General features: G+C 40.2%; 1 protein-coding gene and 1 pseudogene across 3 annotated transcripts; one reads left to right on the top strand and one right to left on the bottom strand.

The window, feature by feature from the left end:
- Positions 1-47143: 47143 nt before the first annotated feature.
- On the top strand, positions 47144-110669 carry SLAIN1 (SLAIN motif family member 1). 3 transcript variants are annotated; one of them, XM_068395158.1, is made up of 8 exons: positions 47144-47631; positions 50802-50941; positions 78873-79022; positions 80935-81084; positions 83311-83649; positions 102593-102757; positions 106180-106474; positions 110594-110669. In XM_068395158.1, the coding sequence occupies exons 1-8, from the start codon at positions 47144-47146 to the stop codon at positions 110667-110669; spliced, it is 1803 nt and encodes a 600-aa protein (XP_068251259.1). The 3 variants fall into 3 exon arrangements, with proteins under 3 accessions (XP_068251259.1, XP_068251260.1, XP_068251261.1); XM_068395159.1 differs by lacking the exon at positions 78873-79022; XM_068395160.1 differs by lacking the exons at positions 47144-47631; positions 50802-50941; positions 78873-79022; positions 83311-83649 and having other exon boundaries at positions 81024-81084.
- LOC137675131 (uncharacterized) lies at positions 93064-97082 on the bottom strand (annotated as a pseudogene).
- Positions 110670-144179: the final 33510 nt, after the last annotated feature.

Below are 144179 nucleotides of genomic sequence, written 5' to 3'. Positions count from 1 at the left end.
GACACAGCACAATAGATGCCAACTCTTTGCTCAGCCCTTAACTCAGCTAGCGTATGCCTTTTCAGAGTCTAAATTTAAAGCATTGTCGCTCACTGTAATTGCGACCAGCTGAAATCTCTGATGTCAAACTTGACCCTGTGCTGTTGCAGTACATATGAACCACACTAAGGTCTTCTGCATGATAAGCAGCTATCTTTAAAAATTTGATTTTAGAGAGTATTATCTAGACAATAAAAATAGGATGTAGAACAAAGAACTACATTTTTAATCTAAAATGTACTGTTGGCGATAGCAATATTTTTATGCATAGTTCCCAGCTGCAAATTCTGCCCATTTGTGATTTTCTCTACCATATTTCATGTATTAAAATTGTGATCATTAGAATTATGAAAGTTGAAACTAAAATATCGTCATTTTCATATTAACAGCCCTGCTTGTTCAGTGGAAGTTTATGGTGTTTTCAGCCCAGTAGTTCTCTTCAGAGTCTTTGAAGATGTGAAAGGCCATCACTGAATTGCACTGTTTATGGTGCAATTGCTTTTTCCTCACGAACAATTGCTGGATTGACAGTTATGAGGGGGGAAAAAAAAAACAAAACTGAAAGTGCTTGTGATGTTTATGTGACCTCTAATACCAGCCTGAATGTGTTTCTTGGGTTCATACTTGACACCCTTTCCTTTGTGCATTCTATCTGGTTGTCCTTCCCATGAATGATCCATTTATTTGTACCGTTCAGGTTGCAGAAAAGACCACCTAGAGTCAGAGAATAAATTTTTCACAACAATAATTAAAATCACTATATTATTTCCAATTCCATTAAATTGTCTGGGAAAAAAATGGTTTTAAAAGTATCTGTATACAGTATTTCAACATACTAACAATTTAAGAAAACTTCCAGGTGTTTCTACATCACTTCTGACATTCTAACATTCGTAGTATGCTGTTCAGCCCCATAGCACTAAACTAATACTCAAAAATTTCTTTGTTAACAACACTGACAGGCAATCTTGGATGCCTCCTTCAGTTTCAAGTAGTAAGACCACGACACAAACAGTGGAAACCAAATGGTAAGTACTGATGATCACTAGTTATTTCCTAATTCTTGGCTAGAGCTGATTTTGGGAGTGAGCCAACAGGGCAGTTCTTTGAGGGACTGAGTTTGACGAGTAAGATGGCATGGGAAGAGAAAGCATCCCATGCCTAAATACATGTTTGGGCTTTTAGCAGCTTGATGCCCAGCATTGACTGAGGACTGAGTATATGAAGTGCCAGTGACTTGAGGTTACATAAGCACTCCCAAATTTTTTCTACAATGTTTGTATGCTTTCTTTGTGGTTTTGCTTTGGACTATTCCAGTTAGCTCTCCACAAGACAAATCTGCTACCGAGTGACTAGCCATAAGGGCAGTAATCTATTGCCAACATTTGATCTGACAGCCACGGGCTAACCCTGGGGCCCTTTTGGTTAACAGTGTGGACAAAACCTCAAGATCTGCTTAGTCAGCTCTCAGTAAGGTGTCCAAGAAATAGTTCAGAAGAAAAGCTCAGGCTAAAGTTACTTCCAGATGAATGTTTAATGTTTATTTCTAAAGTTGTGGTTGCTTTCTGTCAGATCAGAAAGAGAACAGAGAACATTTCTTGTGCTCTCATCTAAAAGCAGAATATGGATGGTTTAAAATATTCATGAATGAACTTTCATGATATTCTTTGCTTAGGTCCCCTATGGGCTGCAGCATGGCCTTGTGCTTCCCTAGTTTTAATCTGGGAAACTTCCAACATGTCTCATGCATATCATTGATGAAAAATAAATGAAACAGAAATGCACGGATACATTGTCATGTTAGGTATAATTCTTTGGTAGACCATTGCCTAGGGAGTTCATGGAATCTCTGTCACTGGAAGACTTTAAGATGAACTCTTAAAACCAAGTTTAGCAGCTATTTTTAATCTTATTCTGTGTTTACTACTGTCGATCTGTTTGGCCAAGATTCAAAGTCACTCACCACCTAGCAGAAAGATAGCTCCTAAAGTTTATTTTCTTCTAAGTCAGTGCTTAGTAGATATTTTTCGTATGTCAACTGTGATGAATTTATCATCTGGCTTCATTTCGATATCTCACTATGATCATGGTAATTTTGAAAGCATAGGATAGGATGCATCCTCTGTATGGCATCTGTCCAGCTTCCAACAAAAAGCTGGGATTCCTGTGTCCTTCTCAATACTAATTATCCAGTTACTCCTCTACTCCCGTAGCTCTGAGAAGACCAAAATACAGGCATATTCTTTCTGAAAGTTTCATGACCCATCCTGGATCGTCTAACAACAATGTCACCAAGGGTGGTGACATTGATGGGCATTAAATTATCAATTTATTTATCTTTTAAAAGTGCTTTGAAGATGTGAAAGCTATTTCAAATTGTGAATATTACTATAACTAATAATAGTCACCAAAGAAAAGCCTTTTACTCACCTGTGAGTTTCAGGAAATAAAGTGCTATGCATAGATGCTAATAACCACGGTTTTAAAAGGTCACTATCAGTCTCAAAGACAGGTGGAGCAAAGAGCTGTGTCTTTTCTTCAAATATGAGAATGGCTGATTGTTCTGCTGTCCTCAGGAAGAGAGTTCAGCAATCATGGTTTATGGTTTTTTTTGGTCAGGGTTTATTATTTACTCACCTTTTCTGATTCTGAGACCAGATTCTAGCCTTCTGTAATCAAGCATGACATCTAAACTTCTAGAGTGCTTTGCCTCATTTCCAAGCTGATTAATCACACTACAGAACACTTAAAAGAAATTGAAGCTAAGAATATAAGTAGCTCACTGTAATTGAGTTTTTTGGTTGTGAATTGTGTGCCGAAAACAAAACACTATTGATCAGAGTGATTGACTGGAGAATGTTGACCGAAGAATGATTCTTAGTAACATATAAAGAACATGATTAGAATTTAGTATTATGCTACTTGAGTTAAACATGTTGTGTTCCACATTAAGAAACAAAGAAAAATACCGTCTTAGAAGGAAGGAAAAGTAAAATTAATTGCTGTTATTTGATCTAAAATCTTGCAAAGTGCTTCGATACTAGCATTTTGCTACTTGGTTTCTGAAATGTTTGCTCTTTTCTTTCTCTAGGACCACTTCAGAAAATTCAGAAGCTCCAATGACGTATGTCTTGCTTACTTTGCTTCTTAGTAGATTTAGAAATGCAATGAACTCCTGTGCACAAACCTTGATTATTATTTTATATTTATTTATAATACAAATACTGTGTAATTTACCTGGGAGGGTTCCTCCATAGTCAATGTCACAGAAGTGCATGAAGACTTCCTTCCCTGCAGAAATGTAATTATTTTCACATAGCTTGGAACATTTCATTGGATATTTATTCAAATTGAAAAACCAACTGTAACTGCATAAATAATTAAAAACTGCTTCACAATTTTAGTTCCATGGTTATAGACGTTGCTAATGCAAATACCCCTTTATATTAAACTGATGCTCTAAAGAGAGAGTGAAAAAGAGAGTGTGATAAAGTGAAGGAAAAAAGTGGTAAATTATAAAGCTTTGCACATGCAAAGGCTTGTAATAGAAGGCATTAACATAAAATGAATTGACATAAAGTACTCTAAACATTTGAATATCTGCAAAGGTTGCTCTAATTTTAGAAAATAAATTTATTAAATTAATTCATTAATTAAATGTACATTTCACATTGTCTAAATTAGGAAAACATTACTTAACCAACATGTAATTTCATGGCTTATAATTAAGACAGCTACACAACTTGTCATGGTTTAGTTGCCATCCTAATAGAAAAATTCTCTAAAGCACCACATAACTCTTATTTCCAACTGTATTGGCCACCTTTAGTATCCCTGTAGTGACCAATCTGACTTCACACAAATAAGTAAAAACAGGAAAGTGTAATTGTTTACTTATTTAGTTTTTAAAAAATCAGTACTTTGCTAAATAAGTAAAATGTTCGTCTTTACTAAATAAGTAAAATGTATTTAGTAGATAGTAGAAAAGTATTTAAAAGTTCCTTTATTAATAAAATAATTTTGAAACAGTAAAGAAACACCGCTTTATTACTATACCCATACTAGCAAAACAGCTAGTCTTGGAATATTAATTTTTCAAAAGTCTCAATGGATGCAGTAATCTAGTGAACTAAAGCACTACATAGCTCTTTATATATATATTCTTTACATATATATTTTATATATATAATTATTTATATATAATTATATATATTTAGATATTTTATATATACTTAAAGAAAAAAAAAACAGAAAAAAGTTTCTCAAAGAAAATCCAAACTCACTGTGGTTACACTTGTAAGAAATATAATATCTACAATGATAGCACATTTAAATGATATAATGTGTTTCCAAATATCTTCTTGTGCATTAAGTATCTTTTCATCATTCCTTTTGCAGGGCTGCCTTTTCATCAGAAGAGGTGACCCCTCAGAAATCAAAGACTGATGTGGATGTTCAAGCTACAGCAAGGTAACATAAGCAGATACACTCAAAACAATGTTTTGATAAACATTAATAAATGTGATAAATGTGATTTTAAGTACTCAGTTTATTTGGTTTCCATATTTGATAGCTCATTTGGACATGGTGTGTGATAAATGCAGCATTTATGTAGTCCTGACAATTGGCTTAGAAGTACAAACTTTGAGTTCCATCTCATTGACTTGCCAAGTTATCTCAGATGTTTCATTTTTTATTCTTTCAGTCTGTTTAGCCTGCATCTTAAAGAGCAGCATATAGACAGTTGCTGCAAATGTTTGGAAACAGATGAATTGCAGTAGCGTGGATTATATAATATATATTCTTTGGTCTTCAATAAATTGTGGGAGAGGTAATATCTATACACTACTATGTATATATAAAAAAAACAAACTTGTGTATTGTAGTGTTAACATTTTAGATAGTAAAAATCCAACATACACCATTAGTATGTTTAAACAGATGGACTTGTTCTTGTGGTATGAGTTAGATGGCATATGTACTAATGTGTCTTGGAATGTGCACAGAATACCATGAAAACTATTGGTGGAAAAGACATAGAATTTTTTTTTAACTGAAATTCCAGCAAATTGTAAGGTTCTCTGCTGATGGCAATGTTACATTTTTCAAAACAATCAGCAATAACCATGCAAAAACTTTGACTCTGTGACCTTGACCAGAATAAAATGCCTGAATATGCAATTAAAAAGTGAGTGAATAAGAAACAGGTTTCTAGATATGCACTGAGAATTACAGTAGCTCGTTTTGCATATTTTACCTGGAAATATTAAATGGTGCAGACACTAAAATTAGTTTAAATTAGCTAATTTTATTTAGGTTCATAAAGTAGTTTTCTGAGGTCTGAAGCCAGTACATTTTTCTGAGGTCTGAAGCTGCAGTCTGTATTATTTTGAATTTTGTCCCCCTTCCCCCAAGACCCCAGTGTGTAAAACCAGTACAAAATAATTACAAAAAACATCCAAAAGGTGTCTGACGATGTAATCCCTAGGAAAAAACCAATGTTTTAGTAAAACATTTTCCTGTCAGCAATGTGGGAGATCTTAGAGAATTCAATATGCCACTGTATTAACTAGGGAAGTCACAGCCATTCTTCACTCCTAAAGGCTTATTAAGGTCTTACTTAATCCCCACCCTCAATCAGTTCACATTCATCATCCCCTGGTGGCTCTCATTACCATATCAAGCTTTGTATTCCCGTCCCTCCATTGGTGGAGAGCTGGAGGAATATTTTACTGGTCTACAAGTTTCTATGGTAACATCGCACTGCTACAGCTATTTGTGTCAGTATATAAAACTATAAGTAGCCTGTAATCTTAGTGGGCAAAATTCAGCCCCCTCTACTCCTGCTATAATTCCTTTACATTTGGCTGGTGCTTCAGATATCAGCCATCTGCTGCTGATGTGTTAGCTTCACAAAACTACAGATTTTTGTTAAATTTATGCTAACCAAAAATGCATTAAGCAGCTGTCAGCAGAAGTGCCTTTTTTTTCTATTAAAGATATCATAGAAATACTACGCTTCTGGCAAAAATGCTTGTGCCACACAGGGGAAGTAAACGGTTACACGAAAAGTATTTCTAGTAACACTGACATTTATTATAATAATATTTTATCTTACATCCTTTAATTTCCTATCTTTTTACTTAGAATGGCAAGATTTTCAGGTCACGATTTTTAAAGTCGTACTTAATCGATTCTTTGTCTTTTGATCAGGATTCTAATAGGAATTTTAAAGGAATAATGAATTAATTTCAGTATAAAATAAGTGGGAAATGGCAATTGGTTTTCTATAAAACCTGATTAGTGATACAAAGAAAATGTTTTGGAAGGGATTTACCCAAAAAGAATGTCAGATACTATCTCTTTTTGGCTAAAAGTGTAAGCTTCATTGTATATTGTTCCATGCAAGGCCTAACACGGATTCTGCCAATGTAAAAAGCAATTTTTGCACTGTTTTCAAGTACAACTGTTAGATGTGGTATCCATCTTAAAACATAGCATATAAAATAATATATATAGTATACCTAGAGGCATGTACATATGGACCTCCACCTCTTGGGTATGATTAACAGAATGGAATAGGCATCTCATGATTAGTTAGGGCATCTATAGGTACCTTAGACAACATAAGTAGGCTAGGATCCAGAAAAAGTAAAGATAACCACTGTCTAATAATTCTGTATTTTTCAGAGCATAATAGGTTGTGCTCAAATCAGGTCTCTTGGTGTCTTACAAATGCAGCAGCACTGGATACATATAGAGACATTTTTCTGATTTACTCAATGGGTCTTTTATTCGTTGCTTATCAAGTTCTTTTTGTGTTTTATTTCCATTTCAGTGGAGATCCAAGATTCTCACTGGGCATTTTGCCATTACAGAATTGTAGCAACCATTAAACACAGGTGTTTAAACCCTGCATTTTTTAAAGAACGACATTCTGTGGGCAATCTTGTTAAACCACTTCAAATATCCCGAGGGTGTTTAACACAGCTTTAGTCAATCTTTCATTAATGATTATAGCTAGGAAGCAAAAATGTGTATTTCTATAAAATGCTTTTGTATGGGGTTCATTTGTATTCAACTACATGGCTTCCTTGCATACGATCTATACAGAAAGTAACAGTATTTGGCACAGTGGGCCACAATTGCCAGTGCAGTGGCGAAGGTATTACCATCAAAAGATGCAGAATAATCAAAAAGCCATATTTCCAAGAGTTCATAAATCGCAGAAGTAATGAATTTATCTTTTATTTTGCATAGATATATCAGAATTCGTGTTGGACATACTTGAGGAGAAGCTTTCGAGGTGATAATAACAGGGGCTATATAAGAACTTAGAGCTATCTCACTCAGCTCTTAAAGCATCCATACTGAGATTGCCTACTACCAGTGAATGACTATCAGTCTGTAGGGGCACAGGGCATATTGTAGAAACTTTTATATAAGCATGTCTTTTTGGTATGCCATCAAGAGCAGAGTTAGGTTGAAGAAAATGTTTCAGCTGTATGTTTATATGTATGTGGGTGAGAGAGGCAATTTCTAGGGAACAGAAACAAGGAACTAAAATATTTTTCTGATATAATTAAGCAGATACTATATTCTTGGCTCTTTAGCATTTTATTTTCTATAAAGTACAGTACACAGAATATTAGTTCTGTACAGAGTTTTCCTATGCTGTACAGGGTAATTCACTATAATTACTCCTGTCAGATAGTAGCAAATCTAGACAATGCTGTAAATATGTTTGTACTATGCTCCTTTTAAATGATATTCCTATTTGACCCGAGATGTGTTGCCAGTTTTCATTATAAAAGATCGTGAAAGAACAACACATTAATTACCCGTGCTTAAATTATCTCTTGTAACAAGGGCACATTTTTCTGTGTCTGTCAACATTTGGCAAATTTGAAGAGTGGAAAACATAAGATACAGATTTTTTTCAAATTATTTAAAAAATATGAGTAAATTGGTATCAACTTGGAATTTTCCAAACCAATGGAATTAAAATCATCATGTCAGGTCTCCTAAATGAACATTTATCGATAATACTTTCATTGTTCTAGAGCTGCAAACAGCACAAAACTGAGAAGACATGTAGGTATATTTTGAGGCATTGGACAATTATGTGCTCCAATTACATGAAAGAGAGAAATCTGGTCCATGGAGAGAGACAGGCAATTCCAAACAGCCACTAGAAACATCCTAGAGAATTATCTTAGGTTGGACTAAAATTTAGACGACAACAATTAGAAAGCATGACTCCCACACCAGGTATTCCTGCGTGACTTTTCCATAGTGATGTCTTTTTTTTTTTGCTTTCACTTTTTAGTGAGACCTTCAGGAGACTTCTAAAATCTTCTGGAGGACACTTGTGTCACTCAAAAAATGTTGGAAGCAAGGATACGAAAACAGAACTCATGTAGGCATTCCCATAATTCAGTAGTCGTAACTGCAGCCAGATCTTGCTTTGGCTACAATGACAATTTTTTTGTTATGGTAAAGTGAAATGGCTTTGCACTTTCTAAACTATTTTTGATAGCACAAATTAATACAGTCATTTTTGATGACACATTTTTGCATTTCAGCAGAAGGCACTTCCTAGTGACAGGGACCTTCTGCCTCCCAGTTATGACAGATTTGGCATTCAGTGGAATGCTGGTTTACAGCTTTTCTGCATGTTGATATAAATGATTTGCTGTTGCAGGGCTTATGTGAAGAGATCCAAGCCCATTATTCCTAACTGAGAAGTTAATACAGTGTTTACAGGGTCATACATATCCTCCAAGCCAAACTGAGTAACTTGTCCTTTTTCCAGTGATCTTTCCCAGTCCACCTCCTATAAAACTTTCTGATCAACAACTTCTTCCTCTATATTTAACTCCAAAATCCTCTGGGCTAAGCATTACACTGGTTTTGGCACAGTATAAATTGGTTTTCACAGCTGACTGCAGACCTCTTCTCTTCCCTCATCCTCGGCTGTTATTGACAAAAGGTCTGAAAGAGGGCTCCTGTCACTGATTAGTGAGCATAGCAGTGTGGAAGGAAATGCACCCTGTTTCAGAATAAATGCCATTCTTCTCTCAAAGGACTTCTTTATTCATTCTCAGTTATACAAGACAAGATCTGATATAGGGACAGTAAAGCAGCCATGGATGGCAGATCAAAATTCAGCTGGGCCCATGATGTTAAGCTTTATCCAGTGAGATGTCTGACATATTTAATATCCTCTAGATCAACTCTTTTAGTTCAGATTTGGAAGGTCCAGTTGGCAAGCAGTTGTTTTTGTCTTCTGTGCTGACATGACTAGGTCAGAAATGCCCTTAAGGTTTTAGACAGACTTGGTTAGTGTGGTCTTTGCATATTCCACCATGTCAGAAGAAGCAACTGTTGATCAGAACACTTTGTAGGAGGTCACCTGGGAGAGATCACTGAAGAAAGGACAACAGATGCAACTTGTTTGGGATCACATTTAGAAATATATATACATATCTTATAATACCATCATCTATTAGAAAAAGGGAGTCACCTCAGTAGTTTTTATAATCCTGCTCAGGGCTTTTAATCAGAAAACAGATGGAGATCTATTAAAAATACTGTGTATGACTCCTTTAATAGATCTGCCTCTGGATTTCTGATGATGATGGTGATGATGACAGACTGAGTAGATCTGAAACCTCACTGAGTATCCTGGCATTTGACATGAAGTGCCCCACTGATTAAAGACACTACAGCAGGTCGTCTGAAACTTGTGTTTCCTTCATTTTTCTGGTCCATAAAACAACACCTACAATATTGGTGCCTGGGTATTACGTGACCTGTTTGTGTATCAGCAAAGAGGAATGATGAAATTCTAGGTTACAAGGCAAGAATGCCTTCAGGAATCAGGGAACATCTGGAACTAGAAATGGACTCAGCGAGACTTTTACAGGTTAAGTAAGCATTCACTGAATGACTAGGGAGTTGTGGTCACATACTCTCCTGCCTGATACTTGAGGTTCAAGGGCAGGGCTGCAGTCTGTTTAAAATTCTGTTTCTCACTCTCTTTCCCACACATGTCCAGGATCAACTTTAATTTGGCCTCAGCATAAGAACAGTCAGAAAAATGTGATCAAACTTTTAAAAATCTTGCTGATTGCTTTCTTCATTGCCTTCAGAATTTGCAAATACAAACATTAGAAAGATGTTCATTGCTTTCATCAAACAACTAATGACATCACTAAAGCTCTTTTGTAGGCATGGTTCATGTTTCCTATTTCTATGCCATTTGAAACTTTTTCTGAATGTTTTCAAGATAAAAAAACACCCAAAGCAAACCAAAAACTATTAGGTGTGCTTGAATGTCTGGATGGGATTCATCCGTGTTTTCCTTTTTGATGGTGATCTGACTTGTCACCAGTTAAACCAGAATTACAGAACTACTATCCACCAAAGTAAGTTGGATTCACAAACACATCTCACAGAGCAGGACTGAGAAGTATTAGATCTTTTTCTCAAGTGAACTGAGTTAGAAATCAAATGCAGACTGAAAGTCAAAGCAAAATGTAGTCAACTCAGTTTCTCTAAGTTTTTAATACAGAGCATAAAAGGGAAAAAATCATACCTTGTGATTGCATCATACATTCATTTTTATACCTTCAACAATTACTTACCGAACATGTCCATAGGTCTTTTGTACATTAAATCAAGGAAGACATTAGACATCTAACATTTAATAAAATGTGATAACACAAAAAAGAATTGTTCTGTAAATGAAAGAACATTTGCTGATATTGATTCAGGGTCAGAGAAATTAAGCTTTTGAAATTTAGCTAATTTCTGGAGAGCTTGTCACACAAGCCCTAAATAATTTCCCTTTTTGTTTGTGTGTGAGAGGCATAGGGGTCCAAGATATGGCAAAATAGGAGTGTCTGGTTAAACTAAGCCATGAATTTTGCATGCAGCTGGCCTTGACAGCTTTTTTTAAACCTACTTTAGTTATCTTCGATAGCCTTTTATTCTACTGCACTCTCTTCATTAGTTGTCAAATTTCTAATCCTATTTTACACAAGCAGCTAGAGGCAAAATAGCAGAAGGCAGCAGCAAAATTCATGGTTAACAAGTTTATAGCATGAGGCCCAGAGTGGCCCAGTTGCGTATAGTTTTTTCTGCCCTTCAGAATGGGGCTTTTTTGTAGATTCATAGTGCTATTTTAAACATTTTTATGAAAGGGGATGCTAAAAGCAGGATAGACTTTTTTCTGGAGGTGGTCACTTACAAAGAGAAAAGTAAATGAGTTGATATAATTGTCTTCCATACTTCAAGGATGATAACAAGCACACCTATATCTTAATCTAGGTCTTAATCTAAGTCTTAATGTTTTTATTTTATAATAAATTCATTAATTTTGTCAATACTTGATCCTTTTGTACAAAATGTGATACAAATTCCTCTGTACTGCTGTTCCAAGTATTTTTATACAGAATACAAAAATACATAATTGTTATCCTGAGTTAGGTGCTCCTAAAAAATTCCAGTCATGTCCTGAGGCATATTAAAATATTTCATCTTCTTGAATTTACAAGTAAACAATATATTCTCATCCTGGCAGGCTGTCTGACCTACCTCATTCTCATCCATTGCGAAAAATACTCACCCTAGGCAGAATGTTCACAGTGATGTAATGGCTGTCTCTGAAAATACTATGCTTGGAGATGGCATCTGTTGGAATGCCCTATGAAAAATGTCAGCGTCCATTACAAGCCACCTACCATATTTGAAAGCTATTTCCCCAAGTTTGTCTAAACTGCTTTGTGTAGGAGTTTTATGCTGCTGTTTTCTATCATCATATATATTTTAAAAAATTGTTGATAAATTCAAGAAGTATGAATTAAATTCAGCAAGCCGTAGACACTGAAACATTTTATTTTTTCAAATGACAGTTATACCTGCAACTGGAAAGACTTCTCCACAACAGCCTTTCACTGCATGTGATATTCTGATATTCAAGGACCTTCTTTAATGTATGAATATATGGGTTAGTCTCTTCCCCACTTTAATACTTGACATCTCTTTTAGAAGTATTGGGAAAAGTATAAATTGTATTGCTGATTTTTAGCATGCTAACAACTCTCAAACAAAACCCAAACTGAAATTTTGTTTAGGCTCTGTGTTGCCCATCCACTTTGATTTTTAACGTGAGACTGGGTTATGTGGTGATATCAACACTGGTGCCCACTGTGTGCTATTGCTAAAGTAAATGTAGTTTTGCTAACAGTAAGAGATTAAAAAAAAAGTCAGTAAAAATATGCCCTGAACCTAATCAGATAAATTACGACTTATCCGCTATGTCCTGCAGCTTGCCCTACATTACATCCTTTTATAAATGACAGCTCTCAAACTTTAATATTAGTTGTTTATAACCTGAACTCTGCTTGAACCAGTAGTTTGAAGTTGCATATCCTATGATGTTCCCTTTGCACTAACCAGCACCTCAAGGCAAAGAATTTGCAGGACGTCAGCCCTGATTACTTGCTGCAGTCATGTCATGCAGATGTTTCATGAGGGTGAAAGTTTGAGAAGCATTCCCAGTGCAATAAATGAATATCTTCTAAGGGTTGTGTTTTACAGGAGTTTTGTTCCATAGGAACCATAAAGCATAGCTGAACAGGTCAGTCAGCATGTATTTTTGTGCTGTGATCTGCAGATACAACTGTTTGCATTCACTTATTTATTCATTAATGACTTGGATGAGGGATTAGAGTGCACTGTCAGCAAGTTCGCTGATGACACAAAACTGGGAGGAGTGGCTGACACAACGGAAGGCTGCGCAGCCATTCAGAGAGACCTGGACAGGCTGGAGAGTTGGGCGGGGAGAAATTTAATGAAATATAACAAGGGCAAGTGTAGAGTCCTGCATCTGGGCAAGAACAACCCCATGTACCAGTACAAGTTGGGGGCAGAGCTGTTGGAGACCAGCGTAGGGGAAAGGGACCTGGGGGTCCTAGTGGACAGCAGGATGACCATGAGCCAGCAGTGTGCCCTTGTGGCCAAGAAGGCCAATGGCATCCTGGGGTGTATTAGAAGGGGTGTGGTTAGTAGGTCAAGAGAGGTTCTCCTCCCCCTCTACTCTGCCCTGGTGAGGCCGCACCTGGAATATTGTGTCCAGTTCTGGGCCCCTCAGTTCAAGAAGGACAGGGAACTGCTAGAGAGAGTCCAGCGCAGAGCCACGAAGATGATTAAGGGAGTGGAACATCTCCCTTATGAGGAGAGGCTGAGGGAGCTGGGTCTCTTTAGCTTAGAGAAGAGGAGACTGAGGGGTGACCTCCTTAATGTTTACAAATATGTAAAGGGCAAGTGTCATGAGGATGGAGCCAGGCTCTTCTCAGTGACATCCCTTGACAGGACAAGGGGCAATGGGTGCAAGCTGGAACACAGGAGGTTCCGCATAAATATGAGGAAAAACTTCTTTACGGTGAGGGTGACCGAACACTGGAACAGGCTGCCCAGAGAGGTTGTGGAGTCTCCTTCTCTGGAGACATTCAAAACCCGCCTGGACGCGTTCCTGTGTGATATGGTCTAGGTAATCCTGCTCCGGCAGGGGGATTGGACTAGATGATCTTTCAAGGTCCCTTCCAGTCCCTAACATTCTGTGTGATTCTGTGTGTGTGTGTGTGATTAGGACTCTTCAGAGATGGCATTCTATAAATCAGGCTGCTAGTTGACAAGGAGTGCACATGCAGCCTAGACTTTTATTACTTTTGTTGCTATCCCTTTGGACAGCAAGTAAAATCTTCCTCGCAAGCCAGTCAGTGCATTGGGATGCTCAAAGCACTGAAAATATTGTATGAGGAAGTAAAAAAATGCTGTTGGCAGCAAAGTCATGACGATTTAAAGTCTACAGAAGGAAACTAACTCATCTATCCCTTGACTTGCACTAAGGATTAATATGGGCCAGGAAACACATTTCTGACAGAAATATTCTGAAATTATTGGAAGTTTGTACGTATTTTTTTCATCATTTCCAAATAAGCAGTAGGTCAAGGTTGGACTATTTTAGATAACTCCTCTTATTTTTTGTTTGAAAACTCTGTGCAAAGTGAATGGAGCAATTTAAGGTAAAGCAAATCTGAAGTTACCTGGGAAGAGTGTTAAAATACATGTGAAAACTTAAAAAGACTGTGTTTTAAAGCCAGAATCTTTCCTGCTGATCTTGAGGGAATTTCTTCCTTCCCTGTTGACAGAAAAATGTTACCTTTAACAAGTATATAAGTGATATAACTTCCCAGTGTTCTACAATCAATTTCTACAGCATTATTAATTCAATTATGTAGCATTTGATACAAAAACACTAAGATATTTTAACACTCCTTACAAAGATTAACACAGAAATTTCTAGTATTTTGGCCTTGTGGTGGGAGCATATTTTGTCTACATTGTGTTTGATTATTTTTATAGAAAGTAGTCTTCAATTAATTTATCTGATTCTGAAAGAAGAACCCCCAGGAATTATTAAAAAACATGAAATTTAAAATTGTAAAAGAGTGAATATAAGATTTTGTATCTATACTGTGAGTAAAAATTTCAAACATATCTATTTTACTGAGCTAAGTCTCATAAAAAGCATATTGGAATTTGGTTCTCCAAATGCTTTTAGTCCTTTGAAAATCAGACATAGGAGCACACTGGCCTGCAGGGCACAGCTTTGCTACTGTCACAGCCTTTCTGTTGCTCCACACTGTGAAAGTCAGCAGAAGTAAGCAGAAAGGCTCCTCATAACCCTGCTGAGTAAACTGCGTATAACCCCATGATTGCAGCCAGAATGATCTGGAGTCCCAAATCTCCTCCTTTCGGTATTTTGGGTGAATATGCAACACTGAGGCCGATATATACGTTAGAGCTGCATAGCACATAAAGATCATAATTGAGGTAGCTGTAATTGCAAAGCTTCAGTAGGCTTTATAGAAGATTTGAGATGCATATTTTAAATATCTCTAAGAACATAAAGGAATGGAGGATGCATAAGAAAAGAATAATAATGTATATTTTACTCAAGCCAGACACGTGCACAGCTGGAGGTTTTTTCTTAATAAAAATTGCAAAAATATAAGTTAACAAAGTAACTACCTGAGGTCTTGTTAGACTTACTATCATTTTAGTGTTGCTACCTCCAAGTACTGAGGAAGCAATTTGCCATCTAGTTTGTAAAGGAAAGGATATTTTTGGATAACCAGAAGACTCCAGCTTCTGGAGGAAAACTCTGAAAAGTGTGAAATCTGTGATAATATAAAGACAATTATAAAGAAATTTATTAATGACTGGTATGGACTTCTAGCTAAGTGTCAGTAGATTCTCCTTGCTTTGAACAGGTTTTGTTTCATTCCTGAACAAACGGAGATCTTGATAATCTCATCAAAGGGAGCCCCAAATCTGACAAACATGACCAAGAAGAAATCTGAAGAGGCTGTCTTTATCTTTCACTGAGATGTTGTTTTCTGACAGAACTGTTCAGAATGAAATATCAGTAATGAGACGTATGGAGCGCTGTTGACTACCAAGTTATAGAACAGGTCCTATAGCGGGGACACTGTCATACCATCATGGGAATCACTCTTTTCCGATTGCTTTCTTTTGATGAGTCAATTTTTCAAGTTTTTGCAGTGAGTTAAGGTTACTAGATGGTCACTTTTTCGGTAAAGTTGCTGAGAGTTTTTCAGTAGAGGAGTTCACAGTTGGAAAACGCATTTTCATGGAAATAAGGTGTTTTATAGAAATGTTAACACCAGAGCAATCCTTTGAAGGGAAACAAAGGCAGTCAAAGCAACACCCCATGTTTTGACTTGATACTACTAAATGTTCCATCCAAAGAGTATAAAAGACACTAATTTACATTTCTATTTTTAATAGTTATGTTACACTAATATATATGATATGTTTAATGTTAGTATATTGAAAAAAAGAAAATTAATTAACCAACAAGATCTAATTCAAGGAAGATTTTTTTGTCCTTACATCAGATAATAATAGTAAATCACATCCTATCTCTTGTACTGGAGTTCCAGAATCAGTGGATGTAACTAGTTTTCAGCATCCCTCAGTTTAAACATGAAATTTCTTGTGAAAAGGGAAACTTTAATCGGGAAGGAGGTGGTCTAGGTAGCCTATCAAATAGACTAATGGACTTTTTGACTGATTTAGCCAGAAAGACTTAGTCCATAATTACTTTTTAGGTAAGAAATGGTTCATGCACATATCAGGAATACTTGGCTGATTGTATTATCTAGTAAAGATTTTTGCTGTATCATAGCATGTTAGAGGTCAGGCACTCTTTGAAGTTGTCCATGATGCATGTTCAGCAGGAACTATCCTTTTTGACATAAGTATTAGGTGTAACTTGTTTTGAAAACATAATTTGGTCCTCTTATTCCAGGAAGAGTGTGTGCTTATGTGCATATGGGGGGCATATGCCTGTCTATGAATATCTTTGAATTACGAAAATGATGTACGCTTTGAACTTTTAATCAGTTTAATTTTGTCTTGCATAAAGAATGTGTCAATTATAATTTATTTTTAAGTGAGTATTTAATTTGGCTAATAGACAGCTGGCTATACTAATTCTGATATGATCTGGCTTTTGTTCTGTCTCTAAAGGAATCAAGATCTCGATAACCTTATCAAAGTGAATCCAAGTTCTTTCACAAGTGACAAAGAGTAAGTCTTCAAAGCTTCTCAGGCCCTGCTTTCCTAAGGCAGTGAGTAGTTTGTAACTGTGAGAAGGTCAGGAAAGGTAATGTTGCAAATCTGTAAAATGTTTCTAGATTAATAAGTAGCTTTCCTTATACAGAATGATGAATATAAAAATACAGATTAATTAACTGGCATGTGCACTATCAGCCGAACATGTAATATCTATGGCAGGCTTCCATACATGCCTTATGTGCTTCCTCAATAAAACTATTAAAGAAATATTTTAATATAGTTAGAGAAGGGGTATTAAACAAAATATTGTAGAACTCATGGATGGTTAAGTGTTGCCCCAACAGGGTGTAACAAAGCATTTCAGTCATCAACGGCAGTGATCCACAAAGAACAGCTTGAAATTACATTTTTGAACAGCACATCAGTTCAGTGTGTTTCAGGCCAAATTTCTTCTGGTCTGCAAGCAGCTCCTCAGCATACAAAAAGGGAGGAACTGCCAGGGTACTGTGCGAGCAAGAGCTATGTAATATTTGTCACACCTAACACCAAAATTCTACAGATAACTTCAAGAATGATGTTCTAAACAGTATCAGCACATAAATGTTGCCAACATGTAATCTATTTTACAGTAGACAATCTCACATATATGCATACATGCATACATATATTTATGTACACTTAGCACTAACCTGTAAGTTGAGTATGATTTTTTTGCAAATTTTAATTCACAGACAATTTATTAGGACAGAGTCCAAGACTTTGAGACACCGGCGAATTTTAGGAGGCATCCAAAGTTTTAAGATTAATAAGCCTATTATGGATTGAAGTGACCAAGTCATCAGTTTCACAGAGCTAACTTAGCCTTTTGCTTTTGCTCCCTACTGCTACCTAAAGGGAATTAGGGATTTTTACATTAGTTGGAGTACTTTTCATAGGTCATTCCATTCTCTAATTCACTGAACTATTTTAAAATTATTTAAAAAAACATCCAGAGGAAAAACTAGCCACTAGTTTAATTGTATTTATGAAATTAAAAAAATGTTTCCTTATATGTAAACTTTGTGAGTCTTTGGATGCTTACATTTTCAGTATAAATACAGACATAATCAATGTTTTAACTGTTAACTATGTTGACACACAGAGGTAATTTCTTGTCATTCCAGAAGCAAAAATATATGGACATTTGGATATATTTTTAGGTGTTGTCTTAAGAAGTAGAAGATTCTTAGTTTAAATAAAACCATGTTTTTTGCAAATTAATAGTGCAAACAAGGATTAAGCTGCTTGGATTAATTAATTAATGCTAAGTTCTTTGAAAGTTCATGTTTCTCCTTCACTATGTTCACTAGCAAAGAACAATCTTAAACTACGGCATTGATATGATTAATCAAAGCCTTTTATATTCTTGGCTGTACTAGATAATATTTTTTATGTAATTGTACAGAACTTTACCTTGCTAGTGGAAAAATAGTAAACATATTTTCTTATTATGGTCAATAACATAAGTGTTTGCAAATTTTGAACATAAACTTAACTAACAATTTACTTTTTTTCCTTTTAAATGTATGCATAAATATATTTCTTTCTTTTATTACACTTTACCTCTTCCCAGATAGGGGAAATATTTTAACAGTTGTATTTGTTTTGTTGTTTCAGAGGAAAAGACCTTGAGGATTTTATTGAATTAAATACTGCTGATCAGAAAAATAAGAGGCAAGGCTGTCATAATCTTTCCCTTATATACTGATAAAATGTTTGTGGTTGGTTGGATATTAGTATTAATAGGTTCTGTTCTGTAAAAATCATTAGAGGAGTCAAAATTAATGTTTTTATTTGATTTAAAGCATAGAATTTTAACTTTTTTAAATTCCTCATTAAATACAGGCTAGTAAATATAAATAATTCAGTGTGGAAGAAACACACGTAGTACTTGACTTTATCTTAATGGAACTCTAAGTAGTCAGTGCATGACCATCAAAGTTCTTTAAATTAATGTGAAATGCTCTGTCAAACTAAAAATTGTCCTTTAAATACAAAAGAAGAGTATCATAAATAATTTTAAAATCCTCTTTTTTCTTAGTATCATTATTAATTTTCAAATGAGAACCAGTGTGGCCTTTTTTAGATCTTAAATAATTCTTCAATGGATAACATTATTATTTATAATAACAGACCATTTAATATAAAATATTAATGTAAAATTATATTAATATATTATATAGATGACATATGTTAGTATATGAAATTTATTATACTAAATCAGCTTTTACACAGCCAGTGATTTATGAGTTACTAGTACAAATGTGGTCATATGGTCCCAGAGATTGTAAACAACCCTAGATAACAGCAGTTGTAAGATGAATCTGAGCTGGATATAACGACAAAGCAAGTAACACACTTTGGCAGCCATTTCCATAGCTCATGGTGCTGGTGCCTGTACTGAATGAAATTATGTTATTAAGTTAAAATGATAGAGCCATAGTCAGTTCACAAGATGCAGGCAGGCCCTTCACCTGTAGCATGACAACACAATGCAACACAGTGGTGATAAATTGAAACAAGAGAGATTCAGACTGGATATAAGGAGGACTGTCCAGCAGTGGAGCAGGCTGCCTGAAGAAGTTGTGCCATCTCTGTCCTTGGAGGTTTTCAAGACGCAACTTGAAAAAGTCCTGAGCAACCTGGTCTGACCTCAGAGCTGCCCCTGCTTTGAGCAGGAGGTTGGACTAGAGATCTCCCGATGTCCCTGAATTCCAACCTGAATTATCCTACAATACTAAATGAACTTAGCATTTTTGAGTAGTTATTCTTTTGTAGTGTCACACTGGAGAGAAACTGTAAAATAATGAATTTTGAACTGATAACTCTTCATAACAAACTAAACACATGATGTGAAACAACTGTGATGGTACATACTCGGTGCAGTCAGGAGTCTTCCTTGTGAAATGCATGTCATTTTTTGCTTCTTCAACATAAATGATTCAATCCATTTAATATGTTTAGGTTGAATCAACTAATTTGTTTAATTCTGAGGACTTTCTCACTTTCACAGAGATGAGGACCTTGGTGATCACACTGAAGTCAAGTCGTCTGATGACCAAAGTAAAAAGCGGTGAGACTCAATTCATAGTTCTCTCTAAAATTTAAGGAGCCAGTATCAAGAGTTGTAGCTGTTTAGTGTGGTACCAGAAAATGTGAATTCCTAATACAAGCAAGCAGAATTTGCCTAACTTAAGTCTGTATGATTTCTAAAATGTGCCTGATTAACCAAATAAAGCAATATAGCTACATGTATTCTGATAATAAACAATGACTCAAACCTATAATGTCTTGGAGTGAATGAAAATGCCTGGTGACAAGATCCTCATAAGTATTTTTGTGCTTATCTAGGTGTTTTGTGAACTCAGCTGTCAGTATCTCAAAAGAATACATGTAAATACGTTCAAAGCTTAAAAGTTTCATTACTACTAGGTTTCATTATTTGCAAAAACTAAGATCCATTTTGGTCAATTAAAGTGAAGTTAGTATGTTTTTAGGTACCATTTTGATGGTATCTTTTTGAGTCCTCCATTTAGTTGTATATCTAAATGAAGAGGAAGAACTTAGCTATCTGTATACATAAGCAGTTTTGCTATTTTTTAATATAAAATATTTTTATCCCAGCAGTCCCCCTGGATAGTCTGACCAGAGAAGCATATACTGAATATCTGTGGTGAATGAGTTTCTCTTTTAGTTCTGAAAGGGCGCCTGCCAGACTAGGAGTCAAGCACAATAGAGGGTGCTGCTTCATGCAGCATGCTATGCATATAAAACAGTGACCAGCACTGAGCAAGGTTCGTTCAGCAAAGCTTCAGACCTTGGCAAGCTCACTGAAAAAAATCAAGCTCCAGCCCAAACATCCAGAGTTAAGGCTTATAATCATCAGGTTGGCAGAACCAAACAAGAGCAGCCTTTGTCCGAGCTGCTTTGTAAAATCATCAAAAACATTATTAGCACTTATTCCTTAAATCCTATAATTTGTCTGACAAGCTTTATTTTTATGTTTCGTTGCATGTCGTGTTTGCGGTAGGGAAAACTGCAGGAGACAAGGTTTCTTTTGCTTGAATCGTAATCCTGCTTTTTGAAATAAGAGCCTATGTATCTGTTTAGCTGGTCATTTCTAATAAAAACCTAACTGTAGAATATAAAAAAAAAAGAAAAATTGGAACTAAAATACAGTAAAAACAAAAATAAAACATTATAGAATACTGCCAAGGAAATGCAGAATGCTATCAACCACTGAGACAGTTGAAAACCTCAGTGGGCACTTTGAGGAAACTAAAGATTAATTAAGGTTAGATGAAGTTTCTGATATGAATATATCTACCTGCATAAACTAGAGGACATAAAATTATGGATCAGTAATTCTGTTATTTTTCACAAGCAACAACTTAACAACAGTAAGAAAAAGATAAATTTATTTTACCTACTGTTTCTAGCCCAAGCTTCTACATTTATGGCTGTAAGTGCAACTGAAAGCTGTGTAGCTGAAAATGATTTCTAAAAAGTGTTTGTTTTCTTGTGTGGTTTCTTTTTTTAAGGATAACTGAGCAAGCATATGAAAATCCTCCAAGGGCTCCAAATAATCTCCCAGAAACGAACTACTCCAGTGACAGTGAAAGAAAGACCAGGTACTGTGAACAATGAATTGAGAACCATAACATCTAGAGTTCCATTTCTTGCAAAAAAATTAAGAGAAACAGAAATTTCAGGGATGTTTAGAAACCTCACACTGATTTCTGGAATCATGCCAGCCCCCTTCCAAATTCTGCTTCCAGGATCCCACGCACAGAAACCCACAAAGCATAGCTCTAGTGCACAGCGTGGGGAACACAAAACATACCCTGTGTAGCTCGAGAGATGTAGCTGAGGCATGAAATTCAGGGGAGCAGTTAAGCCAGAATTCTTATATAATCAATAGAGGAAAGGCATTTCCTGCACGCTAGATACACCGTGCTCTCACGGAGTTTATTTCTTTCCAAGGCTGTAAGGAAAACATTACGTTCTTCACTCAAGTGCCTTGTTAAGTTCCTAAAACTATATGGGATGAATCTGAACACGTATCGTCTCTTATCCTAATCACTGAAACTGTAATATGGGTTTCTGACTTTTTGTCCAGGTACAAACTATTTTAAAACCCATTTCTCTTGCAATACTCTTGCTCTAGCAGGATTCTGTCTCTATATGCACAAGTATTGCAAACCTGAGTGAAAAATGTGATGTAGGGATATTTAATAGAACTAACTAAACACCATGTCTGTTGGTAACAGGAAATCATTGAAATAAAGGAAACCATATATTTTTCTTCAGAGTCAAATAGTATTTTCAAGAAATATGACAACAAAAAAAATACATAATTCTTGAATGAAAGTCCTTTTTGGATTAGGAAAACCCCTCTTCAGTACCATCCCATCCATCTATGTGGATTAATTATTAATGTAGACAGGATTGTTTCAAGACATAGTCCTATATGTAAGGTGTTGTATTGCTGTGTAGTGGTCATGAACTGCCTGAGTCAAGGCTGATGATTTGGAAGGGAGAGGAGAAATCTTCTATTGAGCCTTACTAATATGGAAAATAGCAGTCACAGTCTGGTACTTCATGGGAACTATGGCCAATGTCTCAATCCTTAAGTTTATGCACACCTGAGCCTTGGTGTGGGTATGACTGGGCACAGGGTCTTTGATGTCTCATTTTCTTACATTTGCTGTAGGAGGTTGAAGTGTGGTTCAAATTTGTGTATTCTGAAACTTCCGCATGGCCTTGAAGGCCAAGTCCATAAATTGGCTAAGAATAAAAGAAAATCCAAACAGCATACAATTTTAAGACTCAAAAGAATATTCAACACAAAAATTAATTAGCATTTTGCAGACATACAGCTTCTGAGGTGTAATATTCTGATTACCTTTGAAAATTAAAATAGAGAATAATACAAGAATGGCATGACAAAGAATGTGCTTCAGTATGCAGTGTTACCTTACACTTGACAAAATGCATAGCCCCTACCTGAAGCTCTAATTCCAATTTAATTCATGAAAGCTTACTAAATGAATGGTCTTTGCAGGTTATTCTTTCAGGGTTTATGCAATAGGTTCTACAGAGTATTTATTGTTGAGTAGTTTGCTGTATAAAGAAGTCACACCATAGCAAGTAAAGGAGTGGGTGATATGAACTGAAAGGAGGGACTTGATCAGACACGCAGTTCTCAGGCTGCATTGTGGCTCAGTTTTAACTTAGTGTCTTGTCAAGCTGTCACACTATGCATTTATTTGAAAACATTCTGAGTTTTCTCACACTTCCAGTTGGCAAGACTAGAAACTGATGCTTTGGACATATTTTGCTGTAGCTTCATAGTTTTTTGTTGCATACAGTACAATTATTTTTTTTTTAAGATATGATTATGTATATTTTTTTTATTTCAACCATAATACTCTAGCCAGTATGAAAATCCAAGGGACACTGTTCTCTGCACTAGGACACGTGAGGAAAGTATTTTTCTCTATGCAACTTTCTACAAGATAAAGTGTTATTTTCAGGCATGCTGCATCTGAATACCCATACTATGTTGAGTGTGCAACGCACAGTACTCACTTTGCCCTGATCTCAAATGATTTGAAATGTCAGCCTCACTCAGCACTAGATTCTGCAGCTAAATGTAATGAGTTAAATGGAAGATTTGGGGAAAATAAGCTTAACAACAAAAAGAAGCACAGACAGGCCCATACTTTATAGGAATAGTGAGGTGATATTCCTATGCCACTTTTCACTATAGCAAGAAACTTTAGGCACTTGCACCATCAATATACTCCACCCTGTGACATGTGTTGTGCACATGACTAGCTTGATCTGGGCAAAAATAGCCAGAAAATCTCTTTCAAAAGGCGATCACTTAGCTTCAGTTTGCTTTCCTGCTTAGTGAGCTTACTTTGATCTTGCCTGAAATGTAAATGGAACACTGGGCACACATTTGAGGATACAGATACTTTCCCTGTGGTGAGCAAACCCAGGTTTGCTACATTACTATTAAATAACAAGCTTATTGTTATATTCTATAAAACATAAATAAAACATTTATCATTTAACCTCTCAGTAACTGTGCAATTTTAATACATTTCTGGTGTTGCATAGAAATCAAATAAGACATATACACATGACAAAAGACAGGTATGTAGAAAAGTGTATCTGGGCTGTGTAACGCCTTACACATGCATGTTATCAGTCTGTTATACTTTCCCTGAAAAAAAGACATGTTCTGCAAATACACATGACTATAAAAAAATGTTCCTAACATTGCTAAACATTACTCAAGAGTGATATGAAACATGTACTAAGTACCATATTCCTTATGAATTTCTGGATGAATAGGATAATTAAATCAATTCAGAAATATTCAAAATATGTATGGCAAGATGACTTCTTCAGCTGTCACATACATGCTCATCCCTTCCATGCAAACGAAACTGATAGTTAAGTAACTATAACTGGGACTGTTTAAAAAGGAAGATTTAAGTTTCCTAATAGTTAAATTCAGTATACTCCTTCCTACTCTGATACAAGGAACGATACAGTTACTGTAGTGAACACAAATCACATATTGAGCAGCCTGTATTATAAAGACCCTCATTCTACTTCTAGGGACATGCTGTAATTTTACTTGGCTGTTTGACAGCTCTTTGAGGACTACAGAAAGAAGGGTGGAAAAAGGAAAAATTGCAGTGTGTCACCATTTCCTAATATGTATCATTTAGGCTGGGATATCAGCACAGGCAAACCCAATTCCATCATGGAGATTTTGCTCAATAGGCTTGTGGATTTCATTTTGAAATGTTGAAGAATCATTCAACAGAACACAGTCTAAGGACACTGTATTTCTGATTTATGCTTTTTTATTTGATATATTTTTCCTGACGGTTGTGAAAATATAGAAAAAGAACTCATCAGCAAGTATGATTTTTTTTACAAGCATGTTACATTAGTTTAATTTGCGTATTATCATCAGTGTAGTGAAACCTTTAAAAATAAAAAGTACTGTTTAGTGATTGCTATGCACTCACTGCTTCACAGCAAATCAGCATATGGTGCCTATGAAGAAAATATAACTGGAAATACTATCAAAACTGTTTATTCTACTTCTGATCGGTAAGTACACATTAATAACATTGTAGAGTATCAAAGGACGCAGACATTTTGCATAAGCGTTCAAGTGTTCAGACAAAAGAGAGCAGCGGAAGTCACCATTTTTCATACAGAGCTCCCTTTCAGTGGGGTCTTGCCATCAAATCATTACCACGGTTCGGTAGCTGAATATTATGTTAGGCTTGTCACAGCTGACATTTTAAAATATCTATAGAAACAATAGCCAATGCCTTAAGTAATAGAGTTGGCTTTGTAATTCTACCTTGGGCAGCTGCTTATTCTGCAAAATTTCCTTCTTTTGTGAGAATGGTGTCTGTAATGACCAACTTTATTTAGAGATGTGGAGGAATAGGTTCACAAGACAATGCTGTTAAAAACTCTATGTTTTCACATCACTCAGGATACTCTCAAATATAAGAAGGATATTTGCTCAATCAGTAATATCTTACTCCTGGGGAAAAAAAAATTAAATGTGCTCACTATTTTCAGTTCAGATAATTTGGACAGTCCCATTACCCGGAAATACTGAATCAGAAACTTGTATCCTTTCCAATGTAAGTATAAGGAACTCTGGGAATGATTAAATATTAGTACAATGGTTTATCATTGAGTGGAAAGGAGCAAGATCAGTTGATTTTATAGCGTAAAAAGACCAGCAGTTTTATCTAGAGAAAGTACAGATTGATGTCACATAAGAATGCAGAAAGAACAGAGAAAATTTTTTAAATTTTATTGTTATGAATACCAGGTAGGCTGTTCTATACATGTGTTCACTATAACTGCCATGAAGGTAGGATTTTTGTCTGCACTGCAGAAAATTAAAAATGTTTTCAGGCACTTCCACAAAACACACAGGAGAATTATATCACTGATCAAATGATGGCAGTTTAAATTCAACTACCAATTTACTTTTGTGTTTAAAACATTAAAATCATTACCCTCCACTTCATGCTTCCAGACATTCACCAGCTTAATACAGTCTCATTACTGTTTAAAATCACTCAGTTCACCAAAGAAGACCATTCTTTCTACCAAGGTAGTTTTGCTACTTGACAATTATGCTCAGTGATTTCCCCATCACAGGAGCATGTATATTACACCTGTCAACTAGAATGGTGGGAATATACACATGACATTTTCCCATTTATGGCGATTGTATAGTATACAAATGTCTTTCTCCCATAGTGCACTAAGCTTATCAATTTTCTCCTTGAGATTTCAATGGTAGCTCTTTTTCTGACAGCTGATGTTGTATTATGTACACAGGAGTATAATTGGAAAAGATATATGTACATACTGCAGGAAGCCCTTGGGCATAGATGCCAAAATGATCTTAGATGCCTTGCAAATTTGCTGTCATTCAACTTGCTTCAAGGTAAGAAGATTTCACATGCTGCTAAGAAATATATTTTGAATGTAATATCTACATTATATTACACATATAATAAAGGAATATTTATGCCTTAGGCCTTCTCCACCAAGGAGAAGAAGAAGGCTTGCACACTGGAGGAGAAGTTTAATGTAGGAAATACTAGTCTCTCTCTCTTCCTCCTACCCAATCCCTTCCTCTTTCTTTCCATCTCTCCCTCTTCCTCTACTCTCCCTCTCCCTGCCTCTCCTCTCTTGCAACCACAAGGAGGATAATGGAACATATCCTAAATGTCCTACACATTTGTAAGCCTTTAGTTATACATACTTCCAGTCTGATATAGTGAATTATATCCTACTTACACTTTCTTACTGTAGAATTTTATTCTATTACTTTTTTTATGAAGTTTTGTAGATATTCTTGATTAAGTGACATCTAAACCCACAGCTTGTGCAGAAGCCACACTCAAAGGCACTAGTAAGAGGTATTTAAGCCATAGAGGTGAAATAATTTTACCCACTGGCATCAAAGATTTGATTCAAATTTGGGTCTTACAGATAGCTTCTGCTGTAGGATAAAATAGTGTTGAAATTGGACATGTCTTTGCCTCAGTCTTATTTATTAAAAATTATGTATTTTTTTTCCTGTTTCCAACAAGAATGAAAGCACAGAAGAAACTTTTTTGCTTGTCATTCCAAAGCCTAAGCCTCAGCATAAAATTCACTCTTAAACTTTTCTCAGGGTACACCTACCAGTGCTCAGGCCCCTAGTCTGTTTTCTTTCTGCCTCATTTGTCTTAATTCTGCTTGCATCTCCACACAGAGTTTGTTGTTCTAACAAACAATACTCGGCAAAATCACCACACTAGCATAGCTCATTGTTCTGCCCAGTCTTGCATAGCTTTTACTTCTGCTTCTGACAGAAGTTCTTTTACCTAGTTATTGCATGAAAAGTAACCCAAAGCAGAATACAGCAGTAAAGTTGTACTTAACATGTATGAAGTTACATATGCTTTTTGTCTCATATGGACTTTCTGAGCTCTGTGAGCACTAGAAATACAATTTCTTCCATGGAAATCACTGTGTAATACCTCCTCAATACTATTATTGCAAGTAAATACAAGCTCTGGTTTGCTTCATCTTTTTTTAGATAGATCAACCCACATATAGAGGAATGGGCTTTTTATGCAGTTAGGAGTGTTAACATGTTGGTATTGGCTGAATTACATGTTAAATATCTAAGCTTATTTTTAAAATTATATTCTTTTTGCTATCTATTCCCAAGTGCAGACCTGTTTGGCCAGCAAAATTCAGCTTAAGTTTTGTGTAACTACATATTTATGAAAGCATTGGCAAAAAATTAAACAACTAATGTAGGACTCTGGTTCATGCTTGTAGTTATGTATTTAGCTAAAGTGCTGCAATTTCTTATCATTAATATTCATTTAGCTCCTTACAAATACCCTGTATCCATTAGAGATTTGCATGTAGCTGACAGCAGGATAAGGTCTTTGTTTCCTTGTAAAGGTATATACCAAAAGTTCAGTGAGTAAATAATCCAAATTGTAGGGTTTTTTCTCTGTATAAAAATGCTAGCTAATCTTGGTGATCAGAGCTTTGAAAACATGCCCATCCTTTTGCTGATCTATACCAGGGAAACATAAAATGAGTGAAGAGAGCAGACTGTTTTAAAAGTACCTTAATACTAACAGCTTATGTAGAAAAGATATAGAAAAAACATAAGTATGTAAAACTGGGGGGAAAAAGTTCTCTAGTACTCTAACATGTTATACTGATCAATACTGAGTTCTCATTTGCAATTTCATACTAGCCCTAGTGAGCATGTGTAACATAAAGCAATTGTATATTGTCTGGATCCTGGATCTAATCATTGACACTGCCTTTAAGTCCATGGTGTTGACATCACACAACATCTTTATTCATTTAGCTGCAAAGGGATGTTCTGGGTAAGACCACTAATTTTTAATTTTAATAAAGATTTTCAGTCCAAATTTATCTGAATAGACAGCCATCATTAAACTTATGGAAAGGCTTACAGCCTTTCTGGGATGGCTGGCAATTCAGTTACTGAATTGCACTGTAAAAGTAATGCTGATTTTCACTTATCAGAGGATAAAATATCCAAAGAAACCAGAATCCACTATTCTTTTATTAGATTGCAAAAAAAAAAGGTGATCTGGGTGTCAAGACTCTGGTTTATAGATCGAATTACTTTGTTCCTTGATCCACTGTAGGCTTTCCTTATGATCTTGGGAAGTCAGCCTCTGTATACCTGTGTATTTTCATATGTGAAATATGAGCAATGCTTCTCTATCTCAAAAATTAGCTTTTTGAGACATTTGGGAAATCAGTGTCCAGATTCTGCGATAATGGGAGACATAGTTAATGGTTAAGATAACATATCATAAAATATTTTGAAATAAGCAGGTTTAGATTCTTTAAGATCTATTCTGAGTTGGATGATTAAGTCTGATCATGCTTCCTTTACTCAATGAAAAAATGAAAGGATCTCAAAAGGGTGAATAATCTGATTTTAGAATAAATTTCTAAGCTAAGACAGAGAAAGTACCCTTTTGAAATGTCTGGGGGAAGGAAGGGGTGGGCGAGTATAATGAGAACCTAGGGAACCAGTTAAGACTTAGGTATCTGATTTTTAGATGTCTAAAGATGAGATACTCAGTTGTCTAATTTACTGTTCATTAAAACTACTCTTTCAGAGTTCAGATTTGATGATATTGCAGTACTCATAACCCCTATTCTGGTCTGGGGTTGCTTACTTCCTAAAAGACAGCAAGCTGGGAATGAATATTAGAGGAGGGTTTCATTTTAATTTTTCTTCTTACTTTTACTTTTGTGTTGAAGTGTGAAGTATGTAAAAAACCACTGGAAGATTTGAAAGCAGGAGACAGCATTTGGATTTACAGACAAACTGTGCATTGTGAGCCTTGTTATTCCAAAGTTAAAGGTAAGATGCAAGATGTATTATACTGAACAGAAGAAAAACAATGGAGAGAACTTCATTCAGATAACTTCAATATATTACAACACAGCTATTGCTTTTGCTCATTTCTGTTTACTCAAACCTTTTCATTCAGTATTTCATTCAGTAAGACTGGGTTGCTTTGGATGATATCCAACCCCAAGTTCTAGACATAATAATTATTCTGTACCTATGAGGGAGATCTCTTAAGTCTCATTGTAATCTGTAGAGTCCTACCTGTGCAGTCAATTGAGACACCTATAGTGAGTCAACAGTGACAAGAAAAGTGACAAGAATAAATTGCAAGGTCATCTGAGAATCAGGTTGTTCTATTGAAATGAATAAGCCAGGGTTCAGAGGTATTTTCACCTAATGTAGTCATTGTGACCAATAAAGAGAAGACACAAAATCTATTAAATCATAATGAAAATGTTATACTGTGAGTACCATTCTTACCTTTGTGAGCAGCATAGTGAGTAAACAAATGTGCAAGGCAGTGAAGAATGAAGCTTTTGTTTTATTAATTTTTCTAGAAGTTGCTAGATTTTAAGTCTTCTCTGTTCATGGCAATTATTAATTCATAATACTATAAATCAGTACCTCTGTACCAAATAAAGACAAATGGAAACGCAGATGAAATGTTCTGATAAGCTGGTGTTCACCTATGTACTTCTGTGATACGACCTTGTTAACTAAAATTATATTAATTGATTTGTTTTGTTGAAATACTTTGTGTTATTATGCCATTGCAAAATTTGATGGGAAGAGTGAATTTTACAGTTAATCAGATTATAAAATTAATAAGGCATTGTGACAGTTATAAAACTGTAGAAAGACATACCAAGGGTCTGTATATTAAGCATTATAAATCGATATATCCCATTTCAGCAAATGACAAGATGGGACAGTGAGACTTCAGCTGATTTTCTAAAAAAATAAATTGATCTAAAGTTTCCTTGTGTGACATTTAGAGAATACTGATTTGCTTTGCATTTCTGATCAATCTTTTCTCTCTTGCAGAAAAATGGATCTATTAATTTTGACATACAGAAAGCATGACGAAGAAGTTCCACTACTGTTTAGTTAAGTGTATTGGCCTGTTAATTCAAACCAGTATGGAAAATGTTTAATTTTTATTGCTAGGATCACATACTCTAAATGCAGTCTTACTGCATGGTTCCCAAAGGAATTAATTTCATGAGAACTTAAATGCCGTTTCATACACACATTCCAGGAAGAAAAACAAGATATTGTTCTGTATATTCATCAGATCTGTGAAACTGCTAAACTGTATGTAAAACTAATGATAACTTATTGACATTTTCTGAACAGCAGGACATACCTACACATATGTTTTGAAGAGGCTGTATTCTCTTTACTGAAATGACATCTCAGATATAAAGATCTGATATCTTTATATAGCATGAATGGGATTAATCTCATCAAATATTAGCAATTTAAAAGTCAGTTATTCAGTTTAAACTACTGTTTTCACACAGAGTGAGGTGGGTTCACTCTGTACCTTTGAGGAGAGACATCACTCTCCAGAAGAACATTCTTCCCCAGTAACTTAAACGATAATGCTAAGATGGAACAAATCATTGGAAAATGCATCCTATTACTCCAGCAGGATTCTAAACAGATATTGTTAGAGGGTTTAACTTAGAAGTATCTCACTCCATGTTTGTAATTCTGGTAACTATTGTATTAGCATTTTTTTTAAGAAGTGCACTCTTAATAGTTGCCATGAAATCATGAAATACATACTTTGCATGACATTATGTTGTTGTATTTATCTTTCCTACTTTATTAAGCTGACTATCTAAACACCTTAGATGGATTCATCTCACCCAAATTTAAACATCTACAGTGTAGACATCTACTTTTAAGTTACTTATCTATTCTGTCTTTATAGTCATATAGAGCAGTAGATATTTTTAGGAAGTGATTCAATTGCTCAGATTGCAAACATCTATTTTACCATGAGGTTAACCATGCTCTGAATGTACGTCTTACTTTCCACGGTTTGCAAAGGAACCTGGAGTGAATGGTCCAGATTTCTAGACATCTACATTAGGCCAGATAAAATCCTTCCTCTGAGCCTACAGTGAAAATATTTTTTTTCCTTTTGGACAGTGTATGTGTATTAAAGTACAGAAACTGAAAGAAGAGTCCATGCTTTGTTATAATATGTTTCCACAACACTCAATAGTTACCTGCCTTATTTGCCTAAAATAATACAGTTCAGTGCTTTACTGGACAAACAAAGGTGTTGACTACTAGTCTCTGCCATGAGATGCTTTAGATCATGGTTATTCAGAACTGATTTTTCTCCCTGACCTCTCAGCTGCAAAGAAATTCTTGGATATGATCGTGTCAGAGTTAGAGTGCTCAGAGGCTGCTGGACCTAAGCAAGAGCTTAGAAGGGTGAAAAGTGCCAAAGCCATAGACTAATATTAGACTGTTGAATGGCTGTCCCAGCCAAACTTTCTCTTCTCGTCTGCACATTCAGTAGTGAAGACAGGACAGACGGATGCCTGTGAAATTTAAACCATTGGGCCTGCAGCTGAATAATGATGTAAGCTGTCTTGCCTGGCTTAAAGGACATTCAGGCTGATATGCAAAGGAGCCATGAAACAGTAAATAGTTTGTTTTGTTATGTTTATGAAAATTTCTTATGAATTAGTGGCAGTAGCTTTAATAAACCTGTTATTATAAATATTTTTCTGGTGTGTATCTATTGCTACTGATGACATATTCTAGTTAAACTATACTTGTTATTACCCTGTGCTGCACCAGGAAACAATGAGACTTGCACAACAGCTGGAGAAAATTAGTAGTGAAGTTTTAATGTTGGGGTCACAAATTTGGTCCTGTTCAGAGGCCAACATTACTGCTAAGGCTCAGTTACAATGAAAAATGTTAGATATTCATTTTAGCCAGCACATTATAATCCAGGACTTCCTAGTGCTTGAGGGGATGATAGATTTTAGTTCACTCCATGAGAGACCAGGAGCAAACTCTGGATCCAAGTATCTGCTATTTAAATGCTCACTGACAGAGAGGTAGCAATAAGAAACAACAAATAATAATTCTGTGCTCATTAATTCATCCTTGTTGAACAGCCCTGGTAATTTTGCCATGTGTTTTTTTTGTTATTTTTTATTATATGTTGTAAGTTTGCTGAAAAGAAACACCGGTTTTGTGACGTTTGATATTTACCATATAAAAGCCTGGATGGCAGTACTCATTAAAAAAAAAAATCATATTAACATCTCAATACCAATGTATCAAAACTTAATTGTTTTTTGTCCTTTTTGCATATCATTAGCATGTGGTGTTTTATTTCTCTTTGACTAGTGCTTCCATGAAACAATCCAAACGAACAGTTTGCTGGCAGCTGTTTTAATGAACGCGTTATCTTCAATAATGCATTAAATTAGACTGAAAAGCCACATTGAGAGATGATGTACTAAATTATGTGGGGTTTTGTGATTCATGAGGCCCATTTTCTGAGTGTGTAATGGATACTTTATTTTACAAAGCTGGGGCATAGCTCTACAGGAGGGAGCATCAAGCAATAAGAGGAAAGGAGTGAAATAATGCATATAATACATATTGACGCATTTAAATATGTAGATGGCTTCAAAGCTACTGATATTTACAAGAACAAGGAATGTCACAAGAACTGTTTTGCCATATTAATATATTCTGTTGTATCCTGTGTAGGTTCTTTCTTACAGAATGCTCAGCCTGAGCATCCCCTCCCTAGCAGTGCTTAACGCAAAGTGACAAACGTGTAACATTGTCCTCTCATCCTCTTCCTCTTGAAATAAACATCTCTCTGAGTTTGACAAGACATGCTCTCCGTTACTTCGCAGAGCCTCCTTAGCTAGGCTTGTAAAGAACTGGTCAACATCAAAGGGGCCTTGCTTTTATTCAGTAGGTCAGCGCTATTCCTTGCTCCTTGGTATAGAGATGCATGTCATGTTGGGATAGTTTTATGTGTTCAGTCTATTTACTCAGAATATATATAGGTCAGAACTCTGCTACTCCACTTGCCTTCCTTGATATTTTAACATAATTCTGTTTTTTAGATGAAAAGTATCCACTTTCCTGGTTGGTTTTGCTTTCTGATCATACTTGCATGTCACGCACAGTAGCTACTCTATTATACCAAGAGGTGGTTTTAGCTTCCAGTCAAGTTGGTATCAGACTATGAGGGAGAAATGTAGCCTCCTGTTCTCCCTTCTGCTGCACCAAAGCACCTCATTTTTCTTCACAGCAGCATAACAGCAGAGACATCCTTCATTCCATAAAGACAAAGGATAAGGACACTTAATACTTAGGTAGGTTTGATGTGCCAAAGTTTGAAACTGTTGACCAAAATAGCTCTGTTTAGCAGCTTAACAGATGCAGAAGCACTGAGGTCTTAAACTCATATTTCCTTTTTTGATTTCAAAGGCCTACTGTCATGTTTTGTGCTTCGCCTGGTCTGAGCAACTCAGCTTTAATCTCCTGCATCAGTAAAACTGGGACTTAGAAATATTCCTTGCATTTCAGGGAGAAGAATCTGCAGATATTCTCAAAACATGTTTTGCACACATTGCTAAGATCAGACCTCCTCAAAAATATCCTGATAACTACTGCCTTTTAAAATCATGGAGATGGTGTTCTCCTCTTTGAACAGATCACTGGCCCAGAATGTGGGAAGGCCAAGTTCAATTTCTCCCGCAGTGTACCTATGTTTTAACCAAGATGTGTAACACAGTGGAACAGGCAGGTGTATAGAATATACTAGATGTTCATATTCAAGTTTTTGCCATACTCCCTGACCTGTGCAGGGTGGATCCTTATGGCCCATGGCCCACAGGATAGCTGCACTGCCTGCAGGAATGACCCCTCAGGAATGACTGCTGAATAGCAAATACAGAGACAGTCCTGGGAGCAAAGACCAGATCCTGGAATTACTCCATCTCATCTGAGTGGTCTAATTCATAATTAAAAGCAGTCTGAATGATTCTCATTTTGTCTCTGTTAATCACAGAATCACAGATTGTTAGGGATTGGAAGGGACCTCGAAAGATCATCTAGTCCAATCCCCCTGCCGCAGCAGGATTGCCTAGACCATATCACACAGGAACGCGTCCAGGCGGGTTTTGAATGTCTCCAGAGAAGGAGACTCCACAACCTCTCTGGGCAGCCTGTTCCAGTGTTCGGTCACCCTCACCGTAAAGAAGTTTTTCCTCATATTTATGCGGAACCTCCTGTGTTCCAGCTTGCACCCATTGCCCCTTGTCCTGTCAAGGGATGTCACTGAGAAGAGCCTGGCTCCATCCTCATGACACTTGCCCTTTACATATTTATAAACATTAAGGAGGTCACCCCTCAGTCTCCCCTTCTCCAAGCTAAAGAGACCCAGCTCCCTCAGCCTCTCCTCATAAGGGAGATGTTCCACTCCCTTAATCATCTTCGTGGCTCTGCGCTGGACTCTCTCTAGCAGTTCCCTGTCCTTCTTGAACTGAGGGGCCCAGAACTGGACACAATATTCCAGATGCGGCCTCACCAGGGCAGAGTAGAGGGGGAGGAGAACCTCTCTCGACCTGCTAACCACACCCCTTCTAATACACCCCAGGATGCCATTGGCCTTCTTGGCCACAAGGGCACACTGCTGGCTCATGGTCATCCTGTTGTCCACTAGGACCCCCAGGTCCCTTTCCCCTACGCTGGTCTCCAACAGGTCTGTCCCCAACTTGTGCTGGTACATGGCGTTGTTCTTGCCCAGATGCAGGACTCTACACTTGCCCTTGTTATATTTCATTAAATTTCTCCCCGCCCAACTCTCCAGCCTAAGTCATTAATGAATATATTGAATAGTACTAGTCCCAGTACCGACCCTTGAGGGACTCCGCTAGACACAGGCCTCCAACTGGACTCAGTCCCATTGACCACCACTCTCTGGCTTCTTTACTTCAGCCAGTTCACAATCCACCTCACTACCCGATCATCCAGGCCACACTTCCCCAGTTTAGCTACGAGGATGCTGTGGGAGACCGTGTCAAATGCTTTACTGAAATCGAGATAGACCACATCCACAGCTTTACCACCATCTATCCACCGGGTTATGTCCTCATAAAAGGCTATCAAGTTGGTTAAGCATGACTTCCCCTTGGTGAAGCCATGCTGAGTGCCCCTAATGATCCCCCTATCCTTGATGTGCCTAGAGACAGCACCAAGGACAAGTTGTTCCATCACCTTTCCGGGGATGGAGGTGAGGCTGACCGGTCTATAGTTTCCCGGGTCCTCCTTCTTGCCCTTTTTGAAGACTGGAGTGACATTCGTTTTTCTCCAGTCCTCAGGCACCTCTCCCGTTGCCCACGACTTAGCAAAGATGATGGAGAGTGGCCTAGCAATGACTTCCGCCAGCTCCCTCAGCACCCGCGGGTGCATCCCATCAGGGCCCATGGATTTATGGACGTCCAGATTGTTTAATTGGTCCCTGACCCAGCCCTCATCTACCAAGACAGATTCCTCCTCTATCCTGACTTCTTCTGGGGCCACAGGGGTCCGGGGCTCCTCAGGACAGCCTCCAGCAGTATAGACAGAGGCAAAGAAGGCATTCAGTAACTCCGCCATCTTTTTATCCTCTGTCTCCAGGGCACCCACCTCATTCATCAGTGGGCCTACATTGCCTCTAGTGTTGGCTTTACCTGCAATGTATTTGAAGAAGCCCTTTCTATTGTCCTTGACCTCTCTTGCAAGGTTTAATTCCAAGGAGGCCTTAGCTTTCCTAGTTGCCTCCCTACATCCTCTGACAACAGACTTCTATTCCTCCCAAGTGGCCAGCCCCTCCTTCCACGATCTGTACACCCTCTTCTTCCACTTGAGTTTGCCCAGCAGTTCCCTGTTCAACCATGCAGGTCTCCTGGTACCCTTCCTTGACTTCCTACCTGCTGGGATGCTCTGATCTTGAGCTCGGAAGAAGCAGTCCTTGAATGCTAACCAACTATCTTGGGCCCCCTTACCTTCTAGTACCCTGTCCCATGGGATTTCCCCTAGCAATTGCTTGAAAAGGCCAAAGTTGGCCCTCCTGAAGTCCAGGGTTGTGATTCTGCTAGCTATTCTGGTCCTGCCACATGAGATCCTGAACTCTACCATCTCATGGTCGCTACAACCAAGGCTGCCCTCAACCTTCACCGCTTCAACCAGACCCTCCTTGTTAGTAAGGATAAGATCCAGCAGCGCTCCTCTCCTCGTTGGCTCATCCACCATTTGCATCAGCAAGTTATCATCAATGCACTGGAGGAACCTCCTGGACTGAGGATGGCTGGCTGAGTAGGCCTCCCAGCAAATATCAGGGTAGTTGAAATCCCCCACAACAACCAGGCCCTGTAATTGCGAGACTGCTCTCAGCTGCCTGTAGAAGGCCTCATCACCCTCCTCATCCTGATCCGGTGGCCTGTAATAGACACCCACAACAGTATCACCCCTGCCAGCCTGCCCCTTAATTCGCACCCACAAACTCTCAACTCGCTCCTGATCCGCCCCTGGACAGAACTCAATACATTCTAGCTGCTCACTCACATAAAGAGCAACTCCACCACCTCTCCTTACTGGCCTGTCTTTCCTGAACAGGACGTAGCCATCCATGACCACATTCCAGTCATGCGAGGCATCCCACCAAGTCTCTGTGATTGCCACTAAATCATAGCCCCCTGACTGAACACGGATTTCCAACTCCTCCTGTTTATTCCCCATGCTGCGCGCATTGGTGGACAGGCATTTCAGGGAGCGAGCTGAGCACACCGATTTCACTCCAGGGGGATGGGAGGCCTCCTGGTCTACCTCAACACTAGAGCGTTGCCCCAGTGGTGCAAGCCCAGCTACTACCCCATCCCCCTTCGAATCTAGTTTAAAGCTCTCTGAATGAGCCCTGCTAATTCCTGTCCCAGAACCCTTTTGCCCCTACGACATAAACCTTTCCCATGTATTACCGTCACGCCTGGTGTCTTATAAAACCAGCCATTATCAAAGAACCCAAAGCCCTGCCTGTAGCACCAGTCTCGTAGCCAGGCATTTATAGAGAGAATCCTACTATTCCATCCCACGTCATCACCTGAAAATGGAAGGAGGGAGGAGAAAACAACTTGTGCCCCAGACTCTTTCACCAACCATCCTAGGGCCTTGTAGTCTTTCTTCATCCCCCTCAGACTACAGGATGCAGCTTCTTCCCCACCTGTCTGGAAGATCAGCAGGGGGTAGTAAGTAGTCTGTGGCCTTCACCAGGTTGGGGAGTTTCCTGGTGATATCCCTGATTCGGGCTCCAGGCAGGCTGCAGACCTCCCTGTGATGGGGGTCAGCTCTGCATATTGTGCCCTCGGATCCCTTTAGGAAGGAGTCTCCAACCACTAAAACTCTTCTCTTCTTCCTTGTGGAGGAGGCAGCTATACGCCTGTCAGGTTTTTCTGACTGTGGTGGGACCTCTGATATAGGTTGCTTCTCCACCACATCCCCATTGGACCGGCTGTATTCCACTAGGGCTTCATATCTATTTCTCAGAGGCACCTGTGGAGGCAAAGTAGGCAAGGAGAGCACTCGCCTTTTGCCACAGCCATAGACTTGCCTCCACTCACTCCTCTCCTCTAGGTTATTGTTTTCCACCTGAGAGGGGCAGAGTACAGGGGTCCCTCGATCCTGGGAGCTCTCCGGCAGGTGCTCCCATTTTTGTTGCAGGGAGGGCAAAGCCTGGCTCCACCAGTCTATCTCCATTTCAGCCTCCCGAATGCTCCTAAGCCTTTCTACTTCAGCTTGAAGCCTTTCAACCTGGCTTTGCAGCTGTGCCGCTTGGCCAAGCAGATCATCTACCTGCTCACAGCGCACACAGCCCCCTGACACCACAGAGACGCTGTAGCATTCCCTGTAGCCGGCAACCTGCACCATTGCCTCCTTCCGTGGGAGCTCTGTCTGGGTTCCCACATCCATTTTGGTCTTCTTCTGCCAGGTAGATACCATTGTTCTTTCACTGAGCTGGGAAATACCTGTTGATGACACTCCTGGATCACAGCTCCTTGGCACCTTCCTCACCTTGTGCACTGGGAGGGAGTCAGTGCCCTCCCCAACGAGCTGCAAACTGCTGCGGCCTCTCCCACCCTGGGACACACCCAGTCACTGCTGACTCACCCAGTCACTGCTGACTCTCCCTCTACTCCCTGGCCAGGGACTAGTCCCTGCCCTCCAGGAGGCTTTTTATCACCCAATCAATCACCACCCCCAATCAACAGGGGGTGGTGTGTTTAAATTGCCCGCGGTGCCTCCGGCTACGTCCTCTCCTCTCCTGATTCGTTGCTGGGAACCTCCGGGTCCGGGGTGGGGGGGAAGCAGCTCAGGGCTGCTGCTCCAGGGGGGCCCAGAGTACGAAAACCGCCCGGTTACAGCCCGATGCCGCCCTCGCCCCCGCACTAACCTCAAGTCGCTGTCGCTGCTGCCGCCGCTGTCAGCATTGTGAAGGCAGTTGTCTGCACTAAGATTTATCTGGAGCAGGATGGTGAGGGAGTGAAACTTGGTGTTTTTCTTCTGTGAGTACTAGAAATGTCTTCATATCATGATCTCTTCCAAGCCTTTGTATCTTCTTTGCCCTTCTAGTCTCTGCGCTCTTTTGGACAGACTAATTCCCTCTGTGCAGTAACCAGCATAGCAGTAGCCTCTGGGTGGTACTGCTGCACCTGTGTAAGTTGGTGTTGTTCTGTTAAGAGTCAATATCTGGCTATAATCATGACAAAAGCACTTGTCTGAGTCTTGGCATTGCTGTGCAGTCATTAGACATCTGTTCAGGAAGCTCAGACAGCTATTGTGGTCAAAACAACGGGCAGCCAACATTTTAAAACTACCTACTCAGGAAAAAAGAAACAGAATCATTTCTGGAAAGAAAATGCAACGTTTTTCTGGCATTCAAGCCATTTTTCCTAATAGGGAAAAAAAATAGTGTTCACATGTCAAAATACCCAAAAGAAACAGAAAAAAAAGGAGAAAAGATTAAGAAAAAGATGAAAGCATTATGCAAAGCAGCCAATTAGGGACATGTAGAATCTGTGATTTTTTAAACTGGGGATAGGATTTTAAAAAGTAATAGTGTTGCCATAAATAATGGTGCCATTGAAATCAATAGTCAAACTTGACTGTAAGATGGATATTGCATAAAACATTGGTCCATCTTCCTATCTTCTGGTTCCTCTAGGCAGCTTCAACCCATTGAACTTTGAATTATGTTATCCTTTGTGTAGTTCCAATCTTGGCATTAAGAATGGGAATCCAGCTAACCACACTTGTAGCATTATAATCTCAAACCATCAAATATTTAAAATACTAATATTGGGAAAATCTACAGAAGTATACAATTGATATGTTTGAATATTGCTGTTATCCACTTACCTAAGTAACAGGTAAGTAACAGTAAAGCCTTTGATAGTAAAATACCAATTTTCTCACAACAAAATTCTCCATGGGAGCAAGCATACCAGTTTTGACATGAATGCCATCTGTGGAAAGCTGAAGGAGGAAAGCAGGGAAGGAGTAGTATTATTTCTGCCTCTTCCACTGTAGCGTGAGACATACCAGACACTCAGTCAGAGGAGAGCACATGCTTTGAAAACTCCAGTTTCTGTTTTTTAACTTGGAGATCACCAGGACTGTTTAAAAACTCACCTGCCTTCTAGTACACGATCAGGATCTCCCCAGCAGGAACATAAATTAAATAGGGGAACAGAGGTAGGAGGGACTTTGCTTCTCAGTAAGAAATTGGAACAATACAAGGAAAAGATCTAGCTAAGAAGAATATGCTCTTTTTATAACACCACAATTCATACACCCTTCATCAATCCAGTGAGCGTACTCAAGAAATGCATTTGCTGCACCACATTTCTTCTATTTCCAGATTGTCCCAGAAAGGGCTGATTATAGAGCAGCTCTCCTACAGCCTTGGAGGCATCTCTGACACTGACCTGCAGAATGGACAAAAGGGCCCTAGAGCCAGAAAGACTGATCAGTCCATCACTACCCAGACCCAGGAGACCCGGCATGGCAGGAGGAATGGCAAAGGTTTTCATGCTGGTCTAATGATCTGTTGCAGGAAAGATCTCAAGTACTCTGCATGTCATACAGTATATGGAAGAGAGGGTCTGGAAAGCAAGTTTGGATTTAGGTTTTCTAACTGTACCTAAATTCCCCTCCAGGTATCTTTGCCATTTATTGGATCTTTTGTGATTGAGTGGGTTATAGATAGTGCAAGGACAGGTTTTTGCATGCTGGACTTTTTTTTTAGATCCCATCTGACAGGACAAAGGAAATCACAAAAATAAATCACACGGACATTTCTGGATATTCAGCAAAGATTTTTGCTTGATCAAAACGAACTTGGGTGGAAGTTCAGGTACTTATTTTTTGAAACCATTCCCCATGTGAAAATTTAACACACTCACTTTGACACAAGAAAAACCTTCCAAGCAACTGCAAACTTTCCATGCTCTTTTGACATTCATTCAATCATGGTATCAGTGCCACTCAGATGTACCTTGTCAAAAAACATATTTACTGCTTGACTGAGGGGTTTTTTGCAATATTTAATTTTTCCTAAATATGTCACATAACCAATGCTAAGCATATTGCTGTCTAGTTTTTTAACACGGTAACTTCTAAACCATTTACAGTATCATAAAGCATTAAGCCTGTTGACTTACTAAAATTTTGCAAACTGTAAAAATAACTTAGTTATCCATATGTTGGAGTTGCTAACATGAATAGTAATTTTTTTCCACTTAAATTTCTTGAATCTGCTTCTCCAACTATAGACAGATAGACAAAATTAAAGATGACAGAAGATGGAAAAAAAAAAAGAAAAAAATGACCAGAAATAGTTGAACCCTCCAGTATGCTAATGTCATCATGAAATAAGACATTTTCCTGTGTCAACGGCCTGTTTCCTGAAGACAAATCAAACTGAAATCGAGATTCTTGGCAAAATGTGTGTCATGGATTTTTAGCCTCCTGGAGAGAAGCTGTACTTTGTCATTATGATCTTCAGCATTTTATACTCAAATAGCCTATCTGCTATTTCAAAACCTTTACTCTAACATTATCAGCTCAGTTACTAACAACCTTGAACTCCACATCTCCCTCTCTACTTTCTCCTTCTTATTGATCAGCAGTAAGGTTCTGTGAACCAAATTACATACTCCAATGTACATGCAGACTGGAGACAATGCAAATGTTCAAGCTGCTTTGGAAGCATAATTAGTCTTCGTTCTCAATGAAGACTCATTAGAAAGAAACAACCCATCCTGATTTGTAAGGTTCAGGCCTGATGTTTTCTGTCTATAAGGAAGGGAAGGGATGGGATTAATGCATTTGAAAGCCAGGGTGATTTGCTATGGACCTCATGAGTCAAAATAAAATAACAATCCATTAAATTAGAACTGTCATGTATAGTTCAGTCTGTATGGATCTACAGACTAGGAGCCCCTAAGCTTAATGAACAGGCAATGTCTTTGGATACCATAAACACTGATTTTCTGGAGCTCAGAGAAAATGATAACATTTTGGATTTGATCCTATAGAAAATCCATTCTAACAGTGATTACAATGTACTTCAACTTAATGTTAATTCAATAAGGAAAAAGCCAGAAGGATTCATAGTATTTTAAAAAGGGAAATTGTATAAAAGGAGAAAGCCAATTAGCAGGAAATTAGCAACAGCTAGGAAGTAAAAATGTTTGCAAGAGACATTGAGCATGAAGAATCTATCCTGTAACTCTAGGAAAATGTTTAAATACTCAAATATTTTAGAACAAATTTATAAATCTAACAATAACAAATTGCTAGGACCAGGTAGTATCTATGGAAAAACTCTGCAGCAGCTGAAGTGTGACATAGTTGAACTTCTCACAGCCGTTTACCCCATCATTCAAAGCAGGCTTGGTGCCAAACGAATTGGAAGCATCAGCTGGGACATTAGTCTTGAAAAAATACGAAAGCTGCTCTGGGGAGTTACATTTCAGTTAATCTGATTTTCTATCAAGCCAATTTTTACAAATTATAATAAATAACAGAATATAAAGGCATCTGGTTATGTATGATATATTGGAGGAGAGTCCATACAGCTTTTTTAAAGCAAGGTATGCTCATGAATATATGAGTGTTTCTGAAGGAGCTAATATGCTTTTTGTTAAGCTTATTTCATTAACTGAATATATTTGGATTTACAAGAATTTTTTTGTAACAGTCCTTCCCTAAGCTATCACAACATAAGAAAACATGGAGTATTAAAAAAAAGGAAACAATGGGTTAGAAAATTCAGTTTTCATTATGGAGGGAAACAGGAAACAATGGGAGGTTCAGACTGACTTCTGTGGGGGCAAGGCTATATAAATTAGGGCTTGTCAGCTTGGAAGAGAAGTAACTGAGTTTTATAAAGTCATGAATGACAAAGAGAAGCTGAATAGAGAATGATTAATCATTCTGTCTTTCTCAGAAAACTAAGGGACACCCAATTAAATTACTAGGCAGCAGATTTAAAGCAGATAATAGGAAGTACTTTTTCTTACAATACATAATTAAATTGCAGTGCTAATTGCCACAGGGTGTTGTAGAGTCCTAATGGTTGAACGGTTTAAAAATGGGGCTCAGCAAATGTAATATTATTACACATTGGTGGCTATCAAAAATAAACAGTCCAGATGTCCCAGTCAAGTGACTTCTGAAAGCTGGAGAAAATCCTTCAATGTTTTTCTTGTTTCTGAGATATTTTCCTTAGGAAGCTACTATCAGCCTTTGTTAAAGACAGAATACTGGATTAGATGGACTTCTGCTGGCATGGTAGCGGCTCTATTTTTATAAAACTACTTTCACAGTCATTTTTCGGACTGGAACTGCACTTTAAAATAATCTCACCAGACTTGGAGCTTACTGTCTGTGCTGCGACCTTATTGTAACACATCTTTTGTATAGCTCAGACTGGATTAGTGCAATTAATTCTTTACTGGCTTGCCTGAAAGGCAGGTCCAGCCTGCAGCTATTGCAGCATAAAGCAACAAGCTTATTAACAGAAAAGAGCAGATGGGATTTGTAGACTTCCTGCTTCTTTGTTCTCTGCATTGGGAGCCTATTAGTAACTATACTGATTCAGAAATTTCTGCTATAGGATACCACGTAAGTAGCATCCTATAGTAGATCTCTACTGATTTAGGGCATGTAATTTCTCAGGTCCAGGAATAACAGGTTTCATGGGCACGTTAGGATGTTCGGGGTTGGTGTTAAACACATTTTATCTATGTTGGTTTTGGCTGGGATAGAGCTAATTTTCTTCATGGTGGCTGGTACGGGGCTGTGTTTAGGATTTGTGCTGAGGACAGTGTTGATAATGCAGAGATGTTTTCATTACTGCTGAGCAGTGCTTACACAGTGTCAAGGCCTTTTCTGCTCCTCACACCACTCCACCAGCGAGTAGACTAGGGTTGCACAAGAAGTTGGGAGGGGACACAGCTGGGACAGCTGCCCCCAACTGACAAAAGGGATATCCCATACCATAGGATGTCATGCTCAGCATAGAAAGCTGGGGGAAGAGGAAGGAAAGGGGAAACATTCAGAGTGATGGCATTTGTCTTCCCAAGTAACCGTTACGCGTGACAGAGCCCTGCTTTCCTGGAGATGGCTGAACACCTGCCTGCCCATGGGAAGCAGTGAATGAATTCCTTGTTTTGCTTTGCTTGCATACACAGCTTTTGCTTTACCTATTGAACTGTCTTTATCTCAACCCACGAGTTTTCTCACTTTTACTCTTCTGATTCTCTCCCCCATCCCACTGGATGAGCGAGTGGCTGTGTGGTGCTTAGCTGCCAGCTGGGGTCAAACCACAACATGCCTTAAAAAAAGGTATGGAACCATCAAGTCTTCATAGTGGTTTATAAAGAGCTCATAAATTTCTGGGTTGAGCAAACTTATCAGCTAGTGTTGAGATACTGAATGGAGCGCATTCATTAACAATTTATTAGCAATGTCAATATTGGGAGGAGAATAATTTGTGTTTAAAAAAACAAACAATTAGGTCAAATATTTTAATGACTAAGATGTTCAAACCATCTTTGCAGAAGACTAGAAGGCCAGCATGAAGACCATGAGACAGTGTGTTCACGAACATACATTTTATCTGCCAGCACCTCTACGTGAAGCTACGTTGTTAGTGAAATTACATGTTAGTGAAATTACACACACATTTAAAATAGAGCAACAAATGCAACACAGCAAAATGCATTTTTACCCTTTACCAAATCCACCTGTCCAGGAAATGCCTGGAAAAAAGACAAGGTCTTTCACACTGACTGAGCATGGTAGTTGAAGCATGCACAAGTTTAAGCTGTTTTCTACCATACTGCTGGATGAAAATTAGGCTCAAAGCAGTCCTACTCAAGGAAAAGCCAATCTTCTGGACCATTTTTTGGGGGGCATGAGATGCAATGAGCCTGATCCTGCCTATGACCAATTGATCTGAACTGCCTGGAAAAGCTTTTGTACCCATACCAAGGCACTATGCTTTGTCCTCAGGAACTCAGCCCAAGCAAGTGTCTGCATGCAACATTTGCGTAGGCAGCACAAACAGTAGAAAGCAGTTGAAATTTTGCAACTACTTTTACTCATAACTGAGGACAAGCATTTCCATGGTGACTCTTAAGATCCTGTGCCGTGATGCTACATGCTGTAGTGTGTCTCCAAATGTGTCTCCTGATATATCTCCAAACAGGTGTCTGCATTAGATTTTTTTATGGATGAAACATCCTGACCATGCTGTCATGTTTCTGTTCTGGCAATTGAAAAAATCAGATACCTCTTTCCTGTATTTTTGTTGGTCCAGTAAATAACTTTGCTTGCCTGGTTCGAAGAGAAGTAACTCCTCCATTTTGAATCTCTTTCAAGTATTTCCTCTGCCTTGTTGCATCATCCAGCACTGACATTATTATAGACTTCTTGACTTTTTTTCATTCTATATTACTGATGTCTAATAAACTCTATATTACTTATGCTGCTAATCATCTTTTTTATCACTTTACAATCTTACTGGATTAGCATACGCATTTCTAAGAATTAAGGCTAGTACCATTATTAGTGATAACAACCTGAGATACACGCCTTTTGCCTGGGGCTAAACATGTAGAAACTCAATTCTTCTTTTACTTATGGGAATAAAGATTACAGCTACCTGTAGCAGTGAAAACTGGATTATGTTACTCACTCTGACGACGCATGGCAGAATTGGGGCCAGACAGTTTTTACACACTCAACATTTTTCCACTTCTTTCTTCCAAAGAGACAGAGGAGACCAAACGAAGTTCTGGATTAATCGCTATCTGGTTGCAATTTAGTACACTGGGGGCTACATTTATTCTCTTCAGCGATAAAAGTTAACGTTATCTAGAAATCAGCGCTTTGTGCCCAGCTCTATCTTCCTTCCCAGCCGCTCTTGTAGTGCCAGTTGTTATTATTTGTGCTGTATGAGCGCTTAAAAGACTGACAAACAACAGTGCCATTGTCCTATGCATGTGCAGAAGAAAGTTTCCAGATTATAAACAAAATAAACTGTGACAAGCTGGATGATTTCAAAGTTGACTTATGCCCTAAGTAGAGAATTAGTGTCTGTGCCTCGTCGCGTAAGAGACCTGAGACAGTGACGAAGCACCGTGAAGGCTGTTACTGCTACTACTCTGCCTAAAGCTGATGCTCAGGAATTGGGTAGCAACCGACTGATAGCTATTATTAGTGGCTGGCCGAGCAGCTTACACGCTTCCTGGAGATTTGTTCCCTATTTCACACCAGAGTTTTAGGAGACTTCAGGATGGTAACATAGGAGGTTGTCCCCTGCAACTGTAGTTAAGGGAAATGAATCCAAGGAGGACTGTGTGATGGCAGAGCTGCCTTGGGCAACACTGAATCTCTGCTCACCTGCTAGGTGGGGAGGAAGGGATGCAAGCAATGGTTTCCTTCAATACTGGGCAATGAAGGACAATATAAAACCACTACCATTAGTGAACATTATTCATCCCTCTCTCAAGCAAAGACTCGAATGTTACAAACCCATCTAAGTATCTGGACTGTGTTAAAGGAAATAATTTCAGTACAAGGGCATCTTTCATCTCAGGGGTTCTCCTATACATAAACAATTATGTAGTTACGTGATTTTCTACTACGCTTGGTTCAGTCTCCTTGCGTCACCAGCAACGCACCTTCAAAAAGACGTTGCCTTCCTCGCTATGAATCAAAACTCCTAGAGTCAGCGCGTTTCAAACCCCCAAACGCCTGCTTTTGGCTGAATTCGTTCCGTTCGAGCCCAACAAAGCCTCTATTCGTGATTCCCATTCCGATCACACTTTCAATCTGCATAATTATAACCCTGACACCACCAGGCTCTAATTACACGGCTCACGAGAGGAGCGGCGTCCTGGGCCGCGTCCAACCCGCGGCTGGGCGGGGTGGGAGGGAAGGCACCTTTGTTTAAACACCCGCGCTGAGGGGGCCCTACCACCCCCGGGGCTACCCACGGGGGTCCCCGCCGCCCTTCCCCGGGGCGGATGGCGGGGGAGCCGGGCGGCTCTTTGTTCCCGCCGTCTGCGTGTGCGCGGCGCTCCGGCTGCCGGAGTGGGAGGGGATCCCACCCGCCGCCTCGTCGCCGCTGACGGGAGGCGCAAGAGGTGCTGCGGAGCGCGGGCGGGCAGCGCAGGGCTGGGCCCCCAGCGCGGCGAGCGGCGCTCCCCGGCGCTCCCGCCTCCCCGCCGCCCGCGGGGGCCGGGCGCTGCCCTCCGGCGGCGCGGCGGAGCAGGTGCCGGCGGCGGCGGGCCGACAGACAGGATGGAGGCTGCTTTGCTGAAGCCGGCGATGATGGCGGAGGTGAAAGGGAGCGGCGCCGGCGCCGCCGTCAGCGCCGAGCTGGAGGTGAAGAAGCTGCAGGAGCTGGTGCGGAAGCTGGAGAAGCAAAACGAGCAGCTCCGGAGCCGCGCCGCCGCCGCGGTGGCCGCCGGCCCGCCCAGCCCGCACCTGCTGCTGGCTCCGCCGCCGGCCCCCGGCGGGCTGCGCCCCGCCAGCCCCCCCTCCGCGGCGGGCGGTGGGGTCGCGCCGTGCATGCCCAGCCTGGTGCCCACCCTGCTGTGCGCCGCCGCGCTGGGCCCGCCGGAGCCCCTCGCCTATTTCAAGCCCTCGCCCGGCCTGCCGGCGGCCGGCGGCGGGGGGCAGGAAGCCGGTGGAGGCGGTCCGGGGACGGCAGCGGCGGCCACGGTGCTGGACGAGGTGTCGGTGCTGGAGCTGGAGGACGGCTGCTGCGGACACGACGAGGATACATGGTACATGCGGCTCGGCCCTGCCCCGCCCCGGCTGTGCCCCCCGGAGCCGGGGGTCCGTCGCCCCCCGCTCCCCGGCCGGGCTGGCGGCGCCCGCCGCCTCCCGCAGCGCTCGCCCCGCCGGTGCTCTTCGGGCTCTGATTAGCATTGGCACCCAAATCCACTTGATCTCGCCTGCTTCAATTTAAATCTGCCTTTTTTTTTGTTTTTCCGCTAAAACATGTGATCAGTGCGGTAAACCCTGCGGACGGAGGGGGCCCGTGCCAGGGATGGGGTTCAGGTGGGGGCTGTACCCCCCCCCCATCTCGCCCAGGAGATCGCGCCCTCGGCGGGGGATTTGTGCTCCTTTTGCCCTTAGAGGAAGATCATCTCTCTTTAATTGCAGGTCTCAGGCTAGTTTCAGCCTCCTGTTTACATAAGGAATTAAAAATAGCGGAATTGTTCCGGGGAAAGCCTTCATCTGAGCTGCGCTGCCTCCCCATCGTAAAATCTCTGCCCAATTGTCTCCCATCTTCAGGGATTTGGGAGGGCTTTTGTCTTTTAGACATTGATCTAAATGGCTGGTTGTGTATCTTAAGCGCCCATGTAGCTCCAAAAGGCACGGCTGGGTGCTAGTAAATTGAATAAAGCAGAAAATGAGATCGACCTAGAGGAATGATTACGCTCGCTTGAAAACAGAAGGAGAAATCGTTGACTAAAGATATAAATAAATAAGTGAGCCTGGTGCCTCCAAACTTGTCTCGGCAACGTGGACGAACATCGTAGGGATTATTCAAACACTGCTGGAATAGTGTGTAAATCATTGGCTGCATAACCGTGTTAAACGTAATTGATGCTCAATTGTTTTAAAGTGCCAGTAATAAAATATATACTATCTATGTTTAAATAACCTATTTAAGTATCTGTCAAAGCTTCGATGTAGTTTTTTTATGTGGTTAGTTTTTAAATCGAGCTGAAGTTTACGTCAGCTGAGAATAAAATATAGTATAATGCAGCTGAGGTGCATTTTAACATCCTTATTTTTGGTAGCAGAGAAAGGATTTAAAAATTAATCTAAACATCATAAATACTTCTTGAATGCTGGTTGTGTGTACTTCATGGTACAAATAATACCATGCTGCAGTTTTGGAAGATTGCTTTTGAGAATCATCAACAAATTGTATGGAAATTTTTGTCAGTGTTGTTTCATTGTGGGTACCCTTAGTCTGCGCAGGGCTGTTCTGGGGTTGTCGATCCGGACTTGAATTGGATTTTACATTGGTCTTAACCCCCCTGACTTTCCTTCACATTAAGGAATATCGAATTTGTTTGATCCCGTCCTGTTAAACAAAATGTTTTCCCTGTTTACATTTCAGAGTGGTAGGAAGTCATGGTTATTTTACGTGCCTTAGTAAAATTTCCGATTTGATTTATCCCCTGGAAGCAATCCTAAATGCTTTTTTTCCGGGACGAAGCTTACCTTGATGTCACACACGTATGTGTCCACAGGAAGAATTTGGTAACAGGCATTTGTTAACTAATGTATTCCACTGAAGAGTGAGTTGTTTTAGGTGTTGAATGTTCAAGGCTAAATCTCCCTCCTTGTTTGTGAAAGGTCAGCTGTGTGATGCCAGCTGCTTAGGGTAATGTCAGTCTTTAAAGCAAACTGCTATTTGGAAGGCAAAGGCCAATGCATATTGTAGTTGTTGATTAGTAATTTTAGGCCTTAAATACCTTTCTTTCCTTTTTTTTTTCTTAACTGTGGTTACAAAAAAACAGTAGAATTAACATCCTTGCAGACAAGTCAAACCTCTTCTTTGCTGTTCAGGTTTTTGCCTGATCACTGAGAATACATCAGTTTAGCTTTTGAAGCACTTCTGCAGATTAACAGGAATGCTGAAAGCTTTTTTTTTTTCTTTTTGTTTTTCTGAGGATCATTTCTTAAATGTGTGGTGAGGCACTGCAGGAAGTCAGGGGAAATGAGTCCTCTCCTCAGAGAAATTCAGTAGTTGATTTCTGCTGGGATTGCCAAGAGAGCAATCGCAGCAAGGTTGTCTAGTCCTTGTGAGCTGGGTAGAGTGCTGATTGACTTCACAGGGAAAAAAAAAAAACATTGAGCAGGCATTGGGGAACAGTTGCTCTTGGGGGACTTGGGTAGCTGTTAGTGGTCCCCTGAGGACCAAAATTCTTTTTTTTTTTTTTCTTTTTTTTGGCTTGCCTTTTGCACCCCCTGTGTGCACTCCAGGTTCCTTTGCAGCCTGTGGAGTGTTTTGGTGGTGCCTGAGAATCTGCCTCTGACTGCAGCCCCGTGGATCAGAAGTGGTCAGTCCAGGGAGCTGTGAGCCACCTCCGGCGGCCAAGAATAGTTCCCTTCCCAGGAGATCTGGGCTCTCCCAGGCGGACCGGCATCTGCTTATGTCCGCTAATCTGCCAGAGTGACAGCAGCAACGCAGATCCTGGCTTCAAGAATTTCCCCATGAAATCTGCTTTGATACCTGGCTTCTTAATGTGCTTGACCATCTCGTTTGTTGCCTACTCTTGCCTGAGTATCCAACTTCGATACTCAATTCCAGCAGAAAAAAAAAATATGCAGGGAAAGCTAGTGTGTATGTGAAACTGGATTTTCATTGTTTCTCAGCACATGTTTTCTAATCTTTAAAAATCTAACTTGTACAACATTTGGTTCATCTGGGAGAAGATACTGTGTGTGAAAATTAATTGTAATCAGCATTCTGACAAGTTGTTTAAATTATTATAGGTAAAAGAGTGAAATAGGTAACAGTGAAATTGTGATTGAAATGTAAAATCAAATACTGAAATTATTTAATCTCCAGTAAAGATAAATACAAAAGGGAAAACTGATAGCACCTTTGGCGTGTGTAGGGCACCTAATGTGGTTGAACTTTGGGCAGTGCTGAAATTCAGACAGTGGTGATGATGATAAGATGGAAGATTTTTAAACTTGGTTTTGACATGCCAGACCTGTAGAGTTCATATTTTGCCACCTACTTTTCTGAGGAGGGAAGAAGAAAACTAATGTAAGCTCTTCTACTTCGGAATATCTTTTGTTATTAGATATCATATTGCAGGGCTTTGCACTGTTATAAATTATTAGTGGGGAGGAAAGTGAGAATACAAAAGTAAACTTTTAACTATTGCATATCTTGCTGATATTTATGTGTGTTTTGGTTAAGGTTGTACGTCTTGCCTACCAAGACTCGCGCTCCTCAAGAGAAATCACTGAGTCCTCTGCAGTGGTGCCGGCGTGTTCTGGATCATCCAAGTCCTGAGATAGAGGCTGCAAAACGTTCTCTATGCTTTAGATTGGAACAAGGTAATCTTATTCTTTAAATTTCTTTACTAGCAAGTTGGCATTTTTGGTCTGGCATTTCACTCGTGCTTGGTGCTTTTCACGATTTAGCAAGCTTTACAAATGGCAGTTTTTTCCTGTTGTACGTGTCTTCCTCCACTACATAAATGCTAGCAATTGTTTGAATTTTTTTCTGATAATGCATTTTTTTAAAGTGTTCTCCTCCTTTGTTATCCTTTTCTTCCCCTGCATAACTCGTGCCTTTTAAACTTGGCAGTTTTCATCCATTGCTTAAAATAGTGGACCTGTTGGCAAGAAGCTTTGGTGCTAACTTTGCTGTTGCTATCTCTATTGAGATTTGAAAAACAGTGCTTTTGGTTTTTTGTAAAGTCAAAATTATCATTGTGCTATAAATTTTTAAAGGCATACTTGTGCACATATAATGTAGTAACAGGACTTTGCTAAGAATAAGACAGCCCAAGAAAAGCTGTAACTTGACTGCTAGCAATGCTTTTTTGAGCTCTCGGTAGTCTCAAGTACTGGGATCGACCTGATGGCTGCTCAGTGCCAGTGAACTTCTAGAGTTATATGCTGAATTTTGTTATAAATAAATATCAGCCAGCATTGTTTTTACTACTTTACCATCTAGGGTCCCATTAAGATTGTAGTAAGTGTTGTTGAAGCAAGTGATTAAGGTAGGATATTATCTTAAGGTTTATAACTCACTGGGAAAGTAAGATGACAGGAGAAGGAAATAAAGCTAATGACAATATGAGCATATGGTTGTATAAACTAGCTACAGCTGTCATTAAGAGAGATTGAGCATGTTCCTGTATGCTTTGGAGGATATGGGTAGCTGTGGATTAGTCTTATCCAAAATCAGGCATTTAACTGAATCAGTCTCTGAAGGCATCTGTCCATTTGCATTGACTATAAAAGATGCTATAATGATTATTGTCCTAGCAGTATTTAGTAGAGCTCATTTGCCTAAAGTTAAGTGGGCCAAACTGTGGTTCCTATGTCGGTAATCATCCCACCTAGCTTCAGGGTAGAATTTGGCTTGTGATTTGGACACCTGAGTTTAGGAATCTGTAGTGTGAGCTGGGTGTCCATGCTTTGCAGTCAATGGGAGTTTTGTCTGTAGAGTCAGAGGAATCGGGAAGGCTGCTCAGGTGATGAGGTGTAGGTGTTGGTCTTAGAATGAAGTCAGTAGCTCTCAATTCCACTGACAGTAATGGGTGCTTGGCACTCAGCTGCCATCTGGTCACCTGAAGGTACGTCTGTGTAGTGCAGGGCATCCCAGTCTGGAGCTGAATCTAGTGTAGAAGCTCCATTTAGATTGCCCCACATAGGCATCTAGTGCCATTTGAGATGGCCTCAGTTACCCTGGTTTCCAGACAGGACAGATGGAGACCTAAGGTCCTGTGCCTTATCTGCCATTCCTTTGATGATATCTTGGCCTCCCAAGGGCCTCTCAGATGGGCAAGTGCATCTAGGTATGGGCAACTGAATCAAGCCCATAATGTGAATGTAGAAACAAGCCAGAGGAGTGTGTGAGTTATTTTTCCTTTACAAGGTATTATTTAAATTTAATAGACAATAAAGGTAAATTTATTGTTTCAAATTTAAATCACTCTGTGGTTATCAGTTCAATCACTCTGTGCAGAAGTCACAGCGAGTGACATATGTCACGGAGTTATGTTGACAATGAGTTGTTTTGATACATATGTTGTGCTCGTGGTGATCGATTCATGAATTTCCTGCGCTCTCTTTCTTGTTTCTGGGAAATTATATGTCATGTATAAAACTCATTATGTGAGCAGTATGTTCAAGAAGGGAGTGGACTTGTGTTTCTACTGTAGCAATTCTATGCTAACATTGTTTTAATTAATAATTCAGACTTAACTCTTGTATTTCTAAAGATTTTCTTTTTATCACCTACACCTTTACAAGTAATGCATAGTAAGCAAATGTCATATTTCTTACCCTAACTTTGTAGAAGTTGGTTTCACAATATTTAATTCTTCCTCAGTTTTGAAACCAAATGTGAGGTTTTTTTAAGAATCTAATAATTCTGTTTTAAAGGCACAACAAACTTTCTGTAATCTGACTTCCCTGGGTTTTGTTTTGTAGTGCACTCTATCAGTAAGTATATGTGTATAAATATGTGCACATACTTTGATCCTGATTTTAAAAGTGACTCAGTAAGAAGGGCATTCTTCTTCTCTGGTACTAAAGTTTCAAACTTTGTACTTTTAAGTTGAACAGTGTTTTCCCCTTTTAGCTATATGCCTTGCAAGGGCATGTTAGAGGGATTTTGGAGTCTAGTTGTGCCTCCTCTGTTTGGCACTGAGTTAATAGTAACACTGAAGTACTTGAGAATTATTACATGTACAGTCAGAAAACATTTATAAAGTACCGATGTGTGATTTCTGAAATCGCTTATAGGGAGAATTCACTTAGTAATTTTGTCCATGTTGTATTAGCCAAAAATTAATCCAGTTTAGATTGTCATAGCTTTTTAGGCACTATATTGCACATAGAAGTAAAAAGCAGTAAAAATTGATTTTTATTTGCAAAGTCAGCGTATCTGAGTAAGTGCACACAGAGAGAAGAAATAAAATTTTGCCAGGCTATTTTTCTGAGTTTTAACTAATTCCCATTCTCTCCTTAAGGTTTTTAAATCTGTGCTCACTTATTCCTGCTCATGTGAGTTTTCCATATTACATTATATCCCGATTTTCATAAAAGTATTCATTTGTTGTCTGAAATATCCCAGCATTAGGATAGCTCATAATAAGGCTAAAAGGCTTGTGAGAGACTTCTGCCAAAGCAGTCCTAGGTGATGAAATAATACAATGACTACTTGGTCTTTCAGGCTGGAGAATCACTTGAATGATGCTATTTTGCTTTTCCCCTTCTTGTGCTCACCAGCCTGTTTCTTTTCTAGTGAAAATAACTGTTTTAAGTATTTCCTGGTGGAAGTAAGGTTTCATCTTGGCATAAATCTTTGAGGGTGTAAGCACAGTGGTGGTCTCCAGAAGGTGGTTCTTCTGTGAACCACTGTGAGAACTTGGACAAGCTTCTCAACGTTCCTCTGGTCTACCACTAAGTAGGTAAAGCTTTTATCGTGTTTATAATGAACTAGGCTTATTACAAGCCCTGTTTCTGTGGATTAAGCATGCTAGCTTTAAGGAGGATGAAAGTTAAATGTAACCTCCTATGATAAGATCTTTGCTTGGAATTGTTCCTGTTTTCCATGAGCAATTATAGTGTTGAGGTAGTATTTGTTTGTGGCCTGACCTGGATCACTTCTTCCTTTTTGTTCTTCTTCAGTCATCTTTTGTTTGAAACCTTTTTGGTTTGTTCTGTTTACAGCAGTTCTCTATCTATTGTAGGGCCAGTTCCCTCTCCCTTTGATTTTTAATCTTGCTGTCTATTTTATTTCTTTAGCTTCATTCAAATCAACAGGGCCACATAACAGTCTTAATGGTGTGGTGGAGCTTCTGTATTTTCTTGGTAGTACTTGGAGATGTTGGGATATATCAGTATTAAGCCCAGTGACCAGAGAGATGCAATATGTAAACTTCCTAGCTGGTGCAGATGGGTATAACTCCTCTGAAATTGATTAAGTGGTGTTGACTGACACCCTGCCTGAAGATATCCTGTATGGCTTCACTGCTGTAAAATGCTCTGAAGCAGGCAGGTGGATAAACTGAGGAGTTAAGAGGCTTAGCAAGGAGTCAGTCTGTAGGAGCTCAGCTTTTATGCAGGGCTTCAAAGCATATGTCATTCGATTCAGCCTTCCAGACAGAAAACTCCTCTTTCTTGCAGAATATGAAATATTGACTAGATTCAGAGTTTGGCTTAGATGAGTTCTTATTCAGAAATGCTGCTTCAGATGTTTAAACAAGTCTGTGGGGTTTGCAGTTGGCTGCAGTAATTTATAGTTTCAAGGTTAAACTCTGATTTGTTTCTTAAAATGAATAATGTACTTCAGGCTGAATGCTGTTATGTCATCTAGGGATGGTAAAGTATGTTGTAAAACAGATCCATTGTAGTTCCTCTCCAATTGCTTATGATTTCACAAAACCCGAGAACCTCATCAGTGAAATTTTAGCCTTTATTGTGCTGGATCCCAGTCAGTTAAGTTTCATGTCCAGACATACCCAGAAGAAAAACTAGGAAGGGGAGGAAAAAAGATGCAATTCGATAGTACTGTATTCTCTTTACCTGTAAAAAAAAAAATAAATCTCACAGGTGGTAGGGCCCCAGGCAGAAGGTTTTACCTGTATATGAAACTTGCTGCTTACGCAAAGAGGCCAGGTTCTGTCCCATTCTCCTAATCTCTTCCCCATCCCAAGGGTTCATAATGAAGTAATTTAATTTGAAGTCTTTAAGATATAAAGTACACTTCGTCAACTGTTAAGAACTGATGTCACAGGGAACTTTTACACTATAGTCTGTTAACAGCAGAAACAAACAGAAAATCCTGTAAATGGATGAAAGCTTTTATTTTGTATGCTTGGGCTGGATCCAGGTCTGCACCCAGTGTAGGGTGGGATTTTTTTTTTTATGATTCTAAAATAGGTTTAAGTTTATTTGCTGTCCATTGATGCACTAGAGATGTATGTTATAGCACTGAGGACTAGATTAATAAGATTTAATACATCTTTCTCATCCTTATTTTTTGTATGTAATGGAGGTTAAAGTTTTATGTAAAATGCTTTTGGGGTAGCAAATGATAACATGCTGAAGCATGCAGATGATTGGATTGTTGTTGCCATCATAAGTAATAAAATCTCTAAAGCTCTAGAAGGAATGAAAGAAGTGGCACGAATTATGTGGTTCTTTTCTGTATATGCTTCTGATAATAAAAGGTGATGAGCAACTGTAACTGCTGTCAGCATCTGAGCACCTTTCAGGGAATGTGACATCTCAGAGGCCAGGATGCATTGCAGTCTTCTGCTGCAGTACAAGCTTAGTGTTTGGAGCGCACATATACACGCACAGGAGTTATTTCCTGTTAGATTTCTTTTTTTTGAAGTAACCTGTTGTAAGAGCTGTATAATTCCAAGCAGTTATTAGAAAATCCAGTGATATCAGCATTTGCAAAGCCTCTAACACAGCTGCTGAGGACGATTTGTGTATTTCAGTTGGGAAAAACTTGGGTTTGATATTCTACTTAGAAGCGTGTGCTTGCATTTCAAGCAGAATATTTCTCTCTAGCACTGGAACATTAATGCTCCGCAAGTATGCTTCAAGGTGGAAGTGTTTGGTTGAAAACCCTTATGGCAACAAATGCACAGAAGATCAGATGCTTCACTTTTTATTCATTTCACAGATATCTCGTGTCTTTTTAATATAGCTCTTAGGTATGACTTTTACTTTTTATTAAATTATAATATGCAAACTGTTAAAGAATTTAATTTCGTATTTGGGGATTGATTGTTGTACAGCTCATAATTAAATATTTTCTTAGAATTGATTTCTGGTTGTCATGATACTTACAAGAAGATGCTGAATTCTGAAGTCTATGTAAAGGTTGGCAGAGAGATGGTGTTGGATCTTACCTCACTTGAGAAGATACCCATCCTGTTTTAGAAATAAGTGTTCTATTAGTCCATGATAGCTACTGAGCTGAGATTATCAACTCATCGTGACTGGTTAAACAGCTAGAAACACTGTCAAATTTTACGTGAGGTTTTCAGTAGGCTTATTTAAAATAAGAATAATTTATGCGTGCAATATAGGCTCAAAGTCTGTAAGGCAGCATACGTCTAAAGGCAAAAGTAGTAGCATAGACCCTGACAGTTACACTAAAAATCCAGGTGCAATTAGTGTTACCCAGCAGAGTACTAATCACTGGTTTTGTTTGCAAAGTATGCAACCACTTTCCTGGATAGAAATTAAAAAGAAACCTAGGTTTTATTAATGGCCCTGGGGGCACTTGATAGCTCGTCCTGTGAAGATAATTTCTCTATGGAAAAGAGGATCTTCTCAAAGCTGGGCTGTTCTGGAAGCTCTTGTTTCGGTTTGCTCTTGATAGTCTCTGTGTCTTGCTCATTGTTTGCTAGTCCACAAATTATTGTTATAGCTTTTGTCTTTACATTCTGACTTTCTTTCACTGCCTATATTTGATGTCTGCAGAAGAGAACTGGGAATAACATTTCAGAATGTAGACGAGCCTCCTCCATGTGGTATATAGAGGTAGCACACTGCTTCTTTACTAAAATGTTGTTTAATTCTGTATTTTCACTTTGAGGGAGCACTTTGGTTCTTGTCTTCATAGCGTTTCATCTTTTGGGAAGCTTTTGTTCAGACTGTTTTATGCCATGACCCCTAAGTATCTTGTTGTTGGTTACTTCTGGGATATAGTCCACAGTCCTGTAAATATGCCATACAATCTTTCTCCTTGGCAGCTGACCTCGCAGTTTAATGTATTAGAAGCAGGTCGATTATCTGCACTTGCTTTACCAAGTGTTCCACATCCAGCATCTCTCTGTTCATATTTCCTGGAAATACAACATTTACACCAGCAATTTGCTTTTACCTAGGGTTCATGCAAAAGTGCTTGTAAGAAAGTAAAACTTTTTTGACTCGTAACTGATAATGAAATGTAGTCAGTAAGCTGAAATCTGAACACTTGTGAGGCACGGACATGCATAGATTTGCTTGATCTTTTTTTTCTGTTGCAAGACAGAGGATAATTTAGTACAAATGATAAGAGACATAGGAGTTTACAAAAATCAAATTCCCAAGTCTTTTATATAATCTTCTTTCATTAGCCTCCCCTAAAATATTATTTTCTTAATTTTACTTATAGAACGGGATATATTTGTAAAATTTATAATTACAGAAAATGTTTTATTGTGGTATATTAGCTTTTGGGGAGGTCACTAAGCTATTCTTAAAGTCTTTGAATGTGGCTTGATCAAACACTGTAACGGAATACTTCATTTAAAGTTTCACACTTCTGAGAAGACTGAGGGAGAAGAGTAGTATAAATCTGCCTACGGGACAAAAAATTGCTTTTGTCAGAAAAAAATCCCCTGAAACCTAGGTAATTCTTGTTTTGAAAACCATTTGCAGCAATTTAAAGATTACATTTTTACTAATTTTAGAGATTCATAAGAAAATAGGCCACAAAATATACTTCAACATGTTTTTGAATATTTTACTTTATGATTGAAGTATTTGGCTATGAGATGTTACAGAAAACTAACACAGGGTAATGATTGATTTTGAAGTGACATTGACTTGATAGCATAGACATTATTTATTTATTTTGTTGTTTTATTTATTTTATTATGTTACCACAATAAAAAAGTCACGTAAACTAAGGCACAAGAGATACTGGATCGCATTCACTGGTGAATTTGGACCACCATTACCACTTCTACAATGTAACGTACTTGAAAACTGATTCTGCCCATCTAGCTGAGTTGAGATTGTACCCACCTTGTAAAACCAGAGAAATCTGTAAGGTAATGCCGTTTTGGGATAGCTTTTTCTCAGAAGCAGAAGCTTGGAAATACACCTGTTGGCTGAATATACTCCACCCTGTGTGCCCCCCTGCTGCATAGGGGCCTTGCATTCTGATTCAGAACAAATATGTTTTCCCACCTTTGGAAAGAAAGCCGGCTTCTCTTGTATTCACTTGTTTTCATTATGTAGTACCAGTGTTGATCTTGCTACCTGTGCTACGTTAATTCAGGGTGAGACAACTTGTACCTTGAAGTGCGCATTTCTAAAATGGTTACAAAGGTGGCAGACTTTGGTGAAGATGTCCTTGTGTAGTCAGATAAATTCTCATGTAAGAGTTGATGAGTTGTATACTCTGCTGCACAGGAGAGAAGATCAGTTAGTTTCTCTTCTCAGTTTTATCTACAGCTGCTGGAGGACAGATTGTTCCTGACTAAGTATCGTAAGCATTAGTAACTAGACAGCTCTTGTTTGTACTAAAAATTATGATTAACTTAATCTAACATTAGTAATTAAAGTTCGATACCTAGAAGAAACCTAGTTGTCTATTCACTGTGAAGAATCCAAAGGGCAATTCATCCAGCCTGTCTTACTCTATTCTTAAGCAGTTGTCTGAACTGAGTCTGGAGATATTTTCTTTCCACTAATTAGAAAGAAACTTAGGTAGTACCTCACATTGGAAGGATTAGATGGTAATATTCCATTATACTTTTAACAAGCCTTGAATACCCTCTGCATTTTGCAAGAATAGCTCTGATGCTTCTGTTTTTTCTTTATTCAGGGATGGTTTCTCATTGTCTCCTATTTCTTCAGTCATGGCACTTCAGACCGATCTTCCTTATAAGCATTTACTTAAATGCTTAAATTCATTCTCCAGAATGGGGACATACAAGACACTTGGGTGGGGTTTTTTTGGTGTTTTCACATACTAGTAGCTGTTCTGAATCTTTCTGTGGTAGCTACGCACAACAATTTTGTGCCAGAGTCCATACACTGGTGAAATAGTTGGTGTAAATACTGTAGTATGTGTCCACTAATCTTAAATGAGATACATGGGCTATTGCTTTGTGTTGCATCTTAATCACAGAGGAAAATCTGGATGATTGAATCTCCCCTGGAAAGATTTTTTTTTTTGTGTGTGTCAGTTACCAGAGCCAGATGTGGAGCTTTTTCCTGTTGTGCGTGGCTGTAAGTACCTTGTCATTGGGTCTCAGGCATTATTATTTGAATTCGTATGGCCCAGATTTATTGCACCTAATTTTGGGCATGTGTCTGGTATACCCAATTTAACAGTGCAATCACTTTGGCTGTGATTAATTTATCTTAACAAGGGTGCTAAGTGTAATTTGATATGCTCTTGGGTCCTTGTGATATTCAGATGCAGCAGATGGATATGATACAGGAGCTGCACAACAGCCTCACTCATCTGGAGCAGCTGGAGCACCTCAGATGTCATTACATTTTGTTTTTAGACAACTCATTCATGCCCCTGCTGTATTGAGCTGAAGGATGGGCTCTGCTCCAGACTGTAGGTATTTAAATGAAGTTGTCTGAACATACGGGGTAGGTTTAGGGTAGCCAAATCCAGTGGAGTTCAAGATGCAAGGGAGTGCACCAGTCTGTTTCTCCACAGCTGAAGTTGTTGGAGTCTCAGACCCAGGAGATTCCTCATCTCCGGTCCACTAGATGTGGGTCTGGTGAAGCTCCCTACTCCCAGGTCCAGCCAGTTATAAGGCTGAGCCTTGCTAGTAGATCTCACACCCACACTCGTACATGCACACTCCATGTAGATCTCTTTGGTACCTACCCAGGCCTACTGTCCCTCCAGTGTTGGGTCCCAGGCCCCCACTATCTGACAGCTGACTCCTCGATCCATTGTCCCTGTGATATCCAGCCCTCAAAGCTGGATATCAAAACAGTCCTATTCACTGACTAATCTGACTTGACGTTTGTTGGCATCTCTCACATGCATACTCATATGGACCTCTGTTAGCTGGCCTAGACCCAAAGTCCCTTCAGTGTCAAGCCTGTAGACCTGTAGTTGCTTGATAGTGGGTTCCCAGACCTCGTGTCCTGCTCACTGGCTGGTGTGGTTTGAAGTTTGCTAGAATTTCTCACACATGTGTGTGCATTTGCACACTCCCTGCGGCACAGAAAACTCCCTTTGTGCAGACAAACAGTTAGAAGAAGAGTTAAGTAAGAAGTAGAAAGAGACTGATCAGGTGCAGGGCTGGCTTACACCAGTGGCCTGACCAGTGTCGTGTTTGCACATGGCCAGCCTCTCTCATCCCCCTCTTCTCGTTTCCCATGCATGTTCGTTACCCATTCATTGTGATCCTTCACTTTCTTTGCCCTTGTCTCCTCCTGACTAAGCAACCTATCCCTAATTCCTTTTCCCCATTGGTCCCAGTTTTGCTACATCTGTACCCAGATTTGGTATTTCTGGTACCGTTACTTAGGTCAGCTTTACCTCACATGGCGTCACAGATGGGGTTACCAAAACACTGCTGAGCAGGTGCTGCTCCCCAAAAGGTCCCTGATGCCCCCCTTCAGCTGCCTGTGACATTCAGCTGTTTCTTATGTGACCCCCTGGGAGATCTGCCCGTCCTTCGCAGCACAGTTGGTCACTTTTGGCAGCTTCACAGCCTGTTCCTTGTTACGTTGAACAACGTCTTGTGGCTGGCCCTGTAATTCCTCATGTTGTGTACAGTTACCTTTACTTCTGGCCAAGGAGGACAAGCCATCTCCTGGCATATCTTCACACAAGCAGTATTTAAATTTCCATTGTAGCCAACAGAAAGACAGGGCTAGGTTTGGTTGTCCATGTACACAGCACTGATGATGCCTTTGAAATGTCCTGAGCAGAAGTCTAAATGGCACGAGATGCCTAAGCATTGGCAGCTGAACTGAGCTGTAGATCTCCATTGACTATAATCAGAGCTTAGGTGCAAAACTTGCTTGTGGACATCGTAGACACTCAGAGGAAAGTTCTGTGGTATAGTGATGAATGCCTGAAACAATCCTATGAGAAAAGGTTGATTCCTTTTTCTTATTAGGGATATATGTGTTCATGTCTTACATTTTTTAATAAACATTGTTCTTATTGGTAATGAAATTGCATTAATCTCTTCAGTGATGCAGGTATTATTAGGCAGATGACTTTAATATGTAACCTGTTAATTTAAAGGAATTATTTTGAGTTTGGGAAGGAAAATTTGTAATTCTTTTCTAATTAATTCTGGATGTAGCCTCAGGCTATAGCTTTTAAATTATTAGCATGTTGGCATATGGTTCTCGAGGTTTTTCATGTGTCATACAGCAGTATGTATTATTTTTTCTGTTTAGAATTGCTTTTTACATATGAAGAAATTCAGTGTGTGCTTTATATTGATGCTGTCATGGCATTGGAAAGTTATCAGCACACAAGAAAATTGAGTAGTGCAAGATAACTTGCACTTGCATATTTTTATCATGTGAAGCATTAACTGCTTGCCACTTCTTTTAAAGTCACTTGAAAGCCATGTAAAGACGTGTGTCAGAAATGAAAGTAAGCTGTTAGGGCTGGGGGCTGTCATTTGGTTTATCCTTCAGGAATGGCTCATATAATGTAATTCCAATTTCATTGGGCTCAAGGTACTACCACAGTATAGCCTTAGTAAAAGTGTAGGATTGAGTATTAAGTCTTTAGATTTTGTATCTTGACTGGCAGCATATCTTTTTTTTTTTTAACTTTAGAGTTATTTGGCACTTGTGATTTTTGGCTTCAGGCAATTTTTTTTCCAGAACTTGTCTTAAGTCTGTTATGGGTGCAGGGAAGGATTTTGTGGCCTCTAGTGTGTGGGTGATAGCAACTTAGTCATCCTTTGTGTTACTGCCTGCAAATATGGAGGACTGGGCTCAGCATTCTAACACCTTAAGGTCCATTCTTCCTAGAAGTCCACCATGTCCCTCAAGTAGCTCTGTGAAACACTAGCAAACCTTCTCAATGTTCTTTGTTCCTCCTTCCCAACCCATAGGAAAGGTGGGGGAGAGACCGATTTGTAGGCCAGCATGAAATAGGACAAGATGGAGTGATGGAGGGAATCATTGCTTCAGACTGTTCCTCTGTGATGTCACCAGTTTTCTTTTTTGTCATTTCTGCTTCATGTGTCGCAGTCATATAGCCAACATTAAGAGCACCTCGTAGTTATTTCTTAACGTCTTCTGAAGCACTGAGTGTGAAATACTTCACTGTAATCACAAATGGATCTTTATTTATAAATAACAAAATACATTTCAGTTTGTAACTAGGCACATATGTCCTTGTTGTGTTGAACTTAGTGCAAAAAAGGTTTTGTTATTTTTAGCCTCTGTGGGTGCTGATAAATCTGAGATAAATACTTGGAAGAAACAAATGGTTTTTAAGGAATAGCTTGAGGAAACATCTCAATCGTTGTTGTCCAAGCCCAATTCTGCTTACTGTGTACATGACTGGTTCTGGTGGTGGAAACACTTAAAAGATACTGTAGAATGCCTTTTATCCTGAAAAGTAAGACATGGGCAGAAGGATGTTGCAGCAGCATTAGTAATTGCATTGATGGTCCTTTTGCACTTGTGTGCTTTTACACGTCTTTTGTGCCATTCTCATGCTTTCCCTATTGTACTGTACTCTTGGTTGATCATGCTATACTCCTCCCTTATCTCTCAGCTTGCACCTATGTTACTTGTTTGCAAGGAGCGAGGATTGCCTCTCTGTTAAATGCTTGTGCAGTTCTTGCTGTAGAGTAGGTACCTCTGGGAGGTACTCGCAAGGCAAAGTTTACTTAGGGAGACTCTCTCGAGATGTCTGAAATCACCCCAGAGGAGCTTAAATTTAGGAATGTGCTCTGAGTTAGTGCCAGGAGAAATCAGTCTTTCCCTAGGGAGTCTGAAGAGACTAGTCTCTCTAGGCTAAAAATTGTCATTGCAGAAGCCCTGACCCTCGTGACAGTAATGATAATGGTAATGGTATCTGTATCAACCGTCTATATGTAATTTTCCCCATTTTTCTAAAAATAACTGTCTGATTAGTGCTTCTTAATGTGACTAGGTTGGTGTTGAACCTTAATTCTACATGAGGATATGTATTCTGAATACTTTACTATACTTGCAGTCACTTAAACCTTTATCAGAACTTTTCTTAACCCTAAACTTTCATAATTTTTTCCCCAGTTTGGTGTTTCAGAAGTATGAAAAACTTATTTTACAGTATGTTTTATTTTCGAAGGGTTTTGTATCTTTTCTTCACTTTCAGTAATAGTATTAACACTTTCTCCCAATAAGTAACTGTGACACCTGCTATATTTATCCAAAAAGCCATAGGGGTCCTGGAGGGTAGTGCTGCTTTTGACTTCAATTTCAGCCTAACTTTTAGCTTTTCCAGTCTGATTCAATATAGGCAGCAGGTATGCTTGTGCGAAGAAAAAGGATTGTGGCATCTTGGAACAGGGTGTAAGAGCCAAAAACTGTAGATAGAGAAGCTCCCTTGCAAAACCCTCTTGCCAGACATTTAACCTGTGAATGAAGATGGCAGGTAGATACAGTTGTAGAGGAAGCTATAATGTGGTTAAGGGTGTTTCTTAGATGTAGCGGAAATTCAGGACTAACTGGTAAGGTTAGAAAAAATGCAGTTTAGGGTTAACGTTCGAATTACTTATCTTTTTCACATTATGATAAATGATCAAGAAAGTTATATCCCAGCAGACACATATATGTGGATTCCACCTGGTATGTAATTATTATCCTATACTATTAAGAGAAGGATGGGAAATTGTCCTTCTAGGAGTCCGTTATTTACAGAACAGGTTCCTTACCTGTTATGCCTACCTCTGTTGCGGATGGTAATGTACAAAAGAAAAAAGTTATGTATACTACCAGAAATTTTAAATTTAGGAAATGTAATTAGTTGTATTTTTCCTGCAGCCACCTGTTCTCCTGAGCAAAAAAATTACATCTTTGATTTGAATTGTTGCTAGCGTATCTGTTTAGTACTTCTCCGCTTAGGAGAGCTGTTGTACATCCTGCATGCCATGTGGAAATTAAGTTCTCTCTTAACTGGAGCAAAACCCTAGCTATCTTATCTGAAGTAGTGCACTAACCACTAGATAACAGTCTTTTTGTTTTTCCTCTAGTCCAATGAAGAGATTAAAGGAATAGGACATATTCAGCAGAAGAGCATGAAAGCACCTTGTGTAGTAGCTGAGCTCTGATCTGCAAGGGGAGTTGAACTAATACCTGTTCTGTAAATCTAGCAGAGAAGGGATAAGTAACTTTGATCCTCATCCTAGAAGAATCCCCTAACTGTGGACTTACAGTGAAGGCAGTGCTTCATCTTCTTCTGTTTTGTGAATGGCAGCTGAGTCCTTGAAATCTATATAAAAAAATCTGGTTTATTCCCTAAAATAATCCTTTCAACATGCTTTTCTTTTTTAAAAAAATTGTTTACACTGTGATTGAATGTTTGCCCTAATTATTATAAATTCACAGAGAGTTTTAGTTGATGTGATTTTTTTTTTTTTTTTTTTTTTTTCTGGAATGGCACTTCTGCTACTGTCTCTTCCAGCCTTTTATTCAACTCCTGAGACCAAAGCTGCAGAAAGGGAGCCTGTCCAGCAGAGTTCTGTGAGACTGCTGTGATTGCAATGACTCAGCTCCTGTACTAAATGCACAGGAAGATAAATACAATGGCACTGACTATCTTAGACCTACCAGTACAAAGACTCAAGAGATTGCAAAGCAGCTATTGTTCTCTAAGGGATGAAAACAGCATTTCCAAAAGAGTGGATGCACTGCTGTCATTGGGGTTGTAAAACTGCTTTTAGCTGAAGAAACTGGAGCCATCTAATGTACAGTTGCAAGAGGTTAGGGAGATTTTTTTCTGCACAAAAAAAGCCTTATTAGGTTAACTCGTTTTGAAAACAGGCCTCCTTCTCAGACTGAAGTTAAGAAACTACGTGAGACCTGTACTTTTTTAATATGTAGAAAGCAGCTTGCTGACAAGATAAAAGCTTTTCATGTTCTTAGTAGCCTTGAAGGGTAAGCTTGTATATGGAGCATATACAGGCACGCAGAGGACTTCACCACTTCTTGTTGTTATCAAAACATAAGTAGACCCTAAGAGTTGATCCTGTCAATGCATACAACCTGTCTACACTGTGCAGAGGCATGTCAAACTACCTAGGTCCAATACATCCACACACTGCAGTGCAATGCCACATGGATGATATACATCAGTATAGCTGTCACTTGGTTCCAACTTGAATGAATATCATGATGCTCATATTTGAACTTTCAGATCACATCTTCTCTAGCTACCATATGTGTCCCTGTTTCTGTGTGTTAAACATGCTATAAGTGTTTTCAAGATAAGGTTCATATTGCTTTATTTAAGCCATCTTAAACTTCAAGCTTGAAATTGGGGACTAGTTGAAAAACACAGACATCTCCAGAGCATGAGATCTACCTTCTTCCAGTGACAGGGAGAGACAGAGAGGAGCATAGTTGATTAGGTAGGACTGGAGGTCAAATTTGAGCCTTGAAAATTAGTTGAGGTGAATACAGACCACAGAGTTTATTAAAGACGGAGGAAGTGCTGCATTTTGCAAAACGTTCTTCCTGCACCTTTCCCCTCCTGTGTGGCTAAAATTCAGATTGGCTTCCATACTGCAGCTTTTGTACGTACTTTTAATAAACCAACAAAGTGAATTTGCAGCCTTTATTTATGCTGTGGTAAACTGGAAATAATTCTATTGAAAATAGGCCTTCCACCACTGTAAAATTAACCTGAGACAAGAATCAAGTGAAGTGTCTCCAGTGTTATGGTAGGAGGGGAGGTAACTAAATAAATAGTACAAAAAAAATTGGTGTTATGATAATCTTTTGTAATTACATCTCATGTACTAGATAGAAGTAGTGGAAAACTTATAGTAGTAGAAACATAGTAGGAAGACTGTTGAAATCACTGGAAGTCTTTAACTGACTTTCTTGTGGTTTGTGCATTGTCCGTATAGTTCCTTAAGGTATTTCGCCTACTAATGGTATGCTTTTTGGGATGAATGTCAGGTAATTTTATAAAGGCTTCAGGTAATTTCTAAAGTCTTCTGCTTTATATTAGAGATTAAAAATATGATAAGATGGGATTCAGTATTTATTGGTTCCCACATGACTGAAAATACAGTAAGTTCATGCTCTTGTGATCAGTACAAACTGTTTAAAACTCTGGAGCTTGATTCCCCATAATCAGAGATTTTGCTTGACGAAGACTTTGAAAAGCTTGCTTTGACACCACAGAGTTCTTCTGACACACATTACTGAGCTACACGTGGTATTCTTGCCGTCGTACAAGTGTCAGGAAGGTCAGATCTGCGCTGGAGACCTGAATGTAGCATTCTTGTTCATCAAGAATGTGAAAAGATGTGAATCCATGTCCTGCTTTGGCAGAAGTCCCTGGTACATACATACGTTGTTCTGGAAAATTTTCCTTATATTGATACAATTTCTTTAGTTCATGGCAATGCTTGTAGAGTGTTGACATAAAGAACAACTTTCCTCAGTGGTGTGAGAGTCATTACAGGTCCTACTATACCATATTGCCAAAATACCCCTGCACGAACAGGCTTACTTGGTCTTTAAGTAATTCAAAGAATTGAGTGGATGTGTAGAGTAGACTGCTTTGGGGAAACAGGAGCTGCAAGAGAGATGCCCAAGAAAATTATCCAAAGCAGTAGTTCAAGAAGTAATCTGACGCAGTACTGTCCAAAAATCAATTTGTTTACCAGCTTTTTCTGCAACTGAAAAAGATTGTCACTGCACCTACATGACTTGTATAAGGGTGGGTGCATCCCCCTTGTAAACAGGGGACATGAAACTGCTTCTCCTTCCCCTTGGATGCTGAGGCAAGTTCCACACATAAGGGTTGCCCCCAGGGACAGAGCTGTGTGACTAGGGAAGAGGATGACCTGTAACAAATCATGTAACAGTATGTGTACCAGATGGATCAGTAGCTTGAAAGCCTGCTCCTGAATAATAGATAACCATGTCCAAAGAAGCGGCAGGCCAGATTTCTCTAAGTCAACTTTACCACCAGATACTTTTTAGAATGATGAAGTGCTTACTTAAGTGCACAGATTTATGATTATGGGCCCATATTATAAGCAAAGCCCCTACCCCAACATGTATTATTAAGCTTATATATGATACTAGGTTTCTCTCCTCGTTGATCCAGAATCTTGGCTAGCGAGGGTGGTGAGTTAGAGGACTCAGCATGCCCCAAGGGACATGGCCAGGAAGGTTTGTAGAGCTGCAGCTCCCCAGCTCCTTTCTGTAAAGTGGATTGCAGAGTCTCTCAGAATAGGAGCTCTGGTAATTACTCTTTGTCTCAAAGTGGAATAACCAATCCTTGTGATTTGGTACTGGGACAGCAAGTGCTGCTTCTGGGGCACAAGGAATTTCTGCCTACTCTGGTGGTTAAGGCAGTTTAATTAGCATTTTTGTTAAATATCTTGATTAGATTATGGGCCTGGCTTTAGACTTTAAACTTTGTTTCTTTACAGGAGACCTGAAAATTAGTGACATAACGACACATTTTATAGAGAAGTAGGAAAAATTAACTGTGTATATTCTGGTCAGCACTCTATAGCTGTATACAAGCTTTGCACAGGGACAACTGTAAAATACAAACCCTATAAACAACCTCATTTCAGGTGGGGTTGCTAAGACTGCACCTCCTTCTCCCTCCATCAGCATGTGTTGTTGATCCCTTTACAGTTAAAGGCACCTCTCTGAGAGATGATGACAGTATGGCAGATTTGAGTGAGAGAAAACACATTTAGGTCCTCCTATTTTTGATAATGCTGTGTTCCACAGAACTGTGGTGTTAATAATCTAGCACAGTTAGCTATCAAACTGCTGGTCACCAATGCTTTACTGTGCGAGAGCTGCATCCTGGGCAAGCATCTCTGATGAGGATGCTGCAAGTGTTTAATTATGGAGGCTGTGGAGGTGACTCTTGCAGCTGCATACTCGTCACTACTGCTTATCTGCTGCAGACATTCCCTTGACTCCTTCAGACTCAGAGAGAATATGTCATACTGGTCTGCAGAGCAAATGTCACCTGGATTGAAAAGGTATGAGATATATGGCAGAGAAAATTTGCCAGGGCTCTGCAAGCAGTAGGCAGTGAAGAGATGTCCTGAGACCAAGGCACACTATTTCTCAGACCTGGGAGATGCTTCAGACCTGAGAGCCAGCATTTAAAGAAAAAGACAAAAGATGTTTTTCTGTTCAAAATTTAGTTAGTTTTAATATTTGTGGAGTATTGTGGCAAATGGAGCATTTAAACAAGTGCTGAGTGATTGCAAAATATGCTTCCCATAGTACTCTGTGGGATTGTGCTGTATCACACTGTCACTGAAATACAGACAAAGCAGTTACAAAAGGTAATGAATTCAAGAAGGAAAATAAGGTTGGGAGGAGTTTCACAATGCTCATGCAATGAGCATGAGAGTTCAGATTTTGCTTATGATGATGTTAGAAAATGTGAATGTCTCTTTCACAACAGTAATGTTAGAGTGTGTAATCAATGATGGACCTGTGTTTTGTAAAGGAAAACGTAAACTGTTTCACAAATAGTGCCAACCCAAATGTTTTCCCTTTGGATTAACAGGCAGTGAGTAAAATGTGATTCACACTGATCAGGATGCTCAAACGACATTGAAGTGGTCTATGTATCATGTCTTCTGACACAGCTCTCTTTAAATCTGACACTTTGCCATGCCGTAGATGGCAATAGCAATGTCTCTGTAAAGACACCTGTTTCATGTTAGAGGACGGAAGCCACCACTCTTAAATCAGTATGGTGTGGAGCTTTCTGCAAGGTTATTGGAACTATTTGAGACCAGATTAGTTACACCTGCCAGGTTGGGTGCAGCTAGCTGCTAGTGAAGCTATGCTGATTGTGGAAGAGATGTTGGTTCCTTGCCACAGTCCTGCCTTTTTCTAGGTAGATACACCAGCCTCCTTAGAGCTTCCTCAGGGCTCTTGAACATTCTGCTCTCCTGTATGGTAGAAACGAACCTAGAAGTCTCTTGTGGATCCACTACATTTGATACAGATGATCTTAGATTGCTGTGGTTGAGTCTTCCTCTCATCCCTTTACACGGGAATGTAACACGCTTTCTCTTTGGCAGGGGTATGTGTCCTGTTCTAACTTCATTTGTGCCTGCAGGAATTGCTCCCCTTTTAGATCTACTAGCTGAGATGATTAGATGATGGCTTTCTTGCCCATTTCAGTCAGTACATACTGGGTAAGCCTAACCAGAGACCTGATTAATTTACAGCCAGAACGGGCGGGCAGGTCTATCCAGCTGGCACAGCAGGAGTTGGAGGAAGATGCTTCTGTGGCCTTATGTGCATTGTCTTCACATCGTGGTGATAGATTTTTACCCTTTGAGTGACATTGTAAGGTTGCTACCATTTTGTTCCCTTTTTAGTTGCTAATTGTTAAAAGATGATGAAAGTGCTGTTGTTTTGCTCTGCGCTGTATATCTGAGTAAACAATCAGTGTCAGACGTTGAGTCCATCTCACATGCCTTTACACACATTGTGGAGGTTTCTTTTGGAAGCACATTGGCTTCAGCAGCCCCACCTTCCTGCTGCTGTTTTCTGCTTCATCTCTCCCTTGAATGCCCTGGTACAACAGGGCTTCATCTTCCTGGTAAAGGGGATTGAGGAACTCTTCCTTGTTTAAAAAAATAAATTAACAAAAAGATCTTTTTAATACAGATTGGATAATTGGTCTGATTTAGCATGAAGTCATGCAAGGATGGTTGTACTTGCTCGTACAGTGTACCAGTACAGCCGAGAGGACTGGGGTAAAGCATTAGTCTGTAGGAAGGTAGCAAGGGTTCCCCTTTCAACTGGAACTGCTGCCAAGAAAGATGTTCGACAACTTTAATTGGATATCTACAGCTGTTTCAGTAGGATGGATGCAAGCATTGCAATGCTCTAGTGCTGCAAAACAGTTGTCTTTTTCCATTGCTTAGAAAAAAGGAAAACTGGATGCAGTCTCTGAAATCTGTTTGTAAGCTCTGTTTATTGTTCCCTGTAATGAATGTTGTCAGAGTGAGTTTCGTTTGAATATATGCAGAGATCTGTATCTGAGCCAGGCACACTGGGCTGCCATTGTAGGCGGCACAGACAAACAGGGACAGCTCATGTCCTTTTCAAGTGAAGGTGAGGTGGATCGTGCCCCATCCTTTATCTTTGGGGAGTATATTACATCCCATGGTGACTAGGGTAGTCATCGATGTCTGTACATAAAAGCGTCTTCATTGTGTCTGTGACACAGGATCCTGCATCCAAAAGCACCATAAATAGATACTGCAAGAGAGTGAGGATATGGGGAAATAGCATACATGCCTGCCCCGACACCCTTCCAGCTGTATTTCCAGTTCAGAGACTGACTGAACCAGATGTGAACTTTTGATTTAGATGTGATTTATTAACCTTTGGCAGATTTCTTCTGTGAATTGGTGCAGTTTCCCCATGTAAATTTTTGCATTCACAGTGCCCTTTGGTAGGAATTCCTTGGTTTTGAAGGCTCCTAATTCCTTATTTCAAGTATCCTAAAATTCAGTGGCTAAACACTCTCCTTAATGAATGAAATGCTAATAGTTTGGGAGAAGAATTTGGGGCTGTATACTTTGTTCCAGGTTACCTTATGTAGCAATGCATGAGAATTGAGTCTTTTGCTCAGAAAGATTTATCTTGTTGCAAACCAGGTGAAATGCGAGCGCTTTTATGCTCATGGGTTCTGATTAAGAATCCACCAAACAGAATGAAAATGCATCAGACTGGCAATTTATATAAAATGGCACTTGCTGAGCGTGTGAGCTGGGAAAGGAACGGATATTTGGGCCCTAGGTCATGCCTAGGGTGTAATACATCAGCATAATTGTCCAGTGTCAAGAAAGGCATGTTGGGAAGCCAAGTTTGGCTGTTACCTCTGCTCTGAAAATTTGCTTTTGGACCTGTGCATACAGGGAGAGTTGTGCACACAGAAGGAAAATGAATGCTGAGACAATTACGTTTTTCACGAAGCCTCTGTGCTTGTCTATTTATGTAGCTGTTTGGTAAAAGGTTTGCCTTAAAAAAACCCCCACAAACCAATAACAAAAAACCCAAGCCTCCAAATCACATAGCTAAGGTGCAGTATCCATTTTTTTAGGAGTTTTCTGGGAGGTAGCTCATACCTCTTAATTCCGTTTCCTTTCTAGTCTTTTCAATACTTTGATGTCATAAAATCATTTTTATGACAAAGTTGGGTCAGAGGATGGTGGTTAGTGTCTCTCTGCCCTTCAGCACGCTGCAGTTGGAAAGCAGCATTGTCATTTTTCCAGGATGTCATGTGGCCGAAGACAATTTTCAGGTCAGCCTTTCACTGAATTATGTTGAAATAAAGTTATTATGCATCTGTCTTGAAAAATATATAAATCTTCTCTCATCACACTGATGTGTAATCATTGGCACAACTGGCATATGCCTGAGAGTGTGTCATTCCTGAATCTTACTTAGATATACATTTTTGTCACCAGTTGCAGTATGCCCAACACCACTGCTGATTGCATCGCTTTGCTGTGCTAGCTGAAAGTCCTAGAAACTACTGCAATTTAGATTGGCTTTCGATTGTACCTTTCAAAGAGGTCTATGCTATTTTCGCTGGGGCAGCTCCTGAGGTATACGAATTGTTGCAGTTCTATATACCAAGCAGGTGTATACCAATACATACCAACGGAACTGCTTTCTCATTCTGCACTAATATTAAATCTTTTTATGTTATTTTTCAGAAAGGACTTGCCTTATGTGAATGAATTAGGAAGCAAACTTTTTCAGGTACTCCCAGTTCTCACATAGTCTTAAAACTGAAGTTCTCACATACTCTTAAAACTAATATTTTTCAGTTTTCCTAGGCTTAGAGGAAAGTGAACAATCTTTATTATTTTCTCAGCTCCTCCTAATTTATCACTGTGTGTCCAAACTGTAACAGCAGTTGTTTTCATTAGACATTTGAAGCTGAGCTTGATTGCTTTTTATTATTTTAAAGTGGCACGAGACAAGTATTTATTCTCTTTTTTACTGTACATGGAAATCCTGTATATTGACTACTAAAACCACTGTGAAAACTTAGAATTTTGTAGAGAAATTACATTATTGCAAAAGACAATCGAATTAAGACATTTCGTTGCTGTGTAGTTTCTCACTAGCTGACCTATGTTAAGAGCTTGAAAAGCCATAGGATTTAGTGCAGAAAACAAAAACCAAAGAAAAATGTCGCCATATATTTGTTCAGTTGTTGTAGTCTTATTATGGAGGCTCAAGGGTAAGGATGCACACTAAATTGTATTTTGGAGACCCCTATATACTGACTCTTGAAAGGAGTCCCCTTGTGCAGTCTATGCTTAGGGGGTTTCTCTCTTACCATGGCAGCTGGGGAAGAGGGGGTGCTTTGCCTGTCTTGGGCCAAGAAATCAAGGGACAGAAACAGCAAACAAGCCCCAAGAGCATTTTGTGAGCTGGATATGTCACTGCATGGAAATGGTTTTGGGCAATAACAGATTCAGTGTGACTGAAAATGTGCATTAAACATGAAGTGTAGCTCTGTGCTGATGGTAGTTGCTACCACTAGCTAGATGGCTGAGGGAGCTACAGCTGTGGTTGGGAAACCATATGTGCTGGAACAAGCTGTTGACATGACCATGGCTGATGGCTGTGGGAGACTGGAATGAGGATTGTGCTGCTTGAAAAGTAGGGACGTTCACTGCACAATAGCATTCGGCGAGATGGGAGTATGTCCATGCCCCTGACTAACTTCCAGTTTTACAGGTACCACTCAATGCTCTTACTCACAGTTCCTAGAGCTGAAAACATTGCTGTCTTGGGCCCTGAGATTGTAATCTTGTAACTAATAAAAATGTAAATTTTTCAAGAAAGTAAGTTTTTAGGACTTGTGATTGCAAAGGAGAGCTTTGAAGCAGGGGTTTCAAATAAACTCTGGAAGATGGTACAGTCCTCTTTTGAGCACAGAAGCTGAACGCCTCACCCTGTGAAGCAGACCTAAGGATTGTACATATTTCTAAGGTCCATGTGTTTGGGAGCTACTGAGGTACTTGAAAGACAGTATCTACTTAGGCTTTGCTTTGAAAACTTAGCTACCTGAAGATCTGTTCCTACATGGTGGCACCACAGCGTTGGTTGCAGTTGAATATCTAGCAGCTTTATTCTATTTCAGACTGCTTCAAGTTCTTGCAGGAGCTCTGGATTTTCCAGGGACCCGAGTAAATCTCTTCAGGCTGGTGAGCAGTAGGAGCCCGCATTTCCTGCTTCTTGAGCAAGCGTCCCAACAGGACTGTTGAGTGAGTAGTGGAACTACCTTCATCTCCTCTTCCTCTGGCTGTCTTTTCAAACACATTAGCCACTTGTCTGTTCCCAGACGTACTGCAGAAGGAGTTTTCAGAGTCTGAATCAACATTTTACAGGCCCTGAAGATGAAGGTTAAATACCTGTCCTAGGGAGCGAGATACTAGATATGCTTCACTGAGGTGATACCTCTTAGCAGTTTAGATATTCTTATCTATAGTAAGGAAAGGGTTTTGAATTCCCTTCTAGCATTCTTGAATTACTCCAGTGATTAACAAAATACTCGTGTTTCCTATGCAGGGATGTGCATTTTACTCCTGAGAGAGATATTTTGCTTTTAAGCGTGACTGCTGTGCAGCCGTGCATATGCAGCATGCACCAGGGAAGTGGTTTGGGTTTCCTGCTCTGAGGAAGGTATGTCGGCAGGAAAGTGCTGTGTGTTCAAAACTTGCAGTTACTAGATTGACAGTACTGTAAATATTCCTCCAGTTGCTGGCTCTAAAGAGTGTTTTTGTTCAGGCTGTGTAATTAGTACCCATAATTCAAATATCTGCATATATGCAATTTAATTTATTTTTAGCTTGAGCTTAAAAAGTGTTTTTGACTCTGGCCTGAAGGCCTATATAAAACTTAAGCTAATTGAGTGAATAAACAAGCTAGATAGCACCTCAGATATAATTTAGTATAGTCAGCAGTACAACACAGTTATTTATGATTTTATTGTTTTCTGTCTTTATAGCAAATAAATATTTTTATTTGTGTTGCTTAGAGTGAAAGTGAGTTACTGTTCTGTCAAACTGAGTTCACTGAGTTTCATAATGGAGTTATGAAAATTGAAGGTGTTTAAAATGTGCATGTACTTCTTTTGGTTTCTTGGAAACCCTGATATCCTTAGTTAATATAATGTCCTAGGTATATCTGATTCATCAAGTACAGGAGCTGTACTTGATCTGTCTCTGTTTACATCAGTGTAACCCCAGAAAATTAAAACAACATAATGAGAATCTGTACTGTTTATACCTCACGTCCCAGCTTATGAAAGTTCCCATTGATTTGAATAGCAAATTTTGTCTTCGCTTTCAAAAACATAGAATCATAGAATGGTTTTGTTGGAAGGGACCTTAAAGATCATCTAGTTCCAACCCCAACATCCTTCTATATATGTTTAGAAATTTTGTAACTTACACAGCTTAAATGAGAAATTGCTTTTAATAAAGGAATTGCTTTAGACATGGTTCAGCATGCTCTGGTTTTGCAGGGTGCTCTCTTTTGAGCCATGCAATTCTGTAGATGTTTACTTGTTCAGGTTTTCATATGAAATTTTCCATCAGTTCTTATCAAATGCTGATTATTCACAGGAGTCAGTATGGTGAATACTTGTGTTTATGTAGTTGCTCGTGTTTTTTCTATGTGAGTTATTATGCTTGTCTATTTTAGCATTTTGATATCTCCAGGGAAGTTACAAAAATAAGGTCTTAATTAGTTTTTAAACCTTCAGTTGTGTTAGTAAATATTTTAAAGTTATGAACAGGCTCACTTGTTGCTGATTTTATTGTTTAAAGGAAAGGATTTGTTTGCTTATGTAGTCATTTTGACAAGTCCTTTTTTAAAATATTAGAGTAGACATTGTGTAATGCAGTACTTTTTCAGCAGTCTAGTTACTAAGAATTGATTAAAACCAAGGAAATCATACCCAAAAAGCTGGGCACTTCCAATATAACTGTAGACTTTGGAACAATTTGTGCTTATTTTATTACAGAATATTAGTTTCAGCAGTTTCATACTTCAAGAAGTCAAATTGTTAATGTATTTAACTCTTTGCTGTCAGTAAATCAAACGAATTTTTTGGCTGCTTTTCCCTTGATGGTTCTTTAGATGCCCCTGCTTTCCTTTCGATCGCTGATACTTTTTCTTCCTTCACTGAATCTTCAGTAGAAGGTACTTAGAGCAGGATTATTCACATTTCTATTCAAGTGTGAAGGTTAGAAACTTCCTTTATTTTTAAAGGGTACCCAAGTTTCTTATTTCATCTGCGGGTGACCAGAGCTGGGGCTTTAAGAAGAAGCTACAAATATTGTAAAATTCAGAACTTAACAGTTGGGCTTTTAAACTTAAGATAAAGGTCTTAACAATATTGTCTGATCCATGCATATCATAGTGGTGTTTTATCGTGCTAACCAGGGCAGTCTCAGAATCAGTTCAGAGCAAAATAACTATCCTAAAATGACTATCCATTGCACAATTTTAGGATTTTACAAATTTTACATTAATTTACATATTTGCCTAGATGTCTGTAGCACTTGCTTCTTACATACCTTTTTATGTTTTTGGCATTAGCACAAGATTTCAGTAAGTCTAACTTTGCTGTCTTTGTTAATACTGTAGAAGTACTCAATATGTGCTTTGATATTTCCATTTTAAACCTAATGAAAACAGTTTTCTGTATTTGATCCTAAACAATGGAGTTTGCCTAAAAAGTGTCAATCCTTTGCTGATGCTTAAACACTATGAGGCTTTATGAAACAGTGGCAAAAGTTCTAGAATTGGGAATATTTTACACTGGTATGTCTAGAGATTTAGTATATAGAGAGATTAGTGTAGATAGAGTTTCTTGGCTTCTTTGTCCACCTTTCCTTGAGAACACATATTATTTGAAAGAGGAATTTGAAATCTGGTTGGCCATAAATACTAATTATGTTCTTCATGTGGGTTCTTGCTTTCATAGTCGTGATAACTGTTGCTTTGTGCTTAGTGGGCCAGCTCACAGTGGTTATTGTAGAGGGTAATGAATGATGTTTATTTGTGCTGTACAGTTGACCACATCTGGGGGTGAGAACACGCTGGCAGCTAATTGGCCTGGCAAATGATCAGGCTGCTGCAAAACAGGATCTTGTGTTAGGCAGAAAAATAAAATTGCAAGGAACTGTCATCCTTTGCTCCTTCTGACGGTTGGTAGTGGAAATGACAAACATTAGCTGTGGATATTGAGATCTGCTCTATCGCATGCATTTCTTTTAAGTCAATGCCTCAAATCGATTTGCAGTTATTAACTACTTGTGAGTTAATCTCATCCCTAGCAATTATGGTAATTTCTGGTTTGTAGAGTTGTCTCCGTCTGCATTTGCTCTCCTTTTTGTCCTGGAACTCTTGTGTACTTGACTTTTGAACTGGTCATGTCAGTAAGCATTAAGGACAAATAGCCTTGCCTTGGAAGTCGGTGTCATGTCGCTTGGCATTGAGCAGTTTCCTAGAAGTGGTGCTGATGCTGCTCCTAGTTATGATCTTGTACCTTTAGCTTTCTTTAAGGTTGAAGGAACTAGAATCATGAAAACTGAGGGAATTGCAATAATTCTGTGATGAGGGGACAGCAAAGATCACAATTTGCACTTTTACGTCTTACTGATGTGTAGTTTATCTCCCTCCCACAGAGACTGAGCCTTGCAGGTACTTCCCTTCCCTGGCAGACTGCTTTGTGCTGGTGCTGAAACCAGGCAATTGCCTTTGCTCCAAGCTTAGTAGCACTGAGTAGAAAAGGCTGCTTATTCCTTACAAACCCAGGAGTACCTTTGAGTGAGTCAAAGCAAAAGGAATAGGGGAGAAATAGCATCTTTTGGACTGATGACAAACCGATTGCTCCAAAAAGGTGCAAGGATGAGATTGACAGCCCGCCAATGAGATACACTTCGCTGCTATTCCCCTGTCCGCTCTGTGTTGATGTTAACAAGAAGGAAGCATAAAATTCCTAAGTCCTGTTAAATCATTTTGTCAACAGTGTGGTTTTAAAATAGAAAGGGCTTCAATATTATTTGAATATCTATGTTTAAAACAACTGGATCAACAGGTCCAAGTAACACAGCAGATTTGTGGTGTTAACTAGCCATGTGTTGGAGAATAGCTTTTGAGGGCTTTTGGTCCCTTTTAGTTTTGAAAACCAGTTTGTGGCATCTCACACAGCAAAGTGCACCTGGTAAGCATCATGGTTATGCCATTGATTTCTAAGCTAGGTATAAAATGTTCCTAGCTCCCTCCCTTGAATCACTGTACATAACATCTGTCAGGACAAAATAGATCCTATCACAAATAAGCATGCAATAGTATCATTGGTTTTTCATCTGTACAAACTCTGCTTGTATCTGAATGGGTTCTCTGAAATTTTTAAAATTTTGCCTTTTCTTTCTACTTAAAACAACCTCATCTTTACTATTTATTTTCTGAAGAGTGTGTGGATATTGTTCCTTTTACCTTTTGAATGCATGTTAAAAAGTAGGCAAACCAAAGGCCAGTTTTATTCATATTTTACTGGATGAGCAAAGAAAATGTAAATTAAATAAGCCTTTAGCTTTTTTCCCTACTCTGAGCAATCTGTGGTGTTACTGAGCAGACCAGATGCCTTGCAAGCTTATTGTAAGCAATATATAGAAATAGAGGTGCCCTGTTCTGTTATTTAGCTGATCCTCCAAAAACAGGGAAAAGAATTTCGTGCTTACGTAATCAGGAATTTGGGGCTGTAAAAAGAGAAGGAAAAATATGGTAGCTTAAAAGCTTGCTGTAGGATTACAGTTGGTTTTAGCACTTGATGGTTAAGCGTCTTTTACTGCTGTGTCTCTGAACTTCCATAACTGTTAATTTAACTGCTAATTCAATTGTGTGATGATTGTTTGCCATGAACAATTTCTTGAAGAGCACTACGAATTTGTCTGTGTTTCTCTACTAGCTGTAGTAGTTTTTACTTCCTCTATTACTTTGTGTGTTGCCACACAGTGATGTGTGTGATAAATGTATAACAAAACGGTGTATACATAGAAAATGGTAAACAAGGCACATTTGCTAGAAAATTTTTGGAGCACACTTTTAGACATAGAAGGCTGGGCTGATCCTCTGTTTTGCAGCTGAACTTGGACCGTTATTTTCCTTTTGCCATATGTAAAAAATGTATAATGAACAGATGAAGATTAGATGATCTTTCTCTCTAACAGCACTATTCTGTTTATAACTATAAATCTTTTTTTTTCCCCCTCCTCCCTCGCATCTGTAACAGCTAGCCGATGGCGGAACCTCTTCTCTACGCCTGTCTCCTTGACTTTTCCTTATAGTCCTGTTGCGAGACTCACCCCATATACCAATGGCTTTAATAGTCCCAGCTTCTCTAAAACCTCCAGTAAAGCAATACTAACACCTGAACGGACAGGTAATGCTTACCTTTTTTTTGATTTACAGTGCTTACAAAATTGCCTAATTTAATCTAATCTTGCTAGCATTTAACAGCAGTACACTGTTTGGATGATTGTATAGACTCTCATCTCAGAGGGAGATTTTTTTTTTTAAATGACCTAAAATTTGGCAATTAACTAGTACTGTTATCATCTTTGGTGTTACACGGCATGTTATAGCAAAGTGATGCTAGTAAACAGAGCCTGTTTCTCAGTAATGGTTTACCTGAGAGAGTAGTTGGCGGCTGTGTCAGCTTGAACAGTTCCCAGCTTTGTCTGCCCTTTACTGCTTATTTCTGCCCCACTGTGGCCCTTCCTTATGTCTACAGAAACATTTATGCAGCTGTGTAATGAAGTTGCAGGGAGAACTTACCTATTGTAAAAATAGCCGACAGAATCATGGCTGATTTCAAGCTGGCATTGTTGTTACTATCGCAGATTTATTTTACGTTTGCCACTGATTTTCAGGGGACACGGGAGTTTTAGGAAAAATACAAACTTCCTATGGGCTGTAAATTGCAAAGAGTTGCATTTTTCCTTCACTACAGGTATCAAGAGTCAGTTTATATCTGTGACTTCTCTTAAGCTGCAGTGGAGAAAATAATCTTCTGGGGAAGAGGCATTAACGTTTTATTGCTGATGGGAGCAGATGTGATCTAAGGAAGTTCGCATCAGTGTCACACTGATCTGTGTGCATTTTTTTTTTACAACACGTGAAATCAGTGCAGAAAGCCCTGTTAGGGATATGGGCACTGCGGGTGAGATACAGCTCCAGACTGAATGCCTGGTGTAGGTGTCTATATGTGAGCGAGATGTCTAAGCTCCCCTATTCCATGGGATGTAGTTTAGTTCCTAAATGAAGGCATCTCATGCTATTTGAGGTACCCTCAGGTATCTTGTCTAGCTTCCCACTGCTGCTCCAGAAGGGCACAGCTGTTACTACCTCTGCAAAACCTTGAGGACCATTGTAACCTGCAAATTTAAAAAAGCAAACACATTTACTCTTTACAATCCTTCCAAAGCAAAGTAATCCCCTGTGTGTCCTTTTCTGTTGGAGGTATTATTAGAGAACAGCTGAATTTAGGATTAATTTTAGGTGGCCGCTTTGAGCAGTGCTGGAGGATGCAAACGCGTCTGTGATACAGGCACAGCTGATGAGCAGTCGTCACAGCGGTTCTCTCGCCCTGCAGGCTCTGGGCCTCTGGTGGTCCAGAGGATATTAGAAAGTGATTTACTTTTTTATTTGAAGAATTTTTCTTTAAAGTTGGGCAACAACTGGCTCATGCAACTAATTGCAATTTAGTTCATATTTTACTATCATGCAGGGAAAAGGAATCCAGAGCTCTCTCCAAAAGGTAGCTCAGTGAAGGAGGGAATGCTTTCTCTGTTGCATAATGTTCAGTCTTAATTGTTACAATAATTGATTTATCTGATGTTTGTAAACAATTAAAACCCAATAAAATTTAGATAAATGGCTCTGATATGGAATCTGAGTACTGAGCAGAAGTTGGTGACACATACACACTTGCTTTTCAGAACAGAGTAGGGAGAACTGCAGTCCTATAAGAAGGATTCAAATGCAGATGTGTTTAGACTACGCTAACTAATCTGAGCTGTACCAGAACTGTATTGGGTAAATCATTCATTGTCTGGGCTATGTGATGCTATTTTGGGAACAAGCAGAGGAATTCATGATCCATTACTACACTTACTGTTTCTCACGAGTATCAAATCCCTTTGCTAATGGTTAGTGGATTGCACTACACTTCTCAAAGTTTCTGTCTGTTATAGAGAAAACATTTCCAGCTACTGTAACATAAAGGGCAGATAGTTGTGAATTAAAGATGGCCAGCTGTATTCACAGACTAAAGGTTATGTTTTCTTACATAGGTTACATTTCTAGGAGTTCCCCTTTGAGCCCACAGTCATCAATAGACAGTGAACTGAGCACATCGGAGCTGGAGGATGATTCCATTTCCATGGGATACAAGCTGCAGGACCTCACCGATGTTCAGATCATGGCTCGTCTACAGGAGGAGAGTAGGTGGCTTTTTTTCATTTTTCAAAATAATCTGAAGAATGTTTCCCATAACAGTCAAAACTGTTCCAGTCTGGTCTCAGTCGAGTGGATCTTTCTTAAATGATGTCTCCTCTTGGGTGGCAGGTGGAAAAACTCTTCACCTGCATGGAGAAGGTGCACACGTTGTTGCGTTCAGGTTAATGGTACTGGATCTTTCAAAACTCTATGCTTATATGTTTCTGAATCCCAACTGGTAGCTCCATACCTGTTGAGTACATTTAGATTTAGAAGATTATAATGTCTTACCACGTTAATTAAAATTATTTTATTTCTGGGAGGGAAGGTGCTAAAGCATTTTTCTCATGCACACATTTCATGAGAAAGGTAAAAATAAGCAGCTCTGGTGGATTTCTTTGCCTCTACTTTGATTTTCTTAATTGTCAGGTGAATTTTGAAATTAATTCTTCTTTAAATCCTGAATTTGGGCATTTAAATTTAACATTTTGGTTTGAGACTAGTGCTTATGCACAAATCTGAGCCTAAAAGCTTCTTTGGTATAGATTATAGTTTGGCTTGGTAGTAATTTTTGGAAAATGCCTTTATTCATAAAGAAAGGGCATTTGGCTTAGAAGTCACTCAGACAGTAAGTGCAGAATCTTGTCGCTTCCTATTAGTGGCAAGTGAGACATCAAGGAGGAAATGATGAGATGAAAACCAAGAGAAATTCAGAGATGGTGACTGAAGGAAAATGCAAAATAATAAGAAAATAAATGAAATAAAGGAAAAATGTGAAGAAGAAATTAGAGTTGCAATCTGGCCGCAGCAACCAGACTGAGCAGGCCGGAGCGATCGCTTGTCAGCAGTCAAACTTGCTGAGCATCTGGTAGCACTCGTTATGTTCAGCAGAGAAATTAGCAAGTGTGAAACTTTCCAAGATAGCTGGATTCTCAGCCAGCAAATGTGTGTGGTCACAGCTCATAAAATTTCTGATATTATGTGAAATTTATAATAATTTTAAAAAATTATGACTATCAAAGATACAAAGGATTGCATTACTTAAACGTCAGCTGTGCTCATCTCCTTCAGAGTGAGGTTTAAAAAGACTTCAGGTACTAAGCTCTATAAGGAATCAAGTCATTGGTAAACTGGAAATAAAACCACTGTTTTTCTTCTAATCTATGTCAGGTGTAATGGTTGTATCTCATCCTTGTAGCAGCAGCTGGTCAGAGTGTTTGAGCATGTGATGGTTGTTGTCCACTTAATCCTGTGGAAAGTGGTAGTATTATACGTGCATGCAGGCACGCTGTCTTCATGGCCACAAACAGAAACTCCCACTTGAGGGAGGAGGGGGTGAAGAGCATATTAAGACGTTTCCATTATGAAGCAAAGACATCTGTCAAAGCTGAGGGCTTTTTGTAAATCTAGGAAAGTTGTTATCCGTAGCTATTGGCAGAATTACTTGGCTTCTGGAAATATGATGTGCATCTGACTGCACAGCAGCCAGGGAAAAGGGGGGACGTACAAGGGCTGTGGATGTTTCCCTCTCACTTAACCCAGAGTAAACCATGCCCTTCTGGGGCAGCGGTAATAGTGGGATGGTTTTCCAAACCTGGCAGTCTGAGAAGGGGATGGTGGGATGCGTATGTGTCTAAAACACACCCATGTTACCACTAAGCCTTGTCTGAGACTGGCTGCTAGCAGGAACTAATTCTGGTTCAGGGAGGTTGGAGAGCCAGAGTATCTTTGTGGATTATAGATTTAGGAAATGTCGTTGTCAGCATTTTCATTGCATGAATATAAAAGTATAATAGGAGTAACTTGGAAAACTAACAGGGTGAGTGTTAACTCTTCTAATTCAGGATGTTTAAAAGGTAAATACTTAATACTCATGTAGTTTTTTCATTGGCAGGGAAATAGGCACCTCCTAAAAGCAGTTCATTTTATTTTAGGAGCGGCATCTAAGACATCTCCCAGGTACTGCATTTTGGAGATGCCTGTATTCTTTTTTGATTTTTTTATTAAAAAGGGATCTCAAGGGAAATAGTTCAGGCTTAGATGCTTGAAAAGTAGACACTGAAAGTTAGATCAGATGAATCCTACCTCAGATCTTCAGCCTGGTGACATTGTAAATCCAGTTCTTGCTGTAAAATTATGTCTACTTAATTGCTTAGTTTTCAAGATTGAAGTGCGTGTTAAGAGTTAAGCACTTAGCAGAAGCCAAATCATCCTCCTTTTGGAATTTACAGGCCTTAGGCAAGATTATGCTTCGACTTCAGCATCTGTGTCAAGGCACAGTTCAAGTGTCTCTCTGCACGTGGGAAAGAAAGGGACGTGTGGTGACCAGGAATATGATCGCTATAGTCTTGAGGATGAGGAAGAGTTTGACCATCTCCCGCCTCCGCAGCCGCGGCTGACTCGCTGCTCCCCCTTCCAGAGAGGGATTCCTCACTCACAGACTTTCTCCAGTATCCGGGACTGCAGGAGGAGCCCTACCTCCCCACACTTCCCTTCAAATACTTATCAGCAGCCCTGCTACTCTCCTCAAGCCCAAACTCCAGAGCAGCAACCGAACAGGATTAATGGAGGTGGGTTGCATGCTTTTCTGAGAGGTGGTCTTTTATCTGCGCAAAGTGCCAGTGCCGTTTTAAAGATCATGTTGTGTCAACAGAGTGAAGCGTGTTTAGTGTATGACAGCTAGATTAGACCATGAATCGTGACAAGCAGTTTAAGCCTGTGCAAGTGATTGAGGTATGTTATTGTTTTTGCTACAAAATGTAATCTGTGATGTGGTCATGAAAGTTGTTGCTTTAGTCTGTTTTAAAGTGACGCAAGTATGACCACAAGGGAAGAAAGAGAAAAAGGAAAGAGCAGCATCTTTTAGCAGGCTAATAGTTGTTAGAAGAACTGATTGGGCTTTCAAGCTTGGCCTACACATGTCCATCGTGGATACAGTAAAATAAAAAATAGTTTTCAGATTTTCATTCTCTTTCTTACTCCTGAGTTTGCTGTTAATGCAGCTATGCTGTGAATCTGTGATGAGTGCTTATGGCAGGGGTCAACGCTCTGCTCCTGTTCCAGGTCTGGTAGGGCAGACTGTTAAAGTAGTGGGAGATAATGTCACTCCCAAACTACCCTGAACCATTGCTGCTTTTTCCACTGCATTTGAGATGTATTCCAGAGTCTCTGGAAGATTTGTCTCTCGATGCTTACTCAAGACTTAAGTTTCCCTCCATTTTGTTACCTTCCTTTCATTCCTTATTATGATCACAATTTTCTTCCTCCTGCTGCATCTTACTTTCCTATTCCTTCAGTCTTTTCTCCAAGCTAATGCAAACCAGTCAGTTTTCAGTCAGGTTCTTGTTTGTAACATTACAGGTTACAGCTCACCCTTGGGCAAGAAAATAAATGTGGTGTTCAAAACAGTTGCTATTTATAGAGTGCTACAGGTATGCATGTTGCTTTCCTGACAAATAAGACATGACAGGTTGGTGCCAAAAGCACTTGCATTCAAAGTAAGACATGTCATGGAAGTGTAATCAACAAGTGGCAGTAGATAAAGAAAACTGAAGTTAATAGAGTGTGGAGCGACATGAGTGTTTGTTGGCACAGCATATGTGCCATATTAATTTCAATGTTATTTTTCTTGCTGGTGAGGTACAAGAATGGGACAGCACTGATGGGCTTGCAGAAATTGTGGGGAGACAGTAAGGAAGGATATGGGGCATTTTTGATTCAGGAATAGGGCAGGATGTGATGCTGCGATCTTTTTATGTGGTCACCAAATGCTTTTTCTATTTTTTTTTTTTTTTTTTGTGTTCCATGTCAGTGGCACTTAAGCATTGGATTCCCACATGGAAACCTCAGAAAGTACTTACAGGGCACTAAAAACGCTAGACTCCTAGTTTATTAACTAGAAAGCATATAAATGTAAAAGGCCACCAATTTTACCACCTGCTTGACTTTTTCCTCAAGAACTGTGTGTTAGATAATCTGGTTGATGTTGCCTAGAAGGTGGACACACATGACTTCAGTTACCTGTTTGCTGGGATAGCAGAGAGTCTTATAATAGCCAGTACCACTATCTCTAGAGGGGCATTATCTCTTCAGCTTCTGCACCTTCAGCCTGTGACTCATGCAGCACTGATCCACATCAGTGGCAAATCCTGATGGTGAGAAACATTTGACTTTGACTGTGTTTTGTTGGCAAACAAGGAGTCAAGTGTTCACTGTATTGAGTATGTCCGAATAGTATTACGGCAACATGTTCTCATCGGCACTTCTCATCATCTTGGCAACAATTTCATTGTCTTTCAGGTACTCCTACACATTGAAATTGAGGTAGACTGCAGAATAAGAATTTGTCTGAAGCTGAATATGATGGACAGTGTGTTTCCACACTGTTACAGTTATCCAAGGCAAATGAGAAAGAGGGGTGTGATAGATGGAGGGGCTAAACTGTTCAGTTACGACTTTCCACATAATTATTGATTATGTGGAAAGCATCATCGATAATTAACCAAAATCACACATGCTACATGCTGTGCTGTTCTCAGTCGTTCCAACAGTCTTCCCAAATCTGTCTTCCTCTCCTCTTCCTCCAAAGAGATCACTTGTATGTGCAGTCAACAGTCTGGCCACTGGGTTGTCTGATCATTCACAGAGGTCTCCATAGTGGCAAGTAAATGCTGAATTTTGGCACTCGGCCTGGGGTGGAATAAAGTGTGTTTAGCTTTCACACAGTGTCTCCCCAAAAGTAGTCTATGTGCTTAGCTCAAATACAATTTTTTACCTTTAGGAATGAATGGGTATGAGGGGTGCTGTCCTACCTGCTTTTAGTGAAGTTTGTTTGGTATGGAACACTAGTTGAGGTACTTATTCTAACTTTAACTTACCTGTACTGTAACAAATATGCTGAAAGTGTGATAAACTTGGAAAACTTTAGTAATTCTTTTAAGAGTATAATATTAGTTGCCTGATGAGGAGCGCCTACATTTAGATGCTGAGATGTGGGTGCCCACATGTGTATGAAGGGCCCAATTCAGCTGCCCACATACAAGCACTTAGTGCTGTACTCTGTACCCTGCTTGGCTTCGCCATCGCCATGTGTCAGTGCTGTTTAGATGCTGTAGACAACCCAGGGTCTGTCAAATGGCATGAGGATCTGTATGTAGGCACTGACTTCTGCAATAGGTGTGTCTAGTCTCTCACTATAGCCAATGGTTTGCTTGTTCTCCACCCACAGGATTGCATTTTAGGAGGCAGAGGGATTGTCTGTCTGGTATTTCTGGTGCCCTGGTAATCTTGTGCCTGTGCTTAGGGTGAGAATACTCTCACAGATGTTTTCCAGCTGCGTTCGAGGCCATAATTTTGAACTCACACGTTGTTCTTGCCAATGTATTTTTGCAAAGTGCTGCCCCTTGGTGTAATTTTGACACTCTGCTCTGTTTTAAATTGCTGTACATCTATTTTAAAATACAATACAATACATCTGTTTTAAAATACCACACTATCTAGCCCCCAGTCTCAGGCCCAGGTTCTTTCTCTCGCCTTATCTCACCAGTACATTGTCTTTGTGAATGGTACCAGTCCTGTTTACTGCCAGTCCCCAACAGCTTGCTGTGCTGAAAGGCTCCTGGTGAATGCTAGCATAGAGTGGCAGATGTGTGCAAATGTATAAATGGTAAGATGTGAAGTATGTTGAGGTGTGAAGTATGTTAAGATGTGTTTGGGGCCGCTTGTAGCATAGGCTGTAGGCATACCTGTTGTTACCTCTTAAACCACATTTTTGCAGCCATTGCCTGTAGTGCGTGTATGTTATCTTTGCTTTCTAATAAGTTTTCTTTCCAGTTCTGGCAAGAATGCACTTAATAGAAAAGCTTTGCATGAAATCTGATTTTCTTTTTTCCTTATTTAATTACACCCTCTCCCTAAATCAGCTGAATTCTCTGTAATGATGAGTTACATAAGAAAAATTCCATTTATTAACTTTTTTAAGGCATTCTGGTTTTCAGGGATTTTGAGATCAGTTAGTGGGTCAGGAACAAGATAATTTAAAGAAGATTGAGAGAGGCAGGAGGTGAATATCTTTTAATTACCTGTTTCAGTTACCTAAAGTGAGTCCATCTAGTGTGTGTTTTATAATTTAACAAAGCTTTTAATATGCTGGCAATTGAAAGATTTATGTTTATACCTCTCTCCCTTTCCTCTAATTCGAAGCAGTTCATGGTTAACAACTTAAAATGTTGCTAACTATTAATATCAAGAATACTTTATATTAGTCATTTTCATATAATCTGTCACCATTTTTCATAAAACCAAGCTTTTTTCTTACTGTAATCTGATTTTAACTTTGTTAAAAATATTTTTTATTTCTGTTTGGTCACTTTATTCTTTTTTAATAGGTGTGGATTTTTATGTCTTTTATTAGTTCTGACTTTCTGAAACCAGAAGGAACAGAACTATAGTGGTGTGAAACCATACAGAGTAGTCAAAATCCAGGATAGATGAAATACTGAAAATGGGATTGATCTTCTTGTGTTCAGGCCCACTTTCAAGATCTTTAGATAAGCTTACTTATAAACTTTTATCCTGGCACCCCTTATTTCATGTGCGTTTTAAAGTGCCCATTGGTATACCTGAAAATTGGAAACTTTGGGCAAATTATTCCAGCTAAAGAAGAAATTTATTATAATACAGTAAGAAGGGACGGGTAAAAAATACATCCTTCATTGAGTAACAGTGCATACAATCTGGTTAATTTTAATTTATATTTTCCATTATCTTTTCATGTTGATTTTTAACTTTTTAGCTTGGTTGATACCTTCATAAATAGGCCACAGATACCATTCACTTTAAAAATGTTGCTTTTATTTTCCAGAAATTACTGGTTTTGAGTTACTTTATTGCATACGCTTCTGAGGAATAGCTTTTCTCAGGCAAAATATTACAGTCATCATTGGCTGTTGCAACACCCTTGCCTCATTTGGAAAGCTACAGATGTTTTGGTGGTTTTTTTTGGTTTTTAGTTTTGTTTTGTTTTGTTGGGTTTTTTTGTGGTTTTTTTGGTTTTTTTTTCTTTCAAGTAAACTCAAGGCAGATACTGAAGAACAGCATCTCAGGGGCAGTAGGTCAGTGTTCAGATATCGGTTCAGTATAGACTAACATGGATTTGTGTGTTTGGAGATGTGGGAAAGGGTCTGTTCTTACTGATGTACAGAGTTTTTCTGCTCGTGACCTCTCTTATTCAGTAAGGAAGGGAGAATTTGCTGTAGGAAATTGTTGCAGACTCTATTAAAAGGAGAAAAAAAAAATCTTTCTAGTCTTACTTTGAAGTTATATTGAGAATAGTAATCAGTGGGGAGAAGTCATGGAAGGATAATGGAAAAATCTTTAATTTGCTGTAACTATCTGTGGAGGGAGACACATGCCTGTGAAGCCAGAGTGAGATGAAAGAATAATTCTAAATAAAAAGGAAGTGTTCAACATTAGTAAAATGTAGATATTGACAATTAAGGAGAATGGTGTATCTCTCTTAACTGAAAGACTTGTTTTTAGTTCCTAATCTGTATTTGTGTTTTTACACACTGATGTCCCTGTTGTATCAACTCACGATTCCACAGACCTTTAACTAGACCCCGGTGTGTTTGGGATATCATAAATGTTATAACCTTAACAAATGTAATGCAGATACTGAACTCACGTTTTCAAAGATGAGGAAAAGAAATTAATCCCTTAAAGTGAAGTTGTAATTGAGTCTACAAGTTTGTTAAGGATTTCAGAATAAACACTGAATATCTACATAATATAGAACATAATACTGACAAGAGAAAAGCACAATTTTTTTCCACATGGTTTTTCCTCAACTTATTTGTTCATACAATACAGATAAGGCAGAGCTGTATTTGCAGAGTGTTTGTGTGAAGGATTTAAATATGTGTAAGAAACTGCTAACATAGCTCAAACAGTGATATAGATTTCTCTGAGACGCTAATAATTATGACTAATTGTATCACATTCCTTAAGAATAGTGCACTTTTGGTGAGGCTTATGAGTCCTTTTGTTCAAATAAAACATGGACAGCACTCGCAGAGAGTAACAATGAATGAATAAATGTGTTTTAAGATGCTTCACTGTAGAGTCAACTTAAGCTCTCCTTGCAAGGAGAGTCTCACTGGATGAGGTATCTTGGCAGAGAGAAGATATTTAACAAGAATCGCTCCAGAACTCCCAGTCTGGCAGCCCACCAAGAGCGCACCTCTTCTGGGGCAGCTTTGCTCCAAGGGCAAGGTCTGTTTGTGTGCTACATGGACATTAATCTTCGGCTGGTGATAGTATTAGGTCAAGGAAGGAAAAAAAAAAGCATCCGTGGTGTCATGAGGATGGAGCCAGGCTCTTCTCAGTGACATCCCTTGACAGGACAAGGGGCAATGGGTGCAAGCTGGAACACAGGAGGTTCCACTTAAATATGAGGAAAAACTTCTTTACGGTGAGGGTGACTGAACACTGGAACGGGCTGCCCAGAGAGGTTGTGGAGTCTCCTTCTCTGGAGACATTCAAAACCAGCCTGGATGCGTTCCTGTGCAACATGAATCCTGCTCCGGCAGGGGGATTGGACTAGATGATCTTTCGAGGTCCCTTCCAATCCCTAACACTCTGTGATTCTGTGTGTGAAGGGGGGTGGCCACCAGCGGTGCTGGGACCAGAAGACAGAAGCTGCCTGTTCTGGTGTCCTGCCAGAAAGAAGCTGGGCCACTTATCCCAGGCTGACTTCAGAGAAGAAACAGCATCAGGGGAAGAACCTCCTGGAAAAAAAATCAGAACTGAAGCAGCTGGGTAAGAGGCAAACTGCTGTCTTTAGTGTAATTTTGTGGAATGTTTGACAAAACAAGGGACACTTTTGCCTGTTTTTTGACCTGTTCTCACCAGCAGTGAATATGATCTGTGCTCTGGGGCGGTCTTTTCATGCGCATTTTCAGTTGAGGGCAGAGGACCCTGTATTTCACAATCCCAGTTTTTCCTGTGCTGTAGGCAACAGGCAATTCAGCATGGTTGCCACATGGGGGAAAAAGTGTAAACAATGCAGTAGGCAATTTTTGGTGTGTCATTCTGCTTGCAGATATGTGAAATAAGGGCAATGTATGCCACCTAAAGAACACTCATGAAGCGACAAGCACGTGTGTATATGCATGAACTGTTCTGAGAAGGTGATAGAATCATAGAATTGTCGGCTGGAGGCCGACACTGTCGCTTTAAGGGATCCTGCCGACTGCGCCATTAACGTCAGGGCCTGGGTTAGATTCTGGGCTCTGAGAAGGTTCTTTGCGATCCCAGAGAGCGACATTAAGACACAAACGAGGTCAGATGCTGCCACTCAGACCGCTCTGTTGAACGAGAGGGCAGAGAGAAAACGAAGCGATAGGAAAGGTAGGAAGTGAGAGGAGAAAACTAAGCAGGAGAGCGGAGAGAGCAGCAGGGTTAGTCACCGCCACGGACCCAGCGGTGTTCCGTCGGTCCTCTGTTGATTCTCGGCAGTCGGGGGTGGGCGCGCGCGTGTTGGGGCAAAATGGCCTCTTTTATAGAGAATTTTTGCAGAGTCCTGCTGATGTGGGGCCCCCAGTCACAGTTCGCACCACTCACAGGCCCGAGGGCGGGACAGGTCCGGTTCCCACGCCGTAGGATTGGCCCATTGCCAGGCTGTCGCCCGATATCCCAGATGGGTCTTTCCGGAGGGGGTGGAGGGCTGCAGGGCGCAGACGTCACTCACCCCTAGTTGGCGACTAACTTCTTGCCTCAGAAAATGTCGTCAAGGTCAGGCAGTCCTTTACCCCAGAAGATGGCGTCTGAGCACGTGGGATAGGACGGTTTCTGAGACAATGCCAAAAAAAAAAAAGGGGGGACAAGGAACAGATCCCCACACCACCCCGTGGTTCAGAAATCGTCAGTGTCAGTGGTTCGATTCCAGGGGGTGTAGAAAGGTAAGGATAGAAAAAGATAAGAGGTTAAAAGAAGGAAAAGGGAAGAGAAAAGCATACAAGGAAATAAAGATAAGTCCAATGACTTGCGATTGATATCATTCTAATAAACAGAATGAGACACCTCCTCTTCTTTACAGAAGTCTTAACAACAACAATATCATCAATAATGACAAACAACTTTTGATAAAATTATAGTACAGTTATAACGTCGTAAACAAAATGAGAAAAGAGTTATATAATGTAGCCACATCTCCGTTATCATCGATTTTTAAGAAACAATTAGAGTAATTTAATTTTGCACAAACTCCTCCTTCTTCTGCTAGCAGGTAATAGAGAAACCAGCCAATGTTGATTGGTTCTTGAGCACCGCTGATCAGTTCATTGGTGTTCCAGGTTGTGGGTCCATAATACTCAGTAATTCGTTGGGGATCATATAATTTGATTCCCAATTCTTAGCTGTCAATTTCCAGAAGTAAGAAGAATGGTGGTCATATCATCTCAATATAACATACCCCAGTCCAATTTTTTGGTAGCATTTTGTATGCATGGTGCCCGCAAATCCAATAATGACCTTTCAGGGTTCGCATCTCATTTGCGAAGGACTTGGCCATGGTCTGGCAAGGTGGTAGTCCTTTGACTCAGATGGTTCCCAGGCCAAAGGGCTCCCTTGTCACATCACAGTTAATGCGATTCATTTAATTCCATCACTATTTGTATTGCCATGCTCCTGCCCATTGGTTCCAAACGCAATTTGCACCTAATATTTCCCCAAAGTGAGTGTAATTAGTGGGGGACTGGAAAACCTTCTCCCACCAGGGACTGATTGTACTACCCTCCATTGTGGTTGGTTTCAAGGGTATGTCCATGTGCAATTGCTAGTTCCCAAATATATATATATATATATATCCCTCCCTTTTGGGTTTGACTAATACAATAGCAACCAGGAGCAGGGTATTGTAAGGGCCAAGATGAGGGTGATTCTTCTCACAGTCCACTCAGGAGCAAGAGGAATGGAGATCCATGGCCAACTTTCCAGACCAAATGGTCCGCCACACACCCAGCAATTAGTAGGATTAAAAGCTTGAGCGATAATTTTCCCAAGAACAAGAACTCATTTTCCCATGTTAAACCTGAAAACAAGGAAGCAAGGTTCACGCTGGGCGTGCTTCGAACGGTACAGACGAGACAACATACAACTGCCCAAAACAATTTTGCCGATGGTGATAAAGGCATACTGCAAAGATTATTAAAGCCATACAATTTACAACTATACACACAATCAAAACTTCCATTAAATGTTACTTTCTTCTTCTTCTCTGAACTTCTATCTTACAACCTGTAAAAAAAGGAAACTTCTCCGTCCTATTAGTGAAAGAACCAGATGAGGTTTTGGTTAAAATGATGGAACAATCCATCATGTATTAATTTTATGCTCCTTTCCCAGGGCATCTTTTGCTTTCCAAGCATATTCATTAAACGGGGTAACAAATACCAGTGGAACTTCTCCCACGGTAGGGAGTTTTACCAGTACTGGTTGTCCTGGATGATAAGATGAATTTATGGGATGATCTGGGCCTTTGGGGGCAGGTATAATTGTCGGGGACTCTGGATAAAAAGCTGTAATTTTTGGACTTCCAAATTTTCCCCAACGGTTGTTTACCAAAGTGAGAGCATCCCATAACTGGCTTGCCCATCCTGGATCATGCGGTTTTAGAAATCGCTTTAGTAAACCATTGGTCCTCTCTTCGGTTGCCCAATCTTGAACCATCTTTGCTGTAAAATGTGAACCATTATCCGATTGAATTGATTGAGGTTTTCGGAAAGAACTAAACCATCCTTTTAAGGCTTGGACTGTGCTTTCCCCAGTGGCTTGGGCAAACGCTTCTGCCTGTACCAGTCCTGATACTACTTCCACTCCCACTAACACATATTGTTTTCCTTCTGCGTTGCGGAAAAGTCCGATAGAATCTATTTGCCATGTTTCCCACAGTCCTTTTCCACTTTTAATGTGTAGGGGAGGGCTGTCTAGGGATGTCTGTCGAGTCGGTTGCGGCATAAGCTGCACTCAGAAATACATGTTCGACAGTTTTCTCTTGTGACAGGCCAGCTTCGAGCTTGTGCCTCACAGTAAAGATCTTTGGCTCCTGTGTGTCCTCGTTTGACATGCAGCCACTCCAATAGTCTCTCCCGATTTTCTGTTATTGGTTCGTTTTGTAAGGGAGCTAAACGAGACAATTCGTCTGCTTTATTGTTCAATTGGCTAGTTAGATCATCACTGTTTTGGTGAGAGGCCACCCAGGCTATGGCAAAATTCCCTCGTTTGGCAACTCTTAAAATGTCCTGCCACTTTTCCTTTTGCCATACCGGTACCCGGTTTACTTCCCACCCATTTTTCTCTGAGAAAGGAAGCCACTCAGTGCACCCCTTGAAGACAGCAAAAGAATCAGTATAGATATAGACAGGAGAAGAAGATTGAGCCTCATGTTGGAAAACACTCCAAACAGCAATTAATTCACCCACTTGTGCATTACCTTCACCTTCTGTAATGATTTTCTCATCAGTCTGGGCTTGCAAGGCAGCAGCTCGATACTTCCACACTTTTCCCTCATGTTTGGCTGAGGCATCAGTGAACCAGACATTCGGTAATTGCTTGGAAAATGGAGGTGCTACTTGTATGACAGGAGGTGGGAGGTGATTCTCACGATCTGGAGAGAATTCCTCCTGTATAACTAGTTTTTTAGGTGTGCCTTCTGATATGTTAAAGATGCCACAATAATGCTCAATTTGTGCATTTCCGCACTCATTGTGCGGATGCTCATTGTGCCACCCCGTCAGGAGGAGGGATCCCTGCTAAAATTGGTTTTATTACCTTAAAGGGGCCTCTGAGAATGATTGGTTGCCGACGAATGGTGTGCTCAGCCTCTCATAGTGCTAAGCTCACCACAAACAATCCCTTTTCCCATCCTGTGTAACGTTTTTCTGCGTCTTTAAAACTACGAGAATAAAAGCTGACAGGTCTTGGGGGTCCCTCTGGTCCCTTTTGCCAGAAGTGAAGTGACAGTCCAGATTCAGCAAATCCCCATTCAGTTTGGATGGGATCAGTAGGATGAACTGGACCTAAGGCTTGGTGACTAGAAGCCTCAAATATCAGTAGTTGTAGGGCTTCTTCATGGACAGGGGTTCACTCCCAAGAGACACCTTTTTGTAACAAATCATACAACGGCCTAGCTATTATGGAAAAGTCAGGGATACGTTTTCGCCAAAATACCAAAGTTCCTAGTGCTTGCTGTAATTCTTGTTTCGAGGTAGGTAATTTTACCTGGTCTAAAGCTAGCAGAGTATCATCTGGAATGCACATGGTTCCTCCTTTCCACCAGATTCCCAGAAATTTAACTTCATTTGCAGGTAATTGAACCTTCTCAGGTGGGACTTGCAATCCCAACCCTTCCAGGTGCGTGATAATTGCTGACTCCACCTTGCCCACAGATTCAATTTGGTCTCCCCCTATTAGCACATCATCAATATATTGATAAGTTTTGACAATTTTTTCCAGAGGGATTTGTTCTAATTCCCTTGCCAGGGCGTGATGTGCTTAAACCCTTGGGGTAACCTTGTAAATGTATATTGCTGTCCTTCCCAAGTGAAGGCAAAGCGAGCCTGATCATCCTCTGGTTGAAGAGGAACCATGAAAAACATATCTTTGACATCAATAGTTGCCAAAATAGGGTGGGCTTGCTCCTGAATGGTACAAATGAGTTCGGCAATGTTAGGCACAGCAGCTGTTAGGGGTCCTGTGTTGGCATACAATCGACGATAATCAATCGTCAGTCGCCATTTTCCATTTGGTTTTCGCACTGGCCATACTGGAGAGTTGTAGGGCGAGTGCGTGGGAACTATAATTCCTTGCTTCCGCAATTCTGTCAAAACAGGCGCTATGCCTTCTCTGGCTCCCAGGGGTAGAGAATATGGTTTCACATTAGTCAATTTAGATGGGGGAAGAGGAGGGGCTGGAATCAGGAGCCTCAAATTTAGTTTGGCGACTCCAAATATCCAGTTTCCTCCCTGATTGTCCACTTACGGCCCTTTAAGACATCCATTCCCAATAAATTTGATGGGAATTCTCCCATTACCATTTCTACAGTAATTGATGTGTCTTCCCCGGGGAATCTGAGAGAGGTTCACACTAACGTCTGTACCTTAACATTCCCGAATGCATCCGACACCATCAGGGTTTTTTTTGAAGGTTTTATTCCACATCGACAGGCATCATTTTCCTGTATAGCAGAGATTTGAGCACCAGTGTCCACTACAAAAGGAATAGGTATTTGTTTAGGTCCCACCACACAAAATAAAATCAAATCACCTTGTGGGGTGAGGGTGAGCTGTCTAATGTACATCCACCCTTCGCCCATCCGCTCACGAGAGACAGGCGAAGGAATTAGTTTTCCTCTCTTCTGGGTGAAAATCTAGAAATTACTTCCTGCTCCACCCAAGGTGGGGCAGAGGGAATTCCATACCTTCCCCCAGGGGCATTAGATGATGGTTTCTCAGGTGGTTTCATTACCCATCCCTCATCAGTGGGAGTTACTCTTGTGCCTTTCCCTGGCCACTCTAGTACCATTTTCTCCAACTGTTCGGTACGAAGCCCATCCATACACTTCAGGGGTATTCCCTTTTGTTTTCCTATTAACCACAATGCTTTCCTTTGAGATATAGTATCTTTCTTTGAATTCACCGGGTTCGGGGGAAAGGGCCTTGCTGGAGGAAACTTCGCCTCTGTACGCCTCACATTTTTAGGTTCTGATTTCACTGGGCCATATTTCCGCCCATAGTTAATCAATTCTTGAGCTACTTCCCCCCACGCCTACACTTTTTGTCCTGGGATATGGCAATCCGGGGTTAAAGCTGCGGTTAAAGCAGCTGTCACCCGTGCACTCTGAGGGGTATTTCTGATAGTGCCTTGTAATTGAATTCCTAAGGGTTTCAATGAATCAGGCAAACCTCTAATCAGGGGAGTCATCCTCTCAGGATCTACTGGTATCATCATTGGGGATTCCTGCCGAAATTTCAATTCCTGATCATACATCATCTGCAAACAGGCCGCCTTGTGCACACTCTCCACAAGCCGATCCACCGAGCCTGTAAGCGCAAGAGGATCTCTGCTTTCCAAGGGATTTAAACCTCCAGCCAAGTTGCTCGCTGGGTGGGAGACCAAGGGGCCCTATGATCACCAGTAGTCAAGAACACTCCAGGTCCCCAATACCCCTCAGCTTCTCTTTCACTCAACATAATATGATCTCCGCCAGTTAACGACACTCTCCACACATACTCTGTCTCAGACTCCTTCGGACCGCGTGAATATTCTTTTTTCAACTGAGCCAATTCAGTTGCTGTACACGGCACCTCCTTAGTGACCATTCTAGGGTTATTGTCCTCACTATTCTCATAAGCATATTCCACCTTGACCAGTGGTCGAAGGGGTTGCGGAGGACCCTGCGGTAAATCATATGGCCTCCTCGCTTCCTCTAGTTCTCCATTGGGGTACAAACTATCCTTTTGTGACAATCACCATGGGACAGGCCTGCATCAGTTCCCTGTTGACCATTCCGTCCCCCCTTGCAGTCACAAACAAGTAACTTTTCTACCAAAGCCTCCTGCAAACACCTCACATTCTCTTGTTCGTTCCCTACTTCATTTTGCAGAGTTTTAACCTGTTCCTCCAATTCCCAGTTGTTTTGCTCTAAATCTGCCACCTGCTCCTGCAATGACTGCACCAAAAGCTTTAGTGCCTGCGGCGTGTGTGTCGGGTCTTCTCGTTCCTGATTTCTAGTTTCAACAGCTGCAGCCAGACTCGCACCCAAGACGGCGCAAATCAGGGCTTCCCCCTTCCCAGACCGACATCTCGAGGCCTTAAGCAGGACGCGGATTCAGTCGGTGACCGCCTGCAAATGGCACCAATTCTCGCGCACCCGCTCGATACCGGGTATCGAGGGCCGTGCCTCACACCCCTCCAAAAAGTCAAACGATACATTAGTCTCCTCCATGCTGAGCGCGTGGCTCTTGACAGCAACAGGAAAAAAAAATCGGCAAGCGGTTTTCCAATACACAAAACGGTTTCACTACAAAACCCCCAATCCACACGCGAGCTTCCAAAAAAAATCCGAATGCACAACCAGGTTTCACACAAGATCCTCGTTACCAAGCAATTTTTCCACACAGAATTCAGAAGCACAAGTTACAAAGTTCTGATAAAGTTCTGGTCTACAAACACAACAAGCCGGGGGGGGTAAAATCGTCTCGGGAGGCGGCACGTGAATCTTCTCAAGGCTCTGGTTAAACAGGGATTTCCATCACACAACCCCTACCCCAACCATCCCCGAGAGGCACACACAGGAACCACAACTCCGCACACAACAACTCCCACCCCGAACGTCCCTGAGAGATGAACACGTAACACAGACACGTGCACAGACCAGACCAATCCGGGGTACACGGGAGAAACGAGGTGAAGTCAAAGCAGATGCGAAGTGCGCGAGCTGGAGTGAGAGCGGGCGAAGGGCGCGAGCCGAAGGTTACAGCGGGCTGGAGGCCGACACTGTCGCTTTAAGGGATCCTGCCGACTGCGCCATTAACGTCAGGGCCCGGGTTAGATTCTGGGCTCTGAGAAGGTTCTTTGCGATCCCAGAGGGCGACATTAAGACACAAACGAGGTCAGATGCTGCCACTCAGACCGCTCTGTTGAACGAGAGGGCAGAGAGAAAACGAAGCGATAGGAAAGGTAGGAAGTGAGAGGAGAAAACTAAGCAGGAGAGCGGAGAGAGCAGCAGGGTTAGTCACCGCCACGGACCCAGCGGTGTTCCGTCGGTCCTCTGTTGATTCTCGGCAGTCGGGGGTGGGCGCACGCGTGTTGGGGCAAAACGGCCTCTTTTATAGAGAATTTTTGCAGAGTCCTGCTGATGTGGGGCCCCCAGTCACAGTTCGCACCACTCACAGGCCCGAGGGCGGGACAGGTCCGGTTCCCACGCCGTAGGATTGGCCCATTGCCAGGCTGTCGCCCGATATCCCAGATGGGTCTTTCCGGAGGGGGTGGAGGGCTGCAGGGCGCAGACGTCACTCACCCCTAGTTGGCGACTAACTTCTTGCCTCAGAAAATGTCGTCAAGGTCAGGCAGTCCTTTACCCCAGAAGATGGCGTCTGAGCACGTGGGATAGGACGGTTTCTGAGACAATGCCGAAAAAAAAGGGGGACAAGGAACAGATCCCCACATGACCCAAGTGCAGGACCTGGCACTTGGCCTTGTTGAACCTCATACAGTTGGCCTTGGTCCATCGATCCAGCCTGTCCAGATCCCTCTGTAGAGCATTCCTGCCCTCAAGCAGATCAACACTTCTGCCCAACTTGGTGTCATCTGTGAACTTACTGAGAGTACACTCGATCCCCTTGTCCAGATCATTGATAAAGATGTTAAAGAGAACTGGCCCCAGTACTGAGCCCTGGGGAACACCACTTGCGACCGGCCGCCAGCTGGATTTAACTCCATTCACAACAACTCTTTGGGCCTGGCCATCCAGCCAGTTTTTTACCCAGCGAAGCGTACGCCCATCCAAGCCATAGGCAACCAGTTTCTCCAGGAGAGTGCTGTGGGAGACTGTGTCAAAGGCTTTACTGAAGTCCAGGTAGACAACATCCACAGCCTTTCCCTCATCCAGTAAGCAGGTCATCTTGTCATAGAAGGAGATCAGGTTAGTCAAGCAGGTTTTGTGTGAATAATAACCAGGAACTGATTATTAACTCCTTTGTTAATGACCTATCCTTGCATTTTCTTCACGCTTTCAAATATCTCAATAATACAATGTCTGTAGGTATGCTATTACATCTCAAAGAAGGCTGGGAAAGGCGAAGATACATCTGTGATGCTTTGTATGGCTGCACCCTACTTAAACATCATATTTGTTTCAGCCTGGATTATAGTTGAGACTCAGGAGTGGGTCACAGTAACTTTGGATGCTGTAGAACGTGCAGGTCCTTCGGAGTTTCTCACTGGTGTTAATAGCCACATCTTCCTAACAGAACAAACTGTAAACAAGCAGTGATTTTGTAGGCTTGCCACTGAACCAGATTAGTGCAAAAGAAGTAACAGAAACTGCAGCGCATTTCAGCATTCATCATAAACAGGACTATTTGGGCAAATTACTTTTCAGCTGAGAACACATCTCAGCTCTACTCCTTCACTCCTCCTCTCTGTTAATTTTCTCATCAGTCTTAGGAGAAAAAAGAGCTCTAGAAAGGGAAGGTTTGCTACTAGCGGCTTGAAAAAATATTTTTGTTTTCTTCTCATGTATTTCCAGCAAGTTCGTATCTAGTCATGTCTCAGCAGCCTGAAATAATATTAAAATCACATAACTCCTGCCTTCTGCTTCCATTTATCAAGCTCACAAGAGCCAACATTTCCTTTACAAACAAAACATCTATAAGGCTCTTTCCACTGTTCTTAGGAGGGGAACAGGTGACAGAACAAACTTCAAGAAAGAGATGAAAGAGGATGTGTCATCCAAGGAGATGAAAGCTGCAAACTGCCATCAAGATGAACGTTTCTGGGTTTTCCCCAAACACAAAACTGACCTACTATTTTCATTGCTTTTCAGGGCCGTTTATCTCAGCAGACACAAGGACCCATCAAAGAAGTAATGCAGATGCTCAATGGATGAGAATTTGCAGGTGCAGCAGGAATCTGCTGCTAAAGGACTGAATCAGCAGCAGAGCAGACTGCTGGAACGAGAAGGGACTAACGAACAGGAGGCAAAAGATGTGGCCACCCATGACATGGAGGAAATCCAAGCTACTTCTGTACCTCTTTTTCCTGCTATTCTAGCTGCATCCATTGAACAATTCAAGGCACAGATCATGCCTGCAGTGGTTGATGCAGTCCCTGAGTGGAAGAGCGCGTAGAGTCCAAGGAATTCTGCTTATGTAGCATATGTGGATAGTATTAGACAGAAAGCTATTTTATGCAGTGCCATCTTCCCTACCACCATCCTGCTGCTCAGACCTTTTTTGCTAAGTGCTGCAATGTTAACCTAGGATTTCAAGACCTAGGATTTTAAAGGGTAGGCTAGGGCTCCAAAAGTAACAGTAGCTACAGACATCTCATATTAATGAATTTTCTGCCACTCTGGGCCAAGAAAGCTTGCATCATAGGAAGACAGTTCCCTTTCCAGTTTGCAAAATCATGAGTATTTCAGAAATAGGGACCTATAGTAGCTATATGGATGCCTTTGCATCCCTGGGACAGTTTTTGAAGCCTGATAACAGTTATATCATTGTTATATCCGTGTTATTAATACTTACCACCTGACTGAACCGCAGTGGTAATTCCTTTGCTAATGTTCGTTGCTGTACAACTGACAGTTTCAGCCTTCCAGTGTCAATGATGAGTCACTGATGCACAACACCTCTAACTCTTTGATGAAGGATTACCCTTAAACTGGTTCTTTGTTAGGATTTGTTTGTACTCCTGTTTCTGGAAACTCAAACCTTGCATTTCTTTTTCTTGCACTGAACTCCTCCCTATCTTGCCTCCCATGCCTGCTGTTTGATTAAAAAAATATGAAAATATAGTATATTTAATTCACAGGAAGAGTTAAACTATTTCCTAGACAGCAGTGGTTTTCTGTGTCAGACCATCTGTGGTAACTGAAAGTCAACCTTAGTTGAGATGGAAGAGAAGGTCTCATCATTACAGGACTAGTGCGCATGATACAGTCAGTGTCAAGCGCAGGTAGGCACTAGTAATTGGGAATTGGGACATGAGGATACTAGAAATACTGGCCCTTTGAAGTACAAGGGTGTTTTTGATTATTTGCAGGATTCTGTACCTGTTCTTATCATGAGGACCGGTCATAAAAAAACAGCTGGAGTTGTAGCCTTGCTGTGACTCAGTTTGCTGGAGTTACATAGGCATCACATATATTGAAGTTACTGTTAGTGACTACTAATATGTTGTATAGGTAGGACTGTACTGTCACTTCTTATTACTCGTCAGTTTTTAGCAGCTTTAAGGATTAGAGGAGGTCATGATGGTGCTAAATAGGTTATATATTTATATGGACTGATAAACAGGGACTGCTAGGTCAATTTGTTGTTTCTGTGGATTGAACTTGCCCTGTGTGAGCTAAGTGGTAGACCTAAAACAGCAGTTGCAAGCCGTGTGTGATGTGTTGTTCCTGTGCATAAATACAAAACATCAATCTTGAAATCCCCTGCTTGCTGCTGGAGAGAGCAGTCGTAGCTGCCTGTTAGAAGACAAGCATAGTCCTGCTTTCTCTTGTAGTGTAAGAACTGGAGGCAGATGTCTGCCAGGCGCTAGAACCTACAGGAAGGTCAGGAGCTGGTGGCCTCCATGCTGACCACAGTACCAGGAGAAATGTAGCCACCTCAGCAGAGCACAGCACTTGAGCTCCTGAACCTGGCCAAGAGGCCAGTGTTAGGGGTGTTGTCAACGACAATTTAATAAATGACCCGTTACTTCCCCACAGCGTTGCTTTACTGAAGTCTGTCACGTCACAGGAGGCAATTCAGACCAGGTCATTCAGTGTGTACCTTTCTGCCCCCACCAGTCTCTTCTGATTATACAGAATGAGTCATCTCCCTTTGGCCCCACGGGAGAAGAGACCCAAAGAGCTTCACCATAGATGACCTAATGCTGTTGTGGTTGGGAAGTCTTCCTGAGATGTCAGACTTGGTTTCGGCTTCTCTCTCCAAATCAACTAGCGTGAGTGGGGTTGCATACATCTTCTGACCTCTTAGACACTTGCCTTAGCTGTTGAACCTGCCCCAAAACGTTTGAGGCATTTCCAGCTTGCTTTTTGTGAAAGGCTGTACAGGCCCATTCTGAAAATGCGTGCGAAATCAGGCACCACAGGTGGGGTAGGAGGGAGAACCACCAGATTTGAAAATCCTGTTGTCAACCCAGGGCTCCAAGCAACTGAACAGCATCAAGACTCAGCAGGTTTTGCAGATGGCCACCTGCAGAAACTTAACATGCTAATAAGGTTAGGTACCGAATGGAATTTTTTAGCATCTCATTGGCACCTGAAAGCAAGACTTTAGTCACTTAGGATGGATTCATCTCACCTGTCTTTAGACATACACAGTGTAGATACCTGTGTCTGACTTTGACACTGCAGCCTTGCTTTGTATTCACTGCAAAGCAGCAGACAAATTTAGGGCATGATTCATCTGACCTACTTTACACATTTACGTGAAACTCGTCCTTATTATGACACTTCAGTGTTTAAATCCTTGTGATACTCTGCAAATGTACTGCCTATTGGTGTCTTTAAAATTATTTGTGAATAATTGTGCTGTTACGATAGTCAGAAGGGTTCAATTAGTAGGCTGTCAATAACACATTCGTATTCTTCCTGCAGAGCAAAACCTCTCTGTGTTGAAGTAATTTGTTTTAATTTTGATTTTCTACAGAAATTATTCAGAGGCTGCTTGTGTTTGTTGGAAATTCTGACATGACTATCGATGTTGTCTTCTTTTGCTTCAGATAAACTTCGAAGAAGCATGCCTAATCTTGCTCGGATGCCAAGTACCCCCACCATTAACAGTAATGCTGGCTTTGCTAGTTCTCCAGTCACTGTGAGGAACAGTCAGAGCTTTGACTCCAATTTGCATGGAGCAAGTAATGGGATTTCAAGGATGCAGTCGTGTAGTAAGTACCCATGTTCTTTGGCTACGTGCTAGGAATCGATAGAGTGGTAAAATACATGTCACAGTTTCCGATCCTCTGCTTTATGGAAAATTAAAAGCAGGTTGTGTTCCTTTTGCACCAGATTTTAATATAGCTCAGGATTTTCAAAGTTTCTGTTTTGGAAAGCAAATTCTGCCAGTCTTCACAGATTCACAGAATGGTTAGGGTTGGAAGGGACCTCTGGAGATCATCTAGTCCAACCCCCAGCCAAAGCAGGTTCCCCTAGAGCACATTGCACAGGGTTGTGTCCAGACGGGTTTTGAATGTCTCTGGAGAAGGAGACTCTACAACCCCTGGGCAGCCTGTTCCAGTGCTCTGTCACCCTCAAGGTGAAAAAGCTTTTCCTCATATTCAGATGAAACTTCCCGTGTTTCAGTTTGTGCCTGTTGCCCCTCATCCTGTTGCTGAGCACCACTGAGAAGAGTCTGGCCCCATCCTCTTGACACCCACCCATAGGTATTTGTAAGCATTGGTAAGATCCCATCTCAGTCTTCTCCAGGCTAAAGAGACACAGCTCCCTCAGCCTCTCCTTGTAAGACACATGCTCCAGTCTTGTTACGCAGTATTGAGTTTCACAGAATCACAGAATCACACAGAATCACAGAATCACAGAATGTTAGGGATTGGAAGGGACCTCGAAAGATCATCTAGTCCAATCCCCCTGCCGGGGCAGGATTGCCTAGACTATATCACACAGGAACGCGTCCAGGCGGGTTTTGAATGTCTCCAGAGAAGGAGATTCCACAACCTCTCTGGGCAGCCTGTTCCAGTGTTCAGTCACCCTCACCGTAAAGAAGTTTTTCCTCAAATTTAAGTGGAACCTCCTGTGCTCCAGCTTGCACCCATTGCCCCTTGTCCTGTCAAGGGATGTCACTGAGAAGAGCCTGGCTCCATCCTCATGACACTTGCCCTTTACATATTTATAAACATTAATGAGGTCTCCCCTCAGTCTCCTCTTCTCCAAGCTAAAGAGACCCAGCTCCCTCAGCCTCTCCTCATAAGGGAGATGTTCCACTCCCTTAATCATCTTCGTGGCTCTGCGCTGGACTCTCTCTAGCAGTTCCCTGTCCTTCTTGAACTGAGGGGCCCAGAACTGGACACAATACTCCAGATGCGGCCTCACCAGGGCAGAGTAGAGGTGGAGGAGAACCTCTCTTGACCTGCTGACCACACCCCTTCTAATACACCCCAGGATGCCATTGGCCTTCTTGGCCACAAGGGCACACTGCTGGCTCATGGTCATCCTGCTGTCCACTAGGACCCCCAGGTCCCTTTCCCCTACGCTGGTCTCCAACAGCTCTGCCCCCAACTTGTACTGGTACATGGGGTTGTTCTTGCCCAGATGCAGGACTCTACACTTGCCCTTGTTATATTTCATTAAATTTCTCCCCGCCCAACTCTCCAGCCTGTCCAGGTCTCTCTGAATGGCTGCGCAGCCTTCCGGCGCGTCAGCCACTCCTCCCAGTTTTGTGTCATCAGCGAACTTGCTGACAGCGCACTCTAATCCCTCATCCAAGTCATTAATGAATATATTGAATAGAACTGGTCCCAGAACCGACCCTTGCGGAACTCCGCTAGACACAGACCTCCAACTGGACTCTGTCCCGCTGACCACTACTCTCTGGCTTCTTTCCTCCAGCCAGTTCACAATCCACCTCACTACCCGATCATCCAGACCACACTTCCCCAGTTTAGCTGCAAGGATGCTGTGGGAGACCGTGTCAAACGCTTTACTGAAATCGAGATAGACCACATCCACAGCTTTACCATCATCTATCCACCGGGTAACATCCTCACCTCCTTTTTTTTTCTTTTCCCCCCATTCATTTTGCACCAACTTTAAAACTAAAATTGTAATAATAATTAGTAGTAGTATTGTAGAAGCACCAATAATGCAATTAATTCATATAAGTTTACATTTTTAGTTTTGATACCAGAATTTGAAAACTGCTTTTCTTGGTAATTTATGTACTGCTGATTTTACAGTACACTGTATAAATACTATCAACATGACCTCTCTCCTACTGAAGTTGAGCCACTTTCTTCTGAGCAAATCTGGTACAGAGAGGGTTATATCCTCAAGTATATTATACTTGTTGAGTAGGGGAATTAAAATGACTCTGTAATTAGTTTAATTTAGGTGACTTCTCGATGGCGGGGGAATGGAGGGAGTATTGATCTATTGGATGTTGAATTATTAATGTAGAATGTGAACAAGATAAATAAAGATCCAAACCCATCCTTTCTAGCATGGTGGTTGAGAAACTCTGAGAGGAAACGGAAAAAGTGTATTTCATTTGACACAGACAAGAGAAAGGATTGAACTTACACCTCCTATGTCCTGTGAGGTTTTGGAGGGAGAAGTTGGCAAAATGTTTTCCTGTGGGTGTTTTCTTTCAAATTTTAGCAAAGTTTGCAAATGTCTTAAAAATTATTTAATTGCTTAAATTTTAATTAAATTAAATAATTTAAACTTTATACTTAAATATAAAAATTAAATATTTGGGTTGTTTTTATTTAAATTTTATTATCAACTAATAATAAATATTTATTTATTAAATAACTGTTATGATAAGAGTTCCAGAGCAATATATTGCAAGTATTGTTTAATTGAATCACACATCTGTATTTTCTCCTCTGTCTTTAAATGGATTAAAGATCTCCTTTTTCAAAGACTTGAAAAAGAACTGGCCCATGTGTGGTATGTTGTTAGTTTATGTGCTTCAGGCTTTTGACAGTTTGCTTTTGATATGTGGACTCTGAAGCAGATGCATGTCTGATGTACACCAGACGGCAGGATTGTGTAGAAAATCTATATATAAAGCTTCTGGAACCTGTAGCATTGATTTTAAATGACAGTTTACATAACATCAGCCTTGGAATATGCTGTTATATTCAAGACCTTTTTATAGCCTTTTTATTGTTTTTCTACATAAAGCTTAGACTTCTGTGATGTTTTCTAATGCTTTAATAAAATGTTCCTTAAACAAGATGCGGTTATTGCAGGCAACCTTAACAAAAATCTAAATGATCGAACAGTAATTAATTTCTAGCTTCAGCAAGTTCTCCTGTTCAAAGCTCTAATTGCATAGGTGGAATTAGTTTGCTTGTAATGGCTAATGAAACCTCTTTGAGGGGAGAAAGAAGGATGAATATGGGGTGGGATTTTTCTTCAGGATGAAGATGGAACAGGTTATTTTAGTTCAGTGCAGTATTACTGGATACAGTATTGGATCCAAGGAGTTTTCCAGCAGTTTGATTAGCAAGTAAATTGCATAACGATGTGTTTATCCTTATTCAGTTCTGTCTAGAAATGAGCATTACTGCCTGGCCTCATCTGTTGCATACTGACTCTGTTACTTCCTTTTCTCCAATCTTTGCAGTTCCATCACCAGGACAGCTTCAACACAGAGTTCACAGTGTGGGACATTTTCCAGTGTCTGTCAGACAGCCTCTCAAAGCTACTGCCTACGTAAGCCCAACTGTACAAGGTAGTAGTAGCACTAGTAGCAGTATTCCAGTGTCCAACAACTTGCAGTTATATTCTAACACTGGGATCCCAATGCCAAACAAGACTGCCAGTCAAGGGATTGTAGGGCGCAGTGCTGTTCCAAGACCATCACTGGCCATCAATGGGAGTGGCATACCCAGAAGTAAAATTGCACAGCCAGTTCGAAGGTAAGAATTCAACAGGCCTCCTTCCCTATGTGGATGGCTTTGACTTAGATTGTGGGTTTGTGGGTTTTTTTTCTCCTGAATATGGAGCTGGGCTATAAAAGAGAACAGTTTCTGGCTTCCAGTGCTGAGTCACTGAATGGATGAAGATTTATCTCCAGAAACAGTGATGGACAATGCATGCTGGTAGTTCCTAGTAAACTCTGATAATTAATAGAACATAATCTGATATAAATAAGAATGGATTGCCATCTATCAGTAAGAAATCAAAACAAATAGAAATCTCATATCATTGAGATATGTGACGTGCCTTCTTCCAGACTTGTACCAACTGCTATTGCAAGCTCACAGGATGAGCAAATTTGAGAGTACCCAAATAGAAAGAGTTGCATCCCTGTTGTTCTAAAAGGCAGTAGACTAAAAATGCAACTGGTGACATTACAGCATTGTGAGGAAGGAAATATCCAGGCTAGTGTGGTCTTGGGTTGAACCAGCATCTTTTCAATTCCAGCTGGGAGACAACAGGCAAACAGGGAATCCTGAAGTATCACATACTTGCAATGAGATATACTGTTAAGCAAATGCATTTTCGCACTTTTCCAAGAGAATTTCGTCTCCAAATGATTTTTTTTTTAGGGCAAGCAATAAAATAAGCTTGAGGAAAGAGACTGTGTTTTAATCACCTTATCACAGCTGGGAGTTAAACTCTGAGCTGTATGTTCTGTAATTAATAGGTGATGAAGTTTCTCAAAGAGAAACTTCTATCAGCTTGTGTCAACTCTTCCAACTATTTCTTCCCGTTGCACCCATCCCTCCTCTTGTGAGAGCCCGCTGCGTGACCACCTGGTTTTCTGTTGGATGAACTGTCACTCTTTAGCTCTCACCGTTTTTATGCTTTTCACTAGATACTTGCTAGATCCAGAATAAGTTCAATTGCTCACATTTTGTCTTTGGTTCAGTTACTTGGGGATTACAGCGATGTGACTGACAACAGATTTTGACCAACTGCGGTGAAACTTTGATAAAGAACTGTCAGGTTTCTTCTTTGATGAAGGCTACCATGAGATTTCTATTATAACCTCCTTTGCTCTCCGCTGGAACTCTCTCTGTTAGAGTTCTTCATAGTAGAGGGTTTTCTTTCTTTTTTACTTTTTCCTTTCCTCAACTTCATGTTCTTTTGCAGAGCTCTTAAATCTTTCATAGCAACATGTGAGAAAGACTTTCTGGGCCATGAAGATTTGCCCCTTGCTGGTTTGTAACTTTTCATACAACAGACAATATTAAAGAAAAACAAAATTAAGTCGAAGGGTGAGACCCTGTACTCTCAACACTGTTTTTATTAGAAGCCAATTCAAATCAGTAACAAGGCTATTTATAGTCCATCTTCAAATATACCTTAAAAGCATCATATGTTGCCGTAGAGTCAGACCAATGATCCTTGAAGACAGATGGTCTTTGCACTGTGGGAATGACAAATTTATAGAACTCTAAAAGCACAGGCAGATTGGAGCTCAGCCTACAGTTCTTTAAGACCCTCATTTCATTTTATTTATTCATGTAAAAATAAGGGCGGTTTCAGTTCTTTTGGAATTTTCTTGTAAAGAATTCAGCCATCAGTGGCAGATTTTCTCACTGTTGATTTTTGCCACTCTGGTCATTTCTAAGGAGTGGCATTTGTGATTATCAGTTTAAGAGTCTAGCTTCTGTTAGTATGCTGAAAATTAAAGAGGTTTTAGTCACAACTTGATTAAAAGTAGAAAAGGGGTTTTGTTCTTTTTTTTTCTTTTAATCAATCAGATGTTCAGGGAGAAATGCACATTCAGAAAAAGCTGTGTCTTCATGCCTGTGGCCAGCCTGATAGGTAGCCAAGTTATTGGTATTTTAGACACTTAAAATACGTTGTTAGACACTTTGTGTAGGGCCTGCATTAGGGAACTTCAGTATTTACTGCATAGGATCAAGCACATGAGAGAGTGCGTTTGATGATTTATAAAATAAAATGATAATAGCCAAGATAACCAGCTTGGCTAAAGATTAACTGCTTTTCTCCTTGCCATCAGGGATTCATGCATCCAAAAGCAGCATAAAGAAATTTTAACAGTACAGTCCATCTCTACTGAGCCTTACAACTGAGGCAGCGCTTTTTTTTTGTTCCTGTTGAATGAATCCATGCAACCCCCAGCCCTTTCCAACTCCACGCTCTGGGCTTCTTGCAGACATACCTTCTCACCTCCCATCCCCTGCCCACCAGTCCTCTACTTCTAGCCTTACTCAGGAGCACAGTACAAGGGGCAGCTTCCCATAGGGCAAGGTGAGCTGGGAGCCAAGTGGAACAGCCAGACTGCCCCACAGTACCCAACCAAGAGCAGCATTGATGGTGACCAGGGTCAGCCAACAGTCCCAGCCTCCAGACAAGTCCACAGTGATGAGGCAGGTCCCAGCTAAAGCCAGGAAGTCATTCAGCAGGTCAGGGTCTGGATCATCCCAGGTACCAGGTGTAGGCATGGCAGCAACATAAGCACAGCTCTGGAGCCAAGGTGGGAGGCTTGCTTGTTCCTTGCACTGGAGGCAGTCGCTGCAATCTGGCTGATGATGGGAAAGTAGAAAGGGACTACAGACCCTCCAAAACTCTTATCTCAAACCATGTGGCATCATACTGACGGCTTGTGCTTGTTTGAAACTATTTTCAATGCTAGCGCATTTTCCTGTTCACTGCCCTGTAGCAGAGATTCAGCTCTGGATACGTAGCAGTATTCTTACAGTTATTTTCAACCTAGTTAATTTTTCTTTGCTTTTGTCCTCTCTGTTATTTCTTGAAGATAGTTAAACAGACTTTCCTTTTTTAATTTCTGAAAAAAAAAAAGAAATAAAAGCAGAAGTTGCAAAAAAAGGCAGAGACAGGTCGTGTTTTATACCCCAAGTAACTGGATTTATATCAAAGATAAGTGATACTGCAACAAAGTGGAGCTGCACGAAAGCAGCTTGGCTGAACCTAAGTTTAACCACCTTTTTTACTGAGGTGCAATTTTTTTTTGCCACCAAAAAAAGCAGTTGTAGCAGAGAGGCAAGAAGCTGCTCTGGTCACTGCTTTTAACTTACTGACTCCGCCTGCCTTACAACATACCTCTGCCTTTTTCCAGCCAAGGATATTTGGAAGGGAGAGGAGGCATCAGAAACTCACAGCAGTACAGCTAAAGGAAAAGCAGAGAAGCGAGAGAACAAGGCTTAAGACCTGGTTTTATAAGAAACAGTTTCACAGAATTGGGGCACTTTATTTTCAAGAAATTGTGATGTAACTAAAATATGGTTGTGGCAAATCAGAGATAGCTGCCTCATCACCAGTGAGTTAACAGTCAGATCAAATCGGATGGCTGGTTTTCCTTTTTTTAATCTTATTTGAAACAGTTTTCTCGTTAGTATCTGGAGGGTTTGGAAGATGGTCAATAAGCATTTTTTTGATAAGTCCTCTTTCATTAGTGAGAGATGCAGCCAGGGTGTGAAGGTGGGGGCCTGGAGGACTGCAAGTTCCCACAGGGGGGCTGGGGCTGGGGCTGGTGGCTCTCCGACTTCAGCTGTGGGATGGAAACACATTGTCATGTGTCTGGATAAGAGGGTCTGGAGCAGAACTTTAGTAGAGTTCAACTGATAAGGTGCCAGAATTCTTTGGTGTTAGTGCATAGTGTTTTTATAAAGAGCTGGTTTTTGAGAAGCATGCTGAGCACAACAGCTTTTTAGAGAATATTTCCCATTAGGTCTCTGCTGCCTGTCCATATTGGAACATGCCTGCTGTCTGTAGTGACAAAAATAGGGTTTTATCACCTTTAGCCCTGGAGAACCACATCTTCAATCATCTGACAATTATTCACCAAATTCCTTTTTACAAACATTTTACCCTGTTAAGACCAGTAACAGTAATGGGGTCTCATTGGAGGTGGCCTTAATTTTACCGTAGATCTTTAGATTTGTATTAGCACGGAGCCAGAAGTATACCAGAGTGGTGTCTCCAAGCGAGCCACAAAGCCAGTGTCGCTGCAGAAGTAAATCTTGTTTGTTACCTTGATTTTTCACATGAAATATGACTTCTTTTATGTTTTTTTTTTTTTTGTCATTTGTTTAATACAGTTTTCTTCAGCCTCCAAAGCCACTTTCGTCACTCAGCACGATGCGGGATGGGAACTGGAGAGATGGCTGCTATTGATGAAGGATGCCCATCAACAGTGGAAAATAAATAATGCGGATTTCGTTACCCAGCTGGCTGGGTAACAGTGATTTCGGAAAGGAGGGTCATACAGTATTATTTCCCCTGGGATTTTAATATGTAACCATCCATAATACAATGTCATTTTTAAAAAATGAACATCTTATCAAATACTAAATATTGCACTTAATCAGTTACCTGAACAGCTGCATCGTTATCAGACTAACAATGGCAGTGTTGGCATTTGGAACTGAAGAAAATATTATATGTGTGCAAAGTACCAGAATATTTCCTTGGAAAGAGCTAGGAGATAATGCTTTTCAGGCAGCTTTGCCATACTGAAATTCTAAGATAATTTATTCAGTGTAAAGGCATCATGCATTTTACTTTGAATTTGGGGGGACTTATGTATGTGCTTGAATTTTTTTCTAGTGTTTCCAGTACATTTTATTTTGTATACTTAAGTTCATTTAAACTTGCCTGAACCTTGAACAACAGAGAGATAATTTAACTTTTCTGTGCCATAAATAATATTTTTGGGGTAATGTACTTTTTTAGCGCTAGGAACATATCTTACAAAATCATACCATTGGCAATACAAAGCAGTATATTTATGTTGCAGAAGCACAAAAAAAAGTAGCATTCACTGGAAATTGCCATCCAGCTGGGTCAGCATGGTTTTGTTGGTCTTTCACCATTTGTTCAGTTGTTAATTTATTGTCGTAGTGTTTTGTATTTAAAATGGCAGCATACGTCACATTGCACTTAACACAGATACAGTGATCTCTAAAACTACAGTTGGTTTTCAGTACTTTATTACAGAGAATAAAATTGTAATGTTTTATTAACAGTTGCTTATGGAAAATGAGTTTTAATGCGAATAAATCTTTTTGATAGATCTTTTACAAAACCCAATTGCACTAATCAATGCTTTCTTATAATGGCATATGACTTAATATTTGATTACAACTGTGTATACTGCTGTTTTGGAATGTTTCAGAAATAAAGAATCTATTTCAGCAATAATGCTGTTCTTGAGTGTGCAATGTAAACATTGTCAGAATTTAGCAACTGGTAACTACTTAGCTCCTGAAGTTTTCATTACTTAGCGTTTATAAAGATTATGCTGGATTTTTGCAAACATTAATTAAGATCTTCTGGAAATTTCTAATTTTTTTTAATTGTATTATGAAGCCATAGTATGTGTGGAAGACAAATATGTATTATTTTTAAATCAATCTTATTATGATCTTAAGAATTTTTTTCACTTGAACGTTCAGATTCTGCAAGTGCAAATGTGACTTGCAATGGGAAGCAGAGATTTGTGTACCAAGTGAGTCTTTCACCGTGGCTCTGGATTTGCTTGAGGACCTGCTTTTCTTAAAAGGGCAAGCTAAAATAAAAAAGAGGAGAAGCATTTAGTGGTGAGTAAAACCTTCATTACACTGAGAAGTGATTGTATAGTAGTGCAGTAGTATCTCTGCACAGTGTAACATTGTTTAAGAGATAATCAATTCATTTTCACACTTTAGTTCTTTTAATCCTGTCAAAATCCATTTTTTTCCAAAAAAAACGCAGAACTGTTGAAGAGGGTATCAAGAAAATTCCAACAAGGAAATTACCTCTGCACAAGTAAGTATTTCAGCAGGAGTGCACCAAACTAATTTTGTTCATAAGAAGCTTTAATTGAAAGAAATTACTGCAGGTTAAAGCAGTCAGTCATTTGTGAACAATCTCTGTTGTCTTGAACGTTTTATGTTGCTTACAGACTGACTGTGGCAGGGGTGGAGAGCCAGCTCTGGGGGTGCTTTGCTGTTTGCCTATGACAAGGAGGGCTGCAGAACCTCCCAAATTAATAAGCTCTCCTGGCTTTGGGTGCTAGGGAGACAGCGTGATCTTTTTCATAGAAGATGGCTGGAGAGCAGTGGCAATGATTAGCTTCTGCTCGTTGCTGACCGTACCAGCCCTGGCCTGAGCTGTCTCATCACTCTGTTCCCTAGTGCTGGGAATTTAGCCGTGTTCCTCCATTTTCTGGGACACCACAGACCCACAGTACTGTGAATTTTTGAAATCGGTTGCAACTGTTGGAGGTAATACCGAGTTGTACACAGGAGGGCAGTATAGACTTTGAAAATGTTTTAATTTTTGCTGGCTAAAGCTCTATTTTTCAGGCTCTTGGTTTGAACCCAGCGCATATGTTTCTTCCCAGTGTTGTTTGTGTATGATGACAACATGTCCAAAGAAGCTGCCCAACTGTTTGTGATTTGCATTTTTAAATTTCACACTACAAAATGTGTTGTGAACTGGAGAGTCGTGCATTTTGGACATAATGAGCTCTTTGAGAAGATGGAGTTGTTTTTCCCTTTTTTAATTGTCCTGTTCCCTTGCAATACATTCTTTCATCGTGTCAGGATTTGGTAACCTTATAGCTTTGCTGTTTAAGTCTTTCTATCAAGTATCTGTCACATTGGATGCCATCAAAACTTTAGGAGGAAACCCAAGGTGTGAGCAGCTTTTTCTACACTCAAAGAATCAACAGAATCACACATGTCAACCATGGGCTGTGGTACTGCTGCTGTTTGCCTGTGGCAGGGCGAGCTCGCTGTCTCCCCTGTGATTGGCATCGACAAACCAGGTACTGCTGCACAGTGCCCAACGTGTAACGTATTTCACCACAGTCACACTGGGAGCGAAACGTGAGATGTGCAACACAAAATCACTTCTGTCATGCTCAGTTTTGTGAAAGGCAGAATCTCCTCCAGGGCAATGGGAAACAGCAAGGCTATGCAGATATCTTTAAAAACAAAGACTCAAACTTATCTTTCACAACCAAAGTTTCATTTCTAAGTATAAGGAAGCATTTGAGAACTCTCTGCCCCTGCTTTGGTTCTTCTCTCTTGGTCCATGAATGCAAATCCCACTCCTGTCTCCTTGTTGCTGCATCCCAAAAATGACCTACCTCCTTCTGTCCAAACTGCAGTCTTGGGCTCAGCTCCTGAGCTGGTGGCTGAGTCATGACTCAACCTTTTTCTCTAAGATTTTTTCCCTTCTGTTTTTTGTCATGAGGGATAAAACCTCTACATTTCCAGTCATTCAGCCCCATAACTTGGGCACTGTCTTTGACTTTTCTACAACCTAATATTCTGGTTAAGTCAAAGTCATGCATACTTTGCATAATAAATTGAAGATACACATTTTCATTCCTACAGATAGTGTATTCATCCATGATCTCCTCATCTGACGTCATCTTTGGCCTTGTTAGTGTCTCCAGTGTGTGAGATTCGTCCAAACTAGATAAGATCATTTTCTTGCCTTCCTGCTTTGACCATGCCACTGCTTTGACCACTTCTTGTGTACTGTTCTTATTGCCTCCTCTCTGTGGAATACAGTTAAAAAGAGTTACAAGCTAGTTGTACTCTTTTACAAAGCCACGAACACTATGCCATCCCACTGCTAGTTTCTCATTCAGTGTTGGATTCCCCTATCTAAGTCCATGATGCCAGCCTGCATTGTGCCTGTTGCAAGCAAAGCACCTCCTAGCTCCCTTCCATGTTGTCCTTCACTGGGGTGGGAATCCCCCATAAACATAAGGGGCTCAATTTTTATTCACCCTTGAATCTTCCTTAAAGGCTTTTTTGGTGCAGTACCACTAAAAGCAGGACTACAGTTAAAGGGCCAGTGTCTTCTGACTGCTCTTGAGCCTGTTAACAAGTGCTGCATTGTCATTTTTTCTTTCTCTGGTGTTTTTTGCTACACCTAAATCACAGTTTGTTGGAGACATGGACTCCTCTCTTTTCCCTTTGTGTTTGTACAGAATGAAGCCCAACAGGATCTCAGGCCCAACATTAAATGCCTGGATGCTGACACAAATACTAAAAATTAGCATCTTGTTATGGAAAACACTATTTAAACATTCACTGTGAATGATGGGTAAGGCTTCATAGTTAAAAAGAATTGGGGAATAACACACACACTCTCTCTTAAAAACAGATTTATGATGTTTAATCCTCAGGCATGACTTATCAATTCAGAAATTCTGGATAAAAAAAGTAAATTACTAAGCCTGGGTGACTTTCCCTGTCACCATTGTGGTGAAAAGGGTATATCCTGTCCAGTCTGCTTTAATTTTCTTTCTCCTGGATGATTGGAGTCACATTTCACAGTTTTTTCCTTTCGTCTGCACTTCCAGCTCTTCCTCTCCCCAGATTCCCAGCTTTCTTGTGACTTCTGTCAGTGGTTATGCATGCTCTTGTGGCTGGTGCGGTTCCTGACTGTCCACCTGTGAATCCCACCCAGCTATCCTGCTCGCTCACCAGCCTGGGGAGCAGGTCCTTGGTGCATCTTCTGTCTCCATCGTTGGGACTTTCAGGTGTTACTTGGCAACATAAGCAGTTATGCTTAATCTGAATTACTGACATTGGAAGGGAAGTTTAAGCCATGAAGAGATGCTAAGAGGTCTGAGGGGGTGCTAATTAATGCCAGAGTTGGTGATCCCTCAGCAGGGTCACACCTGATCACTCTCTGATCCGACCAGGCTGCCTGTTAGTTCCAAGTGCAATTCAAGGGGTGGGCTTTGAACTAGAGGCCCAAGAGATTATCTTTCTACATGTGCAGTTCAACAACACTTTTTACAGAGCATCTCATGGAAGGAAGTGAGAGATTAGATAGGTTCATTCTTAAAACCTCATTCCTCTTTCATATAAGCCAAGCATTTAAGTGGTTGGCATTACAAAGCCTTTGCCCATAAACAAACAAAAAACCAGGTACCGGGAGCCCTTTGGTGCCCAAATGCTAATTTTGGCATAATCCTTACGGCATATTTTTGACTGCACTGCTGAAGGCTTGGCAATACCAAGCAGTTCATGTACCAGTGCAGCACTTGTTGCGGTAGCATATTTTAAGCATCCATTAAGGGGAATTGAGAGAGGAAGGAGGTCAGAAGTTTAGATGTCTTGGCATGAAACCTGTTGTAGCTGCCATTTTCTGAACAGTAGCTCTGTACATGTTTGAAATGGCGTTATGATACATTTTCGCAGATCCCAGCACTTTTTGATCATGACTAGCTCATGTGGCTCCCCAATCTGTTTAAGACCATGTGTAAATAGGTGCCAATTTCTTTGCATGTATTCTGTGCCGCATGGGAGGTTTTAATAATCTGGGCATTGTAAGCGGCGGGACAGGGTACTTTGAGCATAGCATTAGCTGAAAACTACTGCATGGTTTCTGTGTCAGAATTAACTCTTGTTTACTTTACGAGGGAAAGTCTGTCCTCAGCCATTCAGGTTAGAGGAACATGCTTGTGGCTATCTCATCCTGCACTGTGAGCATTATAGTGCCCGATTTTGCCTTTTTGAGCATGACCCTGACTTTCACACCTTTTGTTCCTCATTAAAAGAAGCTGGACTAGTGCAGTGATGTTTATGACTACAAATAGATGAGATAATTGAGAAGATAATTTAACATTTTTTCTGAGATTGATAGGTACAGTGACAACATACTAACCTAGATCTGGAGAGAGGTGAATGGTGCATTCTTACTTTTTTCTTTAAGGAAGTGCTAAATGCATTTTTTAATTGGTGCATTACCTTGAACAGAGTATGAAATGATAGCAGGCATAGGTACAAACATACAAAAGCAACTGGTCATCTTGTTTTCTACTGGTTCATGTAAAAAATGGATAGACATACAGATTGGGCTCTCTGAATCACGTTAAGAAGTTTGGACAATGAATGGTGGTTGAACTTCAAACTTTCTGCAGAGAAATACTTAAAAATTTTCTCTCTTCTATTGACAATCCATTTTGATTTTTTAGAGGTGGAGAGAAGTTTGGTATCTAACACAGTCAAAAGACATGTGCGCAGTTCCTAGATGAAGCTCTCAAAATTGCGTGAAACTATAGGTAGACAAAAGATAACATTCACAGACCATAAAGTGGCTCTTACTTGAAGAAAAATCTGACAAACACACAAGATGTAGGCAACTCTGTCACTGCCATCGCTCTCTCATTAGCTATTTGTGATGCACTATTGAATTCAGCCCTCTTAACGTATAGAGGTTGGACATCTGAAACTGATTGAGCTGTGTAAGTTATTCTTGTGGCTGGGCAGAAAAAAACCTCGCGGCTCCTATGCACAGAGTAGACTTGGCTATGCGATGTGGAACTGCAGCGTGGATCCACCGCTCTGCAGCAGCCCCGTTGCTTCCAGGGAGCGCAGTGCCTGCTGCGCGTGCGGTACCCAGATGCACAGCCATCTCTGTCCACTACCTTTTGCCAAGGTACCAGAGAGCGGGCTGTTCCTTTGTTTGCTAACGTGGAGTTCTTAAAAGAGGCTAATTACTGAGGCAGAGTTCAGCTAAACGATGATACTCGAACGTGTTGGTTTTGTTCTGTGAGCGTAGCCAAAATATAATGTTTTGCCTTTTCAGACACAATCTTGCTGCTATGTAGAGCTCTTTCCCTGTGCTCATGCAGTTAGTATTAGTTTTTACTATTGTGATTATTTTTTGAGTTAAAAGAAAGAAAATAATATTTCTTCTTTGTTTCTGATCACTTCACTTACTCCTTACCCCTGAGATTTCTGTTGTTCCCCAAGAAAAATAAAATATTATTCTTTTGTCCTTGTTTCCAGACCTATAGAAAGAATGAGCTTGCAGCCAAATTCCCAAACTGAGCTCTAGCAATCCAGCCAACCTTCATACTTTGTAATCTGCAGACAGATGTTACTAAACAAGGTATATTATCTGTATCCAACACTGAACTTTTCAATAGTAGAAGCAGCAGAAAGCATGATGTGGATGTCAACTACAATACACCTAAACTGGACTACTTGGAAACATTTTTTTGCAATAATAGAAAATAGAAAAGATACCGGTATGTTTCTGCCACTTCACTTTTCAGCCCTCCCTCCAGGAGGTTGTAACAGCTTCATTTTTGGATACCCTTGATAAATGATTTTTGCTTTCTGATTATGAATTTCACTAAGCCAATAAAAATGTGTTGAATTCATTTATAGCAAAATGTTTAGTGACTACTGACCTCTTTGGGAGACTTACACTGGTTCTAAAACTGAGGTATACCAATGCCAGCATCAGGATATAATCTATTTTCTTTACGTAATGCTGCTAATATTTCATTCGGTTTCTTTAAAATGTAAATAATTGAAGTAAAAGTTCAAGAACTCAGAAGAAAAATCAATTTAGAAAAAGTGATTTTTTTAAAGCCAAAGAAAATAATAAAAATGTGTTTTAATTTAATCCATGTTTTTCTAGGCAGTCACTGACTGCACTGAATTATGCATCTTTGATTATGTATACGTATACAACAGGAAGGATTTTTCTATATATGAGGGAAGGAAAAAAAGCATCAGACAAAATGGTGTTGCTGTATCGATGGCTTGCTATTCATTGGATCAGAATTCACATCAAATAACCTACTTCTGCCTCCAAAAAAAAGGAACGCTTTTGGCACCTGATCTTTTCAATCAATGTGAAGTAGCACTGATGTTGTAAAATGGGCCCCACCCCACTTAATTTACAGATGCAGCCACTTGGGTGGGCGCAGATGGGCTCGAGTCCTTTTAGGTATTCTGTCGTCTGGTTGATATAAGTGAAGTCTGATACAGAAGTTATGCTGAGTGTTAGTGGAGTTTATCTTGCTTCTTGAGATATCTTATCGCTTTGGATATAGTCTCATGCAGATGGAGACCTGCAGTTGGGTAGAAGGAGATCGTGCATCTGCCTTACCTAGTTCAGTACTATCAGCCTGGTAGCTGATAGCTGATAGCAAATCTGTGGCTTATCTGGCCCTACGGTTTGTAAGCTACTGAGTGATGCTCTTTGATGAAGAGCCAGATGTAATTATGCACAGTCTTACAATACAGGCATGTTTTTCTGAAGCACTGAGTACTTGCAGCTCCCACTGCAGCCAGCTCAAATGGTAAGACCTTTAGCACCTCTGAAATTAGTGGGCAAATTTTTTCTTCCTGATACTCTCTTACCCCATTTAAAATAAGATTTCATTATTGTATTTTCACAGGGCAAGATCCTAAAGTCTATTTCGGAAAACAGTTTGTACAATGACATTGAGTGAAAATGTCTTGGAATAAAATTCACTGTCTGGACAGTGACTTTTGGATATTCTGTATTTTTGTGGAATTCCAAACTCAGTGTACAGAACATTCTGTTAAAAATAATGGTTTAGATTGTTTTGCATTGCCGATGATACGTTTTCCAAAGCAACCAGGAAGAAAAGTGCTATTTATTTGACAAGTTATTCCAGACAATCAGAATGATAGTTTTCCCTGGCACCCAATTGCTTTATACAAAATTGAGTGTAATGCCAATATTAATTAAAAAGTCTCAGGTATTTGTAAGAGTCCCAGTTAACTAAATAATGCAGCACAGCAAAAACTACATCCAAGGGGCGTTTAGGAAATGGAGGACTCCATTGTGGTAAGTCTTAGCAGTATTCCCAAGAGTAGGCTCACCGCCTCCATATAAACTAAACCAACAGTTTGCTTAAGAAATTCATGTCTTGTTTCAAAATATAAATCACGGGTGCTTGTCGGGTTTACATAAGCACAAGTATACTTCCAGAAAGAAATGGAGATGTGGAAATCTTGGAGCGTTTCAGCAGTTGTTTCAGAACATAAAGCTGAAAAGAGTTTTGTTTCCTTCTGCGTGGTTTTGTAGCCTCACTCCATATCCTGTCTACTTTATATCCTCGCTGTGAACAATATATGATAAGATGAAAGGCAGTTTACGTAAAAGCAGGCCATCACCTCGAAGAGATCTTATAAAGTACATCTCCTGTATATTCCTTTAATCCTTTGTGAAGCAGTAAACTGCCGTTTTGCCCTCAGTTTTGAAACTTTTCCTTAGTTCCACAGAGCAGATAAGTTTGTTGTGAAATAGCTTTTTTTTTTTTCCCTTTCCTCTGGGAAAAAAAAAAGATATGGGAAAAACTATCTCGTGGCATGTGTTAGCCTACTGACAAAATCACAAAGCAGTGAAAATGAACGCATTTTATGAAAACCTCAGTACCACCAGAAAACTCTCCTTACATGCCCACACTTGTGTAACAGGATTAAAAGTTTGTGCTCTGGTAGTGTCTGTGGGCTGGAAGCAAGTTGAACTTTATGCAATAAAAGCAAAAAGCCTTGTCCAAAGCAGCTGGCAGCCTAGGTGAGGGCATTGCCTGAGCTCTGTTTGTGCACCTCATCGTATGAATAAAGCTCTTCCAGCTTCAAGAGAATTTCAGAACCGATTCTGAGACAGGAGCAAATAGTCAGGACAGTAAACTAGAAGTCAGAAAACCTGGGTTGTCTTCCCCAAACATTTTCTGTAGGGCTTATCATTTTTATGTTCTTTCCTAATTGAGTCTCTGCCTAAACAGTCCTTGCTTTAACAAACTTACCGTGTACTCATAGAGCCTACAATAACCTAGTTATTGTTTAGCTTTTGTGGGATCTACAGTGAAGCAAATAATAATTTCTAATGCTATTGAACACAGGTATCTATTTAGCAATGAAGAAAAGCAGTGGAATAATAGAGCTTTCTAACTCAAATTTGAAAACAAATTCGTCTACAGATACATACTGTGGAGATGGGATTATTTTGTGTTATCGATGCATTTAGTTAATGAGCAAAGGCTCTGTAGCAAGTTTAGGTATCTGTAAGGAAATAACTGTGTACAGCTTATTAAGTTTTGTTCTTTATTCTATAGGCTGATGAAGGTTTTTGTATCTTCATGTCATGGAACAAAACAGGACAAACAAAAGTGGAAGGAAAGTGGAGAAAGAGAATCAGAAATAAAGCTAATTGATGGGAATAGTGCTCGTTTGAAGACAAGGAGGCTTCCATAGTAGGTACTGATCTGTCAGGTGCACCAACAGTCTGTGTTTTCCTCACCAGCTTTAAATCCCAGCACAAGAAAGGGTGTTCAAAGCAACCCCTCTGTTTGTTCTCTCCCCCTTCCAGGCCCTTTATGTTTTTAAGTTGTTGGGTTAAGTGCATGTTTCTGAGAAAAAATGGCTTTTTGATGTTCTGTAGCAACTTTATAGCTGCCAAAGTAGTTTTGTACGTGGAGAAAAGTCAAAATTTTCCCTATTACTATTCCCTTAACAGGGGAAAGCAGTATGGATGGGGCAGAAACTTGGTATTTTTTTTACCTCACAAGCTGTATTTTGAGCTGGATTAGCTTTTTCTTTTTGTTATTTTAAGATCTAATAGAAAAGTAACAACTGTGAGCCAGTTTATTGGCCCTATGCTGTTTCCTTTGAGTTGTAAACAGAGAGCTATCTTAGATCTCCAGAGAACTTAAAAGCACTATAAATGGTACTATATATCTCATCATTATCTCATACATACTGATTCTTATCCCAAAGGACAGTCGACTTTCCTGGGCTGTTCCAGAGACAAGATGATATAGGTATGAACAGAATTCAGGTAGCAGAAAGTTTTGGTCTAAAATGAGGAAAAATTAGTGTCCTTTAGTGTCCACTCTTATATGTGCAGCCACTAATCCAGCTGTCAAGATTGAGGGGAGGAGAGAGGATGGTAGAACACTGAGAGAATTGTAGTTCATCTGTATTTATTATTATATTACATTATGTTAAGGTGCTTCACAAGCGTAATAGTGAGCCAGAGCATCTGGGCTAAGACACTTAATGTTCCGGTGGTATATATTGGTTATGTATGCACTTTCCCTTCCTTCGCAAACCAAACACTTCAGTATTTTTGAGTGTGGTCTTCCAGTGACTGTAAACAAAATTACTGTTCTGTTTTCTGATGTTCAGTGCAGTGTTACTGCAGAATCAGGCCTGTTGTTCAGCTGCTGTGCACATGGCATTGGTAAGGAGGTGAAACTGGATCAAATCAAGAACAAGTCCCTGCCTTGAAGAGCTTAAGAGTCTGAAAAGCAAGAGAAAAAACAACATAATACTAAACAAAACAAACTGTGTGTACTTTTATAGAGCAGTTCAGATATGTTTTAGATTGTATGTACTTGAAAGGGAAATGTCTTTGGCAAGTTTCTTTGGCATCCTCTTTTTTTTGGATTTACCACAGAAGCTGTTCCTGAAGTATTAGTTCTGAGATCAAGGACTGTGAGACTCAGTGACCACACAACTGTGGTCATCCCTGAGCTGGTGTTGACCCCTTAAAAGGGAAGAAAGAGCAAGAGTGATAGCATCTACGATGACTTGAAAAACAGCAAAGGAAAAGGAATATGATGCTGTTGTTTGATGTTTTAAAATCTTGTGACGTGCTTTTTTTTCCTAGCATGTGAGCTTCTGTCCTGCCTGGGCTCTTAACCGCTTCTAAGCAGTTCCAACCAGGAAGCTTCTGTTCTTCGTCTAAATTTGCATCAGCAGAGACTGCATGAGCAGAGATTAAGTCTCAGCCTGGTGAAAACCCATAAAAGAAAAACTCTCCGTGAAGGAGTGTAGGGGCGGATCTGATTGTGGAGGTAGGTGCCTACATGGTACAAAATGCGATGCCTACCTTTGATGTTTGCGTCCCCTTAGGAGGTAGTCCAAAATCCTAAGTAAAATAAGGAAGCATCCTAATTGCTAAGGGAGAGGGAAACACCTCAGAGGAGTGCTTCCATTAGGGCTAACTAATAAAGAATGCTAATTAAATCCTTCCCCTTTTCTAGACTGTAGGTGCTTGAATCTCTGCCACAGAGATGACTCTGCTCACTTGGGATTTACAACCACCAGTCCTCTAATGAGGTTTGACACCCACATATGTTCTTTGAAGCTATGTTTATGCCGCTAATTAAAAAGGGGCCATGAGCCAATCCCTGACCTCAGAGCCAAATGGCACAAACTGGCTCATGGCTATGCAGCTGAGGGGTAGTTCCCTCTGGAACAAAATTTATCTTGGAGAGAGTTACCTGAAGCAGTCCAAAAGGGAGCCAGCGTGTGAACTAGCATTTAAAGATTGTGGATGACTTGTGGGCTTGCTGCTTAACCTAAATTCCTGGCTCTCTTATTTAGCAGTAAAGATGTGCCTTGTAAGAACTGGGCGGGACTATCAGCCTTAAAAGACAGCCTCCAAGATAGCAACCCTCTATATAGCTAGCGATTGTTGTAATGCTTCCTGAAGAAGCAGCAGACCTGGGTTCTAGGATGTCATAGCTTCTGTCCCAAAGGAGTGCTGCTGCCACGAGGTTCCCTCAACCTCTCCTATTAAACTGGACAGAACAGACTACTGTAAACTTCGGGCCAGAGAGAGAGCACAAGTTGCTGCATAACTTTGAATAGTAGTGGAAAGGAAACACTGTGTTGGTTTGGTTGGTTGTTTTTTTTTCTTCTGGGACTATTTCCATGCTTTAGATTAAAAGGTTCTTAAATACAGGAATTGCCATGTAGCTTAAATGCCTCCAGTTCCTTTTATTTGCTCTATTTCTTAAAAAAAAAAAAGCATTGAAAAATCACCAAATATGCTACTGTAAAGCAGTCATGACAAATGTAGGTACAAGATGTGTACAAGATGTAGATACAGGCTGTGTATATTACCACAGAAAGGATCATGTTCTGCAGGGGGATCTGAAAAGCATCTGTTGTAATAGCCTTTTTGACTGCTACTTTCCTGGAAGCAGCTGCAGCTGTTAGAGGTACTCAGCATAGTAAACCTTTATGCAGATGTTAGTAACTAACATCAGCAGACATAACCTGTGGTTTCTGTCTGGGGTATTTTTTCTGGACATAGCTTACAAGAGTTGTAATTATTCTTTCAAAAAATGATCAGAAGAGGGAGGATCATGGAAGTGAAAATTAGCAGTCTTAAACCCTAGTATTAATTGCCTCAGAGTTTTGTTGCTATACTTAAAGCCATATGCCAAATCAACATGTTCCTTTCTGTTGCTCTGCAGATGAAAACTGGAATGTAATAGCCAAGGGCAAAGACATTCATCCACAAATATTTTGCAAATACTTTTATGGAGTACTTCTTTAAAAAGGTTGTACTCAGTTTTCAGAGGCTTTCAGTGTGCATTGGTTTTGAAGAGTTTCCAGAAAAAAAGTAGTCTGCAGTTTCTTTGTCCTGGAAGAAATTGGGGAGCATTTTACTACCTGAAATGATGCAGAGTCCCCTCTGTATCCAAATCAGGCCTAATGTAATCAAGCTGTTGCTGATCACTGGTGTGTTGTGTAGCATGATCCCAGTTCTGTCTTGAACAGAGCTGTGTCTCAGCCAAAATACCATTTAAATGTTTCAACAGCCAAAACAATAATGGAACTGAAAAGGTTTTCTTTTTGTTCTCCATGGTTCGGACATCACCAGCAGGAGGCGCTGTTAGGACATTAGGAAACTTTCTTTTTCTGAAAACTAAAAGTTTTGCAAGTAGAAGAACATGGAATGAATGTTGCGACTTAAAATGGTATGCTGTGCAATATCATGCCTCATTTTTTAGGGAATTCCTATTAGACTTAAATAAATAGAAGCCATGTCTACATTGCCCACTATCTTAGAGCCTTCAGTGTCTGGGGTATCTTTCATAACTAGCTCAGTCTCTTTCCTCCTGGGCAGGACTTTACATACCAAACAACATCACTGGAGTGACAATTAAAGAGATGGTTGTGCAAAGGCATCTCTGACAATAGAGTCCTCCTGTTCAGCTGACAGCCTTCGATCTGGGTTTAAGCTTATTTAAAGCATGAGTACTGCTCTAGTTTTGTTCATTTGGTTTGCTTTGCTTTGCTTTAATGACTCCATGCTGATTAAAATCTTCCCTGTTTTCTACAAGTTTACCTACTTACCTCACCATTGACCTCTGTGTTTAGCTGAATCTCTGGGAAGTCATCTAATCAAGATCTGAAGTGCTTAGGAGAGACAAAGGTATAAAAATACTTCCCTGATACAGTTTTCTCTTGCTAATAGCCCTTCCCACTGGTAAAAATGTGTACCTTTCCTTCTCACTTCAGTAACATAAAAGTCATTGACCACCATCTTGATCATTTAGGAAAAATAGTTCAGGGAGATTTGTATCTCATATTAGTAATAAAGACAAGTTAATAAAAATCCTCAGGCTTTCCAAGAAAGCTAGGAGGCAAAAGTTTGGAAATTGACAGTAAATGCCAGTCATTAGAAAGGTGAAGAAAATGGGTGTCCAGCTTGGTACATTTGACTAGATTTTCTCAGTGGCAAGAATGGGTAAACTAGGAGCATTGTGAGTTGCTCTGAGTTTGTCATATGGCATGCCCTAGCATCATCAAACATTCCTTGCAGTATTAAACTTCCGTGGTTCAAACCATTTTATCAGACGCACGCAAACTAGATTTGCCGGTATCACGGGAAACTACCCTAAGGATATGTTTTTGAACATTTATTCAAGATGTGTTTCGAATACTGTTTCAGCTTTCATTCTTAGATATTGGCAGAAACATTATTGCTTTTGCTGCAGATGAGCAAGGCTCTCTAATCACTCCAGATGCCAGGGAAATGAACACTGTGAAAATATAGTTGCAAAAATAGTTTAGAGAGCTTGTACTCTGTGAAATGAACATTGAATAGATATTGTTTCACTACACACAGGGGACATGAAGTTCTGTTTTGAAGCCTCAGAAATGGCCCTACCTATCTGATTCTTTTAATAATAACTGTAGTTGGAATCTGACTGAGAAAGCTCTTAACCAACACTGGTATCGCTCCTATTGGGGAAAGCATGAAAATAGATGCCTGACATTAACTACAATGTATATTTAATTAAGAAGCACTTAATTGCATTCTCTGGATGGGCTGTTCTGAATCTGAAGAGCTGAAGAGCTCATGTTCATTTCCAGTTCTCAAGTGTTTTAAAAATGCTATTTCTTAAAAACTGAGGACCAAATCTTTTACTGAAATACATCCACTTAGTTCAACAGACTTCAATGAAGCTGCTGTTCTGGGGATCTCGTTCTGAGTGTCTTAGTAGTCCTAAAATAAAATTTCATTTTCTAAGGTGGAAATGGGACTCTGCTTTAAGATACCTCTTTTTCTATGTTTTTCTGTCCCAGAGAACCAAATAATCATGCTGTGAGAGAGACTCAGTGTACTTTATTAACAGCGATCAGTTAAGCTTTTTAGCAGCCATTCAAGGGAGAACAGTGGCGGTTCTTAACATTTTACAAAAGAGGTCAGAGGTACAGACGGTAATGTCCAAGTCTCATGCAAGTCTCATGACTTGGGGCTTGTGCCAAGGGCTCTGCCTTGTGGAAAAGCTGCATTTGCATCAGAGGTCACCATCAAACAATCACATGGTGTCTACCTGTGAGCCTCTACGTAAATGAAAAACCAGTGCTCAAGAAATGTTCAGCTGCCTCTGGCATGCGTGCTGTACTAGTGTATGGCTTTTTCAGCACTGAAAATAATTGTAGAGCATTTTTCTAGCAGTACCAATTTTTCTTTTGCAAATATCAGTTTGCTTAATCATATACTGGCTTCATTTTGAGCTATGAAAATGAATTTTGGAGTGGAAGTGCTAGGACAGTGTGTAACTTCATTACTGTAATGGAAAAAACGATGCCACGGGCAGCTCCTGTGGCTTCTGTGTATGTGAATGCACATGGCTCTAAAACTTCATTCCACTTGGTGGCAAGATTGCAGATTTGTACAAGCTAGGTCCTCATAATCACACAGAGATGAGAAGGGATGTAGAACCTTCATAATTTTTTTCTCACACTAGCTCTACTTTGTACAGTATATCTTGCTAGTTACATGGTGGGGAGAAAATGCATCACAGTGCCTGTACAACCCAGCACAGCTGGGTCTGTTTTGCTCCTAGTTACTCTTACTGAACACAAAAAAATCCCTAAATGGGGACATTTGCACTGCTATCTAAAATACTGGAATATCTTTCCCCTTCCCCGAAGAAGATATAAAAAGGTAAGTTCTTTAAACAATTTTAAAACCTGGAACTGGAAGCAAAACTCTTTTTTCACTTGAATTGCAAGAACTTGCTTAAACTTATCTTTTTTTTGGTATTGTGAGCTATAGAAACTAGCTTTCAAAATCATTATAGAAAATACTCCACAAAATAAGATTTATATACTCTGAATGCATGCACAGGTCACCTACAATCTTCTTGTTCATTTTATGGAAGCTGTTTCTGAGAAAAAGCTTTTGGACCAAAAGCAGATTATTGTTTTTTGAAAGAAAAAAAATATTTTGTTGGCATAAAATATTTCTTTTAAGTATCAGAACCTGGGTATTCAGTAAATCACCATCCCCGATTTTAAGTGCATTTTGAAAGAAAGAGCAAGACTTTGCAAGTTATCTTTTCACAGCTCAAGGGGAAAGCTCCCTCCCTTCCTTTCACACCAGCTATTCTTGACCACTAAATTGTCTTCCTGCTTCCTCCCTCTTAGATTTCATGTTTAAAGCTGCAGAAAGTTAAGATAAACAGGAGTTGTCACACTAACATATGACTCGGTAATATTGCAAGGCTTTGTTGGTTTGTTTTTTTTTTTTTTTCCCCTAGGACTAGGACTACTAGTGCTGCACAGGATAATTGGTTTTTAAAAAAAATGTAAGCAGCTGTCTGTGGGTGTTTTAATTAGAATTTATTTACTAATAAGAGATCTCTACAGTCTTACTCTTTAAGTAGGTGGCTGTCATCATATACAGTCAGACAAGCTATACATGACTCTCAAATTTCATTGCCTTCCTTATAACTTACATTTATGTGGTCTTTCAAATGATCCAAAAGCGGATATATATATATGTATGTATGCTACCACAGAAGAGTGAGCAGTCTGTTGCTGGCAAAGTATAAAAGAAAAAAGGCCTAGTTTTATGATCTGTGTCCCAGGATCTTAAATATCCACTCAGAATAAACAGGAACTTTTAAAGCTTTGTGCATGACATACACTCCTGGGAGCACTGGTAAACTGCACTGCATTTTGTTTGCCCAGAGGATGGGAGGGAGAGTAAACGCTCACAAGTTTGAAAGTTTTGGTTCTGAGATAATAGGATACTTTACCACCTAACGCTTAAAATACGTATCTCCTTCCTCTTTGGGTAAGTAAACTCCTAGCGTAGGGAAAATAAAAGCTATAGGGTTTGTAGGGTTGTGGTATTCCCCCAACCTCGATGGTTCTGCAAATGGTGAAATTTGCCTCAATGTATGTCTGCAGATCTTTCATACTCAGTGAAATAAATCACATTTTCTTTAGGACAGTGAATATCTTGTCAAACATCTGAACAGAATGAACTATATTGTTCCCAAAATAATATATATATACCCAAATGGTACTCAATTGGCTATAATGAAGCACATTTAGTCCTGAGCAGTAATAGCCAAAGCATACACATATTTTAAGGCACCTAACAAATGCTTCTCAATACTGAATGCCACGAAGGGACACCCAAAAGCAGAAACACTGTGGTGTGTGGTTCCTTATTTCCAGTTTAAGGAGTACTCCTATCAAAACTACAGGAAAAGTGACTTGCTTTGTTTTATTATTTTTTTAATCTTTAATAAAGCTCATCTGCCCTCCTGTCAGATCATTGTGTCGGAGCGTGTTTTCTTTACTATGTTAAAGGGAACTAATTTTTTAATTCCAGCTGTATCTTTCCTATTTACTGGCTATCACAAATGATTTTTCAGTGACGCTAGGATTGTTTGGGTACAAGTTCTCTTGCATCCTTACATTTTTGCTTTACTGCAAAACACTCCTCTAAGGCATTCAATGCACTTTCTTCCCTTTTTTTGAGAACGAGATTTACTTAGAAAATGTCTTTTGCATACCTCTTTTCTTATTAATCCCACTTTTCTTTCCCCTTTTCTTGTGTAGGTAACTTAGATTTGGAGCACCTGAGCAACACCACAGCTCTCCAGCTCTTCCATAGCTGGAGAGAAATTGTAGCACAGTGCAGCAAGGAGGAGTGCAGGTGCCTGTGTCAGGTCTGTGCTCCTCTTTCCCAAACTGTGGCTCCATTGCTACCCCATGCACTGGGGTTGCTTCCACTGTCTCCCTTTCCACAGCTTCCCTCCTGAACGTTAAGTAATTTAATGCAAATACTTTTGCAAACTGTTCTAAAACTCACACAACATTTCACGTCCCTGTGTTCATGCTGCTTCTTACTGCATCCCTTCCTGACAAATATTTCTCTGTACTGACTGCCGAATTTCTGGTTGGGGAAATCTATATTCAGGTGCAATCCTTAATTTAGGTATGGATGGGTGTGTTACTTGTTGATTGAGGAAGACAACCCAGTCAGTAGGAAAAGATTCTTTAAATTAAATGGTCATTTATTATTCACATTGGCTTACTACGGGTTTTATTTGGTCCCATTTGCCCTTGAAAGACTGTAATACAATGGTAAATTGTTGTGGAAATGTCTTTGACTTTTCTGCCTCAGGTCTAATCTGACAGCCCACAAAATCAAAGGAGATTCTGTGTTTTTGAGGGGATTGCCAGTTTGTTTAATCTTGGATCAATGATGTAGCCACAGCAATGCCTTTTTTTGTTCTGTTGGGCTGTGTCACTGGAAAGCGCTCTCAGTGTGGATACACTGAAAAGACAACCTGGGAAATTCAGCTAGAGCAAAACACAGCCACTTGGTTTGCTGAATAGGGATCCTGTAAGGGAGAATGTAACGCTTGGCCGAAGCACAGCTCTCACAGCTCTGCGTAGCTCAATTCTTTCAAGTTTGGTGGCAGGTGAAGAAGAAAGTGGTTTACAAGAGTGCCCTTGGGAATCTGGCATGTCTTTTGGATGGCCTGTTGCCTGCTCTTGGTAGGCACTGTTCAAAATGCTTGAACTGCTGTACCTGATCTGGGCACAGGATTTGGGCTAGGGGAACTCACTGATGGATTGAATCCTGCGCTTGTAATAGAAACATGAAGGAATCAGAGGACCTACAGGTCTGCAGTACCATAACGGACTAATTTTGATTTAACACAAGCAATGTGTTCTGCATTTGCAATGTCTTCTATATACATTGCAAAGCACTATTGGATGTGAGTAGCCCAGAGTTTACAAAACAGACACAGGAAGATAGGAAATTCATTGGTGGACATAACTTAGTGCTTATTGTCATTGCTTCCATGTCTTCTAAGGTTTCTTGAGTAATATTTGTTTTTATTAGTTTTAAGTATTTTACATGAAACAGTAGCTAAATTATACAAAGCAAACTCAAAACCCAACAAAGGTAGTTGGCCAAATTTAGATTTAAAACATAAAGGGTAGAAAGAAAAACCCTTCCAGCTTTGAGAAGGTAGCTGGTTTGAGCATGACTGCTAATACAGTGAGCAAACTGCAACAACACTGAAAAAACTAGACCCTTAGTTTAAATACAGTGTGAGTTTTCATCTGTATTTCTTAGCCTGTTCAGTTCTCCAGACCAGGTGTGAGTCACTGCCTCAGCGGTTTGACCTAAATCTGTCAAGATGATCAGCTTGCTGGTGGACATGCAAACTAGTTTTAGCAGTCGCCAGCAGTAACATCTGAACTGCACTAGGTCACAAACTGTCCAGTCAATATGAGAAGGTGTTTCCAGCAGCATATCTTGCTGTATTAAAATGAAATCTGCTTGGGGGATATAATTCGAATACAAAAGAGGCCTTTCTCTTTTGTTTGATTTGTAATGTTTGCCTACTGTGTATGTCTGCCCTTTCATTGCTTTCATGTTTTCACAGTTCAGCACCAGTAAAACCCTAAAACATTACAAACAAGTAATAAAACAAGAAAGGCAGTTTGGATATTTGATTTATTAATCTAAGTGGAGAGAAAAACTGGCAAATGGAGCAACTGATAGGAAACAACCATGTCCTACACACTGCTTGCTCCTGCTAGGCCCACTGCCTTCCCCACTCCTTAAGTGTAATTACAGGTGCGTCAATGTTTCTCTGTCATCTGTTCTTCACTGCTTCTGAAATATAAAAAATATTTCTTCCCAAAATATAATTTCTAAGGGTATGATTTATTTAAGCTAACTTTAGCCATACAAAAGTTAGGTATCTCCTCTGAGCTAGTCATATGGGATTTCCCTATATTCAATGAAGAAAGATAAGTTTATCCTTGGAGCAATTTTTCTCTTTTAGTAAAACTCTCCATTAAAGCAGAGAAAACCTAGGCAACTAGATCAGACTTTGTGGACAGAGGAATCCTTCCCCCAATCTAACAACGTATACCTGTCAGTTCCTAGGGCCTCTGGGACAATTGCAAAAGGCTATTATCCGTGCTTTCAAGATTCCTGCCAGTGGAACATTAGCTTATATAGTAAGTGAATTAAAAGACTCTCTTGTTGTCAGAATTAAGGTACATTTCATCCAAATGCTGCTTGTGTTCCCGGTGACAACTATGGAAGGTGGTTTTATACGGTTACAATAAGTGATTCGATGTCATTTGATATGTGCCCATGGGCAACTTTGGAAAGTCTTAAATGGCACTGGAAGATAAACTTTCTCTGTATTCTTTGTACACGTACTCACATATTTATACTGCTTGTATACCAAACATTTTATGTCTGAAGTACCACAATCGCTAAGTTACTCTAGACAGATTAAAGCAAATATGATGGACTGTAGCTAATCAAATAACCACTGGAATTTGTGCAGCAATAAGGTGCTGATAGGCAACAGGGGAGGCACCCATCTTACTAATTAAGTAGCACTAAGACATTTGTCCTCAGTTTTTTAATTTCATCATGTTCTTGGTTTCAATGTTCTGCCAAATTATGATTCTTATCCCTAAATGTCAATTTGTCATCACTTACTGCTGTTCCTCTCCACTACACAAGTACGTTCCTCCGTGGTTTCTGCTCGCAAATTGTTTATTTCTGACTCCTGGAGTTATATGAACCACTTGTTTCCCCAGTAGTTAAAGTCACTCACAGTTTGTGCATTCCTAAACAGATATAAATGGGACACATCTTACGTAACAGCTATGTACAAGAAGCAGTACTCTCAACAGATAACAGAAGAAAATCAGGTTGTCTGTCTTTTGTCCTTATTACAAAAGAAGTTTTCTGGGAATTGAGTTTTTATTTTTACCAGAATTCAGTACAGAAATAATACAAATTATCTATTTCAGAATTTCGTAAGAGAGAGAGAGACAGTAAAGAGGTCTAAGTTTTATGTTGAAGTTAGTAATGCTCCTAGGAAATTATGCAATATTTAATTTTCTGGGTTTTATATTAAAAGTTTTTTAAAATATTTTAAGAACTTACCTTGAAATTCAAGGCTTGTCGTTATTCACAGTAGCTACCTCAGCCTGACAGCAGTACAATTGCTTTGTTTTTACTATGATGTATGAAAAACAAATAGAGGTACATCCACAAGAGGTTCTTGGCTTTAACTTGACCATTTTACTTTATGTTAAAAGTATAATCCTTTTTTTCCTTGAATGTATTCCCATGAAAGTCAGGCATCTAACTACAGTATCTAAAATATGAATGTCATCTCCTATGTAGTCAATAGAGGGAAATAAGTATCAGGAAGGTAATTGAGTCTTTCTGAAATGCTTACTTCTCTCCATTGGCTACAGATAAGCGTCAACTATTTACATTTCTGCCTCAGTTTCCTCACCTAGGTATTAATGACTAAGGGTAAGAATCTTGACTCTATTACTGTACATTCAGATTTTATGTTAAGTGGCACTTTCTGACAAGGTGCTGGATCTAATGCAGACAAAGCATGTCCAGACGAGAAAATGGAAAGTGTAGCAGCTATCAAATGCTTTGAAAATTTGGAGAATTCAAAGCAACCAACAGCAGATAGGACTTGGGAAAGAGAGAGCTTGCAGAAATTCTTTATATTATCCATAACGTTGCTACAGATGAAACAGCCATTGATTAAAAGACTCTGAGAAAACAGAATCATTTTTAGGAAGCAGAGAAACAAAATCAAGACAAATCCTCCATCACTAACTGCTGCAGGATGGGAGGATGGCCCTTGAGATTCATCTTGGAGTAATGACAAACAATAGATTTTCCAGCATGGTAGGAGAGGATGAGGGCTCAGTGATATTTAGAGAAAAGACAGTGGTGGAACTTTAACTCGTCTTGAGAAGACTGACTATAGAAAATGGAAACTCTTGGCACTCTAGGTTAAAGCAAATTAAAAAAACTTAATCTGAAAAAAGGTGTCAAGATATAAAAAGAAGGTCCAACACCAGCTTTCCTGGGGATTAACACAAGATGTTAATTATCAGATGAAACAGTGACTTTTGCTTTGATATTTTTAACTATGATTTTTACTGTGAAAACCACATTTTTCCAGCCCCCTTACCTTGGTTTTCATGGTTCCTTGCCATGAAGGCGAGGAAGCTTTTAGCTACTTTCAGTGTATACGAACATATATGATTTCCCCATCCTTGTTAACCTCTCCTTTCTGATATAACACACCACATAACCCATCTTATTAAGAAGAAGTTCCTTGCACAGCTGTATGAGTTCCTTGCTACATTTCTATTTTGAAATTCCCTATGGTTGATGTCATTTCTTGCTGTTTGGAGTTTTTATTTTGGGTATGTTTTAATATTAATTCCCCGGAGCTCTTCTGAGATACATGCTCTTCATTGTTAGACTTGAGGTTTGGAAACTGCAGTCTGCCCTGGCCCAAGACCAGGTTCTTTGGGGTGAGGTTATACCTGGAGAGTACCTGCACCAGTCATCCTGTAAGGCCAAGGAAAATGGGAAGGGCAAACAGCAGTACGAGAGCTTTTGTATGAGTAGGTAATCCATGGCTATTGACACATGGAAACACTGAAATGTAGCTGGAAACTGTAAGCTTGGTATTAAGAACAGTTCTCTCTCCAGGATGAGAGCCGCAGATAGGAGATGACATTGCTGCTTTCCTTGTTTTCCTTTCATGGATGTGATACACTCGATGAACCTTCAAGACAAGGTATCTGTCTTGGGATCTGCACAAAGACTGGGGTGAACTTTACTAACCTAACTCCACTTTAGGATTTTTCAAATGGGGAAATTTCATCCTTCAGATGCCGTTGAGTCACCACCACCCTTACGCAAATCATCTGCAGCGGGATTCTTCTGCTCAGTTTTGATACCTGAGCTATTCTTTCTCTATACTCAGTAGGGAGAATCAGGCACTTCCTTGATATTGTTCATCTCATCTAAAGGTTGACACATAGGAACCAATTCAGCTGTCTAAACATAATTGCCAGTTGCCATAGGGTGTCTTGAGCCATCCACATGAGACTGGTAGATAAAGTACAGGACTTGTGGAAGGCCTGTGCTCTTCCCTAATTTCACACAGGAGGCCCAGCGTGATGCCCTGTTGCATAAGCTATCGAATGGAGTCCTAAATTCTCAAGTTTTCACCACTTAAGCCGTTTAGGAGTGCGACTTAGTACCAGACTATAGATGCCTGAATGTAATGCTTGCAAATGAACTGCAGTCTAAGCTCCCCTTATAATCAAAGCACATTTAATTACTAGTGTTGTTGGTGTCTGGAGAGCTAGGATGTAATTTAGCAGAACGTTTTCAGAAAACAAGGTTGATGATTACAATAATTTTTGACCTGACTTGTGGAAGCCAAATTCTTCTATTAGCAGGCATATGAAAGAGTGTTTTAGTGCTTAGTCTCATTTGAGAGTGGTGAAATTATTTATTAAGAAAACTTTTCCAACCTGTGTACAGATGCCAGACCTGGGCTTTGCATTAAAGTAATTGACCTAGCACCAGTTAGGTGAATATGTTAATTCTAAACAGCAGTGACTTTGGGTTTATTTAGCTCATAAAACCTTTTCTTTATGCCCACTTTATTCTCATTTGTTTGAATGTTAAGTGGTAGTTTTAATCAGTACATGTTTATATATTTTAGGATGTTTATATTAAGCTATGCAATGCCTCAAGCAGCTCTGCAGGACAGAGGTACTACATACATCGGTTTATTTTTACTGCTAGTCGGATGGTATTCTGTGACATGACAGTACACCTTGTACTTGCCAAAATGTAGTAGAAAGGTAATGCCTGAAGGCGTGATAAAAATATTATTTAAAAAAATCTCTAGATCATGTTTGTAAGAGACTTTTGCATGAGGAAAAATATTTTTCTGTCACAGAAAGCAATTAATAACATCTGTAAGAAGTATGACCAACACCGTAGAGTATTTTGGTTTTCTTTTTTTAAATGGCTATGTTCATGTGTCCAAAAGAAAATACCACAGGATACAAACTTACAGCTGACCGTTCGTGTAACATAATACCTCTAGCAGCTTTTGGTCCAGAAATGTGCTCTGTTACAGGCTAGAAGTCCTTTGGATTCTCTATGGTGCCTGGAGCATTTTTTAAAGCTGCATTAGACCAAAAGAGCGCCAGTGTGGCACAGGCTTTGAGGTGACAACTCAGTCACTTCCTCGCTTTGGCAGAAGAGTTACTCTCAAAGAGAGATTATCTGGATAAACAAACCATCCATCAAAAGGCGACCTGGAAAGACAAATGCAATGGGATCATTCCAAGCCAGCTCTGGGCAGGGTGGCTGACAGTCCTGAGATTCCTAATCATAAGGCCCTTCCAAAGAGCTGTCAGCACCATCCCTGCTAACAGCCAGACTCAGGAACTTTTGTGTCGGTGTCAGCTTCCACAGAACTACTTGCAGGAGGCTCCCTGCGACTTTGCTGTATGTCCTGTGAATGGTGCAGCACACTGCACACAGAGGAGTAAACTATGGTTGCAAGGCTGTGGTCTGACAGCCATAGTTAAAAGCCATGTACTAGGATCTCTGTACAGGTAATAGCTTGGAATAACCAAAGCTTTCTGAGGAGCAACCCAAAACTGCTAGCAGAGCTACCTCCTCTATTCTGTCCTAGTTTGAGTGACTTCATCTGCTTTCTTGAGTTGCATTACTGTAGCTCTTTGCAATTGTCATTGATGCCTGAAAGTGATATGAGCTCAGAATCAACCTTTCCATATCGCTTGGACAGACTCTGGTCTCTCTTGCATCTCATACACTCCAGACTTTGTTGCTGGATTTGTTCTTGTTTCTGATTAACACCTCAGGTGCAGCACTCAGCCGTGCTCCCTCTGCTCTCTTTGCTTTTCTGTCCTGCAGAACAAAACGAAACTGTATGACTCAAACCCTGCCTAATATCCCTGGCAGATGGTGAAACCTACTACCAAGCTGTTCCTGAGCCTTCTCTAAAAGGGTGCAGGCACTCATTTAATTGCATGTTTGTGCCATCTCACTTCCATGGTAGATGTTGAAAGGTGAGGGTAGGGCTCAGTCATCACTGCTGAACAGAAGAGGGCTGGGGAAGGAGCTCAGGCACTATACCGAAGATGATCTACATCATTGCTTAATTCCTAGCTCATTCCATGGCTTTGTTTTGGACTGCTTCAACTAGCCATCTCCAAGACAAATCTCTAGAAGATTAGTCCAAAGCCAGTTTGAGGTAAGGAACCTGGTGCCACCTGGCCTTCAGGTCAGCCAAAGTGGCATGCTTTGTTGAGCAGTGTAGATGTAACCTCAGAGTCTGTGGTAATGGAGCGAGATCCTTTTAGATCAGTGACACACTTCCCAAGATGGACCCCTTAAAGGTATGATTTCATACACAACAGCTTATTTTCCCAGATAAAACTTAATAACAGTAATCTTTTGGTCAGGCCTTATTGGCAGCAACAAAAGGCTTCTAGAAGTCTCTTTACTAAAACAGATTTGAATATTCACCTAGAAACCTGGGAAAATAAACCTAATTTGTCTGGATGAATACTTCTGCAGATGTATGTAATGAACCAAACAAATGAATAGATTAAGTAAACAGTGCTTTGCAGAAAAGAGGGAAGGAGGAAGAGAGGCATGGGAAGCAAAGCAGCAGAAACAATGTACAGCTCCTTCCCTGAAGTACACAGCTACTGTTTGAGTCCTCTTTCTAGCAAGAGGTTTAGAGCTCTGGTTACTTGCTTCTTGCTTTTGGTTGTATCTTATTCAGTGTTGGACCATCCAGGTGTCAGGTCCAGGGGTCTATTATATCTCCCATTTTAGGATGAAGAATTAGGAGGCCTTTTACTAGAGTTACATAATATTTTTGTTTGTACGAATTTTTAGAGAAATATAAAATATGAAATGAACATAAAACATATTTAAGCATGTTCATTGGTTCATTCCTCCAGCTTCCCCTCTTTCCCTGCTATGCCAGCAAGGGGGCATAATCTAAGAGAGCTTCCATGCACGCAGCGCTCTGTTAGAGAGGCTGATCTTCTTTGCTCAGCCTCCTGACCAAAACACTTAAAATATCAGTCCTTAAGCAACATGTATGGGGCTTACTTCCAAATATTTGTAATCAATCATCTGCTACATAAACTGATTATCATGTGCGGAGGTTAATAACTGTTTCTGACTAGTCTCTGAGATGCCTTTCACTGGCAGGTCTCTCTTGAAATGTCAAAACTGCTGTTAATAGGAAAATGTAAGTGGTTGTTTTTTATAGTATTAAGGACCTAGGATTTAGCTGTCTTACCTGTTGTAACAACGGCCTAATCATGACTATCTCAAAGAAAAAAAATCAAGCTGAGTGACTCTTACCTCCGCTCCTGAAACTGGAGATATCAGCATTTGTCTGTTGATGCCAATCTCATAAGCATGTGGGACAACTGTATCGGAGTCCATCTGAGGTTTACAAGGCTGGGTCTAGCCCAGTATAAATAAGAAAAGGTGGGAAGTTGGGCAAATTTTATCAATTGTCATATGATTAGAATGCATGACATGAGCCACTTTTAATTGGACTTTGCTTCTTCCATCTCCTTTGTTTTCTGATAATTGATTTCCATCACATGCATATATGGTGCTTCAGGTCAAGGGGTTGTTGAGAACTCCATGACCATCAGATCATATTGCATATAGCTGCGCTTCTGTCATCAGTAAAAGCATTATAATTCTCCTTGTCTACTAAAACAATTACCCACAGGTGGCAACATGTATTTGTTTTATCCTGTAATTTAATTTTAGTAAACTTTTTCAAAGTCACTGTTGGATTATGACTAAGGGAGCACTAGCAGTAACTTGTCGATACCCAAACTTCACAAAATACTGCCTCTTAGTAAACTTAGTCCAGAAAAAAGTACATTTATTTTCATGGCCAATCTAAACAAATCTAAGCCTATTTTGCTCCAGAGGAACAATTTTTCCTGTACCACCAATACGGGCTCTTTTGCTTGACTTGGCTTGTTCTTCTGGCATATACAACACATCTCGAAAGTTTCCTCAGTATCTCTGTTCAGCTGAGCCAATATAAAGCATTTCTTGTTCTCTTCTTAGGTTTTGCAATCCTGAAATGACCTGGATGGTTTTTTTTATAAAAGCAAGAGTGCAAGAATGACCTTTTTTCTGTCCTTAAATCAAAATTCCATCTGGGTCTGAAAGTCCCTCTTGAACAGGTTGGTGGGGCCACCCTCTGCTAATTGCTTTTGTTATTTTTTAAAAGTCTTATCCTTAGCTAGCACTCATCCTTTTTGTGTGTTCTCCTTCTCTATTCCACTCTCACGAGACCCCACCTACAGTACTACATTCAGCTCTGGGGTTGCCAACATAAGAAGGACATGGACATGTTGGAGCAAGTCCAGAGGAGGGCCACAGAGATGATCAGAGGGCTGGAGCACCTCTCCTATGAAGACAGGATGAGAGAGTTGGGGCTGTTCACCCTGGAGAAGAGAAGGCTCCAGGGAGACCTTATAGCAGCCTTCCAGTACCTTAAAGGGACCTACAAGAAAGCTGGAGAGGGACTTTTTACAAGGGCATGTAGTGATAGGACAAGGGGTAATGGTTTTAAACTGAAAGAGGGTAGATTTAGATTAGATATTAGGAAGAAATTCTTCACTGTGGGGGTAGTGAGGCACTGGACCAGGCTGCCCAGAGAAGTTGTGGATGCCCCCTCTCTGGCAGTGTTTAAGGCCAGATCGGATGGGTTTTTGAGCAACCTGGTCTAGTGGAAAGGTGTCCCTGCCCATGGCAGGGGGTTGGAACTAGATGATCTTTAAGGTCTCTTCCAACCCAAACCATTCTATGATTCTATGATACTCTGCATAGGCAATTGATGTTTACAGATCCTTGCAAAGCTGTGTAACTTTCCAAACCAAAAAGCATGGACTAGGAATCACTAGGGCTATGTCTAGATGACCAAGGCTAGAAGCGCATCTAGGACAGCTTTCCTAGTTTACATTGAAATGAAAGCTAGGAACAAGGGCTCTTGAGTTTTAAGTATCTCCAGTTCTCTATATGACAGAGACAGGCACTTAACCTCTTATTTGGACTTACTACCTAATTTGTCCATTGTTGCGGCTGCTGGTGTTGTTAGTGGCAGTGTTATGCTTTTGATTGGGAAGAACATTTCAGGTTTGTTCACACCCTCTGTGTTGGAGCAAAGATGTCCAACACAAGATGAAGTAGACCATGTCAAGACAGACCTCTCTCATCTCAGATGCTATCAGACAAGGCTGTTTTGACTGGGACTTTATCCTTTATCTCACTTTGTTGGGGAGGCAGCCACAGTCTTTGTTGTTGAGCGGCAGTCTTTGATGAGGGGGTCACTCTCTGATGGCAACATTATATTTTAGACTTAGGATAGTCCAGGCACCTCCAAAGCTTTAAAGTAGGTATGGGAACATACGAAGTTCTGTGTGGGGAGTTCATTCCTGCCCTGCAGCAGCAACATGCCATCATCAGTGCCTTTCTGCCATGGACAAGAAGTGGCCCTGGGGGGCTGTCCACCCCGAGCCAGTTCGGAGAAAGAAGTTCCCTGACAGGTAACTCAGAGGAAAGGTAAGCAAGACCCTTCTGCCAAAAGTCCATGCATTGCTGTGCTCTTGGCCTCTCTGAAGCAGTAAGTGCATCTTCCCACTGTGCATGTAAGACACTAAAGGGACACTTTCCCCCAGATTTCCCAGTGCCAGGACCTAGAACTGCGTGAATTGGTAGAGGCATCACTCCCTGATCCTGCAGAGCATTGTTGATCAGTGAGGAGATTCATGAATGCCATGACCATGTGCCTGTCCACTTCTTCCAGGGGCCCTCACCACTGTGGTTACCACCATCTGGAGGCTGCTCCTGTGGGATGTTGCACAGCTGGGCCCTGGGATGTCTGGAGATGCTAAGATACAGCCCTATTTCTTGGACTCTGGCACCTCTGTATAGGGCTTGGCCTGAGCACATGGGATCATGGGCATATTGGATAGTTGCTTCTCCATCCAATACTGAAATATTGGAAATACTGAAACTTCCCTCAAATTCCAGCTTCTTTCTTTGGCCTCAGATGATGTTTCCTGAATTTGAACTGGTGAAACCATGAGTGTTGATCTCCTCTTGACCTTAGTTGGCACTTCTTTAAATGCTGTTCAGCACCATTCTATTCAGCAATGGACACAAATGAGATGGCTGCCTCACAATCTAACACAGGAACGTTTTGTAGCATGTTGCCAAGGCAAAGGCATGTTGTTTTGGTCTATAGCATGAGAATCAGGAAGGGCACACAAGGCCATGAAGCCTGCAGGCTGAAGAAGCCATATCTGCCAGGATTTATTTTTATATTTTGTATAGGAACAAAACCCTGGCATGCCCCCTTTTCCAGTTCATGCTTGCAATTTTTTTTTCACAAGGGAGCTGTTCAGGCTCCTGCCCTTCCAACACCACCCCACAATGGGATCTTGGGTGATAAATAACATGTATGTAGCCAGGAAGATCAAAGGACTAAGACCTGAGTGTGAAACATGGGACATAGCAATGCGACAGTACAGATATGACACTATCTGGAATTCTGCAATGGCCAGGACTCCTCTATATTCAGTGCTCTTCTAACAAGCTCGGAAAACACAGGCTCTGTCACAAAATTATCTGAGACAAGAGCTGACAGAGGGTTATAAAAAGCTGTTGAAATAGAACAGAACTATGACAGAGTATTATCCAGCATAAGAAACATGCAAGCTATCTCCCTTGTCATGTGAGAGACTGAAGAAAAGTTCCTAGTATTGGATTCACAGAGCAGTACATAGAGAGCATCCTGTGTGAGACAGTCATGCAGAAACATTTTTGGAAGAAGACAAGTGAGCATTTCAAGCTACTATCAGTGTAGAAGCACTGGCCAATAGATTAAAAATTTTGAGAACTTGTCTGCAGGGGCATGATCTGTCCTGGCAGAAAAAGAGCACTTCAAATGAAAAAGTAATAGTAACACCACATGTCAGTGATAAATACAAGACAGAAGGAATAGAGAAGGACCGAGCTGTGAAGGACCAGGAAAATAAATGTTTGGTTTTATGCCATGAAAAAGGAACACAAAAAATTATTTAAAGGGGCTTGGAGAAGACAGAAAAACACTTTCCTAATTTCAAGTGGTTAATTTGAACATTTAGTGAATATTAGTCCAGGATAACCCAGCTCCATTTATAAGAGTCATTAGTACAGTGAATTGCTGTCAAAATCCAGCATCTAATACCAAAAGGGTTAACTTATCTGCTTAAACCAACAAATAAATTATCCTACAAGAAGCTCTTTCAACTACTGTTTTTTTGGAATGACTCCCAATAATATTAATGGCATGAGTTCTTTCAACTTGAGTCTTTTGGAAGGGCTCCCAATAAAGTTAATGACACAAAGCTCTTTCAACTAGTGTCTTTTGGAATGTGTCCCTGCAATATTAATGTCATTCCCTCAACTCTTTCATCATTGTAACGTCTTAGTAATTACACATTCATTTTCCTATATACTGAACTACCTTTCTTTGTAATCAAGTAACATTTTAGGCAATTAAACAGCATTTTGATCTAAACTATATTCAATAGTAATATATGCAGTGTTTACAGCCACAGAGAACTGAATTAGTGAAACAAAATTTCACTAAACTGGAAATACTGAAATTTTCAGACTCAGTATATGCTTTAATGAGCAACTCTCTTATAGGATGAATTCGGGTATGTAGAAAGTAATGCAAAGAAGACTTGTTTCATGATTTACCCAGTAGAGCTGTCAAGCTAATTGACCTAACAAAATGGTCTGACTTCTTTGTGTGGCTACATGCAAAAGAGTCGTAAAAAGACAATTTATCTTTTAACCTTTTTAAAGTGCCTCTCTCTGAAATGCCTACATTGTTATGAGGTGCAGTTATTCTTTGATGTACTTTTTCATGCTACCATGAAGTTGAGTCTTTTGGACTCATCCAGACTGAGTTGGATCTGTGGGTTGCTGGGGACAATAGTAACTTGCCTCTTCACATTCTCTGTCTAAATTATACCTACTGAGAACAGACTGTTTGTCTATCTGTCTATCTGGGTGAGGACTTTAATGAAATACCACCAACTGACCCAGGCCAGGTTTCTCCTAACGGTCCCCCGCCCTTTTTTCTTTTAGGCTAGAAATGCCGGATGCTCAGAAATTTGAAACAAATACAAAGGAAGACACGTGGATGGAAATATACATCCAGGCTGTATGCCATATGTTTTTTGTTGTCTCATCTGTTTCATCCTTCTTTCTCACACAATTGCTGACCTCTAGGAAAAAAGAAAAGAGAAAAAAAGAAATACTTATTGTGTATCCTGCTCAGAAATAAAATAACAGCCTTAGATGGCTCCTACATGGAGATGAAGAGAGAAACATCCTTTCTGTCAAACTTCTGAACTGTCAGAGTTCTCTTATTGCAGAGGCAGGAATTCCAGCTTTGTGACAAGAAGTCACCTGAATACAGACCTTTCTAGAAACAAGTGCTGTTGCCAGCACTTGGTTTCCTTGTCATGCCACAATGCCAGTTCTTTCTGTACAGCCTTTCCATCATCTTCTTTCCTTCTTCCTTCCAGAAAGAGTGAAACTGAGTATGTTTCCTATATAAGTGGAGAGTTGAAGGAAAATGGCACCATAACATTATCCGGGTAAGATTAGTTCTCACTCCACTGCTGCCCTATGAAAAGGCCTACATGGATGTCATGGATGGGATCAGAAGCAGAGGCTTCTCCTTCCTAGTGCTTAGGGCATAAAGGACTTGTGGAGGCACTGTCACTTCCTCTGTTCCCTTCCAGAACCTCAGCTGAATACAGCTTCTCCTGTCCTGTTGTGGGCAAAACAGTCTTGCTTCTGTGAATTTAACTTGATTGAATTTATAGCTAATCGACATAAACTTTTAATTACAGATATAGGTATTGAGAAACAAAGAAAACAATTAAACAAACACAGGGAAAACACCTTCCCACTCCTTTCCCCAGGCTCAAAGTCAGTCAAGACAGCTCTCAATCCCTTCACTGAGGCAATGAGTAGCACGGGAGGTTTGGATCAGTACATAGGGGTTTCTTTCTGTTTCTCCTGGTTCTTGCTCTTATTCCTCTGCTCTGGTGTGGCTTCCTCCACAGGCCACAGTCCCTTCAGGGACGTACCTGGTCCAGCATAGGCTTATCCATGGGCTGCAGTCCGCTGGCAAGTTGTCCTGGTTTGGCCTAAACCAGGCCGATTTTCCTTTCAGTGATTTTTACTTTCAGCTAAGTCTCCTCTAAGTAACTGCACTTTCTGAAACTAACTGCATGTTTTTGCAGACAGTGTCTGCTTCCAGGACTGATAACGCTCGAAGTTTGTAGTTATCGCTGAGGCACCGGTAGGGATGTTGTGCAGTAAGGCTCTTGCTGTACTTTTTCTTAGAGAAACCAAGGTCACTGCTGAATTCCTCACTGCTTACAAGTGAAAAGCCGAAGGGGGGTCGCAGCTGCAGGGGGGAGCAGACAGGGCAGGTGACCCAAAATTGACCAACGAGGGTATTCCATCCCATACACGTCATTCTCGGTATAAAGCGGGGGGATCACGAGGGTCTCGCCCTCTGGCTTCTTCTTGCTCTTTTCTGCTATGGCCGGTGTCCAAGGAGGACTCCGACTGTTTTCCTGCTGCCCCCGATCCCGATCTGTGCATCCCTGAATCCAGCTCTCGACCGTCGCTAGGCCCAGCCTGGGCCTTCCCGGAGCCTGCCCTGCAGTGCCGGTGGTGACGTTGCCGACATCGGGGGAGCTCGGTCTTGGTTTTGTATATATATTTGTATATATTTGATTATTCCAATATTATTATTATACTCTTTTTCATTATTATAGGTTTATTAAAACTGTTTTAACTTTCCAACCCGTAAGTCTCTCTCCCTTTTCCCTTTCCCTTTCCCTTCGGGTGGGGGGGGAGGGTTAACAGAGAGCGTCTGCTGCAGGTTTAATCGCCAGCCCAGCTTTAAACCGTGACACAAGTAGTGCCTCCTTCAAGAGTACATCACCATCCATGTCCTCCACAATGTCACCGTCTGTGTGCCTCCTCCTGTATCTTCATGTGTCCCCTCCTGTGTCTCATTTTGTGTCTCCTCACATGCCTCCCTTTGGGCCCCCAGTAGATAGTGCCCTTTCTTACATATGTTTGAGCAGAGGCACCTTGTGCTCCTCCTGACCAGATGAGGTTTTGGCACAGGTTGGGTTGGGTTGGTTGTTGAGCTGGCTGGAAGTGGCTGTGATTGTACAGGATGGTTCATGGCCTCCTCCCACACAAGTCACTCCTGTAGCTCCCTGCTACCCAAACATTGATGGTTATGCCCACTATACCTTCCCAGGACAGATTTTGGCCTAG

This window comes from Nyctibius grandis, chromosome 2 (genome assembly GCF_013368605.1).
Source record: "Nyctibius grandis isolate bNycGra1 chromosome 2, bNycGra1.pri, whole genome shotgun sequence".
Taxonomy (NCBI): Eukaryota; Metazoa; Chordata; class Aves; order Nyctibiiformes; family Nyctibiidae; genus Nyctibius; species Nyctibius grandis.
The sequence above is the reverse complement of the archived record's forward strand: the minus strand, read 5'-3'. Positions and strand labels throughout refer to the sequence as shown.

Excerpts from the sequence above, each read along its gene's own strand:
- SLAIN1 (XM_068395158.1), top strand. The coding sequence starts at position 47,144 with ATGGAGGCTGCTTTGCTGAAGCCGGCGATGATGGCGGAGGTGAAAGGG. Across the intron at positions 50,942-78,872 it reads ATGCTTTAGATTGGAACAAG|CTAGCCGATGGCGGAACCTC; the intron begins GTAATCTTATTC and ends CATCTGTAACAG. Across the intron at positions 81,085-83,310 it reads GGCTCGTCTACAGGAGGAGA|GCCTTAGGCAAGATTATGCT; the intron begins GTAGGTGGCTTT and ends TGGAATTTACAG.